General features: G+C 39.8%; 3 protein-coding genes across 6 annotated transcripts; 1 reads left to right on the forward strand and 2 right to left on the reverse strand.

Moving 5' to 3' along the window:
- The first annotated feature begins 1,921 nt into the window (after nt 1-1,921).
- Nucleotides 1,922-88,672, forward strand: LOC138820849 (centriolin-like). 4 transcript variants are annotated; one of them, XM_070012763.1, is made up of 45 exons: nt 1,922-2,033; nt 4,924-5,174; nt 6,909-7,039; nt 8,975-9,105; nt 11,334-11,475; nt 13,969-14,155; nt 18,027-18,220; nt 19,861-19,917; nt 22,171-22,290; nt 23,125-23,353; nt 25,533-25,642; nt 29,916-30,110; nt 33,947-34,100; nt 35,620-35,840; nt 40,503-40,679; nt 43,990-44,124; nt 47,055-47,200; nt 48,868-49,075; nt 50,195-50,374; nt 52,653-52,832; nt 53,574-53,690; nt 53,968-54,112; nt 54,494-54,645; nt 57,139-57,328; nt 58,801-59,114; nt 60,649-60,857; nt 61,889-62,081; nt 66,163-66,293; nt 66,439-66,579; nt 66,914-67,040; nt 67,205-67,369; nt 68,334-68,493; nt 70,538-70,653; nt 70,735-70,952; nt 73,087-73,244; nt 73,966-74,039; nt 75,240-75,428; nt 76,250-76,475; nt 78,414-78,619; nt 79,552-79,692; nt 82,487-82,756; nt 83,214-83,276; nt 85,730-85,936; nt 87,301-87,379; nt 88,272-88,672. In XM_070012763.1, the coding sequence occupies exons 2-44, from the start codon at nt 4,955-4,957 to the stop codon at nt 87,346-87,348; spliced, it is 7,077 nt and encodes a 2,358-aa protein (XP_069868864.1). In that variant the 5' UTR covers nt 1,922-2,033; nt 4,924-4,954; the 3' UTR covers nt 87,349-87,379; nt 88,272-88,672. The 4 variants fall into 4 exon arrangements, with proteins under 4 accessions (XP_069868864.1, XP_069868897.1, XP_069868886.1 ...); XM_070012774.1 differs by lacking the exon at nt 1,922-2,033 and adding an exon at nt 2,340-2,689; XM_070012796.1 differs by lacking the exon at nt 67,205-67,369.
- LOC138816411 (large ribosomal subunit protein eL39-like) lies at nt 28,422-28,647 on the reverse strand. Its single transcript, XM_070006133.1, has one exon. The coding sequence runs from the start codon at nt 28,631-28,633 to the stop codon at nt 28,478-28,480; it is 156 nt and encodes a 51-aa protein (XP_069862234.1). The 5' UTR covers nt 28,634-28,647; the 3' UTR covers nt 28,422-28,477.
- A 1,352-nt stretch (nt 88,673-90,024) lies between the features above and the next one.
- Nucleotides 90,025-118,864, reverse strand: LOC138820856 (ras-related protein Rab-14). Its single transcript, XM_070012804.1, has 8 exons — nt 118,592-118,864; nt 107,316-107,374; nt 106,164-106,217; nt 104,779-104,956; nt 98,263-98,329; nt 94,626-94,713; nt 94,296-94,326; nt 90,025-92,602 (listed from the first exon to the last, which is right to left on the reverse strand). The coding sequence occupies exons 2-8, from the start codon at nt 107,365-107,367 to the stop codon at nt 92,425-92,427; spliced, it is 648 nt and encodes a 215-aa protein (XP_069868905.1). The 5' UTR covers nt 107,368-107,374; nt 118,592-118,864; the 3' UTR covers nt 90,025-92,424.
- Nucleotides 118,865-144,179: the final 25,315 nt, after the last annotated feature.

Genomic DNA, 144,179 nt, shown 5'->3' on the forward strand with positions numbered 1-144,179 from the left:
TTTATCTCTCATATGGACTTCTGCAATAGACTCTTAGTCTCTTCTTGTGGAAAGTTTTCAATTCTGACTGATTGACCAGTATCTGGATCTCCTTTCAATTTGATTCTCAGTTTATGAGCCCTGGTGGAGGGGCTGTAAAACAACTAAGCTAGCATCTAATTTCCAATCTCAATGCTAAAATCCTAGATTTTCCCCAGCTCATATTTTCTGTAATGATGGTATGAGATATCTGATCTAGGATTGGCCTGACTTTTAATCTGGGTTCACTGCTAGTTCTGTCAATAAATGTTGTGTGTTCAATATACTTGTCTGTGTTGTGTTTGTTGGTTCTGGCTGACACTATTGTTTCTGGTCGTTTTCTAAGTCTGGTTTCCTAGCACTCTCAGTGACTCTGTGAAAAACCTAGTATCTACTCAGCAGGTGTCTGCGGCTATACCTAAGATCATAACTGATATGTGTTGCTTCTGTTCCACAGAATAGCTACGGTAACATATAAATTATACCAGGGGACTTTCTTCCTTAGAACATATAGTTTTAGAATGCAATTGTGATGATTAGGCCTACTTATCAACTTGAACAGATTGAGAAATGCCTAGGAAATTAGTAAAGCAATACTCTAGGAGATGTGTGAAAGCCTTTCTGAAGCTGATTCTGACTTAATGAATTGATTAGGAATCCCTGGATTCATAATCTGAGAAGCAGGAGATGGGGCTTGTTTGGAGGAATTTGGTCTGTGGAGGCATGTCCTTGGAGGTAATAACTTGTTTGGTTCCTTCCTGTATTCACTGCTTCCTGTTTACCAGAAGGTAAATAGCCTTCTTCTCTAAACACTGGCTTTCATGATATTATGCCTTACCATTGGCCTGGAATCAACAAAGCCAAGGACTGTGGACTGAAAACTCTAAAACTGTGATCCAAAATAGATAATTCTTCCCTTATGTTGGTTTTAATCAGGCATTTGTTGACATCTATATCCCAAAAAAACGTTAATAGAGAAACGATTTAACAATCCCTACAGGGTATTTATTTTAGAGTCCGTCTCGTGGACTTTCCTGGGCTGCCTTCGAACCTCAATCGTCAAGTCTCAGCTTCCGGAATAGCTGGGATTACAGGGGTGCCCGCTGGCGGCTAGTGTACTTGGGATACTGTACACCACTGTCCTTGCATTCTTTACATTTGCTTCTTTTTTTTTGCTATTTTTTCTTTTGTCAATCGTGGGACTCGAACTCAGGGCCCAGGTATTCTGAACTTTTTTGCTCAAGGCTAGCACTCTACCCCTTTGAGCCACAGCGCCACTTCCGGTTTTCTGGTGGTTCATTGGAGCTAAGAGTCTCACGGCCTTTCCTGGCGGGGCTGGCTTTGAACCTTGATCCTCAGATCTCGGCCTCCTGAGTAGCTAGGATGACAGGCGTGAGCCATGGGCGCCCGGCTTGCTGGCTATTTCCGAGACAAATGCTCTACCTTTGGGTGACGGAATCGCCCAGAAGTCGCGCTAGCCTGGAGGGAAAAAGCGAAAGGGAAGCGCCCAGGCCCTGAGTTCAAGTCCCAGAAACAACAACAACAAACCTGAGCAGGGAAGGCGGGGACGGCGGGAGGCGGGTCCCGCAGCCCGTGCTCAGCGCCAGCCAGCTCCGCCTCAGGGAGCAGACTGGCATGGCAGCTGGCGAAGATGCGCCTCCCGCCCACCACGCACCGCGACGCCCACAGCCGCTGAACCCCGGGCGAAGGCGCCAAGCCGGAAGCCAGGGACCGGGGGATCCCGCGCGCACTGCGCGCGCCGCGCCTCGGGGCGGCAAACTCGGCGGGAAACCCCCCCACGCCCCGCCCACTGCCCGGATGGAGGTGCGGCCGGCCGGAGGCGTGGTCATGTCAGGCCACGCCCACCACGCGCGCGCGGCTTCTCGGCAACCGGCACCACACAACAAAATGGCCGCTGCGCCGCCGCGGTGCCTGAGGAGATGAGGCGAAGCGCTTGCGCACCTCCGCGTCCCGTCGCTGTGTTCCGCGGGGTTTCCCTGTTCGGTCCTCGGGCGGTGAGTGCCGGGCCCGGGCGAGCCTGTCGTCGGGTGTCGGGACCGGGTTGCGGGGCGGGGGCGTGCGCGGCGAAGGCGGGCAGGCCTGATGGGGCGGGGTGGGGACTGGGCGGCGGGGCGGGTCGGGCCGGGCCGGCGGGGGCGCCGGGGACAGGTCTGCACCCGACGGACGGAGAGGCCGGGGGACCGCTCCCGGCTTCCCGAGGCGTGGCGTGGAGATTGACAGGGGTCGGGGGTGGGGGAGCGCGCCGGGCGGAGGCGTGTGGGCCGGGGGCGGGGGCGGGTGTCAGGTGAATGAGTGACAGGGATAACGATGCGCGGGGCATCCCGGGAGTGGTACCCAGGGGGAGAGCGGCACCGAGAAAGAGGACGGGAGGGAGGTGCGCAGAGCGTTTAAAAAGCGATTGCACGGAACACGGAAAAAGTGAAGTAGGGCGTCTCACGTCTCACCGCGGATGACAAAATAGAACTTGAACTCAGAATCCGAGGCCTTGCTTGCTGACGATACACCGCCACTCGTATGGGATTCTGCTCTTGTATGGTGTGTCTGTGAGGATTGAACTTTGGGCAGCGTGGGAACTGGAGGTGTGGCTCAAAAGCTAAGAGAGAGCGCTGAGTGTTCAAGCTCCGTTCTCTAACAGACAGCTTGATCTCTGGTAAGTTATAATCTAGAAGAAAAAGACTTGGTACTTTTGCAAACATTTAATTCCAAGAGTAAAATTGTTTAATAGAAGAGACCCCTCCCACTTAGCTCAGGGAACATGTTGAATAGGGAGATATACTCCTGTAACTCTTGACTGTAGAAACCCTGTATTCTTAAGAGTCTAACACAAGTCTTCACACATAAAAGTTGCTCAATAAAATTAGATACATTAATGAAAAGCTTGGATGTGGGGAATCTTAGTACAGTGAGTGAGATGGGAGAGTGAATTCGGAATTGATAGAGGACATATGGACTCGTGTGTTGCTGTGGAAAGGTAATTAGGTAGACAGTGTAGTTGGGATGAAAAGGAATGGGTGACTGAGTAGTGCGTGGGTCAGTGTGTTGAAATAGATCAGGATATCAGAATATTTGCTGAGAGGAAGCAATTTGGGAAACAGTGCCGATACAGAGGTTATGGGAAGGGGGTACTAGGAAGAATCAGAGAAATGGGAGTGACTACTATGGTATAAGGGAACTGGGACCAAAACTGGAAACTTGGCAATCAGAATGAGAGAAGGTGGGGAAAGAGGCCCAAGTAGTCAGCACAGAAAGATGAGATGGCTTTAGTTGGAATGTGTTGGTTAGATAAATTTAAGAGATATGGGAATGGGTTTGAAGACAAGACTACAGAAAATTAAAGGTAAGGGTTTTTAAATAAGCAAAGGTTATGGAATGAAAAATCAAGGAAAGTACTGAGATGTGATTAAAGACTATAAAGGAAGTGTGGTAGGGGATATGAAGGTATACAGAGGTGGTCAGGAAGGAGAGATGGAAGATTTGGGGGTATCAAGATCTGCCACATTGAAGATCAGAGAGGAAGATAGAAAACTAGGAATTAGGAAAGGTTAGATAGAGGTAGAATTTGTCCCCTTACTGTCTGTGATGAGTGGGGCTTTTAGATCAGGTTATTTGGGTCTGTGGGTATCTAGAATTTTATTGACAGGTTATGTGAAGGATTTGGATTATCACAGTATTCCTGTGCTTTCTAGTTGCTCTGTAGACCATCTTTGGGGTCTTTAAAATGTATCTCCAGCTCTTATGCTTGTTTTCTGTCTCTCTTGTTTCTTCATTCATTCTCAACTATCTTCTCATTGTCATTGCTTGGTCTTTGTATATCCTAAACTACATTTCCACTTTTTAAATTGCTATTTAAGATTTACAACCTCAAGACTGTAGTCTTTGACATATTATCAGCCATTCTCGAACATTGTAAATCCCAAAGTTCTGTTGACTGAAGTATCTCTCCAATAGTATATCCTACTTATTAAACAGATCATTCTGGCTCTCTGTCTATCATGTAGTGATGAAAGGGGAAGATATGAGAGTTTATAGACAGATAAATTAGAAGCTTTTAGTAATTAGACCAAAATGGAGTAGACAAGACTAGAGATCAACAGAAATAGAGATATTTAGGATTTATGATTGAGTGTGTAAATAAGGAAGAGAGAGGTGTTAAGAGTGACTTCCAGGTTTCTGGCTTGTTTCCATGAACATTGGTTAGAATGTTGCAGGGGGAACAGGTAAGGAGAGACTGAGGGAAGAATCCAAATGGTAAATTGTTTGTATTGAGATTAAAATGTTGTGCATATGATGCCAATGAAATATCAACCAGTTGGAAAGATCTCAGAGACAGGTCAGATCAAACATAAGTACCAGCATTGGGAGTCATGGTTGTGTTTATATTGAACAAAATGAGATTAAAGAGGAATTAGAAGAAAATTTTGAGGAGTACTGACATTTGAATTAAGACTAAATAGAGGAAAACTAGCCGGCAAAGGTATCCATGGCATGGCTAGTGAGGCAAGTGGGCACTGAGAGAATGTGGTGTCAGGAGCCACAGGCATGGAAGGAAAAAGATCCCATCAATGTTAAAGACTTCTGGTTACCATTATTTCCAGTTGAGCCTGGACCCTTTATGTATGTAGACAAGACTTGGTGACTAGTTCAGTCCCATAAACTCAAAAGACATGTCAAGAGACACTTCTTGGAACATGAGTTCATACTACAGTTCATGGAGGTCTTTGCTCCATAATAAATGATCAGCAATATTTGAAATAGTATCTGCTCCATCAGTTTGGAATATTTATAGATTCTGAGGTTATAGCTTTAGTCTTAACAGCTCTAGAGATAATAATTTTGACAGCTGTAGAAAAATTAAGTTATTGAATATATTGAAAACTCTTCCAGATTTTGATGGTTACCTGACTCTACTTTTACAATGAAGAAAGGTCCTCAGAAAAGACACACCAAAGCAAAGAAGCCACCATCCTCTCAGTCTCCTCCTGCTCCATCATCTCTTCTGTCCAGTATGAGATCCAGGTCACTTTCACCTTTAATCGGGTCTGAGACTTTGCCTGTTCATTCTGGAGAGAAGTGGTATGAGGAAGTCGAATTTTTAGGTGAAAACAGTGTGCTATCGGACTGCCAAGATCATAAAGGTATCACTTTCAATATAAAGAATTTGACCACTTGTGTAAGTACAGATAGAGAATACTAGATTGTATTTTTGATCCAAATGTAAAACCTGTCCTGAACTTGGACTTGTTTTTATTGATAGAAGTGTGTAAGGACAATGAGAAAAACTAAGGTTTTTGAGGGAAGGTTATAGTGTCTGAAAGGATTAGGGGAGAGGAGTTTTTAGAAAGAGGAAGTTGTATTTCCTGTGCAAAGAGAGGGCTTTAAAGCTCCTAAGTTAAATTTGTCATCTTGATTAGGGAGTTGTACACTTAACGTCAGAGTAAAGTGCCCTCTGTAAAAGTTCCATTATGAAATAGTAGTCACACTTGGGCTATGCCAGTCTGCTTATTCTTAAACCAAGTGTTGGTTTAGTAGTGAACTGATTTCTACTTAAGAAAACATGTCTATGTACCACCAGCATTTTTACTGTTTTTCTTTAAAGTATTCTGTTTGGAAGTCTGTGTTCAAAAATGCCTCTGCTTGAAAACCATCATAGGAAACCTTTATTCTACAACCTGGAACTATGCTCAAGATTAATTTTTTTCTGATTCATAAAGTTAGTGTGAAGAGAAAATTTTCGTTTTTATAGTTACTTGTATAAAATGTAATATGCCTTAAACAATGTTTGATAGCAGTATCTACGAGTGCTATCTAGGAGTGCTATATAAGATGTTCTATTATCAATATTATTGTCTTCATAAAGAATGTTTTGTTAAAAAAAGAATAAATTTAGATGCTTTTTCTGTAAAAATTTAATAGGATTTTAAAGAATTTCAGTGTTTCTAAACTTTAGACAGGCATTAAAAATACACAACTAGCTATCATCAGTGGCTCATGCTTGAGATTCTAGCTACTTGGGAGGCTGAGATATGAGGCTTACAGTTTGAAAACAGCCCACGCAGGAAAGCTAACCAACAAAAAGCCAGAAATGGAGCTGTGGTTCAAATGGCAGAGTGTTAGCCTTGAGCAAAAAAGCTCAGGGACAGCACCTAGGCCCTGTCAAGTTCTAGGACTAGCACAAAAAAAACCAAGCAAAAACAAAAACAAAAAACCTAAATAATACTGGAAATAATAACTTGAAAATATTACCTAGAAACAAACTTGAATTTGGTCTCTTCTGTTTTGGTTTAAATCCTGGATTTCACCTCACTGGTTGCAAGATCTTGAACAAATAATTTCGTAATAAATGAGAAGTTAATAATTTCTATCAAAAAGGTTACTATATAGATTAAACAGTTTAAAAGTGAAACATTTATTGTGATGGTTAAAATGTGTGACTTTAGCTAAGTATCACTATCCCACAATATTGTGCAATTTATGTAAACACTTAATCTCAATAAAGAAATTTTTAAAAAAACTGCAGGTGAGCCAGAAAAAAAAAAAAGAAACATGTAACAGATTTTGGTGAATAGCCAACATATATATTGTACAGCAATTACTATTATTTTTAAGAAATGATATAAAATGGGCTAGAGGTGTGACTCAGTGGCAAAGTGCCTGTCTAGCAAGTGCAAGACCATGAGTTTAAACTCCAAAACTACCAACAAAAAAAGAGAAGAAATAATGTAGATTACAATATTATTACTCGTTATGCTTAGAACTAGTTTATTATTTAGATTTGCATGGATTAAAATTTCTCTTCTTACATAGCTGATTTAATTTGTGGAATATTTTTGTGTCCCTTTACTGATAATGACTTGTTTCTGTAATTTCAGGATCTGAGTCTTATGTAGGAGTCCGATATATTACAGAGGCACTCATTAAAAAACTCACTAAACAGGACAATTTGGCGTTGGTAAAATCTTTGAATCTTTCACTTTCTAAGGATGGTGGCAAGAAATTTAGGGTAAGTTACCAACCATTTCTAAATATAGACACCACTTCATTTTCTTGCACCTTAAAACCTGCCAAAAAATTATCAATGCGTATTACTCAATATTCTATACATTGTCTTCCCTTTCTCTATAAAAGGTATTGGCAAACAGCAACTTGCAGCCAGCAAACTGTCCTCTTTTATTAAGTTTCATTGCCTCTCTAATTTGCTCACATATTGTCTATAGTTATTTTTGCAATATAATAAAAGACCTAACTGGAAAGCTAAAAGTACTTATCATTTGGCCTTCTACAGAAGTTTGCTACTATAGATATCCTTACTATAGAGTTGTTTACTACTTTGTTCTTAAAAATAGAAAACATGAATATATTATAATAGACAAGTTAATGTTTTATTTTTCGGTTGGTCGTGAGGCTTGAACTCTGGGCCTGGGCACTGTCCCCCAGCTCTTCAGCTCAAGGTGAGTACTCTACCTCTTGAGCCTCAGTGCCACTTCCCCTTTTGGAGTGGTTTATTGGAGAAAAGAGTCTCACAGACTTTCCTGCTGGCCTGGCTTTGAACCCGTGATCCTCAGATCTCAGCCTCCTAAGTAGCTAGGATTACAGGCATGAGCCACTGGCACCCCATGACAACTTAATTTTTTAATTAGAAAAAATGGAATTTAGATTCTACCATGTTACTTCAAAAATTATTTCAAAAAGGCAAAGAACCAAGTGAAACCAAACCAAACAACAATAAAAATAGTGCTTTAAAAGTGTTAGGTAGGAAGCCGGGGTGGTGGTGGCACATGCCTGTAATCCTAGCTACTCAGGAGACTTAGATCTGGGGATCATGGTTCAAAGCCAGCCTGGATAGCAAAGTCCGTGAGACTCTTATCTCCAATAAACCACTAGAAAACTGGAAGTGGTGCCGTGGCTCAAGTGGTAGAGTGCTAGCCTTGAGCTGAAGAGCTGAGGGACAATGCCCAGTCCCAGAGTTTAAGCACCAGGACCGACAAAAAAAAAAAGAAAAGAAAAGAAAAGAAGAAAAAAAAGTGTTAGGAATGAAAAAAAAAAAGCATTAGGAAAGAATATTAGAAACTTTTTTTTAATCTTAGCAGTGAATGGAGAAAAGAAAAAAAATCTTGTATCAGTAAATGGAAGGCAGAAGGACTGAATGGTGGCAAGTAAAGGAGATAATGAGATAATCTTACAAAATAAGAAAGTGATAGGTCTTGATGGGAAAACAGGTTCAATGAAATGCAGTCTACTCTCTATAAAAGAAATGTGAGCATAGTAATTAGGAGCTCTATGCAGTAGATAAAAATCAGTTCACAACCTGGGCACTGATGGCTGTTTCCTGTAATATTAGCTACTCAGGAAGCTGAGATCTAGACCTATGGCTCAAATTGGAAGAATGTCAGTCTTGAGTGGAAAAAGCTAAATGACAGCCCCTAGGCCTGAAGTCAAGCTCCAGGACTTAAAAAAAAAATTAGTTCAGTACTATGCTCTGTTGCCTGGTATCATACTTTGTGTGCAGTGTGTAATGTGTATCTACTGTAAAATGACTTCTTTTAAGCCTGAGGCAAAAACCAGAAGAAAGAAGGAGGTTGACTATGCAGTATATGCAAGGTTTTGGGGAATGGGAAAGGATAACACTTAATTTAGTAGTATAGTACCAAGTTTTTTTTTAAGGAGATAGGAGAAAGGAAGAGAAGAAGGAAAGACGTGAAGAGAGAGAAGGAGTTGGGAGTTGGACAGTTTAAGCCCCTTATTACATAGGAAACATTAAAAGGGAAGTTTGACAACTAGAGGACAGTTGCTACTTACAGTCAAGGGAAGTTGTACCAAGGACTATGTAGAACAGTAAGAATTTAGTGTTTTATGATGACTAATCAAATAAGTTTTATATACTGAATGTTTTTGTTAGAGCATGTATCCTGTAAAGTATTCATTTGTTTCCAATTAGTACATTGAAAATTTGGAAAAATGCGTTAAACTTGAAGTACTTAATCTCAGCTATAATCTAGTGGAGAAGATTGAGAAGATGGACAAGCTATTAAAATTACGTGAACTAAATTTATCATATAACAAAATCAGGTGAGTATCTCCCTCTTTAGTTAGGTAGCATTGCAATCTTAGATTAATGCTATCCATTACTGAATGAATCTTTTGATATAGCAAGTATTTTGATTCTTATTTATTGATATTCTAACCCTTTGTATAAAATGGTCTTTATATTTATGTATTTATTAAGTTCAGAATAATATCTTACCTAGCATAAACAAGGAAGCACATACATTTGTTTTTGAGTGGCAAATTTTATCTTAATTCAGTTTTTATCATGGGCTTTTCACAAATGTTATCCTTACACTGCTTTTATTACATAAAGAATGTTGGCATGGGCTGGAAAGGTGGCTCAGTGGTAGAGTGCTTGCCTTGCATACATGAGGCCCTGGGTTCAATTCCTCAGCACCACATAAGCAGAAAAAAGTTGGAAGTGGTGCTGTGGCTCAAGTGGTAAGGTGCTAGCCTTGAGCTGAAGAGCCAAGGGACAGCGCTCAAGCCCTGAGTTCTGGCCCACGACTGACCAAAAAAAAAAAAAAAAAAAAAAAAGAACGTTGGCATGAAAAGAATACTTTAACCCTGCCATTTTGATCTTTAAAATATTCCAAATCATTTGACCCTGTGTATTTATCCTGATATTCTTTGTTCATTGCTATAAGAAAAACTTTCAAATCTTTTTTCTTATTAAAGTACATATTACTGTGAGAAATAAATGTGAAAAAACCTGGAATTGGCTAAAATTACATATAGAAAGCTTGTTCTGCACAAAATAATGTGCGAGCCAAATTTTGAAAATCTTTAACAATTTTACCCCGTTAGACTTCTTTAAATATAATAGACAACAAATCAAAACAAGTAATAGTGGCAGTTCTAAGAAATGGAACCAGGTGCTAGTGGCTCATGCCTGTATCCTAGCTACTCATGAGGCTGAGATCTGAGGATCATGGTTCCAAATCATCTCAGGCAGGAAAGTTCATGAGAGTGTTATCTCCAATTAATCACAGAAAAAGCTAGAAGTGGTCTATGGCTCAAGTGGTAGGGCAAAAGGCTTTCCTTGAGCAAAATGATGCTCAGGGACAGCACCTAAGTCCAGAGGTCAAGCCCCAGAACTGGTAGTAAAGAAAAGAAAGAAGTGCTGGGAAGGTAGCTCCGTGGTAGAGTGCTTGCCTTGCATGCATGAGGCCCTGGGTTTGATTCCTCAGCACCACATAAGCAAAAAGAAAAAAGCTGGAAGTGGCACTGTGGCTTAAGTGGTAGAGCGCTAGCCTTGAGCTGAAGAGCTGAGGGACAGCGCCCAGGCCCAGAGTTCAGGCCCCATGACTGGACCCCCAAAAAAAGAAAAGAAATGGAAAAAAACTGATAAAATCAATATAAATAGAATTGAACCTCATGAAAATAATTTCAGCAAAATAAGAATGGTGATAGAGAATTTTAAAAAATATTTGTCCAGTATAGAAAATTGACCAAAAGATTAAAACCAACAATTTATTTGCAAACAATTTGGGAAAATTTTTATCAATAAAAATTTATCAACATGCGGGGCTGGGAAGGTGGCTCAGTGGTAGAGCACTTGCCTTGCATGCCTGAGGCCCTGGGTTTGATTGCTCAGTACCACAGAAGCAAAAAGAAAAAAGCCAGAAGTGGCGCTGTGTCTCAAGCGGTAGAGCGCTAGCCTTGAGCTGAAGAGCTGACGGACAGTGCCCAGGCCCAGAGTTCAGGCCCCACGACTGGACCCCCCCCCAAAAAAAATTATCAACATCGGTAATAAATGTTTTATTCAAATACTATGATTAAAACAACTGTGTTTATAACATACTGTTATTTTAGGGGCTTCTATTTCCTGGTGCAGCCTATCATTTTGTGGTGACAATGTAGTAATTAGGGACTTCTCTTGGGCAAGATGGTACGCACAGAAGTGAGTGCTGTTGGGTTTCTAGATCTCTCCTGATTCCCTCTCTACTCATAGTCATCACAGTAGTCAATGAGAGGGCCCTAGTCTTCCTCTTTTTTTCCTGTTTGATAGGGTCTTAACATGTGAGAGGGAGAGGGGTAGGTAGTATTGCTGGGTACAGTAATAAAAGGTGAGTGGTTCAGCTGCTTTAATGAATTTAATTTTAGCCACTTTATTCTCATTTGTGGAAAGAGTTAATAAATTAAAACTGGAAAATAACTTCACATGTACTCAAAGCTGCTTATTCTAAAATTTCAATAGGATTATCATTGCACTTAGTATAAGTTTAGTTTTGCCCTTTGATTTCCAGCAAAATTGAAGGAATACAACATATGTGTAATCTGCAAAAGCTAAACCTTGCAGGAAATGAAATTGAATATATACCAGTATGGTTTGGGAAGAAGTTGAAATCTTTGCAAGTGCTTAATCTGAAAGGCAACAAGATATCATCGGTAAGTTGTTAAAATAGGAAGAATTTTTTTTCAAATTTTTGGACTTGTAAAAAAAGTTTCTTTTACAAAATTGAATTTCTTTTTAACACTCTTAAGCCATGTCTGAACACCAAATTCACATAGGACGTAGTATTCTCTAAAGTAATTGAAAACAGGCAGTTCTAATTTTGCATAGGTTTAGTGGTAAGAATTGATCTCATAGTGTTTTCACATTGATCACTTGTACTCCATAGCAATCTTGTTATGGAGACACAGTGATAATTATTTTGTAATACTACCAGTTGAGTTAGTACAGCCTTATTCTTATTTTACAAGTAGTCTCAAAGAGGGCAAGTTCTTTATCCAAAGTTACAGCTTGTACCAGAATCTAAACTACTGTATTCTACAATACTATCTTATAATAAAGTTTCTTAATTTAGGGATTAATCTTAATTGTAGTGGTAGGCTTCATTAGATATTGATCACTAGTTTGTTATAGAATAACTTGATTAGCGTAGTTTATTAATTGGATAAAGATGTACTTATTTCCTCTGGAGTATAATTTATTATTTTCTTTCAGTGTTCACAGCTTGGTTTTCAGTAAACACTTTCTTTTTTCTTTTTCTTTTTCTTTTTTTTTTTTTTGGGTCCGGTCGTGGGGCCTGAACTGGGCGCTGTCCCTCAGCTCTTTAGCTCAAGGCTAGCGCTCTACCACTTGAGCCACAGCGCCACTTCTGGCTTTATTCTTTTTGCTTATGTGGTGCTGAGGAATTGAACCCAGGGCCTCAGGCATACAAGGCAAGCACTCTACCACTGAGCCACCTACCCAGCCCTCAGTAAACACTTTCTAAGTGAAAAAAACATTACTTAAATGTATATTAAAATTGGGAAAACTATGATAAAATTTAAAGAACATTGGTCATAGAAAATAGAAGATGTAACTTCAACTATGGGCCCAGATTTTCCTTCTGTAGACTTAAATGTCCTTTTAAGTCCTTGTTTAAGTTGGAGAAAATAATTCTTGTACTGCCTACTATGCAGGAGCATCATGGGGATCAGATAAAGATAGATGTGAAAAAACTTGCGATCATTAAATAATTCTTTTTTTTTTTTTTTTTTTGGTTGGTTGTGGGGCTTGAACTCTGGGCTTGGGCGCTGTCTCTGCACTGTTCAGTTCAAGTCAAGCACTCTACCGCTTGAGCCACAGCACCACTTCCAGTTTTCTAGAGTCTCATGGACTTTTCTGCCCCAGCTGGCTTTGAACCATGATCCTCAGATCTCAGCCTCCAGAGTAGCTAGGATTACAGGCATGAGCCACTGGTGCTGGGCTTTGCGATCATTAAATAATTCTAAAGCTGTTAAGGCTGTGTTCTTAAGCTTTCAGCTGTGGAGACCAATACTACTACTACTACTACTACTAATAATAATAATAATAAGCAACACTAATGCTGTGTTATCAACAATCTATGGTTTTTTAACTTCATCTTTATAAAGATGTGATAAGGAGACTCAACCATATAACCACCAAATCCTAAGAGCCTCCGAGCTGAGGTCCCACACCATGTTGGACAGAATCACTTTGGATCTCATGAAGTTTACAGGATGATGGGAAGCAGTAGCCATAAATCTAAAATATGCCACAAATATTTTACAGCATAGTTGCTTCTTAGGTAGAACCCAGTATCAGTACAGTAATAGGAAAATCATTCAGTTAATACTTATTACTAATTTTACATGATATATTCTCACCCCAGTTTATTATTTTGACATTGGTATTAGTAAGAATGAAGTATATTCGTGGGAGAAAATATGTATTTGGCTCAGCTCTTTGGCATGGTCTTTGTCAACCTTAAATCCCTCTGGGTAAACATAAGAATCTTCAAAGAATGTATATATAGGGTTGGGTAGTGTGGGTTAGGAGAACGTAAGGCCCTGGGTTTGATCCATAGCACAGCAAAAGAAAAAATTATGGGCATTTCTATATAGCCTTGTGTCTTTCAACTATCAATTGTAATTCAATTATCTGAAAATTTACCAAAATATTTTTATAGTTATTTATTTCCAGTTTGTTTGATTAATATAATAAACAGACAATAGGGTTAGAGTTACATAGACTTGAATTCAGATCCTGTTTGATTCACTTTTTTAAAGCTCTGAGCTTTATATAGTCAAGTCACTTAATTCTTAATACCTGTTTCTTCACCTATAAAATTTAAATGATATTTAAATTATATGTATATATAGTTATATATGTATATATAGCTATATACATATATGTGTATATATATGTGTATATATAAGTGGTTAATATAAAAAACCCAGTACTGTCCTGGTACACTATATACTCTGTGCTCTCTTCCTGTGCCTTTCCTAACACCATTACTTTTGGATAAGGGGCTTCATGAATAGATTTCTTGCCATTTTTAGAGTGACTTCCTTGATTTATTGCCTTCTTCAGTTACATTTGGGATGCTTGCAGTAAATGATTCCAATACTACTGTTATATCATTTCAGCTCCAGGATATAAGTAAGTTGAAAACACTTCAAGATTTGACTTCTCTGATCTTAGACGAAAATCCAGTTGTGACCCTTCCTCATTACATCCAGTTTACAACCTTTCACCTTCGTTCACTGGAGAGTTTGGAAGGTCAGCCAGTAACCTCTCAGGATAGACAAGAGGCTTTTGAAAGATTCAGTTTAGGTAAGAATACACTTGGAAAAAATAAACTTATATGGAAAAGGAATTTATTTTCAAAAGTTATTTCAGAAAAATATTATATTATGAACTTCACAATGCTTTAAAATTTCCATGGAAGCTGAGATTGGTGGCTTATACCTATAATACTAGCTACTTGGGTGCTAAGATTGTCAGGCTCATAGTTCTAGCCCAGCCTGGGCAAAAAGTTCATGGGATCCAATTTCAACCAATAAACTCTTGATGAACTGAAGTGTGTCTTTCATACAGCTTTGAGGGAAATAATCTGGTTAATACATTAAGGAGATCTTTTTTGAAGCAGGGTGGCAAATGAGATGGAGCAATATGGAGATGAAGGAGTCTGTTAGGTGGCTATTAAAGTAATAGAGGGTAGAAGAGTTAGTGATCTGTGCTTAGGTGGCAGATGTGAAAATGAAAAGATCACTTGTGAAGATAGAATCTGCCACATTTTTGTTGGATTAGATAATTCTCAAGCTTCTGATATAAGTGGGTAGATGATGTTATCACTTCTAAAAATGGAAGAATTCTGTTTTGTATGGGACTTAATGAGTTAGAAATACCTGTGAGAAAACCATATAGAGTCAGAAATGCATCTGTATTTTAGATAAACCTGGACTAAAGATACAACTGAGCATCCCTAGTGTAAAAATCTAAAGTCTAAAATGCTCCAAAGTTAAGCCATTATCAGAAGACAAATGGCACATGTTCTTTCTGATATGTGTAAGTTAGATTTAAAACACGAGATACAATAAATTATACAGGATTCTAGACACATACAGTAAGACCAAAAGAGGATAGTCTTAGGAGAAAATCACCAAGTTGTAATACCCAAGCTCCTTTCTCATATTCTCATAGATATGTATATGTATGTATATATATATATATATATATATATACATACATACATATATATATATATATATACATACATACATACTGAAGCAAACTCCAAAGATAAACAAAGGACCTGTTCTTTCATTTTCTGATGACTCTGTATTCTTGACCTATATACACATGTAAACACATACACATCTGAGGGAAGTTGGGGGAAGGGCATAGAATCAGTGGAAAATGGGTGAAAAGTACAGCAGCAGAGCCCACTGGCTACACGGGATATTGAACATGAACCATGTAACTGGTAGATGGAGATGGGAGAGAGGGAATGGGAGAGAATGAGGGAACAGATGATACTATGCAAAAGGAAGGAAATGTACTTATTACCTGATATATGTAAACGTAACCCCGCTGTATATCACTTCTAAAAGAACAATAAATAATTAAATATTCAACAAATAAAATGCTCCAAAATCTTAAACTTCTGAGTGATGTTACAAGTGGAAAAATTCCTCACCTAATCTTAAAGTGGTAGGTCACAGTGAAAACACAGGTTCATTAAGAATGCTGTATAAAATTAGTTCAGTCGCACCCAACCGGAAATCCCCTACAGGATTTAAAAGTGGGCAATAAAAGTCTTATTCTTTTTTGCTTATTTAAAAAAAAAATTAGTTCAGTCTATGTGTTTAAGGTGTGAGAAGAGGAAGACAGCCAGCCTGCTAAGGAAATTGACAAACGTAGGCAAGCAAGGTTGAAGAAACCAGAAAATAGTGGTTTTCAAAAGAAGATTTCATGAGAGGAAGTGGTGACCCAGGCTGATCACTGCTGAGACATGCAGTAAAATGTGCATAGAGAAAGGCTTTATGCTGACAGTGTCAGATGATGCTCTTAAGGGAGGAGGTATGAAGACAAATGCTAGATTCAGATGGATTGAAGAATGGGAGGGAGAGTGTCTGATTTGAAATCTCCAATAATTTTTCTCCTGTAATGAGCTTTTTTTAAGTTTTAAAGATAAAGCTAAACTAAACATTCACCAATAGCTTCCAGACCAGGAAATGAGCTGAAACAAAATTCAGCTAACTGCAGAGCTACTTTTAAAGACATGAGCAGAATAGAAAGATAAATTGTGCCTCAGGTGTTTTTGATTCTTAAAAATATAGAAGACAGGGCTGGGAAGGTGGCTCAGTGGTAGAGTGTTTGCCTTGCATACATGAGGCCCTGGGTTCGATTCTTCAGCACCACCTAAGCAAAAAGGAAAAAAGCTGGAAGTGGCACTGTGGCTCAAGTGGTAGAGCGCTAGCCTTGAGCTGAAGAGCTGAGAGGCAGCACCCAGACCGAGTTCAGGCCCCACGACCGGACCCCCCCCCCCCCAAAAAAAAAGAAATATCAAAAAAAATATATATATATAGAAGACAAGGAATGATAATAGTCAAGATACATTGTGCTCATAAATTGATTCATTAAGTTATAACCCCTTTGTACAACTAGAGATAACAAAAATATAATTAAAAAATAAAATATAAGACAATGAGATTAGAGAAAAAAGGGAGATAATCTCCTGGCAGGAAGGCCATGTTTTCCATCCAAGTGAAGATATGGGTAGTTTTGTTGCCTTGGTGGTAGGAAAATAAGGGAGTTTCCACTGGTGTTGTCTTATTTTCTTAATGAAGTGTGAAGTCAACTGAGAAAGACACTAGAGGTCATATGGGAGGTTTCAGGAGAAAGAAAGATATGAAATAACCATTTTAGAGGGTAATGTTGCCTGTATGTTGAAGCCATTTTAAACTGGCATCAGTCCATTGTTGATCTGTAAAAACGGCACTTTTTTTGTTGTTTTTGGCAATAATAGGGTTTGAATTCAAGGCTTTGTGCTTGTTAGACAAGTGCTTGTACTAATTGAGCCAAACCTCAAGTCTTTAATGCTTTGGGGTTATTTTTTAGATAGTCTTGCTTTTGCCTGTGCCAGCCTCAGACTATAATCCTCCTACCTATAGCTTCCCACTTACTTGGATGATTAGGCATATGCTAATATGCCTACTTCTTGGTTGAGAAGAGGGCTCTTGTTAGCTCTTTTACCCTGGCTGGCTTGGAGCCATGCTCCTGCTAATTTTTGCCACTTCTGGAATAGTTGAGATTATAGCATGAGCCACCATGTTCAGCTAAAAATGGTAACTTCATTTGGTTTATCCATAGAGGTATAAAATAGGAGATAGAGGAAGACAGTTCTAGCAAAGAGTGTAAATAAAGCCTGCAGGTAAAAGAGACATCAGATCTAAAGAGCCAGAGGCAGTTCAGGAAAGCTGCATTGAGGTATGTTTGAAGATAGGCTGAAGAAGGGCACTGAGACTGAGCTTTTTGGTTTTTTGTGTAAGGCTTTTAGAACTTGTCCTAATAGTAATAGGGAGACTGTGAAGATTTTAAGATGAGGTAATGTTTTTCAAACATGTTTGTAGTATTGTAAGTATAATTAATATAAAATACTGCCAGCTACTGGTGGTTCATGCCTGTAATCCTAGCTACTCAGGAAGCTGAGATCTGAGGATCATGGTTTGAAGCCAGCCCAGGCAGGAAAGTCCGTAAGACTCTTACCTCCATTTAACCACCAGAAAACCAGAAGTGGAGCTGTGGTTCAAGTAGTAGAGTGCTAGCTTTGAGCAAAAAAGTTCATGGAGAGCACCCAGACCCTTGGTTCAAGCCCTAGGACCAGATTAGTATTATATATATACTAAATATTACCCTGAATTCAAAACTGACAACTGACTAAATAAGTAAATAAATACTATGTTTTATAAGGGAGATTGAGACAAAAAAATCTTGAACATTTAGTGCAAATAAAGTCTTTTTAAATTGTTGTCCAAATAATAGTGCCTTCTTATCTCTTAATATAGACCTGAATTAAGCTCAAGATGGTCTTTTATTTTCCCCAGACTAGGGATAATTTTATAAGCAGAATTGTATTTACACTATCCTTAGACTCCGTTACTATTGTTGTGAGAAGTATACCTTGCCTTTTTATTTACAGAAGAGGTAGAAAGACTGGAAAGAGACCTGGAAAAAAAGACAATGGAAACTGAAGAGCTTAAGAGCAAACAAACAAAGATCCTTGAGGAAATAAAAGCTCAAGATAAACTAAACAAATCACTGAAAGAAAAGGCTATGTTACAAAAGCAGAACTGTGAAGAGCTAGAAAGTGACCTTAACATGAAAAATGAATTGGTGAGTTCAATTTACAGGTTTGGCTTGTATACATTAGAGCTTTAGAATTCTTTGCCCTTGAGTTCAAAGAATACAACTTCTGACAAAAGAATAGGAAAGATAGGATTAACAGAAATATGTACAAAAAGCTTTACAATTGTGTTGACTGTGTGGTAAAACTGCCCAGGAGACTAAGGTGTATGGTATAGCACAAAGCGGCAAGAGGTGCTGGCAATGTGAGGAGATGTCAGATTGCACCTAATGTATTGCATCTAATGTATTCTTAAACTGGAAATGTGGGCTAGACTGTATGTACATTGACAAACATTTTTAGAAGGCCATATGGCAAAGTTACCCAAATTTTAAACAGTCATACCGTATGGTACAGAGATTATATCCAATAATATATTCTGTAGCATGAATGTGTAAAGATAAAAATACACACATACCAAAATACTCATTACAGCGTTGTTCATATTAGCAATGTTGCAAATAACTAAAATGTCCCTTAGTGGACATCCATCTGGAAGAATAATAAATTGTTGTTAGTGAAATGGGGTAATCTATCCTGACATGGAAGGTCTGGCACCTTCCACTATGTGGGAAAAAAAAGCAAGTTGTAGAACAGTATGATTATATAGTATAAATGCTATATGTAAAAATATGTGAGATTACATTTGAGAAAAACAACAGCATTTGTACCAAATTCCCAATAGTGGTCATTTCTGAAAAGTGGAATTATAGAACACTTTCAGACTGACCTGTACATATGTGTGTGTGTATATGTTGTCTAAATTTTATATAGTTTGACTTTATGATGGAAACAAGGAAAAATATCAAAACAGATATACAAACTGGATGGCATAATTTGAGGTGACTGATCAAGAGCAGTCAGTAGAAGGCTTCTTTTCTAATCAGATTTTGTTATTTTGAACATACAAATATGATAGAACAAATGAAGTCCTGTTGTTTTAATTTTCCACTTTTATACTTGTTGGAAGGTTGAATGTTATTCATGTATTTTTTATTTTGTTTATTATTTGTATTTTTCAAATTAACAGTGTGTTTGTCTATATTCTATTCAGCCAAAAGACTATTAAATTTAAAAACAGAATTTTAGATTGTATTCTGAGGGCTTAACATTTGAAAAACATTTTCATTATCTTTTACAAAATATCTAATGACATTATCATCTATAATTATGCAATGATTTCCAGTGTTATAAAGTAATTGCTCAAGCATTAAACCATTTCCGTTATGAAAAAAAAGTAGCACTGAAGTAAGTCTTTTGGTGGCTAGTTAAACTGTAGTTGTCCCTTAACCACAAGCTACAAATAGGAACTTGCTCTTTGTCCTAAAACAAGTTGTTTAATTTCGATCCTTCATTTTTTTATTTTTAAGACGAAATGATTTGCTTGTCCTGCCATCCTTATAGATTTGTAAGAATTTAATGAGGTGATAAATGTGAAAATAATTTAAAATGAATCAAGCTAAGTAAATGGAAGGTGATAGAGTGATGTGTCCATGAGAGACAGAAACAATTACTAATAACCATATCTTCCTATACAGTTAGTTGTCAACAAAATCAACCTGTAGTATTATAGCCTAATTCTCTAGAGCTCTCCAGGTGACAATACCTGTTTGCTTCTTTCTTCTTTTAGCCCTTGTGCTGGTTTCTTGCAGGTCCTTTTCTGCTGATTCTTTATTCTTCTTTAAAGGTAGTTCTGCAGAGTTGAACTGCACACTATGTTTTTTGTGGCTTGCATGATAACTTTGTATTAATATGCTTGTTTACCCTTTATGTTTTAAAATGGCTTGTCTCCTTGGGAAATGTGTTTGTGTGTGTACTTATTTTTAATGGATGTGTACATAAGAACAAATTTGAATGTATGGGAAATAATTTGTATCATTTTTCCTATTGATAAATATGCAGTCATCTCTTGATGTCCACAGCCAATACTATTACTAGCTTCCTAGAAATCTAGTTCCAAATGATAAATTTGACTTTCAGTTTGTTCTCATTTATGCATTCATCAACAGATACTTATTTAATACTTACTGTATGCTAGGCTTAAGGCTATGAAAAAGCACAAAAATACTTTGAAATATATAAACTATTTATTCTAGAAACTAGTTAATTGATCTGTTGGTTTCAGTCTTGTTTGCCTTTTGTTTGGCTCTATTATCAATGAACTTTGAGGAAAGAAGCCCAATATAAGTTGACATAATCAGTACTGTTGATTGTGAGTTACTTTTCCTTGAGACTCAGATCCCTATGATCATTCAGTGAAAATATCAATGTGGGTAATGTACTAACCCTACTGCAGAACATTGAAGGCAACATGAAAAAACAGGCTGTCCCATGGGATAGTATTAGATTTCCAAATAGGCAACTTGGAATTGAACGCTACCTTCTTCCACCAGCATCACAATTGGGCAAGTCATTAAGCTTCTCTGTCAACTTTTATCATCTCATAGTGCAGTTGTGAAGATACAGTGAGGTAGCATATGTAAATCATGTAGCACAACATCTGGCACATTAGAACTCAGATCAGTGCTACTTCCATTTTAAAGGATGCTCAGGAGATGACTGTAAGCAAAGTCATGCACGGCTTTGATTTTCTAGTCTTGTAAAATGTTTGTGTTTTGTTTTCTTCTCTTCAGCTTGCATTTTTATATTAATGAAATACTCCTGCATGTTCTTTTATCTCTATTATTAGGTACTGGAAAATCACTTAGTGGACCTTTGAAATACACTCATAGTAATGGTACATAGTTAATGAAATTACTAAGTTCTGCTACAAATCTAATATGTAACTTTTGGACAAGTTATTTCACTAATCTGTGACTCCATTTCCTTATTTATAAATTTAGAAAACACAGTTGTATCATTCTCCTCCTCCTCCTTCAAAAATTTCTAAGTTTAAGTTATATAGTAGAATTGCTTTTTAAAAAATTAATATTACATATTTTGATCTGATGAGCTTATTTATATTTGTTTATTTATTTATTATTTTTGTTTTGTTGGTTGTGAGGCTTGAATTCTTGGCACTGTCTCTGAGCTCTTCAGCTCAAGGTGAGCACTCTTACCATTTGAGCCACAGTACCACTTCCAGTTTTCTAGTGGGTAATTGGAGATAAGAGTCTCACAGACTTTCCTGCCCAGGCTGGCTTTGAACCATGATCTTCAGATCTCAGCCTCCTGAGTAGCTAGGATTACAGGCGTGAGCCACCGGTGCCTGGCCATTTATTTATTTTTAATAAAAAAAACTTATTTACATTTCACTCGCTATTACAAGTAATGATATTCTAGCCCAGCATGTTAGGGGCATCTCTAATCCCAGCACTCAGGAGGCTAACTCAGAAGCATCATTATTTAAAGAAAGTCTGGTGTATATAGGGAGAGCCTGTCTCAAAAAAAAAAACAAAACAAAACAAAAAAAAGATGATGTTCTGTACACTCAAAACCTGCCATTAGCCACCAATAATATAACAACATAGTATAATTTAAACCAAATTCTATTTTTCTCCTTTTCACTCCTCTGTAGTTATTATAAAATATCACTTCTCCACATGATTTGAATCTGTCATTAATTAAATAAAATGTAAATGAAAGTAAAATAAATTAGTGTTACTTATGAGGAAATCAGGAAGCAGGAACTTGGTAGTCCAATTACTTGAAAATGGTTGATATGAAGTTATTTCATGTTTACATAAAACAAATTTAAATGACTTTTAAAAAATCTTTATTATATCCTGAAATAGCATATAAACTACAAAGATCTTTTGTGTGATCTCTTCTGAAATGATATGTTCAGTTTTGATAAGATTAAGATACAGCCGTCTCTGTGTTGTGCTATTTGCTATAGAATTTTGAAAAATTATTGGTTATGATAAGAACTTCCCATATCATTGTAACTTTATCCTAATGTGCTGATACTATATGTTATGTCATTATGTTGGACCGATAGCTAAAACAGAAGACCATGGAACTAACACGAGCATGTCAGAAGCAATATGAGCTGGAACAAGAGCTGGCTTTTTATAAAATTGATGCCAAATTTGAGCCACTAAATTATTATCCACCAGAGGTAAGTTATTTTAATTTTTTAGTAATCCAAAATTAATGCCTAGGTGACTAATGGCAGGATAGGGAAAAGTGGGAGGATATGGTAGGGACATGCAAGAAACTTTACCACTAACCATTATCGTTTTTTTTCTTCTGAGGGAATCATCAAAGTAAACTGGGTTTTGGTTAAATCTGCTAATTACTTGGCTCAGGAATAAGAATAGTGTCATGAAGAGGTGAATGCCTCCAGATTTTTTCCTATAGTCATGTCCATATCCAAAGCAAATGTCTTAACCTTCAGTCACCTTGCTTGAGAATATGGGTTGATTAAATCTGAACTTTTGAAGCAAGTGCTTCAGGACCATTGTGTAAATAACTCCCAATATGATTTGTTCAGCTACTCACTAGATTCAGTGTTTGTTACCTATTATTAGAACGATTGTCACAAATGCCACCAAAACAAGGCAATAGCCTAGCTTCTAAGACCCAGTGATTCCAACAATACTGTTAAATTTTTTTAAGTTCAGTTGTTAAATTTTATTATGTTGAAATTTTACTGATATCAGTCACGAAACCAGAATACACTCAGGCTTCTGAAAGACTAAGAGATTCAAAATCACAGAATTGTAGGTCCTTCATTAATCAGTGAATCCAAGTGTTCACTCCTTGGTAAGAGAAAGACCATTTTTCATTGGAATTCCCTTTTGATATATTAAGCATAAGATGTGAAAGTACATTTTTCAGCTCCTTAAGCATATAAGATTAATATAAATTTAGGTGATTCTGTAACATGTTTGCCACTAATAAAATGAATAATGTCAGTTGACTGGAAGTTGTTTATTTACATTGCTTTTAGTGTGATGAAATTGATAAAGCCCCAGATGAGAGCCCTTACATTGGTAAATCCAGATACAAGAGAAATATGTTTGCCACTGAGAGTTACATTGCCAATGATGCCCAGACCATACAGATCAAAAAGATGGGGCCAGATGGAGAACAGCATAGAAATGCTGAACATGTGAACTTGAGAGAACATGAGCTACTGGACATACAACTGGAAGATAAAGAAAAGAAAATAAGTGCAGGTTAAACAAAGTTGCTTTTTAAACTTATTAAAAATATAAGGCTCTGGATTTGATCCCTAGCACTGCAAAAATAGGAGGAAGGAAGGGAGGCTTTGCACCCCAGTTTTGTTTCATAATTATTTTTGGTCAGTTGTGGGCTTGAACTCAGGGTCTAGGTGCTGTCTCTGAGCCTTTTTGTATTCAAGGTTCATGCTTTACCACTTGAGTCACAGCACTACTTCTGGTTTTTGAGTGGTTAATTGAGCTAAGACTTTTCTGCCCAGGCAAGCTTCTGCCCAGCCCAGTTTCAAACTGTGATTCTTAGCTCTCAGCTTCCTGAGTAGCTAGGATTACAGTCATGAACTACTGACATCTGGCTGTTTTATAATTTTTAATGAAAAAAGTTGATGGTATTATTGTTTACATGAAAAATCTAAAACAGAAGTAGTGTTTGCTTGGGCATATTGTTACTTTTTGGTTCTAGTCCTGGGGTGTGAACTCAGGGCCTGGGCAATATCCCTGAGCTTCTTTGCTCAAGACTTGTGCTCTACCACTTGAGCCACAGCTCCAGTGCCCCCTTTTTGGTGGTTGGAAATAAGAGTTTCATGGACTTATCTGCTTGGGGTGGCTTTGAACCTCGATTCTCAGATCTCAGCCTCCTGAGTAGGTAAGATTACAGGTGTGAGCCACTGGTGATAGAGCATATGGATGGTATGTTTTTAAATTTTTTATTACAAAGGTGATATACAGAGCATATTGTTGTTTATGATTCATACTAAGAATTGAGATTTGAGATTTGGGTTTCTGACAGTAATTGAATGGCATCATATCAGATGATTGATCTAAGAGTTTATGAATCTCATTCTGCCTCCAGGCATTTAAAGACCTAATCAATAATAGCTGAAGAAAGTAAAGAAACATTTTTATTGCTTATTATATATGTGATCCAAACCTGAAATGGTGCTTAGGATAGGTTGGAATAGATCACTTTTCCCTTATCTTCATGCCAAATGCTGGCCTCTTACTCTTTTTGATGTCCCATACCCACTCGATCTCTCCAACCATTATTCCATTCCCAAACAAATTCAAGGGATCTAACCACTTCTGGCAAGTCACACAGAGGAAGAAGTTAAATTGAGAGATTCTTTAGAGACCCTGCCAGTGTCAAACTCTATATCCACTTACCAACTCAGCTGTATGCGTATGGGTATACAAAAAGAACTCCAACCTGAGTTTATGCATCCCACTACTTATAATTACCTTTTAAATTTTTTGTGGAGCTCTCACAAATCAGATCAACAGCTTATCATCCCTTGACTGATAGTTAAATAGAAGACATGGAAAGCCCAGTAGAAGTTGACCTGGCAAGAGTAGAGAATAAACAGTTCTTTTTTATATCCACCATAACCGAGGCCTTCGAAGGGGAAGGCAAAAATAGATGAGTGCAGCCTCAGCTCAGAGGCTTATAGCTTTGTTGGAATCTGAGAGTGAGAAAGGATAAGAAAAATCTGAAATTTGAGGTAGGAAGTAATTGATTTGACATCACCTCCACCCAGGACCAGATAAAGTAAATTTCTTGATATTAAGACCCATCATATATAATATTTGCCTCAACACAGGAGTAAAAAAAATTTCTTAGCTAGTTCTAGGATTTGAACTTGAGGCCTCATGCTTGCTCAGCTTTCTTGCCAAAAGCGAATGTGCTGCCACATTTCCAGACCAGTTTGTTGCTGCTTAATTAAATGTAGACTCTTGAAAACTTATCTGCTCACGCTGGCTTCAAACAATGGTGCTCCAGATCTCAACCTCCTAAGCAGCTAGGGTTATATACTAGGCCAGCACTCAGTCAAACACAGGATTTTTTTTTTTTAACTACCATGAACATAATAGGACATTGTGACATATGAAATGCTTAATTTGTATGCTTTTAAATCTGTATGCTTTTAAAAGAATTCAGTTATGTTGGGGAAAAAACCAAGTTGTACCCAACTTTTACATTTAAAATTTTATGAGTAAAAGGGTCACTTATAGTTTTATAGCATATCATTAACAATTTATCCTTTGGGATTATAGAAATGAAAGCCAGTGTAATTGCCTTTTAACTTTTCTGTGGCTATTAACAGAATTTAAGGGAGAAGGAAGTTTGCAGAATTCAGATTTTTTTCTTGTGTGTATATGAGCATTTTTTAAAAATTTGCAGCAAAAATTCAACTGTCAGAACTACATGATGAAATAGAAAAGGCAGAACAAAAAGTTTTAAGAGCTACCGAAGAATTTAAACAACTGGAAGAAGCTATACAACGGAAAAAAGTATGTAAAAGCAAAGCAACTTTGCCAAGAGCAAATGAAAAAGATATAATGTGCTTTTCTTTTATAATTATACAAAATTATTTTTAGATCATTATTATCTAATTAACTGTGGTATAATTCCAGAGTCAAGTATACTTTATGTGAAAAGATGTATTCAGACTTCTAAGTTATGAAAGTAGTTCCTTTAGACAAGGATGTTGCTTTTTGTTCTATCTCTTCTAACTTAATTAAGCACCCTCCACCTTTAACATTCTGGGACCTAGATTACTAACCAGAAGACATCTTTTCTGTAGTATGAACATCATTAAACACAAGAAGAAAAAGAAGGGGAAAAAAAGATAATGAAAGTAATATACTCTCAGAAACCAGTGTGTCATGAAGAAGTAAACATTTCAAATGTATGATAAATTTCATAGAGGAAAAAGTTTAAAACAGAGCTTTTGAGTTTTGCTTTTTCTTTGCCTTCCTTCCTGCCTTCCTGCCTTCCTTCCTCCCTTCCACACTAGGGTTTGGACTCAGAACTTTGCTTGCAAGTCAAACACTCTACCACTTGAGCTCCACAGTATTTTTATTATTTTTATTTTTTGTCACAATTTTTAAATGAGTAAATTTATAACCTATAAAAAATCAGTATTTCACAATTGTAATGATAACTGCACCCATGCCATAATGGATAGAACAAGAATGTAAAGTGTAAAGAGTTCAGATTCTTTAAAAAAGACCTATTTGTAGGTTAATCTAAAGCTTATTAGACACAGTATATGCCAGTTGTCAGGACTGTGTCCTTAATGAAGTACAGACAAACATGTATCCCTTTGTAAGAAACAGACTTGTATGAAAAACTTGTTTATATTTAGCAAAACAACATACTAATAGAGGAAAAACATAGAATTAGGAAAGACAATAAAAGGATATAATTTAGATTGTGTGGGTGAAGAACTTTTAAGAAGATGACATTTATGCTGAAACAAAAGCTGAGGAACCAGTGAGGCTGAGTTGGGAGAGTATTCCAAGCAAGGTGACAGTGTGTTCCAAATTCTTGATTTTTCTGCAGAATAAGGGAAAGTAGTGGAAGATGAAGCTAAAGAATCCTGAAATTAAGGATTATGCCATGATTTTTAGGCCATTTTTAAAGTGTTTAAAATTTTTTATCCTATTTATCTTTATATAAGGTTACTTTGTTGCATTAAGAGTGAAATGAGTGAGGGAGAAAAGAGTGTATTTGTTAGGAGGCTGGCATTCAGTCCAGATGATTGATAAAAATAGCTTGGGTAGACCAGGAAAGGCAAGAGTGGCCATGGAGAGAACCAATCCCGGGTCAGATTAGCAGGAGAATTAACAAAGATTTCAGATGAATTGAGAATGGCTCTTGAGATGAAGGAGGCTAAATATGAAGGAAGCTGTCAAGAACTTTCCTTCCCTTCTTCCCCTGCTCAATGCTAATGCTCTACCACTTTGAGCTGCAGTGCCAGCCACTGGTTAAGTGAAGATAAAAGTCTCAGACTTTCTGCCCTGGGTTGACTTTGAACTGCAATTCTCAGATCACAGCCTGCTGAGTACCTAGGATATAGGTGTGAGCCACCAACACCAGGCTCAAGGCATCATGTTTTGTAATAGCACTGGCCAAAGCTAAAGATTGGGGGCTGGGAAGGCGGCTCAGTGGTAGAGTGCTTGCCTTGCATGCATGAGGCCCTGGGTTCCATTCCTCAGCACCACATAAGCAGAAAAAAGCCAGAAGTGGAGCTATGGCTCAAGTGGTAGAACACTAGCCTTGGTAGAACACTAGCCTTGAGCTAAATAACTGAGGGACAGCGCCCAGGCCCAGAGTTCAGGCCCCACGACCGAAAAAAAAAAAAAAAAAAATATATATATATATATATATATATATATATATATATATATATATATATACGTACTTTTAAAATAAATATTTTAAATAAAATTTTTCTAAGAAAAATTTTGATAAGGAAAATAGCCTAGATATTGTATTTTCTTATACTACTAACAAATTTAAATTTCAGCCTACTTCTTATCAGTAAACTAAAAAAATCTCAATAAAAATTTTTTGTACGGGCTGGGAAGGTGGCTCAGTGGTAGAGTGCTTGCCTTGCATGCATGAAGCCTTGGGTTCGATTCCTCAGCACCACATAAGCAAAAAGGAAAAAAAAAATGCCGGAAGTGGCGCTGTGGCTCAAGTGGTAGAGCGCTAGCCTTGAGCTGAAGAGCTGAGGGACAACGCCCAGGCCCAGACTTCAGGCCCCACCACCAGACCCCCCCCCCCCAATTTTTTTTTTTTTTTTTTTTTTTGTAATTTACAATATAGTATGACATGACTTTACCAGGTAACAGGGAATTCTTTTTTTTTTTTTTTTTTTTTTTTTTTTGTGGGTCGTGGACCTGAACTCTGGGCCTAGGCGCTGCCTCTCAGCTCTTCAGCTCTAGGCGAGCACTCAACAGCTTGAGCCCACAGCGCCACTTCTGGCTTTTTCTGTTTACGTGGTGCTGAGGAATCGAACCCAGGGCCTTATGCATGCGAGGCAAGCGCTCTACCACTACCACTGAGCTACCTTCCCAGCCATAACAGGGAATTCTTAAATTTTTTTCCTGATTAAAAAAATATTACGATCATGGGGAATTAATTGCATACTCATCATTTCCTTCCATACTTTTTTCTCAAATGTAATGTTTATTACATGTTTATTACTGTGCCCATTATTAAAATAACCAAAGAAAAATCCATTTAAAAATGCCCAACTGTCAGTCCAGGCAGTACTGACGTTTCAGCTTGACTGGTTCATGGTAGAGCATAAATATGTGGGCATCTGAAGCAATTCCTTAAAGACCCAGCTTGGTTCTCCTCCAGTGTCTTCTCTTGGAGTTGTACCTGATTTTGTTACCAGTTTTCATCCGAATCCACTGGGGAATGGGGCGATTTTGCTTTTGTTTCTTGGCCAGAAACCACTTGATTCTGAAAGTTTTGTGAGAAGACATGATGAGAAGCTCTGGAAGGCACAGTAATCATGATGGCGAACAAAAGCTGAAGAGCTTCTTCCATACTTTTATTTTCATCTTATTTTATACTTTAATAACAGATTTTTGAGAAACATTTCTATACTTACGTAAATTTCTGTGCTAAAAATTGTTCAAAGTAGCAGAGTATATAAGCTTCTTGACCTGTATAACTTGGATAAATGTACCTTTTTTTTTGGTGGTACTAGGTTTAAACTAAGGGCCTCATTTTTACATGAGGCAAACATTCTACATGCCATTAGCCTTTTGCTTTTTGTGTCTCCTTTCTTTTCTTTTTTCCTTTCTTTGTTTTTTATATAGGGTCCTTTACTTTTGCTGAGGCAAAAGTACTTTCATAGCAGGATTACAGGCAATAACCACCATGCCCAGTTTATTTGTTAAGCTAGTGAGTCTGGCTAACTTTTTGCCTGGACTGGCCTGAAATTGTGATCCTCTTATCTCTACCTCCCAAAAAGCTGGTATTAGAGGTGTATGTCACTATCTCCAGACAGGATAAGTATATATTCTACATTGTGTGTTTTGGAGATGGAAGTAAATTGAGTACCAGTGGTTTATTCCTTGTTGTAATCCTAGCTACTTGGTAAGCTGAGATCAGAAGGATCAAGGTCGCAGGCAAAGGTAGGCAGAAAAGTCCTTGAGATTACATCTTAGTGAAAGAAGCTAGACATGGTATATACACCTTTCATCCCAGCTAGAGTGGGAAGTGAAACATAGGTAGATTGCAGTTCAGGTATACAATCCAAGCTGGCAGGAAGTGCTAACCAATACTAGAAGCATAGTTTAGTGGTAAAGCCCCTGTCTAATAGGTGCACAGCCCTGAGTTCAAACCCCAGGGTCACCTAAATAAGTCAGATTTAAAATTAGGCTGGTTCAAATTTAGAGTGAATTAGTTAAAATTTAAAGCAAATTATAGTTTAGAACAATGCCTGGCACATTATAAACTCATTTATCTTTACTATTATAGTTTAGTATTTTACAGTTTTCTTGTACTAAGTAAAATGACAACTTTTACTTGTGCCTGTTACTAAATTATTAATTTTCGTAAACCTGTAAAATAAGATTTTCTGCATATAACTAGCATTAAAAGCATAAGGTATACATGGAGTGCCTAGGTTACGCCCCACATTTTATTTTAAAAACGAATTGATAGAACATAGGATACTTTTTTAAATTGTAGTTGTCTGTACACATTTTTGTTGCTGTTCTTTGTTAATTTTGTGTGGTTGCCGTGTGGGTGGCTTAGATTTCAGAAACAGAAAAAGACCTTCTTTTCAAGCAATTGAGTGGTAGAATACAACTGTTGAATAAATTACGCCAGGAAGCTCTGGATCTAGAAATGCAGATGAAAAAGCAAAGGCAAGAAATGGCTGAAAAGCAGAAGGAGATCAAAGATATACAAATAACTATAGAGAGCCTGGATCCCAAAGACCCTAAGCATGTAAGTAAACTAAGGACTTTTGACTTCTATAGAGACGAGAATATTATCCTATTTTGATAAAATGTCTTATCGCTTTCACTCAAGAGTTCTTTCTGGAAATCTCTTAGTTTGATGAACAGATTTGTTTTTTCATATAATGTATATATAGTCAAAGAACATGTTTGTATATTATATACATATATATACATATATATATGAAAAAAATATATATATATGAAATAACCTAGGGCTTCAAGGAACTAGCTTTCACTAAACAATGGCTTCATGGTATACTTTTTTTTAAAGTGCTTAAGTTTCATTGTATTTCAGAGTAAGAGAAACTTGCTTAAAGATGCTCTGTAGACTTACTTTTTCTCCTTCCTTGCCTCCTTCTCTTAAAAGCAGAAAGAGGCTGGGCATCAGTGGCTCATACTTTTAATCCTAAATACTCAGGAGGCTGAGATCTGAGGATTGTGTTTTGAAGCCAGGTTGGGCAAGAAGGTTCATGAGACTATTATCTCCAACTAACTACCAAATAAACCAGAGGGGAGCTGTGGCTCAAATGGTAAAGTGCTAGCTAAAGGAAGTTAATACCTTTTTCTACCTCTTTTTAAATCATTTATGCAAATATTCCACTAAAGCTATTTTCTGTTTCATATTGTTTTATCCTTAAAAATGAAACATTTCTCTGAAGTGTGTCTTTTTTTGTTGGTGGTAGGGCTTGAACTCTGGGCCTGGGAGCTGTCTCTCAGCTCTTTAGCTCAAGAATAGTGCTCTACCACTTGAGCCACAGTGCCACTTCTGGTTTTCTGACTAGTTTATTGGAGGTAAGAGTCTCACAGGCTTAGCTGCCCGGGCTAGCTTTGAACCATGATCCTCAGATCTTAGCCTCCTGAGTAGCTAGTTACAGGCATGAGCCAGTGGGCACCTGGCTGAAGTGAGTCTTTTTAGATATGACCAGCTGTGGTCAGGTGGGTCAGGATCTTGTCTCTTTAGGTGAGTCAGCATTATCTTTTAAAAAACTTTACTCTGTATTAACAGAAAACATAAGATTAAACATGATCAAGACAGTGCTATAAATTGCTGTAAATACTGATTAATTAAACATTTTAATAAAATATATAACAACTAATTCTGATAAGGGATAATTTTATCATCATAGACAAAAGCTTTCTAACAAAAGCTTAAGATATAATATTAACATTGAAACCAAGAGTAGTTTTGATTATTTTAAGAAAAAATTTTAGGTGAAAAATGGGAGGTTTTAGGTTCTATAATTGTGTTATGGAGTCAATATTACCTTATTTTATTGTATTTATTTGTTTAGAGCCTGATCTATGTAAGATCCCTGAGGATAATAATTGTATATGGCACTAATGTCTGTGTCTCTTGGGGCTAGCCCTTTGTTGATGCATGCTTAAGTCCTAGAGGTAGGAAGGAAAGAGCCTGTAGGCTCTACCCAAAGCTCAAGTGCTACTTCTTCCATTTCTCTGACATGACTGTAATTAGAACCTTCAACGAACTACTGTGACATTCTGGGTAGATAGGGAGTTTAAATTTCACTGTTTTTTTTTTTGGGGGGGGGGTCCGGTCGAGGGGCCTGAACTCTGGGCCTGGGTGCTGTCCCTCAGCTCTTCAGTTCAAGGCTAGCGCTCTACCACTTGAGCTACAGCGTCACTTCTGGCTTTTTTTCTTTTTGCTTATGTGGTGCTGAGGAATCGAACCCAGGGCCTCATGCATGCAAGGCATGTGCTCTACCACTGAGCCACCTTCCCAGCCCCTCGCTGTATTTTTATAAAGAAATGATACATTGGAATGGTGTCTATTTTGAAGGTAGCTAGAATTACTCTGTACTAATGGGAGCAGACCATTACAAACCTTGTTTCTTTTTTGTTAGAACTACTAAAAAAAATTGGGGGGTGGCCAGGAACTGGTGGCTCATGCCTATAATCCTAGCTACTCAGGAAGCTGAGATCTGAGGATCATGGTTCGAAGCCAGCCTGGGCAGCAAAGTCTGTGAGCCTCTTAGCTACAATTAACCATCAGAAAACCGAAGTGGTGCTGTGGCTCAAGTGGTAGAGTGCTAGCCTTGAGCTGAAGAGCTGAGGGACAGTTCCCAGGCCCAGAGTTCACAACTGACAGAAAAAAAAAATTATATAACTGTAACCCCTCTGTATATCACCTTTATAATAACAATAAAAATATTTCTTAGGGAAAAAAGAAATAAAAAGAAAAATAACTTAAGTGATTTGCACTAATCACCCTTTTAGGAAGGGTCAGAGCCCTTGCTTAAGCTACTTTAATGATCTTCTCATCATAAAAAGATCAAAGGTCAAAAGAAATCATTTTAAAATTAGCTCAGAATCAAGCCTAGTTGGGTTTTCAAAATGTAAAATCATTTTGCTAGGTTTCAAAAGGAAAAGGTACTATTTGACTATGAAGCTTATTAAGTTGTTAATAGCTAGAAGTACAAATACCCTGGAAGCAAACATAATAAAGGAGCTCTGTGTCGCTCTCTTCTATCGGGAACCGCCCAATGAGAGCAAAGAGTGAGCAGTTCTCTAGGGGATTAGCCAGTAGAGCTGCTTGCAGCTTTTGGTGTGATTGGCCTTCGGGAGCTTCCTCTGTTTAGATTTAAAGAGGGGAGGGTGGGGCCTGCCAGCAGAGGCTATCGGTGACTGGAGGCTGGGCTGCCGCTCACTCATGGTTGGGAACGTGGTTTGAACTCTGGGAAGTTACAGATTTGGAGGTGTTTGCAAAAATGTGGCTGTCAGAGAGGAAAGTCCACGTGAATTTGAAGACAGCGGTAGAGCATTCAGCCCACAATTTCTCTTTTCTTCATGGTTGTTTTAACAGGACAGATTCTAAGTTAAGGTATGGTCGTTTTCTCTTTGTACAAAGGACTTTGGGGGAGGAGGAGTCAGATTTAAGTTCCTGTTTTTACAATAACTCTTTTGTGTGTACCACAATAGTGAAAATAGCTGAATCTTGTTGTTCTAGTGTATTTATTGTATGCCACTAGCCCTTCAATCAAATTTTGACCTGCAAATAAAGAGGTTTTAATGGATTTTTTAGCAGTGAATTTTAAGGATTTATTGATTTAGATTAAAATAGTTTTTTTTTAAAAAAAATCTTTCTTTAGCCATAAATGCTCGAAGTTTATTTACTGTACAAGCTGTTAACTGCAGTTCTTAGGTTTCAGAACATAAAAGATTTCTTTAAACAGATTGATTTCAGAACGATGTCTGCTGGGTATTTTAGGAGTATAGAGAAAAGACAAGATTTGAAAATCTCATCAAGTTTACTGGTAAAATAAAAGTCTTTTTTATCATTAGTTCATAAATAATGAAGAGACTTTTTCCTAGTATTTGGGGAAAGCAGACATCTAATATTAAAAAATGTACTCCTTTGTGGTTCAGATACAGTTCTCTTTCCTGATGGTTTTATCTTTAGTTCTAGTCCTCTGATCCTGTGGGGGCAATTTTAGTCATGGGTTTGGGGGAGTGGGAAGGCAGAAGTTCTCTGGGGAATTATTTTGTATCCATATCAACAGTTACCTAAGGAGACTTGGGCAAGTCATTTGATGAACCTTACACTGGGTTTGCTCATTTGTAAAATGAAAGGGTAGATAGGTAATTGGTTCTATTTTGTATTCTTCATTTAAAAATGTTTAGCAAAAACAGACAATGCTGTCTTCACCGCCACTGCCACTACCACCAACAACAAAATGTTGTTTAGGAGTTCTGGACATAACTGAAGTGGTAGAGTACTTGCCTAGAATGTACAAGGCCCTATTGTTAAGGATTATTATAAAATATAAGTAACTTGGGCTTGTTTTTTTTTTTTTTTCGTTTCAGTCTCATGTGAAGGCACAAAAAAGGGGTAAAGAACAACAGCTTGACACTATGAACAAGCAGTACAAACAACTGGAAAGCCGTTTGGATGATATACTTTCTAGAATTGCTAAGGAGACTGAGGAGATTAAGGATCTTGAACAACAACTTACAGATGGTGAGAATTTAATTTGATTTTAGGTAACAAAAAAAAATGATACCCAAACAGATATGTATGGTTCACCAGTTAGTGCTTTGATATAAAAGTGTTTGCAAAATACCCAAAATTATTTTTGTTGTTGGTGGTGGTGGTTGCAGGGCTTTAACTTTGGGCCTAGGCGCTGTCCCTCATCTCTTCAGCTCAGGCTAGCACTCTACCACTTGCACTGCCGTGCCACTTCCTGTTTTCTGATGGTTTATTGGAGATAAGAGTCTCATGGACTTTCCTGCCCGGGCTGGCTTCAAGGTGGGCTCCTCAGATCTCAGCTTCCTGAGTAGCAGGATTACAGGCATAGCCACTGGCACCTGGTCCCCAAACTATGTTGAAAACTAAAAAATGTTTTCTTTTTAATGATGTTTTGTTGTATTGATGCCTACTGAGTCAGGTTATTCTACTGAGTAGGCAAGAATGAAGTCAGTGCATGATGATAAGCTCTGCCACAATTGTCTCCAATGTATAAAACACAAAGCAAATTCTGTTAGCACTAGGAAATCCAGTATCTTAGCAGTATATTAAGAAATTTATTTCCCACTTCAGAAAGGCAAGTTTAAACTTGACATTTTATATATGATGAACACTCAAGAAAGACTCAAATGTCTTTTAAAAATAGTATCAAAAAGCATAAAAAATATGATTTTGAAAAGTAAAAATAGAACTGTGTGCCCAATGGCTCACACCTATAATCCTAGCTACTCAAGAGGCTGAAATCTGAGGATTGTGGTTCAAAGCCAGCCTGGACAAGAAAGTCTGAGATTCTTATCTTCAATTAACTACAAAAAAGCCAGAAATGGAGCTGTAACTCAAGTGGTAGAGCACTAGCCTAAGCAAAACAAAAACAAAACAAAACCTCAAGGATAGTGCCTATGTCCTAGTTCAAGCCCTAGTACCAGAAAAAAAAATTTTTTTTTCAAGATTTCTAAAACAGTGGCAGAGGGAAATAGAAGACTGAAAAGTATAAGCTAAGATCAGTGAAAAAGAGCAAGTCCCTGCTTGGCCATTCTGTGTCACCTTGAACAGGTTATTTCTATCTTGATCAGTTTGGAGGATTGAAAAGAAGTGTTTACAAAGTATTTGGCAACAAAAATGTTTGGTTTTGGTTTAAGTTTTCAGGTTACATGTTTATGATGCCTGTCTTGGATTCATCTTGATTTTTGAGTACTTTTGCTTTGTGTACTCAGCAACAAGAATTCACAGTTCTGCTACACATTTTTTGTTTTTTCATTTAGAAATAATTTAAACATTTTACAGCATGAACTTTTTCAGCATTCTGTGAATATATTCCAAATACTATTTGTATATTTAACCTGATTAATATTCCTATACTACATATAATAGAAGAAAATTACCATTATATCTTGAAACAGAAAACTATGATAGGATATAATTATAAGCTTAGAATTTTACTTAGTAACTAATTGCTGAGGAGACAAAATAATACTTCTAAAATATACATTATTATTCTTTCCATCTGATTTAGGCCAGATAGCAGCAAATGAAGCTCTGAAGAAGGATTTAGAAGGTGTCATCAGTGGGCTGCAGGAATACCTCGGGACCATCAAAGACCAGGCAGCTCAGGCCCAGAATGAGTGTAGGCAGCTACAGAATGAGAGAGAGACGCTGCTGCAGAGACTGTCTGATGTCCAGCAGGAGAGGGATGAACTGGAGATAGTTGCCATAGATGCAGAAAACATGCGGAAGGTAGGATTTGTTCCTTCCATTTTCCTTAGCTTCAGTAGTAGATATCCAAATTAAGACATTTGAAAGAGTTAGAAATAAGTGACAAAAAGTAATAGTGGCTATTGGGTACTTTTTTTTTAATTGGTGGGATTTTTCTTCTTTAACTGTGAAACATTTGGAATCATTATTTTTCCTTTGCTAAGAAAGGGAAGATTATTTTGACTCTATTTCTGTCCCTGAAAGGTATTGTTGATAATAACTGTAAAGACAATCCTACTTTATCTAACCAGAATACCATATGAAAGCTTGTATTTTTATTATTTGCAGAAGAATTATAAAGCACATTGTAGCTTATTTTATTGTTATTACTTTATAATAGAGGCAATATTAATTTTGGTATTCTACATGAAGACAGGCATTGCTGTAAATTACGCTTTTCTAATTTGTTGTCTACTCATTAGGAAATTTCACTTATTCTGTTTTAGGTTTTTGGTAGATATTGTTATTACTAAAGGTTTCCCCAAATTTCATGTTCATAAGAGCTGCTTTCCGGAAATTGCATTTATTTTTATATATATATATATATATATATATATATATATATATATATATGTATATATATATATATATAATTTTCTTTTATTTTTGTCGGTGTCAGTTGTGGGCTTGAGCTATGGGCTTGAGTGCTGTCCCTCAGCTCTTCAGCTCAAGGCTAGCACTCTGCCACTTGCACCACAGCACCACTTCTGGTTTTCTGGGGGTTAATTGGAGGTGAGAGTCTCATGGACTTTCCTGCCCCGGCTGGCTTTGAACCACCACCATCCTCAGATCACAGCCTCTTGAGTAGCTAAGATTATAGGTGTGAGTCTGGCTGTAATTCATATTTTTAAATATAAAAACCCTCCAGCATATAAAAAGTATCAGAAATACATTTAACTTTATATTCTTACAATGCAGCTTAAGAAATAAGGCATTGCAAATATATTGCATATATATATACATATATATATATGTATATATATATATGTGAAAATCTCTGTAAACTCCTTTCCCAAAAGTAATACAACCCTGAATATAGTTATTTTCCTGTTTCTCTGTTCTTTTATTTTATATAAATACATGCATGGACACATATGCATGTGGTTTTATATGTTCCGTAAGCAATCGGTGCTCCAAGGTGTTACAGTGTACATATTCATTGTTGCTTCTTTTCTTCCTTCATATTTGCTTATTGAGAATTTATATACATTGAGACATGGGGCTCCATCTTATTCTTATTGATGTATGTAACATCCCATTGTATGTACATTCCACAAAGTTATTATTTATTCATTCTCCTTTTGGAGGACACTTGGGTTGTTTATAATCTTCTGCTATTACTCACTATTCTGAATGTAACATTCTGTGTGCATCTTGAGCTTGCAGACTGTGTACTTAGCATAAATGGCTTAAAAGGTGCATATTAAAGGCTTGGTCCTCAGCCTGTGGCATTACGGGAAAACGGCAGAACCTTTAAGAGGTAATGCCTAGTGGAAGGAAGTTTAGGACATTGAAGGAGATATTGGGACCTCAGACTCTCCTTTTTCTTTTTCTTTGCTGCCTCACTGCCGTGAGGTGAGTAGGCCTCTTCCATGATCTAATGTGCCATCACTAGCCTAAAGCAGTGGGGCCAAAAGCAACCATGGACTGAAACCATGGCAAAATAAATCTTCCTCTTTTTAACTTGGTTGTCTCAGAAAGCTAACTAACACAGGGGACTATGATCAGAAGTAGAATTGTGAGCCAGAGAGTGTGTGTATCCTTAATTCTCTTCATAGAATCTTGTCAAATTATTGTCCGTAGTGATTCTATCAGCTTCTATTCCCACCAGCAATCTGAGTACTTAAATTTTACCACGTTGTTGCTAACACCTTGCTTTTATTTTTTAAGTACTTAATTTATTTAATTCACATTTTGCTTTGCTCAGTCTCCAATTCACTTTTTCTCTCATACTTAATTTTTACATGATTTATATGCTTTTTTTAGTGGAGGGGCTATATAGAGTTTAAATTCAGGGCCTTACACGTTTGCTAAACTGTTATGATACCCTGAACCATGCCTCTAACCCTGCTTTTAACTGATTGTTTTTAGGATAGGGTCTCACCTGCTGCCTTGCACTGGAGCACCTACTTTTAGGCTTCCCATCCAGTGTTGCTGGTATCATAAGTGTGTGGACCACCATATCTAGCTTCCTTCCTTAGAGATGACTTCTTATGTATTTTTCTGCCCAGGCTGACCTGGTACTATACTCCTAGTCTCAGCCTCCCACATACTTTAGGATAACAGGCATGAAACCCTGCACCTATTTGATTTTATTTGATTTATTTTTTGTCGGTCATAGTGCTTGAACTCTGGGTCTGGGCTCTGTCCCTCAGCTCTTGAGCACAAAGCAAGTGCTTTACCACTTGAGCCACAGTGCCACTTCCAGCTTTCTGGTGCTTTATTGGAGATAAGAGTTTCACAAAAGACTTTTCTGCCTCCGCCCTGGCTGGTTTTGAACTGCAATGCTCAGATTTCAGCCTCATGAATAGCTAGGATTACAGGTGTGAGCCATCAGCACCTGGCTTAAGTAGACTTTTTTCCTGAGCCATTTGAGAATTAGTTACAGATGTCATGCATCTTTGCCCCTATAGATTTCAGTATGTGATTTCTCAGAATAAAGACATTTTCTGGAGTAAATATAGAAGAATTATCAGACTCAGGAAATGTAATATTTAAACTTAAATTTATTTATTTTTGTTTACTATTGGCTCAGGCTATCCTTTATAGTCAGAATCCTTCTGCATCTGCCTCTTGTGTAGTGGGATTACAGAAGTGTGCTACCACATCTGACAAGAAATGCAGCACGTCAGGCTTCATGTTTACCAATCTGCTGCATTTTTTATTTATTTATTTATTTTTTGCTCAGTCATGGGGCTTGAACTCAGGGCCTGGCACTGTCTCTTGAGCCATGTTGCCCAAGGATAGCTCTCTACCACTTTGAGCCACAGTGCTACTTCCAGTTTTCTGGTGATTAATTGGAGATAAGAGTCTCATGGAGGGGCTAGGAAGGTGGCTCAGTGGTAGAGTGCTTGCCTTGCATGCCAGAGGCCCTGGGTTCGATTCCTCAGCACCACATAAGCAAAAAACAAAAAAAGAAAAAAGCCAGAAGTGGTGCTGTGGCTCAAGTGGTAGAGTGCTAGCCTTGAGCTGAAGAGCTGAGGGACAGCGCCCAGGACCAGAGTTCAGGCCCCACGACCGGACCCCAAAAAAAAAAAGTCTCATGGACTTTGCTGCCTAGACTGGCTTCGAACTATGATCCTCAGGTCTCAGCCTCCTGAGTAGCTGGGATTTCAGGTGTGAGCCACCAATGCATAGCTATGTTACATTCTAAATGGCATCTTTTCCCCCATTTTGTATTATAAAAATTTTTGCTTTTAACAGAAAAATTGAAAGAATAGTTCAATGACTATGAGCCCTCTTAGACTTAATATTTTGCTGTATTTGTCCATAGATCCATAGTTTTCTGTCATGCTCATTAGTTACAGGCATCATAGCATCATCCCTTCATCTGAACCATGTTTTCCCAAGAAGCCTCTCATATAGTGAAAAAGAGTGAATGTAGAACCCAGGCTGCTAATGCTGTGGTTTGTCCTACATTCTTTTTTTGGGGGGGAGGGTGGGGGGGTCTAGTTGTGGGGCCTGAACTCTGGGCCTGGGTGCTGTCCCTCAGCTCTTCAGCTCAAGGCTAATACTCTACCACTTGAGCCACAGCGCCACTTCCGGCTTTTTTTTTTTTTTTGCTTATGTGGTGCTGAGGAATCGAACCCAGGGCCTCAGGCATGCAAGGCAAGCGCTCTACCACTGAGCCACCTTCCCAGCCCAGTTTGTCCCACATTCTAAATGTTCCTAATTATTTCCTTATGGTTATTTTAATTTGTTCCTTGATATTCCATATACAGGAGTATTTTATTTAGCTGAAGAGACTTCTTTTTTTGGGGGGAGGGGGGTGGTCAGTCGTGGGGCCTGAACTCTGGGCCTGGGCGCTGTCCCTCAGCTCCTCAGCTCAAGGCTAGTGCTCCACCACTTGAGTCACACTGCCACTTCTGGCTTTTTTCTTTTTGCTTATGTGGTGCTGAGGAATCGAACCCAGGGCCTCAGGCATGTAAGGCAAGCACTCTACCACTGAGCCACCTTCCCAGCCCTGAACAGACTTCTTTTTCTTTATTTTCCATTCATATTTCCTCTTCAGTGAATTCTATATTCTTATTTTCTGTTTTATTGCCTTGGCTTTTCTTTGACTTGTAGGAATTCATTATTCTGGAAACTAATAAAAACATTTAGTCCAGTATCTAATGGAAAGTAGGCCTTAAATTTCTTTGTGCCTCCTGTCTTCCTTGTTTTTAAAAAAAAAAAAAATCATATAACTGATTACTTTAGAAAGCAACATGTTGATAGCTTACTGACCTTTCTGATTATATTGGGTTAGGATTTTATTTTCCAGCTAGTATGAGCATAGCCTGAGATTTCATCAGGTGGCAAATTAAAATTTTCTGTGCCAGGCATCAGCACTGGGTTTACTGTGCTCAGGTTACTTACAACGACTTACAGATGTTTAAGCAGCACTGTGAGGAATGTGCAGTAAACTTTCTGGTCTTCTTCCAGGAGCTGGCAGAGCTAGAAAGTGCCCTCCAAGAGCAACATGAAGTAAATGCATCCCTGCAGCAGACTCAAGGAGATCTCAATGCCTATGAGGCTGAGCTAGAGGCTCAGCTAAGGTTAAGGGATGCTGAAAGCAACAAGCTCAAGGAAGAGTTGGAAAAACTCACAAGTCTTACTCAGGTAAGTAGGACCATACACCAACTAGAAACGATGAAGCCTGTGCTCAAGATACCTTACTTCTGGACGAGAGGGAGTGAATATCATCAAAGTACATTATATGCATGTACAGAAATATATGATAAAATCTCTTTATATAACTAATACATGCTAAAAATCATATTTCAATTTAATATTAAGTACTTTTCAATATAACATATTTGGAGTGTAGGGAAAGACACGTTTTTGGAATCAGACATCCTGAGTTCAGATACTATCTCTGTGAGTACATGGGCAAATCACTTTATGGCTCTTGAGTCTCCCAGCCTATCCTTCTGTGAAAGACAAGGATAAGTAAGATCAATGTCTATAAAAACACCTCGTCAGCTTTCCTTTCCCAGAATAGCTTTAAGAGACTTCTTTTAAGTTGATGTTAAACTTTATTTTTGTTTCCTTTTATGGTTAGTTAAAAGATCTACTAGTTCGTTATACCTGTAAATTCAAGGAAAATATCCCTCGATAAATATCATTGATTCGTTATTGGTTGTTGGCTTGTTGACTGTGAATGTTGTAGAGACCAAACAGGCATAATCACAAACAGGCATGTCCTGTGGGCTAACAAACCACAGGACATAGGTGAAGAAGAAAGAGACAGAATACTATAGCAAAGGAAGGGAGATAGTTAGAAAAGACCATCCTACAGACCCAGCCAAAACATGTTTCTGTAAATAAAGCAAAAAGACTAAAGACATCATTCAAGTGATAAGAGTACTTGCCTAACAAGGACAAGGCCCTTAGCTAAAACTTTAGAACCAGCCTAAAAAAAAGAAATTATGTTTTCAGCTAAAGCTTGAAGGATGAACAGGGTAGTGTCAGGAAGGATTGAGTGATCTAGACAGAAGAATAGGAGAGAAAAAGCAAAATATTAAAGTGCTAACAGTATGTCTCCAGAATTAAAGGCATAAACAGAGAAGAGTAAGAAAACAGGGTGAGATGTAAAGGCAAAAAGTAGAGGCTAGCTATAATATACTCTTTATCAAATTTAAAATACATTTTTTACTAAGCTCCAGTGGCTTATACCTTAATCGTAGATACTGAGGAGGCTAAGATCTGAGGATTGTCATTTGAAGCCAAGCCCAAGCAGAAAAGACCATGAGACTCTTAACTCCCATTAACTACTGAAAGCCCGAAGTGGTGCTGTGGCTCAGTTGGTAGTGCACTAACCTTGAGCACAAAAGCTTAGGGACAGTGCCCAGGCCCTGAGTTTAAGTCCCAGACTGAGTACTCTGAAGAAAGAAAAAAAAATGTGTATTATGTATATGCACATGCACATAAATATATGTTAACATATACATGTATACAGAATTATTTTAGATGTACCAGTTTTTATTGATTATCTCTAACTTTACAGTTCACTTGTTGAGAAAATCATTTATTTTTTATTTTAAAATTTTATTGTAAAGGTGATGTACAGAGGAGTTACATAGGTCAGGTAATGCATTTCCTTTTGTACAGTGTCAACCCCTCCCTCATTCTCCAGTTTTTCCCCTCCTGACTTCCCTCTGCTCAATTGTATAGTTCATTTCCATCATTGACAAACAATTTTTTTAGATTGTTATTCAAATGGCTTTATCTTTCTGCAGGAAGCCCTACTACTAGCTTTTTTATGTCTGGTGAAAAGCTGACTCCAGGACTCTACTTAGGTTTTCCTGTAACCTTTGCTTAGTTAGGCATTTTGCACTTGCACGATAATATCTTTATGTGGCTCCCTACCATTCTAACCAGACTCAGAGCTCAGTGAATAACCACACTGTCTGCTTGTTTCTCTTTTTCAGTTCCTGGTGCATGGGAACTATCAATATGTGTTCATATGAAGTGAAATAAGATTTTTTTTGTTTGGTTTGCTTTTCGAGATAGGGTTTTACTGTGTTGCCCTAGGTAGTGTCAAACTTGTGATCTTCCTTTCTTTACTCCTGAGTGTGAGAATGATAGATATATTCACCACATTTAGCTAATCAGATAGTTTGAATCTCAGAAATGCATGTGAAAGAACACTCATTTGATTTTGAAAGGAACTAAAAATGTCTGTATTTTATAGTAATTTTGCTACTGTGATCCACTACTTATCAAATACCAGTAACTTGACAAGAATCAGTTATATCTCTCAGGTACCATGTTTTACAAAACTATAGTTGGCAAGATCAGCATAGAAAACAGGAAGTTGGGGAAAACAAAGTACAAGAAAAGACCTATTTTCAAATAATAGTAAATATGGTTTCTTTTTTTTTGGGGGGGGGTGTCCGGTCGTGGGGCCTGAACTCTGGGCCTGAGTGCTGTCCCTCAGCTCTTCAGCTCAAGGCTAGTGCTCTACCACTTGAGCTACAGTGCCACTTCCAGCTTTTTTTCGTTTTGCTTATGTGGTGCTGAGAAATCGAACCCAGGGCCTCATGCATGCAAGGCAAGCGCTCTACCACTGAGCCACCTTCCCAGCCCCCAATACATATGGTTTCTAAATGGCATTTCCTTATAAATTCTCCTCTCTTTTTCAAGTGGGCCCTTATTAGTTTGGATGATGTATTTGTCATTTGTACTTCCACTAAATTTTTGTGCATATGTCTTTTACATATTTGTGTGTGTGTGTGTGTGTGTGTGTCTGTTTGTGTGTATATGGGTGTATGTGTGTATGCCTTTTTACTGTCTGACTTGTTACTGAAAGAGATTTTCCACCCCTTAATACTGAGACCGCAAGGATTGGTCTTCAAACTATACATTGAGAATATTGAGCATAAAAGATCTTTTCTGCCTGATCTACAGATCTGTAAATCTGATTAGTACACTGCAACAATATTAATTCACTGGTCCCTAAACAAGAGATTCTGACCCATAAGTTTGAGATTGAGCCTTTCCAGTTGCTTGGGTCTCTCACTGTATAGTTCAGCCTGTCATTGAAATCTCCACCCTCTGCCTCTGTCTCCCAGATGCTGAGATTATGGACATGTGCCTCGACACCCAGATGCCTCTACCTTTTTAACAGACATGCCACGTGATTTTGATATGATTATTTTAGGACCACTATTTGCTTTTAAATATAGATGTTTAGGGCTCCCTTGGAAGATTCTGATTTGGCTGAGCAGATTCTGTTGCTCACTCCTCAAGTTTTAAGTTAGTAGTTTAAGGGCTGAATATGTGGGGAAATGATCCTGAACTTTTTATTTTTCAAAAGTATAAAGATAAAACTACAGGTTTATGCATATATATAAACATACTAATGCCTGTTAGGATCCCAAATTTCTGATGTTTTATACTTTTCTATTATTTCTTCTTCTGACAATAGTTGGAACATTCAGCACTTCAAGCAGAACTTGAGAAGGAAAGAAAATCCCTCAAGAATGCCCTTGGAAAAGCCCAGTTCTCAGAAGAAAAGGAACAAGAAAACAGTGAGCTCCGTGCACAACTTAAACAGCTACAGGTATGACTGACTTGTTCTGAATATAATTCAGATACGGACAACCAAAAATGGTGATGACTTCAATCAAGCATTTAGTCTCCTGTTCTAACATGTATTAACAACTTGTATTATTAGAAACAGAGAAGTCTGGGTGGGGTACTACCATTACCTGTATTCTCCTATAACATGATGGTACAGGAAATGGAGGCAGTGTCATAGTGAACATCATGCTGTGTAAATTCACAGATGAAAGTAACCCTTTGTATTTCTCCTAGAAACAGATTTGTCACCAGACTCAGCTAAAATTATTCTATTGGTATATCCTTCTTCCACTGAATTACCTTTGTAATTACCTATGAATTTAACTATGGTGGTCACCAATCATAAATGGTTTCACAGTTTTCCTCTCAGAGATGATGTTATTTAAAAGGCAGTCATTTTGTAATTGTTGAGAAAGTATAACAGAATGTTTTGCTTTGTTTTGTTTTTGTCGGTCGTGGGGCCTGAACTCTGGGCCTGAACCCTGTCCCTCAACTCTTCAGCTTAAGGCTAGCACTCCACCACTTGAGCCAAAGTGCCACTTCTGGGCTTTTTCTGCTTATATGGTGCTGAGGAATCGAACCCAGGGCCTTATGCATGCAAGGCAAATCCTCTACCACTAAGCCACCTTCCTAGCTCCTAACAGAATGTTTTTATAGCTGTTCTCAAAAGTCATAGAAGTAGTTGGGCAGGCTATTCCAGATAACTCCCTCAAAACAAATATATAACACATACATGAACCAGTACTCAGATCTCCCTGTTTTATGTGGTCAGGGACTGCTTGTCTGGGTGAAGTAGAGCTGGTATTACCAGAAATAAAGGGGAAAAATTGATAAGGATTGGGGGAAGGCCTCCAAAAGGTCATTCAGATAGACCCTTTTCCAAATATTCTTCACATATTTTTTCAGAAAGTTTTTTTAAAAAAATCTGATAACCAGCCAGGCGCTCGCTGGTGGCTCACGCCTGTAATCCTAGCTACTCAGGAGGCTGAGATCTGAGGATTGCGGTTCAAAGCCAGCCCAGGCAGGAGAGACCGTGAGACTCCTATCTCCAATAAACCACCAGAAAACCGGAAGTGGCGCTGTAGCTCAAGTGGTAGAGCACTCTCCTTGAGCTGAAGAGCTGAGGGACAGCGCCCAGGCCCAGAGTTCAAGCCCCATGACCGACCAAAAAAAAAAAAATCTGATAACCTAAAATTTAAATTTGACTGCTATTAGTTCCACTTGTGAAGCAAATATCATAAAGGATGTACATGTGTTCTTGTGTAAGAGAAGGTAGGGTGCATTTGTGTGTATATATTTGAGTCTTCTAGATTTTAATTTCACTGTGGAAATTCTCCAATCACAAAAAGATGAGTCTATGCCCTTTTATTTTTCCATTATCAAGTTTTAACAGTTGTCAACATTTCATTAAATCTACCTTTTTTCTGATTGTAATATTTTAAAGAAAACCTCATATATCTTTATGTCATTTGTAAATCTTCAGTGAACTTTCTTTTACAGCAAAAAAAACCTAAAATATAATCTTCAGGAGATATCCTCTCAAAGGTAGAAACCACAGTCAGCTTTCTATGAAGCTGGTTCCCTCAGCAAGAATACAGGTTACACCCACTCTACATTTATATTTTGTAGAAATCATTTTGATAAAAGGAAACAAAACCTCAGGGTACTAGCTCACAAAAAGAAATAACTTGCTAGAAACCAGAATCACTCTACCAGTCTTTTAGAGGCTACATGGCTCTTTCATTTCTCCTTTCCTAGTTCTCTGAATATTGTGTTCAGTTCATCATGGACCAGTCCTAAGATGGAAAATCTTTTAAGTTCCAGAATTTATTCAGTACTTGCTGTACTGAATCTTGCTTCAAATTTTAGACACAATTTTTGTTTTCCTTTTGGCTGGCCTGAGGCAGATCACTTGTGACCAGGATTAGATAGTACAGAAGTTCCTCAATTTATGATGGGATTGCATCCTGATAAGCCTACCTTAAATTGAAAATATAGGAAATTAAATGCATTTAATATTCCTAACCTACTGAACATTATAGTGTAACCTAGCTTACAAATTTGCTTAGAACACCTATGTGCTTAGAACACAATCATATTTTATAATAAAATGTAAATAGCTTGTGTAATTTATTGGAAATATAATGGGAGACAAAAATGCATTTTTGTGGATGCTGGTAGCTGGTGCTGGTAGCTCACACCTGTAATCCTATCTATTCAGGAGGCTGAGAACTGAGTAACACAGTATAAAAACAGCCCAGGCAGGAAAGTCCATGAAACTCTTGTCTCTAACCATCAAAAAGTTAAAAATAGAGGTGTGGCTCAAAAGTGGTAGAGTGCCAACCTTGAGTGAAAAAGCAAAGATGGTGATCAGACCCTGAGTTCAAGGCTCAGTACCAGCACACACACACAGAGAATCATGTTTCACCATCCTGATGACCTGGCTTACTGGGAGCTGAGGCTTTTCACTGCCCACCTTCATGGGAAATGTAACACATACCACCAGCCCTGGAGAAAAAATTCAAAATAACTGTAATGAGGGGACCGTCTGTAATATAGAAAAAGCTAGCTCAGTAATGGGTAGGGACATAGATGAAAGGATTCCAGATGGTGAAGATACTTAATAACATGTTAATTGCAGTTCTATTCTCCATAGTGCTCAACAGTATCACACTGAGTTTGAAGTAGATTAGCCATTCAAATAATATAAATATTCAGGAGAATATAATCAGTAGCTTATGATGTTGAATCATTTCTATCAAACTTAGGGGAAATTTTAGTGACTTTTATTTGAATTTTATTTGACATTGTCTGAATTATCCTCTGTGCTTCAGACAATGTTCATTCATTTGTTAACACTGAAAATTTGCACACAAATAACAGATTCTCTCCATGTTACCTCCTCCATAGGATGATAATAACCTGTTAAAACAGCAACTCAAAGATTTCCAGAATCATCTTAACCATGTAGTTGATGGTTTGATTCGCCCTGAAGAAGTGGCAGCTCGTGTGGATGAGCTCCGGAGAAAACTGAAATTAGGAGCTGGGGAAATGAGGTAAGGGAAATTCAAGAACTCTGTGCATACAGTGTTTCACAACCCCAGACTTGTTAAGTATGAAGGTCCATGGTGAACTGCCTTCCTAAGTTCTAGCAATGGCTGATTTCTTTTTTTCCCTTTATTTACTCAAATATAATTTTATTGTTATTATTAAGGTGGTATACAGAGGGATTACCATTTCATAAGTTAGGTAATGAGTACATTTCTATTTTTGGACAATGTTACCCCTTCCTTCACTTTCTCCCAGTTTCTCCTTTCCATCCCTGCCCACAAGTTACATAGGGCTGATTTCTTTTGGAAAGTTTTCCTTAATGATTTTTCCAAAAGGTTCTGATACAAGATCATGTAATTCAAATTGTCATTAGTACTTTATTTTTACCTTAAAGTTAGCACTCTACTATTTGAGTATTGCTCAACTCTTTTGGTTTTTTGGTGGTTAATTGAAAATTTTACAGACTTCCTTTCTAGGCTGGCTTCCAACCACAATCCTCAGATCTCAGCCTCCTTAGTAGCTAGGATTATAGGTGTGAGCACCTAGCTTTATTTTTATTTTTATTTTACTTTGCATCTTTTTTTGTTTGTTTTTTTGTCAGTCATGGAGCTTGAACTTTGGGCCTGGCCACTGCCCCTCAGCTCTTCAGCTCAAGGCTAGTTTGCTCTACTACTTTAGCCACAGTGCTGCTTCTGGTTTTCTCGAGGTTAACTGGAGATAAGAATCTTATGGACTTTCCTGCCCCGGCTGGGTTTGAACTGTGATCCTCAGATCTCAGCCTCCTGAGTAGCTAGGATTATAGGCATGAGCTACAGGTGCCTGGCCACTTTACATCTTTTATACTTTTTGATACTATTTGAAAAAGGTATTTCAAAATCTTTCTTGAATGTTCATTATATATGGTCAAGAAGGTAGGGTCATGGGGCTGGGAAGGTGGCTCAGTGGTAGAGCAGTTGCCTTGCATGCATGAGGCCCTGGGTTCGATTCCCTAGCACCACATAAGCAAAAAGAAAAAAATCCGGAAGTGGCGCTGTGGCTCAAGTGGTGTAGAGCGCTAGCCTTGAGCTGAAGAGCTGAGGAACAGTGCCCAGGCCCAGAGTTCAGGCCCACGACTGGACCCCCCCCCCCCAAAAAAAAGAAGTAGGGTCACATTATCCATTTTAACCAGAGAACACATATCAAAAGAAAACAAGCTGGGCGCTGGTGGCTCACGCCTGTAATCCTAGCTACTCAGGAGGCTGAGATCTGAGGATCATGGTTCAAAGCCAGCCCGGGCAGGAGAGACCGTGAGACTCCTATCTCCAATAAACCACCAGAAAACCGGAAGTGGCGCTGTAGCTCAAGTGGTAGAGCGCTCGCCTTGAGCTGAAGAGCTGAGGGACAGCGCCCAGGCCCAGAGTTCAAGCCCCACGGCCGACAAAAAAAAAAAAGAAAGAAAAAAAAAAAGAAAACAGGTTATTCAAGCCTTATAGGAGCCTGTGCTGTCAGATGGTGTATTTCATTTGCTGAAACACAGATTTGTACTTAGGATTGTACTTAATGATTTGCTAAGGTTGACACCAGTCCTTCTGCACATCTCTTTTTACTAGTTGTATTAATGTTAACAGCTCCTTTGCATTGAACATCAAAAGTAAAATGTCACATTTTTAACACCTTTTTTTTTTCTTACCAGGATCCAGAATCCTTCTGATGTCTTAGGGAAAAGTCTTGCTGACTTACAGAAACAATTCAATGAAATACTTGCACGCTCCCAGTGGGAAAGAGAAGAAGCACAAGTGAGAGAAAGGAAACTCCAGGAAGAAATGGTTCTGCAGCAAGAGAAACTGGCAAATGGACAAGAAGAGTTCAGGCAGGCCTGCGAAAGAGCCCTGGAAGCTAGAGTAAGAAAAGAGCAAAAGGCTACTGGAAGCAGCACTTAGCAAATACTAATGGTTTTGAGCAAATTATTATGCTTTCTTTCTCATGTAAATTCAGCAATAATTGTTATTTTCACTCATAACAAGTCTAACAGGGTATGGTTACAATCCAACCCTGATTGTGGTTGTTGATGACACAAAGTCAAGCCTATTTGTAATACAGTTTCCTTTGCAGAAGCATGATATATAGGCTGATAAAAAAAAATTCATTTAATTCAGTATAATGTGGTGCCAGAATCCTTTATTTTATTTTATTTTTTTTGTTGGTCTTGGTGTTTAAACTCTGGGCCTGCCCTGGGCGCCATTGGCTCATAGCTGTAATCCTACCTACTCATGAAGCTGAGATCCAAGGATTGTGGTTCAAAGCCAGCCCTGGCAGGAAAGTCTGTGAGACTCTTATCTCCAATTAACCACCAGAAAACCCGAAGTGGTGCTGTGGCTCAAGTGGTAGAGTGCTAGCCTTTAGCTGAAGAGCTCAGGGACAGTACCTTGGCCCAGAGTTCAAGCCGCATGACTGACAAGAAACAACAACAACAAAAACTCTGGGCCTGGGCTCTGTCCCTCAGCTCTTCAGCTCAAGGGTAGCACTCTACCACTTGAGCTACAGCACCACTTTCAGTTTTCTGGTGGTTTATGGAGATCTGAGGCTCATGGTTCAAAGCCAGCCCAGGCAGGAAAGTCCGTGAGACTCTTATCTCCAATAAAAACCACTAGAAAACCAGAAGTGGCACTGTGGCTCAAGCAGTAGAGCGCTCACCTTGAGCTGAAGAGCGCAGGGACAGCGCCCAAGCCCAGAGTTCAAGCCCCACAACCGACTGACAAAAATAAATAAATAAATAATCAGAGCGAAAAGGATTGGAAATTTGGCACAAATGGTAGAGAACCTGCCTAGCAAGCACAAGGCCCATTCTACCACTACCCCTTAAAAAAAAATGGTTCCCTATAACTTCCTAGTACAAAATTGTATTACAACCTATAGTTAAATAAAAGAGAATTCTGTAACAAGTTCTTTTGTAGCCAGCCTGAGCTATAAATTGAGAATCTGTCTCATAAATAAATCCTTGAAATTTTATATTTTTACAGATTAATTTTGATAAAAGACAACATGATGCAAAAATCAGGCAGTTGGAAAATGAAATTCACTATTTGCAAGAAAATCTAAAGAACATGGAAGAAATTCAAGGCCTCACAGATCTCCAACTTCAGGAAGCTGATGAAGAGAAGGAGAGAATTCTGGCTCATCTCCACGAGTTAGAGAAAAAGGTAGGAATGTCATTCCCAGTGGTTGCAGTTGTGTTAGTTGAGAGGAGTGGTCCACATTCACTTCTTTGCATGCTGGCACCGAGCTAACTCTGACCTCAAAGAGACATGGATGCTTGTCATTTAGTCAAGGTCCTGAGACCAGAGTGTCAATGATAGATGTCACCAAGAATTGGCAAATTAAGGGTTGACATCAGAGTCAATTAGATGATACTTAAATTGATAATAGGATGAGTTTGCTCTTTTGAAATTCCTTGCCCCATTTGGACCTATGAAAAACTTCCTTTAAACTCTCCATCTTTTATTCTGCCTAGCCTTTCTGATGGCCTATCACTATCTCCTCAACCTCCATGGACACATCCTGGATCTTGTTAAATTCAAGAATTCCTTTACTTCTTCTATAATTACAAAGTGACATTCTGACAATAACCTCTGCCTACCTACCACTGCACTAACCATTTCTCAACCTTATTAGTGTCCAGTTCATTAGTTCACTCTTCACTCATTCTGTTAAACCCTTCCTTTCTTTATTTCCTTCTTGTCCAACTTAAATTCCCTTGTATGCCACTGAACTCTTTTTGACAAATATTCTCAATCCTTTATACTATCTTCCCTGACAAACTGAAGTTACTTACTTTCCCTGAGTCTGAACCCATGCTAGGTATTCCTGGAGGAGGAAAAAAATGCACGCGCGCGCACATGCGTGTGCCCGTGTGTGTGTGCCCGTGTGTGTGTGTGCCCGTGTGTGTGTGTGTGTGTGTGTGTGTGTGTGTGTGTGTGTGTGTGTGTGTGTGTGTGTGTGTGTGTGTGTGTGTGTGTGTGTGTGTGTGTGTGTGTGTGTGTGTGTGTGTGTGTGTGTGTGTGTGTGTGTGAGACCCAACCAGGATAGCACTATAATCTCCTGATCACCAAGCACATATGGTTTCCAAGACTTGTTGAGTTCACTCCCAGGGTATAATTGGAATATACGTACATTTTCCTTCTCTGATACTATCACCCTTGTCTAGCCATCTCTCTTCTAGAAAAACTGGTGGTCACCTGAAAGATCTCCCCATTCTATTCATGACCTCCTACTATCAATTGTCTATTATCAATCCCTCCTCTCCTTTAGAGTCTTCATTTTCTTACAGAATGAAATCTTTAAGCCTATGAGACCCTGCATGATCTGCCTATTTCACTCACTCCTCACAATGTTCTTTTCAGTCCCTCAAAATGCCATGCTCTTTCTTTACCACATACACCCTAGGCTTGATTTTCAATGATCTTGAAGATTCATATATCCATTGATTATTGATGATACTAAGAAATATTTTTAATGACTGGATGAATTTATGACCATCTAAATTTTTGAATAAGAAAATGTATCCTAGTTTTTGAGATTATTTTTTCAGTGGATATTTATGAAGCACCTACTATGTGTCAGATTTTGTTCTAGACATGGGGTCTACAGTCATAAACAGAATCCCTGCCCTTCTGGAGCTTACTTTTTTAAATTTAAATTTTTATTGTATAGGTGATATACAGAGGGGTAATAGTTACATAAGTAAGGTAATAAGTATATTTCTTTTTGATCAGTGTTACCCCCTTCCTTCATTTTCACCCACTTCCCCCTCATTCCCTCCCCCCTAAGTTGTAAAGTTCATTTCCAACATAGTGTCTGATGAGTTTCACTGTTAGATTGGTTCACTCTTTGTCCCACCATTTCTGTGATTCCCCTTCTCTTCCCCAAGTCAGATAAATGTATATACAAGACAAAGGGTACAGAAATAAACAACAGTAACAACAGGGAATAAACCAAAGGGCGGGGAGAATAAATATCTGTAAACAGTACAATAAAAAAAAACCTCGTTTCCATTTCTTGGATTTCCATTTCCATTTTTTTGATAAGCATCATTATATATAGTCATATTCATGTAGCTATTGAGCCATTGTGATCCTCTACTAAGAATACCCTAGACATATTTTAGTTACTACAAATGAGGAAAACCATGCAGCCTATGTTCTTTGGGTCTGGCTTAATTTTGCTTAATTTTACTTCCTAAGTAAAGATCCAGAAACAAATCAAAGGAAGGCTAGATAAATGGGCTTGCATTAAACTGCAGAGTGTCTACATGGCAAAGGACATAGCTAACAGGATAAATAGAAAGCCCACAGATTGGGAGATGATCTTCACTAGCTGTACATCAGACAAGGATCTCATATCTAAAATATACTTGGAACTTCTTAATTCAAATTGCTACCAAATAGTTTATCAACTTAAGGATTGGTTCTTTTATTTTAGAAGAAATATGAAGATGCCAAATCTCAGGAGCAGTTTCTTGGTTTAGATAATGAATTGAAGAATCTGAAGAAAGTTGTGGCTGCTTCTGATAAACTAGCTACAGCTGAGCTCACCATTGCCAAAGACCAGCTCAAGTCCCTGCATGGAACTGTTATGAAAATAAACCAGGAGCGTGTAGAGGTTAGTCCATGTGATCAAAACATGTTTCCACCAGTGCGGAGGTGAAAAAAATACAGCAAATTGTACCTGTTGGTCTGTTGTTATTTTATGTCACTGTAAGTTGTGTTCTTGTTTAGACATGATGATTTTTTTTTCCTTATTGAAACTCCAAAGAATTTACTTTGTGCTGCTATGGCCCTCTGACTCTATGGAGTCCTGAAAGGAACCATCAAATGAAACCCTTATCCCTATTTTACAGTGTAAGAGGTCTTCTTAGGGAGATTACTGTCAATATTTACTTGAACAGAAGTGTTGAGGCTTGATATATAATCCCTCTTAACCTCGAAGTTTTCATTGTGCAGTTAAATAAAAATGTTACCACATAAAGTGCTAACTAAGGTCATGTTTGTTATGGTGCTTTATAGGGCTTGGGTACTGAGATTAAGATAGTAGATCATAGGAGGAAAAAAATGAAAAAAAAAATATATGTAATGATGAGAGGCCAAAGAAACATCAATCATAGATGACTATAAAGCAGTAAAGAAAAAGCTCTTGTTCCTTTTGATGCAGTCCCTGCCCTTTTGTCCCTGTTGGAGCAGGACAGGCTGCCCAGCATTGAGGACCATATAAGTTAGATGGAGCTTGGCACCATATGTGCCTGGGACAGACAGGCTTGCAGTCTGACAAAAGCAGGAGAATCAGGAAGAATAAAGATAACCACCTGAGATGTCATTGTGCCCTTCTCATACTCTGTCCCAGTAGGAGTTCCAGGAAGCAGAGAAATTCAGCAGGAAGGCAGCACAAGCGGCTGAGGACCTGACCCGAGCAGAAGCAGAAATTGAGCTCCTGCAGAATCTTCTCAGGGAGAGAGAGGAACAGGTCAGTATTGGTATCTGAAACCTCTTGTCTCTACTGGGTCCTCCTCTGTGACTGAAATACTAAAATACTGAAAGTGATATTTCATTGTGCAGTGAAGAGCAATTATCAGTACTTCATCCTCCACTGTGTGTCAGATACAGTACAGTATAAATATAAGAAGTAAGGTAGCTTCCTCATTGGTAAAAGTAAATAAAAATTAAAGAATTATAATTAGCTTGCAAGGATAAATATATCTGGGAAGTAATTCACTCATTGAAAACTTTGTATTTTTTAATAGTTTCAGGTTGAGATGGAAAAAGCAGATGTAGGTACTAGAAGATCAAACTTACAAGTGCTAGAAATCAAGAAGTTGAATGAGACAATGGAGAGGCAAAGGGTAGAGATCACAAGGCTTCGGAACTTACTAGACCTTACTGGAGCTGGTAAAGTATTAAGCTTTGATTTTGTGTTTTTGTAGTTATAAAATTAACATCATTCCTGGGTGGATAGCTGAGTAATTACTTAACAAATTAAAAGAAATTTGGAAGACATTTTGGTTAAGTATAATATTGAGAGATTTGATTACAGAGAGACAGATTGTGAATTAATTTTAGAGGGGATGCTTACAGATGTTTGCTTTCTCTAAACCACTTTGTAGTTTGTGGACTGAAGAATGTGTTTGTCCTCTTAGAGTTAGCAAAATCCAGTTAGCCACAGGCAGGCTGAAAGTCACCATTGATAAACTGACAAAACTCACTAGTTCTTGTTTGTTGAGAGAAAGTACATGCTTTCATGCCAATTTTATGGGATGGCTTTCCTTACAGATAACAAAGGAGGCTTTGAAAATATTTTAGAAGAAATCGCTCAACTCCGACAGGAAGTTTCTTTTCAGAATGATTACATCAGCAGCATAGCAGATCCTTTCAAAAGACGAGGCTATTGGTATTATATGCTGCCACCACCATCATCATCAAAAGTAGGAATTCTGTCTGTGGTTCTGTAATTGTATACAATTGAAAACAATGTGACATTACCCCCTTCCTTAAATTTGGGAACAGGTGCTGAGAACATTTCTACACTAAGCCATGCATTGAGGTTTTTCATTTTTTTTACCATTGACATGAAAAGAGGGTCTTCTCATGGATGATGGTAATTGGTTTTTTCATTGTCAGCTAGTCTGTTGTGGGGTTCCCTGACAGAGGCTGCTATATAAGAGCCCAGAGAGCAGGTAGAAATGTGTTATTTGAAGGCTCAGACAGAAAAATAGGTACCAAGATTTCATTTCTTTTTAGCAGTATTTACTAAAGTTCAGGCCAGGTTCTGGGCAGTACCATCATAAATATACAGCCCCTCCTCTCAAAGAACTCATGGGCCATGCCAGTGTAATTGCTCAACAGTCACATACATGTGACTTGTAGATCTAAGTTCTGAGAGGTGTTAGGGTTTCATCTCGTGAGGAAGCTTAAGAAGGAAAGCTTGCCAGGCACCAGTGACTCATACTTGTAATCTTAACTACTCAGGAGGCTGAGATCTGAGGATGGCAGTTTGAAGCCAGAAAAGCCCATGAGCCTCTTAGCTCCGTTAATCACAGAAAAAGCCAGTAGTGGCACTGTGGCTCAAGTGGTAGAGTGCTGTCTTGAGCACAAAGAGGCTCAGGGGTAGCATTCAGGCCTTGAGTTCAGGGCCCAGGACCAGCAAAAAAAAAAAAAAAAGGCGGAGGAAAGCTTCATGTGTAGGAGTAGGAGGGCGAGGTCAGCACTTAGCAAGCAGACAGGAAGGAAACAACTTGTGTAGAAGAGGGGGATAGGTTTAGCTATGGCAAGGAACCTTATAGGGCTAGAGGGTTTGTTGGGAACTATGAAAAATAAAAAGCTTGAAAATAGATTGGGATCATGCTTCTTTCAAAAGGACCATAAAATCCTTTTAAATTACTTATGTCTGAGGAAAGGGGAAGAGGGTATTTATGATCAGAGTTTAGAAGAATATTCTAGCTGAGTATGGAAGCTAGGCTTGTAACAAGATGGACTTTTTGTGTTACTGTTTAAACTCATTCAAATGAAGGATAGAAGAAGCCAGACCCAGATCAGCAGAGCTAGAAGGAAAGAGGTAGGACTGATGGATCAAAAGGAGACAAAAGCTGGGTGCTGGTAGCTCACACCTGTAATCCTATCTACTCAGGAAGCTGAGATCTAAAGATCATAGTTCAGAGCTGGCCCAGATAGGAAAGTCTGTAAGACTCTTTATGTCCAGTTAACCACCAGAAAACTGGAAGGAGTACGGTGGCTCACAGTGGTAGAGCATTAGCATTAAGCAAAAGAACTCAGGGACAGCACCCAGACCCCAAGTTGAGGCAAAAAAAAAAAAAGTTGGTGAAGGGAGACAAAATGGTCAGATTTTGGTGCCTGATGTGAGAAGTGAGGATTGGAGTTTGAGCAATATGCATCTAAAGCGGAGGTGCTGGGTAACATTTCACTACTCAGCTGGAGAACAGGGAGTCAGGGAGAAGCAGTTCAGACACACTAGATCCCAGGGACCTAGACTTAACTAGAACCTGAAGAGCAGAGACAGATTCTCCTAGAAATCTGAAAGAAGCCAATATCCTATGTACAGCCAGTCTGGAGGTGAAAGTGATGTAAATTAGAGCAAAGCATTACAATCTTGAGCTGGGTGCAGGCTTCAAGGATAGACCTCCAGGCTGGGAAGTTGAGAAAATAGCAGAGTGAACTTTCAAACCTTGCCAGGCTCCCAGGACAGCAGGAAGTTAATGTCTCCGGTTCCCTGGAATATTTGTTGGGGTTTTGTTGGTCTCAGTTTCTGGGTTAAGGAAAGGCAGAAAACTACTAGTGAAGGTGAATACAAAAAGAAGAAAGACTGATACCCAGGAATATGACCTCTTAAGAAAAATTTGTTTCATCTCTCTCATGGAGTATTGTGGCATAAAATAATCCCAGTCAACATTTTGGTGTGGTCAAGGACTTGCTTTTCCTAGAAAACTGTACCAAAAGACAGAATAGGAGATGGACATTCTTAAATAATTTCTAGAAATAAATAGATCAGTTTGGTTGCTTTTACCACACTTTTAGCCCTTCACTTTCACAGATCAAAGAGATGTGAATTAACTGAGCCGTGTGTATGGAACTCTGTAATCCTTTCTCACTTTAGTAAAAAATAAGCTTGGTAATACATGCCTTTAATCACAGCTACTAAAGAGGTGGAGGAGATTGAAAGGATCAAGATTTTAGGCTGAAATATTAGTAAGACTCCATCTTAGTCAGGAAGCTGAATGTGGTGTTGGATGGTCCCAACGACTTGGGAGGCCATAAGTTGCAGATTGCAGTCCAAGGCTAGCCCCTGGCAAAAAAAACATGTGTCCCTACCTGAAAATAACTAAAATGAAAAAGGGCTGGGGGAGTGGCTCAGGTAGGAGAGCATCCACAATAGTGTATGGTCTCTCTATCATTTCTTTTAGGTTTCCAGCCACGGTTCCCAGGCCACCAAGGACTCTGGTGTGGGCCTAAAGTACACAGCCTCGACTCCTCTTAAGAAATCATGGGCTGGCCCACCAGAGGGGAACGACAGCAGTGGGCCTCCTCCTGCTGCAGGATTCTGGGTCTATTCACCCATCAGAAGTAAATTGTATAAATCATTTTCAAACAGAGGTAAGTCATATCACTTAAGAGAAGTTGCATTTCTCTTGTCTGTTTAATAAACTTTTATTGGTACCCTAAGATCCATAGACATAGTCCAAACTCCTTAGCTTGCTCTATAATAATATTCTCTCTGATCCCATCTTGGCCAGTGACCTCTGTCTTATATCCCATATCATACCTGACAACATAAGATTATTACAGTGTGCCAGATTCCTCAGCTCTTGGCTATTTTCCTCCCTCATTGTTGGGGATTGAACCCAAAGCCTCATGCATGCTCATCAAGTTAGCTGTTTATCACTGAGATGATATACTCAGCTCCAGACCACTGTCTGGAATGTCTTTTTCCTTCCTCCTTCTTTCAAACCAATTGCTATCCATCCTTTAATAAAACCCAGGTTGTCAAATAGCACTCCTTTTCTGGAACTTTTTTTCATCCTGCTTCCTTCAAGTCAGCTGAGCAGCAGCTTTGTTTGTAATCTTGGAGCCTGGGATTTTGCATCCTTGTATTAAGTCATTGATTTGTGCCTCGAAGACAGTTATCAAAGTCTGTCTTTCAAAGCGTTAGTGAGAAGAGTCAGACCCAGATGTAACTGTATGATTATAGGCAAATTATTTTTGCTGCTCTGAGACTGTTGATATATAAATGAGCATACTATCATTTGTTCAACAACTATTTATTGGTATGGGGATATGGTGACAATAGAGTTCGGTTTTCTAGTATGTTTAAGACCCTAGATTTAATCCTCAAAACTACAAAAGATAGAAACTGTTTACTGATCATGTGCTGTGTGCTTGCTTTTTTGTTGTTAGTGATAAACATAGTTCCTGCTTTTAAGGGAGATAAGTAACAAAACGTCACATGGAAGAATGTTGTTACACATCCATGCAGTTAAGTGCTGAGCCTGTTTGGTCTCATTGCATGTCTCCGGTGATCGTCTATGTAATATGAAGCAAGCACCCTCATCATGTAATCATTCTGTATACAAGATAGCCAGGAAGATTGTATGAATTAATGGGCATAAGAAAAACTCAAATGCTGGTTGCTGAAAATATTTGAATCAATATCTTTTTTTTCTTTTTGGTGGTATTTGAGTTTGAAGTCAGGACCTCAGACTTTCTAGACAGGCACTCTACCACTTGAGCAACTCTTCCAGCTCTTTTTGCATTGGTTATTTTTGAGATTAAGGTCTCAATTTATGTCCAGGCCAGTCTGGAGTGTGTTCCTTCTATTTGTGTTTCCCTGTATTGCAGGGATGCAACCAGTGACCATTTTGGTCATTGGTTGAAATGGAGTTTCACAAATTTCTTTATTCCTGGACTAGCCTATCTCTGCCTCTCTGAGATACAGGTTTCAGCCAGTGCACCAGGCACAAATCTGTGTTGTGATCTGCATGTTAAAGCTGCTTTTGACCTTTATTGATTTTATTCTCAACAGCTGTTGTTTCCTTCCAAGTCTATTTACCTGTTCTATGTCTTTGAAGATGCTGACTGTGAAGGAGATAGCCAGGAAGAGAGTGGGCTGGATGACCAAAAGGTGCCCCCATTTGTGCCTCCTCCTGGATACATGATGTATACTGTGCTTCCTGATGGGTCTCCTGTTCCTCAGGGGATAGCTTTGTATGCACCACCTCCTTCCTTGCCAAACAACAGCCAGCCTCTCACTCCTGGAACTGTTGTTTATGGCCCGCCTCCAGCAGGGGCCCCCATTGTGTATGGACCTCCTCCCCCAAACTTCTCTATCCCCCTCATCCCCATGAGCGTGCTGCATTGCAATGTCCCGGAGCACCATAACTTAGTAAGTAAAACAATATCTCTGTCCACACTGCTTCCAAGGGTGCCAGAGAAGGGGGTATGGTAATGACTTGACTATTTATGAATGGGTTATATCGCAAAAGTGATTCTTAACAATAATGCTTGCAATCTAGATATTAACCATTTTTCGTGTTTTTCTATTTACAAGTATTAATGTATACATATATTCATGTACCTATAATGTATACACATATATAGCTATTCACACATATATACATGCATATCTGTACATACATATAAACAATGTTCAGCAAGTTTTGCTGGAAATTATCTTTGGATAGTGGGATCTGTTGATTACTATCAGTTTATTTTCATAGTTATTGTTGTACACACCATTTTGAGTTGTTTTCCTAATTAATGTTGCAAGCATACCTTCATGGTTATACAAACATAACTATAAAACTTTTATTTGTAGGTCCTATATTTATGTATAAATTTGTACCATTTGATACCTTTTTGTGGGCTAGATCCAAGAAATTATTGCATCCCAGTCATCAGATAGATTTCTAACTTTTTGCCTCAAGCAATAAAAGTACATTCCAAATGCTTCTTTCAGACTCTGAACTCCGAGAGTCTTTGTTTTTCCTCCCCTCCCTAAGCATATTGAGGGAAAGATAAAGGCTTAGATACTGTAGTTGATCACATCATTGTGCCGTTTTAATAGGTCAGACTAAAAATTTCAAAAGGCATGAATACATTTACATTATTATCAGAGGTCATTCGTATTCTTTTGTGGGTCTTTTAATGTTTTCTTTGGGGGTGGGCATTGCTAATGTTTTAACTCAGGGCCCTGTGCTTGTGAAGCTACCACTTGAGCTATACCTCTAACCCTAATTTTTTTAGATCTTATGAATTTTTCTGCCCAGGATGGTCTCCAACCATAATCCTTTGCTCAGCCTCCCAATTACAGGTGTGAGCTGACACCCTGCCGCCCTGTAGGTTTTCGATGCACATTGTAATTCCTAGCAGTATATCTGTTCAGCATCTATTGATAATATCTTAAGTGGTTCTTTTACTCTCCTAAATTGCACGCTGCTTTTATATAGTTTTCCAGCTATGCTTTTATATCTCCCTGCATTTTGCACATACTATTTTTTTGAGCCGGGGGCCCATTCATTCTTCATTGCCCAGGCAAATTGCCTGGGCAGCCATCTCAGACAACTAACTCTCAAGTATCCAAAGGAGGAAGAGTCCTCAACTTGTCTCTTCACTAAGACACTGAATTCTTGGAGATGGATTATCTAATACAAAGGGCTTGGTAAATGAAGCCAGTTGCACTAATAGAACTGTAAAGTTTTGTTAGTTCACATCTATGGTGTGTGAAAAACTAGACTTGATTTTTCTTTAATTGACTTAATTTTTCTTCATATAGAAGTCTTAAAATCTACCACCAGTTTTTAGATCATTTACACCACTTTAACCAGTTACTTGAAATTCCTTTGTCAGGAAAGGGGAGATAGTCTCTGATGTTTCAGTACTACATTACTGTTTTGTTTTGTTTTGTTTTTTTCCTTCAGGAAAATGAGGTTTCTAGATTAGAAGATATAATGGAGCGTTTAAACTCAGAGCAAGGAGAAGAAGAGTGGCTACGAGCATCTAAGCATCAGTCTGAGAAAGAAGAGGAGGAGCTGCATCATAATATTAATGATCTTTTGCAAGAGAAGAAAGAGTTAGAACTTGAAGTAGAAGAATTGCATGGAACCATCCCAAAACATCAACAGCGAAAGTAATTATGCTTTTATAAATCATATAATTCTGTAGCTTACATTTTTATTCATTAAGATAGTCTTTGAGGTAATAGAAATGCTTTAGATCTGAACTGCTCAAAACAGTAGCTGCTAGTCATGTGTGCCTATGGAGCACTTGAAATGTGGCTGCTATTGCAACTCAGGAACAAAATTTAAATTAATTTAGTAGCCACATGGTGACTATCATTTTGGGCGGTTCAAGTTTTAAATCCTCTCAGGAAGTAATCCATATCAGCCCCTGTAGTCCTACGCAGAGATTAACGTAGTCTCCCTCACTAGCTACCCTAGCAGAAAATAGGGCAGGGCTTTCAACCTCTCACTCTCCCAGGCATCCATTTGACCTCCTTTGACTGTGCATACAAAGAGCTCTCCATGGGTCCCTTACTGTCATTTCCAGAGCTGCTGCCTTTCATCAGTTGCATTCTAGATCACTGTCATGGTTTCCATACTGTCCTCCCATGACTTAATGCTTTCTCTCCACTCTCTTGTGACACATTGGGACTCAGCAAAATATAAATATACAGCCCCTCCATATTCTTAACCCTGCCTACCTTTATTAGCTCCTTTCCCCACTGTGCATAGTCTGAGCCACTTGCTTTCCTGTAGTCTCCCTGAGCACATTGCCCCTTGTATATGTTGGCCTAAAATTGAGCTTCTGGCTGAAATGCCTGCCCCACTACCTGCATAACTCCTCCTTAACTGTCAAAACATAGGTGAGGGATATCTTTTACACCAAACCTTTTTCTTCTCAGGTACCCATATCATTTGTTGTTACATTTAAAAGGAGAAACAACTCCATCATATATTTTACTGCTAAGAGTTTATTGCCAGTAGTATTCTGTATTTAGTAAAAAAGGTCAACTTAGACTTCACATTTAACCTGAGGTAGCTGCCTCTCTTGTCTAATCTCAAATAAAATTAGGAAATTGTCGTGCATCTTCTAAGTTGTTAGGCTACAAGTGTGCATACTATACATTTAAAATCTTTCAATGTTTCTGTAACTTTTTAGGGACTTCATTGATGGAAATATTGAGAGTCTTATAACTGATCTAGAAATAGAAAAATCACTCAAACACCATGAAGATATTGTAGATGAAATTGAGTGTTTAGAGAAGACCCTTCTGAAGCGTCGTGCAGAACTCAGGGAGGCTGACCATCTCCTGGAAGAGGCTGAGAGTGAACTTTTATGCATGAAAGAGAAGGTGTGTCCTGTTGTGGGTTTGGGCATGAGTTCGTTGTGACACAGCGTTGTTGAAGGTCTCCAAAGAGAACAGGTGATAAAATCACACCTGTTCATCAGACCAGCTGGGTTTTAGGCTGGACTCTGGTAGTTAAACCCTGTGAGAATTTGGGAAAGTGACTTAAGGCATCAGGTGTTGCTCTCCTTATAAGTTCAGGCAAGGGATAATATAGGTGGTTCAACATAAAGTAAGTAGAATAGTATGTCTAAAGCTTCTGAGTTAATTTATTTCTAGCATATCCCAATTCCTTATCCTTGAGTCCATACTTTTTAAAATTATTTTGGAGGGAGGGACTCTGCAATCTTTTTTTTGAAATTTTATGCATACATGAGTGTGTTAGTGTAGTGCACATGCATGCTGGTCCTGGAGCTTCAATTCAGGGATTGGGTACTGGCCGTGAGATCTACCATTTGAGCCACAGCTCCACTTCTGGCTTTTTGGTGGTTATTTGGGGATAAGGGTCTCATGGATTTTCTTGCCCAGGCTGACTTTGAACTGTGATCCTCAGATCTCAGCCTCCTGAGTAGCTAAGAGTGTAAGCATTAGCCACCAGTACTTTTCTGCAGACTGTGTCTTATAAACAGACTCTTATAAAGGTATAAAAATAAAATTAGGAAATCACTCTGCATCTTTTAGTTGTTATGGTACAAATGTGTATACTGTCTACATTTAAAATCTTTTATTAATGTTTATGTAACTATTTAGGGACTTCATTGATGGAAATGTTGAGTAGACCTCATAAATAATGCTTTTCTTCAAATTAGAGATGGAGATAATGACAAAATATTTTTAGTTCCTGGGCAGTGGATTTCTGTTAGTTTAAATATATCCAAGTTAAAATGATAAAAAAGAAATAGGAATTTTTAAGGTATTTCAGGTGAGACTTCTTTTTGTTAGACCTGGGGCTTGAACTCTGGGCTTGGGTACTGTCTCTAAGCCTCTTTGTCCTCAAGGCTATCACTCTACCACTTGAGCTGCAGTGCTACTTCTGGCTTTTTCTGAATAATTTATTAGAGATAAGAGTCTCAAAGACTTTTCTGCCCAGGCTGGCTTTGAACTGCAATCCTCAGATCGCAGCCTCCTGAGTAGCTAGTATTACAGTTGTGAGCCACCAGTACCTGGCTTTCATATAGGTCTGTTACTTGCATGGAATACTGAGATAGCATTTTTTTTTAATACTAAGTAATTGTACATTCTTTAGACCATAACACAAAAGGAAATTAGGGAGGAAAAGGAGCCTCCCTTTACAGAGCTCTTACTATTGTTCCTTTATAAATACCATTTTATTTAACCTTTGTGGTAATCCTATACCTCAGTTTATAAATGTAGCTCAGAGAAGCTCATTAGCTGTGTGTCTAGATTTACGCAACTGAAGTTCTACCTCTCTAAAAGCTTTTTCAGTTAGGCAAGAACTCCAGGATGAAGCTAGAATTCCCAGGAACTTCTATTTTTACATTTTTATTTCAACTTGGATCTACTTAATAGAAATTGATTGCTCGTTTATTTATTTATTTATTTATTTATTGGTCAGTCATGGCCTGAACTCTGGGCCTGGGCGCTGTCCCTTGGCTCTTCAGCTCAAGGCTAGCACTCTACCACTTGAGCCTCAACGCCACTTCCGGGTTTTTTTTTTTTTCTGTTATGTGGTGCTGAGGAATCAAACCCAGGGCCTTATTCATGCAAGGCAAGCGCTCTACCACTGAGCCACCTTCCCAGCCCTGCTCAGTTATTTTTAAAGAATTGAAATTGAGTGCTTTCAGTTTTTTTTTTTTAATCTGTGAATGATGGCTTTACTAATAGAAAAAGTCTTCATCTCTTTTCCAGATGAACAGTCCCATTAGGTCACATGTTAGATTCTGTGACAGAAAATAGGTGTTGTTAGAACTAGAGAAAAAATTTACTACTGGTAGCTAAAAGGCAGTAAGATGACTGGTACCAGGCTAAGGTAGTAAGTAAACCAAGGTTTCATCCTTCCCGTCAGCCCCCCAAAATGACTCAGAAGACAGCTTAGTAAGGAGAGGAAGTAGCTGCACTTGGTAAGGAATGTGCCAGACATGTTAAAGCCTGATAAAGACTAAAAGTTACTTAGTGCTATGACCCTCTGGTGTATGTAGTGAGTTTGTCTATTGCTTACTGATGAACTGATGGAAGCCAGCTATTTGAAGAGGGAAGACATGAAGTGGCTAGCTCTAGACTTACCAGCTTCTTGTGTCCAAGAGCTATTCAGTGGGCAGATTTAACATGCAGACACCTCTTTGGTAGAACTGCAGAGCTTGCTTCAGTTTTGTGGCTGAAGATGAGTCAGTGCCCAACCAAGTGCAAATCAAGTTCTGTTTTCAGACTTTATGATATTGTTATAAGTCTTTTATTATAGCCAGAAGAAGAAACCAGGATGATTTTTTTTTTTTTTTTTTTTTTTTGGTGTCCGGTTGTGGGGCCTGAACTCTGGGCCTGGGTGCTGTCCCTCAGCTCTTCAGCTCAAGGCTAGCGCTCTACCACTTGAGCCACAGCGCCACTTCTGGCTTTTTTCTTTTTGCTTATGTGGTGCTGAGGAATCGAACCCAGGGCCTCATGCATGCAAGGCAAGCACTCTACCACTGAGCCACCTTCCCAGCCCCACCAGGATGATTTTTAAGTAGTTTTTTTTGCCAAATATTGTATAAGAAGACTTTGAAATATGTGAAAGGAATTTCATATTTGCATTTCTTTTTTTTTTTTTTTTTTTGCTGGTCGTGGGGCCTGAACTCTGGGTCTGGGCACTGTCCCTCAGCTCTTCAGCTCAAAGCTAGTGTCTACCACTTGAGCCACAGCGCCACTTCTGTTTTTTTCTGCTTAGGTGGTGCTGAGAAATCGAACCCAGGACCTTATGCATACATGGCAAGCACTTTACCACTGAGCTACCTTCCCAGCCCCATCATATTTGCATTTCTTTACCTTAATTAAATCACATGAGTTTTCACTTAACCTGACAGTATAATAGAATATAGCAAGATCTCTGTATTGACAGAAGTTTGGTAAAATCATGTCATGCTCACTAAATTGGTAGTGCTGGTGCAGTCAAATAACAATACTATAAATTTCCTCAAAACAAAAAGATCATCTACAGTTTCATCATCTAAATGATTAGGGTTTTGGGTTAGGATGTTTCATTTTGTTTTGTTTGTGCTGAGACTGAGGCTTGAACTGAGAGATTCACACTCTTACTTGGCTTTTTTTTCTGTTGTTCAAGGCTAGCATTCTACCACTTCAACCACAGCTCCACTTCCAGCTTTTTGCTGGTAATTGGAGATAAGAGTCTCATGGATTTTTCTGCTCAGACTGGCTTCAAACTCTAATCCTCATAGCTCAGCCTCCTGAATAGATAGGATTATAACCATGAACTGCCAGCACCCAGCTTGGCAGTTTGCTTAGGTGTTCTGTCTTAGTTGACATGTTTTATAGTTGTTTCCACAGTGCTTATACCATTTTAAATTTATTTTGCTTAACTAAACGTAATATATGAAACTTTTTGCACGTTTCTGTGTTGTCATCTTTTTTTTTTTTTTCTTTTTTTGTTGGTCGTGGGGCTCTGGGCCTGGGTGCTGTCCCTCAGCTCTTCAGCTCAAGGCTAGCATTCTACCACTTGAGCCACAGCACCACTTCTGGATTTTTGGAGGTTAATTGGAGATAAAAGTCTCATGGACTTTCCTGCCCAGGCTGGCTTTGAACCACGATCCTCAGATCTCAGCCTCCTGAGTAGCTAGGATTACAGGCGGAAGCCACTGGGGCCTGGCCTGTCATCTTACTTTAAAAGTTAGACTGTATTCTGTTGTGTTAATGTACTACCGTCGATTTAATCTTTTTGTTTTTCAGGGTTCAAGCTGTTTCAGTACATATTTATATATTAGTTCTTAGATTTTGAATTACATTCTAAGCTTTGGGGAGTCAAAATGAATATCCATACATTGATTTCTATGTCTTTGAATATTGTCTTATTGTTTCAAGGAGTTGTTTATAGATTCCAGTAGCTATGAGAATTTATTTTCCTTTGATTCTTTTCCAGACAAAAAATGCTGTTGAAAAGTTCACTGATGCCAAAAGAAAGTTACTACAAACTGAGTCTGATGCTGAGGAGTTAGAAAGGCGAGCTCAGGAAACTGCCGTGAACCTTGTGAAAGCGGATCAGCAGCTAAGGTGGGTGGAATCCATAAGGCACAGAGGGAGGTGTGTGTGGTGAGATGAATGAGAGCTTTGTCCCTCTGAGGAAAATGGATGCTTTATGATAAATACTGTGTGTTAAGTGTAAGGGGACAGGGGGAAATAATGTGATATGTTTTAGGTTGCTCCAGGCTGATACCATGAATTTGGAACAGCACAAAATCAAACAGGAAGAAATTTTGAAAGAAATAAACAAAGTAGTAGCAGAAAAAGATGAAGACTTCCAGTGTTTAAATGAGAAGAGGGAAAAACTGACAGAAGAGTAAGTATGGCCTTTGTCAGGCTCCACAGGGCTCTTGTTGGAGGGTAGCTATGGGTTCCATCTACATTAGGGATGGCTCAAATACTACTGGTGCTTTTTTTTGTTTTGTTTTGTTTTTGTTTTTTTCGTCAGTCGTGGGGCCTGAACTCTGGGCCTGGGCACTGTACCTCAGCTCTTTAGCTGAAGGCTAGCACTCTACCCCTGGAGCGTAAGCCCCACTTCAGGCTTTTTCTGCTTATGTGGCGCTGAGGAATTGAACCCAGGGCCTCATGCATGCAAGGCAAGCACTCTACCACCAAGCCACCTTCCCAGCCCCACCACTGGTGCTTTGTAGGCTTCAGAACCTGCAAAGAGACATTGAGGAAGCAGAACGCAATGAAGATGAACACCTGCAGGTCCTTAAGGAATCTGAGATACTCCTTCAGAGCAAGAGAGCTGAGCTGGAGAATCTGAAAAGCCAGGTATGGCAGTAGACTCCGGGAAAAGACAGTTCATACAACTTCAAAACCTTCTTTTAAGTTTTGTGACTATAAAAGTAATATATATTTGATTGTAGAAAAGATTGGAAAATAAAAATGATAAAGACTAAATGAGGCCCTGGTCACTTTCATCTTTCCATTTTCAGGTGGCAAGTCAGCAGCAAGAAATGACTGTCTTGGACAGGCAGTTAGGGCATAAGAAGGAGGAGCTGATACTACTCCAAGAAAGCCTAGTCCAAGCAAAAACTGACCTCCAGGAAGCCCTGAGTCTAGGAGAAACTGAAGTAGCTGAAAAGTGTGATCATATTAGGGTATGTTTTTCAGTAGATTTTCTTCAGAGTCCTACAATAGTGCTCTGGATTTATTTTGAGACATTTTCATTTGTTCTCCCCAAGTAAAATAAAAATTCCTGAAATCTTACATCATCTTTTTTTTTTTTTTTTTTAATTCAGTCGTGGGGCTTGAACTCTGGGCCTGGGCACTGTCCCTCAGCTCTTCAGCTCAAGATGAGTGCTCTACCACTTGAACCACAGTGCTACTTCTGGTTTTCTGGTGGTTTATTGGAGATAAGAGTTTCACGGACTTTCCTGCCCGGGCTGGCTTTGAACTGTGATCCTCAGATCTCAGCCTCCTGAGTAGCTAGGATTACAGACATTAGCCACTGGTGCCTGGCTTACCCCATCTTTAACACCCTTGTGGTCTGTGTTGTGTAATGCTGAGACTGTCATGAGGAGCTCCTTCCATACTTTTTCTTGATAGGCCCATGGTTCCCCTGTGTTTTGTCTTTTTAATTCTATTTGTTGTTCAAGAATTCCCTTTCTGCCCTGTCACCAAACAGATCCACCTGTTTTTAATGACCTAGCTATAGGCCACCTCCTCTAATAAGACTTCCCTAAAGCCTTCATTGCTCTGAAGGGAGTCTTCCTGAGTTTTGTAGCTCTTGACATGTTCCTTAGCATCTTAATCTTTCATGATTGTGTTTATGTTCCCTGCCTTACAGAAAGTACTAAACACCTTGAGGTTAGCAACCATGTCTGAAGCATCCTCATTGGTTCTGCCACACATTGCTTTTGCATGTGATAAATGTTATCTGTACATTTAAATTAAGATATTATTTTCTTTTTTGTATACTAATACAAAGTACAGTAGTATTCTTGACATAAAAGGCAAAAAAATGATCTTGTTTCTAAATTATAATTTTTATGAAACAGCAATAATATCTGATTTTAAAGGAATTTCTATTCATAATTTCATGAGAATGACTTTTAAACACAGGAAGTAAAATCGCTTTTGGAAGAACTGAGTTTTCAGAAAGGAGAACTGAATGTCCACATCAGTGAAAAAAAAGCTCAGCTTGCACTTATAAAGCAGGAAATTGAAAAAGAGGAACAAAATCTTCAGGGAATTTTACGGCAGATGTCTAAACATAAAACTGGTAAGTTTAAATGAAAAAAACTGTAGAAAGGTTAAAGGTTGGAAATAATTAAATACAATTTACAGCAAAAAACAAATGACCAAATGACCTTCTTTTAAAGTTTAACCTAAACAGTAGTTAAGCAAGGAAAAGAAGATTATAAAATCAATCTAATATTTCCTGCCATTCAGTTTGACAAAGTTTATTTTAAAGCAAAACAGTCGTAGTCTTGGCTAGCCCAAAGTATGCCGATGCAGGGGCATTTATGGGTTGAATGTAAAATTAGAACAATTTCAGGATTCTTAAAATTTACACCTGCTGGGCTGGGAAAGTGGCTCAGTGGTAGAGTGCTTGCCTTGCATGCATGAGGCCCTGGGTTCGATTCCTCAGCACCACATAAGCAGAAAAAGCCAGAAGTGGCGCTGTGGCTCAAGTGGTTGAGCGCTAGCCTTGAGCTGAAGAGCTGAGGGACAGCGCCCAGGCCCAGTATTCAGGCCCCACGACCGACAAAAAAATAATAAAATAGGGGCTGGGAAGGTGGCTTAGTGGTAGAGCGCTTGCCTTGCATGCCTGAGGCCCTGGGTTCAATTCCTCAGCACCACATAAGAAAAGAGGAAAAAGCCCGGAAGTGGTGCCTTGGCTCAACTGGTAGAGCGCTAGCCTTGAGCTGAAGAGCTGAGGGACAGTGCCCAGGCCCAGAGTTCAGGCCCCATGACCGGACCCAAAATAAATAAATAAATAAAATAAAAATAATAAAATAAAATTCACACCTGCTGACCCAGAGAGCCCATCTCTACTTATCCAGATAGGGCAAAACTTTATGTAAGATTTGAATTTACAAGATTGCAAAACAGGTCCAGGGTAAAAGCCTTATGTTTAACCTTTAATGACATGCAAAAATACTCATGTGAAAGCTGAAAAAAAATAGATACAAATTGAATATGGAGTGCAGTCTAGTTATTTTATAGTGTGTACATGTGCACTGTTGAAAGGAAGCACTTCACTGCTATTGCAGTAATCGTCACCTTTGGCTGTTGGGGTGATGATGTATTTTCATTTCTTCCATCTTGCACATTTTTTGTATTTCCAAGATTTTCTACAAGGGAGCAAATACTTTTATAATCAGAAGAAACTTCATACTTATATATCTGAATTTCAAAGCGAAAAATACTGTTATATATATCTCAGTCTATATTTTAAAACTTGTTTCTAACTTAATGAATTTTTATTTATATAAAAAGTGTTTGGTTCTTTCTTTTCTTTTCTTTTCTTTTTTTTTCTTTTCTTCTTTTCTTTTCTTTTCTTTTGTATTGATTGTGGGGTTTGAACCCTGGGCCTGGGAGCTGTCCCTCAGTTCTTCAGCTCAAGGCAAGCACTCTACCACTTGAGCCACAGCACCACTTCCAGTTTTCTGGTGGTTAATTGGAGATAAGAGTTTCGTGGGCTTTCCTTCCCAGGCTGGCTTTGAACCACAATTCTCAGCTCTCAGCCTCCTGAGTAGCTAGGATTACAGGTGTGAGCCACTGGTGCCCAGCTGGTTCATTCTTTTATGTGGAAGTCAATGCTTTTGTTAAATCCTGCTGAATATTTTTGTTGAAATAGGTTTTAACAATACTGTGTTGTGTGTGTGTCTGTGTGTCTGTGTATGTGTAAGTATATGCCAGTCCTGGAGCTTGACTCAGGGCCTGGGTACTATCCTGAGCATTTTTATTTAATGCCCATGCTCTATCACCTGAGCCACAGCTCCACTTTGGCTTTTTGGTGATGAGAGATAAGACTTTTTCATAGATCTTCCTACCTGGGCTGGCTTTGAACTGCAATCCTGAGATCTCAGCCTCCTGAGTAGCTACCACTATAAATGTGAGCCATCGGCACCCAACATTTAACAAAACTTTTACAGAGTTTTTCCCCATTAAAATAGAATCAACACCACTTATTCAGCTCACAAAATTTTTGATTATCTTTTGTTTCTGTGTCTATTAACAATGTTATTTTCTGGTCCCTTTTGTAAATGTTTCTAAGTTCATTTCATAGTGCTGACTATGCTTTGTTTCTGTTTTAATAGAACTAAATAATATTCTAGATATACTGCAACTTGAAAACAATGAGGTGCAAAGTTTGAAGTTACAACATGACCAAAAGGTGTTGGAGTTGGAGAAGATCCAGGTTGACGTGCTGGAGGTAATGACTAGAGGCATTGTCCTCTTAGTGAATGACAGATTTTCTCTTTGGGATATTTAAGCACTCTTTTATCTGATTTAGGAGAAGCTGGAGTTGGAGAATTTGCAGCAGACTGCCCAACAACAGAAAGAGGAAATAGAGTGGCAGAAACAGTTGCTTGAGCGGGACAGGTGGGAAACAGAAAGAATGACTGCTGAGATCCAGGCATTACAGTCATGTGTTGACTGTTTGAGCAAAGAAAAGGAAGATCTCCAAGAGAAATATGACAGCTGGGAAAAGAAGTTGTCTCAAACCAAAAGGTTAGAGCAAGAACAAAAATAACTTATAGTATCACTTTAGAATTTACAACATAGGAAAGAACTTGGCATCATAATTCTCTAATGAATATTTTTGGTGTTTCCTGCTTTGTTCCCCCTCAAAATTTTTTAACCTGTTTCTGTTTTTGTGTTCTTTGTGTGTGTGTGTGTGTGTGTGTGTGTTCCAGTCCTGGGCACTGTCCCTGAGCTTTTTTGTTCAAGGCTAGTGCTTTACCACTTGAGCCAAAGCTCTGACTTTTTTTGGTGGCTAATTAGCAATCAGAGTCTTATAAACTTTCCTGCCTTGGGCTGGCTTCAAACCACAGTCCTCAGATCTTAGCCTCCTGAAGAGCTAAGATTACAGGCATGAGCCATTGGTGCCTAGCTCTGTTGTGATTTTTAAATGAAATAATACATGGTAGAAATAATCAATTATAGTCAAAATCAAAATAGGCTTTTTTGGTAGACAGTGACATGTTCATTCTAAAATTCATGTGGAAATAAAAAGGACCTAAAATAGAGTTTAGAATTTGGTATAAATAGAATTTATACAAAAATAAGTTTTAAAAAATAATAAAAGTTTAAGGCTAACTCTATGCTATATAGGTTATTTAGATTTCATACTAGTCAAAATTATGGTTTAGCATAGACTTTTATCAGTACAACAGATTAGATAGATCTAAACAGAATATACATTAATGTTCACAGCAGCTTTGTAAATTAATGTTTGTAGCCTGGTAAATGGATAAACAAAATATAGTATGTCTATACTGTGCAATAAGACTTAGCAGTAAAAAGGGAATGAAGGATTGATATATACATTAACATGGGTAGATGTCAAGGTAACTGTGCTGAGTGAAAAGAAGCCAAACTAGGTATTGGTGGCTTACACCTGTAATCCTAGCTACTCTCGGGGCTGAGATCTGAGGATTGTGGTTCAAAGCCAGCCCATGCAAGATAGTCCATGAGTCTCATCTCCAATTAACCACCATAAAACCAGAGGTGGATTTGTGGCTCAAAGTGGTAGAGCACTAGCCTTGAACAAAAAAGCTCAAGGAATGGGGGGGAGGGAGACGGGAAGGGATGGGAAGGGGAAACAAAGGAGGAGGCAACAATGTTTGATAAGAAATGTACTCATTACCTTGCCCATGTAATTGTAACCCCTCTGTATGGTATTTTCACAATAAAAAAAAAAAAAGTAAGAGGGCTGGGAAGGTGGCTCAGTGGTAGAGTGCTTGCCTTGCATGCTTGAGGCCCTGGGTTCACTTCCTCAGCACCACATAAGCAGAAAAAAAAAAGGCCGGAAGTGGCGCTGTGGCTCAAGTAGTAGAGTGCTAGCCTTGAGCTGAAGAGCTGAAGGACCGTGCCCAGGCTCAGAGTTCAGGCCCCACAACTGGACCCAAAAAAAAAAAAAAAAAAGAAAGAAAGAAAGAAAACCATCCATTCCTTTTAATAAAACATTTATTGGAAAATTGAAAAAAAAAAAAAAAAAACTCAAGGATAATGCCCAGGCCCTGAGTTCAAGCCTCACAACTGGCAAAAAAAAAAAAAAAAAGAAAGAAAGAAAGAAAAGAAAAGCCAGACACAAACAAGTTCACATAGTATGCCATACTGCTTAATATCTTCAAGGTGATATCTATGATATAGACAGATTGTACATACAGCTGCTTTTTTCTTTTTTGGGGGGGTTCGGTCGTGGGGCCTGAACTCTGGGCCTGGGCATTGTCCCTCAGCTCTTCAGCTCAAGGCTAGCCCTCTACCACTTGAGCCACAGCGCCACTTCCGGCTTTTTTCTTTTTGCTTATGTGGTGCTGAGGAATCGAACCCAGGGCCTCATACATGCAAGGCAAGCGCTCTACCACCTTCCCAGCCCCAGCTGCTTTTTTCTTTTATCATGATTTAATGGTACCTTTTTCTCATTCAAATTTTAGGAATTCTGAATATTATCCATGATTTTTAATAAAATTTCAACTTAGTTACCTTTAAAAAAATCTATCTAGAAAACTTTGGAAACTGAGTTAAATCTTCAATTGTAAGATTTATAATCAGACTTTCTATAACTGTGTCACGAAAGGGTAACTGTTTTCCAGCTGTGTGTGTAAATATATTTTACAGTCTCATTTATTCTTTGTGGCAGGGTTTTAGCAACTACAGAAGAAAATAGCAAACTAGAACAGTCAAACTTAGAGAGATTGGAATCAAATGCAAGGAAGCTCCAACAGGAAGTAGACCAGCTGAACCAAGACAAGCTCTTGCTGCACGCTGGCATCGCTGCACTGCAGCAGCAGCTCCAAGGTACAGCAAAGATGTGGCTTTCCTCTGCCTTTGTTACGTGGGTTAATTGCTTGCTTGATCTTAGTACAGAAGTCATGCAAAAGAGCTTGGGAATTTCTCAAATTAGATTGTGTTAATAGCTGTATCACTCTGAATATACTAAGCTTTTGAATCATACACTTCAAATAAAAGACAAAAACTATTGTTTTTACCTATTTACAGCTAAGGAAAACGTCACTTGCTCTGAGTCACACAGGTAGTAATCCACCAGGCCAATACAGATATAAAATATATCTCCAAATTGTCTTCATGCAACTAACCAACTTTATTATTGCCCCTTTTTTTTTGAGATTTTAGAATATAAAAGTCTTAAGGGGCTGGGAAGGTAGCTCAGCGGTAGAGTGCATGCCTTGCAAGCATGAGGCCCTGGGTTCGATTCCTCAGCATCACATAAACAGAAAAAGCCGGAAGTGTTGCTGTGTCTCCAGTGGTAGAGTGCTAGCCTTGAGCTGAAGAGCTGAGGGACAGCTCCCAGACCCAGAGTTCAGGCCCCATGACCGGCAAAAAAAAAAGTCTTAAAAAAAAGCTAGGTGTCAAACAGTTTCTTTTAATAGGATAGTATGGCAACCTTATTCATTTAACAGAAATACATTTAAATGTAGTTTTTTATGGGGCTGTCTGGTAGAAATCTGATATGTATAGGTATATAGATAATCCTTATTTTTTGAAACTCTTTCTGTAGAAAAACGAGAAGCAGTAAACTCAATACAGGAGGAACTCGCTGATGTCCAAGACCATTTGAGTGAGGCAAAGCAAGTAAGGCTAACAAGGGTAACTTCCTACTAATATGTTAAAAGCACATAGGTAATTACTTAACATAGCAAAGTAAAAAAAAAACAATTAGGTTTGTTCCATTTCATACCAGCTTCTAGCATAGGGCCATTCAAATAACATAACCCCCCAATAAAATTTTGGTGCTTAGCAGTAGTTTCCAACTTCTTTAAGCCCTCGTACTCTAATTCCAACCAAGGTCTTTTTCTGTTTGTGTTATTTTTGTACTGGTACTGGGGCTTGAACTTGGGGCCTTGGTGTTGTCTCTTAGCTTTTCACTCAGGGCTGGCACTTTACCACTAGAGCCACAGCTCCGCTTCCAGAAAGTCTCATGGACTTAGCTGTCCAGCTTTGAACTCTGTCATTCAGATCTCAGCCTTCTGAATAGCTAGGATTACAGGTGAGAGCTGCCAGCACCCAGCTCATGAAGTTTTGCTGAAAAGTTAAGTAGTATGATGGCCAGACCAGAGTCCAGTAGCAGTTTCTTCGGGGGTGTTAGGCCAGAGAGATACACACTTATGCATGGCACAGGCAAGGCCTCTAGACTACTGTTAGATTTATTTGCTCATTGGATTGCTCTGAACTATCATCTTGTCCAACATTTAATAGAGCCTGTTTGTGGCCATTATACTTCTGATGATCATCCTAAAGGTAATTCCGTATAGTCCTGTGAGAATAGTGTAATTTAGATTTCAGAGAAAAACAAGCAGCAAATTGTGGGCTTCAGTTTCTGTTATGTGAATTAAAAATTAAACATCTAATTTCGTTTCCTTGTACTTTTTAGATTCTTTTATTTCTGAGGTTTTGAACCTATGCAGGTATTTCAGATAACTTTAGGTTTGTTTTCAATAAGGATTGAGCCATGTTCATAATTTTTCTTAATTTTCTAAACAGTCATTTGTTGCCAGAACATTGTTTATCCCCATCTCAAGTCACAAGGCAGCTAATGCTAAGAGGATCTGAGGGTTTTGCTGAGACTTTGCCATCTTTTGCCATCTTATTTTTTAGGCAGTAAAAAGAGGAAAACCCAATAATTCAATCATGGGTTCCTTTTTGTAAATGTGTTGAAACAATAAAGGATAGGGAAGTTTATGCTTCCCATAACCTGTAGAATCTGGGTTGGCACCAGGCACCCTCTGTGTAGATGACTTCGTGAGTAGTTTTGATGTGTTCTTCCACCTAAAGGAGCTGCTTCTCACCACCAAGCATCAGGATGCACTGCAGAGTGAGCAGACGCAGCTCCAGCAGAATATCAGTGAATGGAAGGTGAGGCTTGAAATTAGCCAGAAAGAAGCAGAAGCAAAACAACAGCAACTTCAAGCACTTCAGAGTGAGATCAAAGAAAACCAGCTCAAGCTAGACCAGCAGGAAAAGGTACTACACAGATACAATTTTATAGAAAAGGAACTGCTTTGTTTCTCTGAGCCTTTCCACTATGGCAGAAAGCTGAGCAGTAGACTCTTCAAGACTTTTATCTTTTCTCCCTCTTCTTCTTCTCCCTCCTTCTCTCCCTCCCTTCTGTCTCGACTTTATCTTTTCTCCCTCTTCTTCTTCTTCTCCCTCCTTCTCTTCCTCCCTTCTGTCTCGTCTCCTCTCTTTTCTCTCCTCTTTCTCCTTGATAGGCAAGCTTTCGACCAACTGAACTACATCCCCAGCCCAACTATATGTCTTTAAATGCCTCATGTAATCTTACATTTTAGGATTAATACAAGTTGTAGACCTTTAAATTTCAGGGCATTGGTTATGTAAAGAATCGTAGTGGCGCCGGGCGCCAGTGGCTCACGCCTGTAATCCTAGCTACTCCGGAGGCTGAGATCTGAGGATTGTGGTTCAAAGCCAGCCTGGGCAGGAAAGTCCGTGAGACTCTTATCTCTAATAAACCACTAGAAAACCAGAAGTGGTGCTGTGGCTCAAGCAGTAGAGTGCTCACCTTGAGCTGAAGAGCACAGGGACAGCACCCAAGCCCAGAGTTCAAGCCCCACGACCGACCAAAAAAAAAACAAAAACAAAAAAGAATCTTAGTGGCCACGTACTATATGCTGCCTGTGTCCACTCCCCTCATACTGGCAAAGTGGCTTTTCTGACACTATGCTGCAGGCTGTTTACTTCTTTCAGTTGAGATGGAATCTATCTTCATGTTCATCTGGAACACCTAGCATTCTTCATTTTGTAACTAACTATTGTTCTCTATTAAGATGTTTCAAACTCTCCAACAAGAGAGAGAAAGTGAAGAAAAAAAAATAGAAGCCAGTAAAGTAACACTGAAGGAGCAGCAGGAGCAGCTGGAAAAGGAGTTAACAGACCAGAAAAATAAACTGGACCAAGTCATCACAGAGATGATGATGGCAGAAGAGCACGGTAGGACACTGCAGGAACAGGAGCGGAGGAATGAGACACTGGAAAAGACGCTCTCCCAGGCCAGTATGTACTCAGAAACAGCACTTCAAAGCAGGGCAGAGTGGGGAGTGCTGTCTGTGCTGACTGATTATAAAGTATAAAGGACACCTAGGCTGGAGCCAGAACTTGGAAAGGAGGCAGAAGCAGCAAATGAGGGGGCAGAGCCCTAGAAGAGATAAGAAGACAGGCTTAGAAGGAAGAGAATTGTAGCTTTATTGAGAAGAGATTGATTCTTGCTAGGCTGACCAGCAAGTTTGTTTTTGTTGTTTGGTTGTTACTATATTGCCTTCTTCAAGAATGTTCTATCTCTGGGTGCAGGTGGCTCATACCTGTAATCCTAACTACTCTGGAGGCTGAGATCTAAGGATTGTGATTGGAAGCCACCCTGGGCAGAAAAGGCCTTGAGATTCTTAGCTCCAGTGAACTAACTCCCCCCCTTCCCCTTGCAAAAAAGCAGGAAGTGGTATTGTGGCCCAAGTGGTAGAGCTGTAGCCTTGAGCAAAAGGAACTTAGGGACAGCATCCAGGCCTTGAGTTCAAGCCCCAGAACCAACACACACACAAAAAAAATTCTCACAGAAGTGGAACATTATGGCAGAGAAGTGCCAGAGGATACTCTAAAGGACAATAGAATAATGACCTGTTTTGCCTCAACTAATCAAGAAAACAATATAAACAATTCTACTTCTATCTACCATTGACATAGCAAATGGTACCAGAATATAGATAGTTGGCTTTGAGTCCATTTGCTCTCTCTTAAATCAAATAAATAAAGTCTAAGACAGGCATGGTAGCGTGTGACTATAGTCCAAGCCTTGGGAAGCTGAGGCAGAAGGGTGACTTAAGCTCAGGTGATTGTACCCAGCCTGGGCAACATAGTAAGACCTCCATTCCAATCAGTCAGTCAATCAATAAAATAAATATAATGTTGATATGAAAAGCTAGGGGCAAATGATCCACCAGTAAACATTATTTCTCTTTCTTAGGCTTCAGGGTTTAATAGCACTGAGAAAGTGTTGTGAACTTGGGTCTGAAAGGCTTAATACTCCTTTTCCTCTAGAAGCCTCTGGGATACCCAGACTGGATCACTTCATAGCAAGAACAGAGCCAAACAAACATTCCAAGTTCTAAAAATGAGAATCTGGGCAGGGTGCTACCTAATAAGTGTGATAAGAAAAACCTTGTAAATGTCACTTTTAGATAGAAGCATTTTTATTAAGTACTCACTATCCCAGGGTCCACATACACAATTCCAAATGAATACCAGGAAATGTGTTCCTCACCTTAAAACGGGGCTCTTTGCCAACATGGAACCAATTCCAAAACCTGTGCTCTTTCCAGTAGGTGTACCATCTCCTATGAGGGAGAAAGTACTGAGGTTATCTCTCAGGAGTTAAGAAACAACATCATTTCCACAGTCTGTTCCATTGTTTCAACACTTCAGGGATTGAATTTATTCCTCTCATTGGTCTTGAAGACTCAAAGGGAAAGTAGTTGCTGTCTATCACTTTGGGAATGGTCCTCCAGGAACCAGTTTCTTCAAGAAGCACCCTTACCAGCCTTTGTAGGAAACATCTGTAATCCTAGCTATTCAGGAAGCAGAAGTTAAAGGATCACAGTTCAAGGCTGGCCCAGGCCAAAAGTTAGCATGACCCTCTTTCTAAAACAAGCCAAGCATAGTATGGTATATGCCTGTAATCTCAGCTGCAGGACTTGGAGATGCAATCATTGTGGTCCAAGGCCAGCCCTAACAAATGCTTGGTATCACATCTGAAAAACAGACACATAGTAAAAAAGACTTGGGGATATGACTCACCACTTTTGGGCCTTTGGAGTGAGTCAGGCAGACATGACACTTGAGACAGTATTAGTGCTAAGTGCCAGAGTACATAGCATGTCACTGTTGGGTAGTCTACACCTGAGGGATGAAGCTGTGACAGACCTAACGTGGTACTGATTTCAGAACGGCAGCTTGCAGAACTGGAGCAGCAGTTAATGGAAAAGTCAAGTGAGCTGCTGGCCCTCCAGAAAGAGACAGACACTATGAGGGCAGACTTCAGCCTCCTGCGGAACCAGTTCTTGACAGAAAGGAAGAAGGCTGAGAAGCAGGTAGCCAGCCTGAAGGAAGCACTTAAGGTCCAGCGGAGCCAGCTAGAGAAAAACCTCCTTGTGAGTATCTGCTGCCCTTGCATTTAAACGTTTAAGGGTTTGGAGGTGTGGCTCGAATGGTAGAATGCCTGTCTAGCAAGTGTAAGGCTCTTAAGTTCAAACCCCAGTACTACCACAAAAAAGTAATTAAAATAGAACTTTTTTTTTTACGTGGGGAAGATAAATTACCCATTAACTGAGCCCCTAACCTGTTGTTGTTACTGGTATACTTAGATTTACTTTGTTCTTGAAGATTTGCTAAGTTGTGCCTGGGCTGGACCTCAGCCTCAGAGCAGCTCTGGCAGATGGCTGGGAGACCATCCAGTGTACAGTATGCTTTCTGCTACAAGCTCTGCTATAGCCATCACTAGGGTGCATGAAAAGGCTTGATAGACAGTTTTATACAGCAGCATCCAGTGCTTGAGTTCTTTTCAGAGAACATCAACTTTAATTAATTTCCACAAGCCAAGAAGCTCAGTCCTCCATGCTTCTATGTCTGAAATAAACTGGGAAAGTGACAATTGTATTATTGAAGAGAATTTATGATGGGAGGCAAGTGAGCACAATGGGCTTCCCAATGCCTGCTATGGGACTAGTGCAGTCCTGTGTGAAAGGAACTTTCATAACATATGCATTTCCTAGAGGTAAACTAGTGACTAGCCACAAGGCTTGTAAAGATGGAGGAAAATGGGTGGCTAAAGTGTCATCCTCCCAGTAATCCCATGGTGATGGGTATTTGATTGTACTGGAAGCTCAGAAAAGGAAGGTGATTCTCCTCAAAGATAATGCCACAGATCTAGGATTCAGACTTTGAGGTAACACCCAAAAGTATCTCAAACATCTCAGGAAAGCTGAGGTGCAGATGGGAAGTAAAGTTACAGAATTGAGTGTGTGAGCCAGCAAGCACACTTCCATATGCTGGACCTCAGAGTCATCTTTTTCTCCTCTTCTAGGAGCAAAAGCAGGAGAAGAGCTGTATGCAGAAGGAAATGGCAACAATTGAACTAGTAGCCCAAGACAACCATGAGCGGGCCAGGCGCCTGATGAAGGAGCTCAACCAGATGCAGCATGAATACCTAGAGCTCAAAAAACAGGTGTGCGCTCAGGAACCCCTGCTGGCCAGCTAGGGACACGGGACTTCAGAAAACATACATTCCTCCAGGGCGTAGGCAGGCTGTAGAGTTAATCTCTCTCTTAAGAGTAACATTTCCACTGGGCACCGGTGGCTCCCACCTGTAATCCTAGCTACTCAGGAGGCTAAGATCTGAGGATCGCAGTTCAAAGCCAGCCCGGGCAGGAAAGTCTGTGAGACTCTTATCAATAAACCACTGGAAAACCGGAAGTGGCGCTGTGGCTCAAGTTGTAGAGCGCTCGCCTTGGTGCAGGGACAGCACCCAAGCCCAGAGTTCAAGCCCCACAACCTACCAAAACAAAAAGAGTAACATTTCTTCATGTAAATTGTGGAAAGCTGATTGTAAGAAAATATTTCAAGCTGAGTCCTTCAGCCTTTAAAATTTAAAAATACCCAAGGAAAAGAAGTATTTGTTTAAAAAAAAAATGCGTTTTAGCCTAGTGCTTGATAGCTCATGCCTATAACCAGCCCAGGCAGAAAAGTCTGTTTGAAACTCTTATCTTCAATTAACCACCAGAAAACCAGAAGTGGCACTGTGGCTCAAAGTGGTAGAGTACTAGCCTTGAGTAGAGTACAGGGACAGCACCTAGGCCCTGAGTTCAAGCCCCATAGCTGACAAAAAAAAAAAAAACAAAAAAAACTTAAAAATTCTCTTTAAGGGCTGGGAAGGTGGCTTAGTGGTAGAGTGCTTGCCTTTCATGCATGAGGCTCTGGGTTCGATTCCTTAGCACCACATAAGCAAAAAGAAAAAAGCCGGAAGTGGCGCTGTGGCTCAAGTGGTAGAGGGCTAGCCTTGAGCTGAAGAGCTGAGGGACAGCGCCCAGACCCAGAGTTCAGGCCCCTTGACCAGACCCAAAAAAAAAAATTTTTTTTAAGAGCTGGATACCAGTGGCTCATGCTTATAATCCTAGCTACTCAGAATACTTAGATCTGAGGATTGCAGTTCAAAGCCAGCCTAGGCAGAAAAGTCTGTGAGATTCTTATCTCCAATAAACTACCCAGAAAAAGCCATAGTGGCACTATGGCTCAAGTAGTAGAGTGCTAGCCTAGATCACAAAGAGGCTCAGGGTCAGCACCCAGGCCCTGAGTTCATAGCCCCCAGACTTGCCAAAAAAAATAAGTTCAATAAGCTCTTATGTCCTTGAAGGGAAAGTAGTGATTCTGTAATATAAAATTTTATTGTATACTAAAGAACTATATTAGATTTTATGCTAGAAGAAAGCCAAACCCCCAGGCAAGTCAAAGTGGTCCAGGAGAAACCTTTGATGTCAGGTAATATATTTGCCAAGTAAAAAGTGTAAGACTGTACAAGTTTACACTGGTGATCTCTAACTCCTTAGCCAGTGTCACCACCTGGGCCATTGCTGGGGAAACTGTTACACCACTTGATCGGCCTTGTTGTACTTTGTTCCTTAGATAACTCTAAGGGGCAAGGCCATTTTCATCTGTGCTGTCAGTGCTCTCATTTTCTCTATCTCTTCCTCTCTCCCTCTCTCTCTCTTTCTCTCTCTGTCTCTCTCTCACACACACACACATATTTTTTAAATGCCTTTTTGAAATTATTGGAAGGCCACAAGTCCTGTTGATTGTACATGCCTCTGAAAACTTGATGAGCATTAGTACTACAGCAGGTACGAGGAGAGCCATACCAAGTAGTCTTGAGTAGTGAACACAGTGTGTAACACTTAGGCAAAGCCTTAGGCTCCCAACCCACCAGATTCTAAGACCCTGTATGCATTCACATTTATAATCCAGATCACTTAGGATTTGTTTCACTAAGGGATGTTTTTCTCATTTAGACTTTTATTATTACTGTTTCCAGTTAGGTACCACTAAAATGCTTCATGTAAATTCCCACTTAGTCCTCATGTCTCAGCAGAAGGTATTACTGAGATCAGAAGGCAGCTAACTTGCCCTTAAGTCATATTAGTAATGTATGCTGGTCCAAGAATGGAATCCACCTCTAACTCCAGAGAGACTGACTTCTGTAGACTAATTGTTTTCAAGAAACATTAAAGGAAAGTTGCTTCAGTCAAAATGCTGATGAAATTATTACTTGGTGGTTTGTAGATAGTTGAGTGTCTTAAAAAGTATAACTTTTTAACAGTTTGAATAATCTTGGTACAGAGGCCAGTATATCCATTCCAAGTTGAAAATATCATATGTTGAAAACATATTTAATGTCTGAGAAGGTAGCTCAGTGGTAAAGTGCTTGCCTTGCATGCATGAGGCCCTGGGTTCGATTCCTCAGCACCACATAAGCAGAAAAGGCTGGAAGTGGGACTGAGGCTCAAGTGGTAGAGTGCTAGCCTTGAGTTGAAGAGCTGAGGGACAGTGCCCAGGCCCAGAATTCAGGCCCCATGACTGGACCCAAAAAACAAAACAAAACAAAAACAAAAAAAAAGAAAACAGATTTAATATATCTTACCTACCATACATCATAACACAGTACAATGTGGAGGATTGATTGTTTACCCTCATGACAGAGTAGCTGAAGTTGTGGCTTGCTGACAGAACCCAACATCAAGAGAGAATAGGCATATTACTAACCCGGGAAAAGATTAAAATACAAAAGTATCTTTTCTACTGGATGTATATTGCTTTTACCTACCATAATAAAGTCAAAAATCACAAGCTGAACCATAAGTGAGGGGGACTGTCTGTAGATGCTAAGTATAGATCTTTAAATACAAGAAGTAATTCTAAGTAAGTTCCAAACCTTACCCAATGATATTTGACTCTAACTCACTGTTTAGATAGCAAACCAAAAAGATTTGGAGAGGAGACAAATGGAAATCAGTGATGCAATGAGAACACTAAAGTCTGAAGTTAAAGATGAAATAAGAGCCAGCCTGAAGAATCTCAACCAGTTTCTTCCAGCAGAACTACCAGCAGATCTAGCCGATATTTTGGAGAGAAATGAACACTTACAGGGAGAGTGGGAAAGTTTGAAAGAAAACGTACCATTCTCCATGAATGAGAGACCTTTTGAAGACAGGCTGAACTTTTCTCAAGTTCACGTAATGGTAAGGTTTAGTTTACTTTGCTATCCCTGGACCAGGAGAGTTTGGTCCCCAACTCTCCAGTTAAGCTAAAAACAGATTTGGGAGCAGAGCACTGGTGACTCTCACCTGTAATCTTATCCAGTTGGGAGGCTAAGATTGTTGGGATGGTAGTTCAAAGCCATCTGGGCAGAGAAGTTGACAAGACCCCTTTTCTCAATGACGAGCCAGATGCCAGGGCTTGCACTTGTTATCCCAGACTCCAAAAAATGCCTGGCCATGGGAGGGTCCATGCAGCCAAGTGGAAACTGAAAACACCCTGCAGAATCCAGGGCTGGGGCTTGGGATTAGAACACCTGCCTGGCTGTCGTGAGAGCTGAAGCTCAAACTCAGCACTGCAACAATGAAAGGAGGGAGGAGATTTGGGGTACAGGAGCAAGAGGTGACTTTTTGATGTTTTTCTCTTTTCCTCCTGAAAAAGGATGAGCACTGGCGTGGTGAAGCACTCCGAGAGAGACTCCGTCACCATGAAGACCGACTCAAGGTTGCCCTTTAAAAAACATATATAAGATCTTTGGCACTTTGGGAGCTGGGGGAAATTCTCATATCCACTCTCTTGCAGCACTGTGCAACTGTACAGACCACACAGAAGCAGCATTGAAAGTTGACATCACAGTTAGTAAAAAAAAAAAAAAAAAAACATTTGGTATTAAATCTGTGTTCTTCAGTATGCTGCTTTGCCTTAGCTAGAGCCAAGTATCTAGGATAAGAAATACAGTACATAGGGCTGGGAAGGTGGCTCACTGTTGGAGCACTTGCCTTGCATGCCTGAGGCCCTGGGTTCGATTCCTCAGCACCACATAAGCAAACAGAAAAAAGCCAGAAGTGGCGCTGTGGCTCAAGTGGTAGAGCGCTAGCCTTGAGCTGAAGAGCTGAGGGACAGTGCCCAGGCCCAGAGTACAGGCCCCAGGACCGGACCCAAAAAAAAAAAAAAAAAAAAGAAATACAGATACAATCTTAAACTGTGCAGACATCATGAACCAGTGCTGGGGAAAAGACTGGGAATAGTAGAAACATACATAAGTCTGAGTGGCAGATAGGATAGTTTGACTCAGAACACACCAAGTTTTGAAGGTCCTGTGAGATACCCAGATATGGCTGTTAGTTGCAAAATATGAGTGTGATTTGGTGGTCAGTGTTAATCTCGGGATTTCAGAGTTAAAGCCATAGATGATGAGGCACACCTACAATCCCAGCACTCAAAAGACCAAGGCAGAGGATTGTGAGTTCAAAGCCAGCCAGTACCATGGGCCAGAAACCCTGTATCAGAAAGCAAAACAGGGGCTGGGACCAGGTGGCTCAGTGGTAGAGCACTTGCCTTGCATGCCTGAGGCCCTGGGTTCCATTCCTCAGCACCACACAAGCAAAAAGAAAAAAAAGCCGGAAGTGGCCCTATGGCTCAAGAATTAGAGGTTGAGAGTATATATGGAGTCAAAAGAAGAGAGTGAAGCAGAATGAGAAAAGAAAGGACCATCTTTGGGGACTGGTGACCTCCACAGATAGCAGAGGGAGCAGTGCTGACTAGAGCCCTCTGACATCCAGTGAAACTGCAGCTACATATGGCTACTCTATAATCAGCTGTGTGGTAAAGCCAAGTTAAAGATTCAGCGCCTGCAGGGTGTCAGTGGCCCACCCCTGTAATCCTAGCTACTCAGGAGGCTGAAATCTGAGGATTGCAGTTCAAAGCTAGCAAACTACCAAAAAACTGGGTACTGTGGCTCAAAGTGGTAGACCACTAGTCTTGAACAAAAACAAGCTTAGGGACAGCATCCAGATCCTGAGTTCAAACTCCAGGACCAGCACGCACACACACAAATTCAGCTTCTAAGTTGTCTCATTAAAAAAAAATTTATTGTTATTGTAAAGGTGATGTACAGAGTAGTTACATTTACAAAAGAGCACATTTCTTTTTAGACAATATCACCCCTTCCCTTAACCTCTCTGCTTTTCCCTCCCGTTCCCACCCACAAGTTGTATAGTTCATTTTCAACAGTGTCCAGTGAGTGCCGTTACTGCGTTTGTTCACCCTTTTGTCTCTTCATTTCTGTGCCAACCTTAATACTTCCGAAGACATATAAATATAACAAAAAGGAAAGACAAAAACAGCAAAAATAGAAAAAAACTCATTTTCATATCCTGGAATTCATTTTGTTAAATATTATTTTGTATGATCAGATGCACATAGGCATTGTGCCTTTCTGTTCCTAAGAGTATCTTTTGATCTCAACATGTATAAATGCCTAGAGACTTGTATGACTTATGTCCCAATGTATTTTAGATCTCGCTTACACATGTGAGAGAAAACATGCCCTGTCTGTCTGAGTTTGGCTTACCTCACTTAACCTGCTTTGTTCTAGGTCCATCCATTTTCCTGCACATGACATAATGTTATGCTTTCTAATGGCTGTGTAAAATTCTATTGTGTATAGGTACCACATTTTCCAGATCCACTCATTCGTTGTCTGAGTTGCCCCATTTCATCTGTTGTATATATGTTTAGACGCCGCTGTATCAAGTAGAGAACATTCCCTTCCTCGCAGAAAGTTCTTGTGGACTGCACTGCCACAGGCTTTGAGAGAACAGATTTAAATTCTTGGTAGATGAAGAAAGAGATGAGGTGACAATTTACAATGGAGGCAGAGGGCTCAGAGATACTAAGCATTATTGCAGGACAGAGTCTCAGTACTGCAAAAGGAAAAAAATCCCGGCTGAGTAAAAGGCCAGGTTAATGGCAATGCAGATATTAATTAATGGGCATTATGCACACACATGGATGATATTTAGTACCTCCTTCAACTTCTAAAGGATTTGTGCAGCTGCAAGCAGCCACTGGTACTATACAACAGACTATCAGATGTTAAGTATGTGGAAGCTGAGTCATAGCTTTGGTACATTTCCTCTGTATAAAACTCTAAATGTTACTGTAACACTTTTCAGGCCCAGCTACGACACTGTATGTCTAAGCAAGCAGAAGTACTGATCAAAGGGAAGCGGCAGACAGAAGGCACTTTACACAGTTTGAGGAGACAAGTCGATGCTTTAGGGGAACTGGTGACCAGCACCTCCGTGGATTCAACATCATCACCTGGTGTGTCCCCGGTGGAGTCTTCCCTTGTGGTGGACACACAGCCTGGACAGAATCAGGTAAGAGGAAGTCCTAAAGGGTTGAGAATGTCACACGGAAGTGCATGAAAGCTTCGGAGAACATGATCCAGGGAAGAGCCGGCATCTAAATGCCATCTCATCTTTGGAAAACTTGTTTGGGGGATTGCTGAGAAAATTCAAATCTCCTAACATATAGAAAAAGGGGATAAGCTGATAGCTTTAGGAAATAGACTAGAGCTAGAGTTAGGGTGATGTCGTCAGTCATACTCTTCAGGCCCTCCACTTGTATCCCCTTTTCCCCTACCTGGTCAGAATAAAGAACTTAGACCTATGAAGCGAGTACTGTGCTCTAGTTCACTTGTGTGGGATCCCTGTGTCTTGGGGAAAAATGACTGCAGATGCCTATTTGCAATGAAATTTGAATGTAGACCTCTTAACCCGGAGTCTGTATAAAAGTTCAGTAATCAGGCTGGGAAGGTGGCTCAGTGGTAGAGCGCTTGTCTTGCATGCATGAGGCCCTGGATTCGATTCCTCAGCACCACATAAGCAAAAAAAAAAAAAAAAAAGCCAGAAGTGGTGCTGTGGCTCAAATGGTAGAGCACTAGCCTTGAGCTGAAGAGCTGAGGGACAGTGCCTAGGCCCAGAGTTTAGGCCCACGACTGGACCCCCCCAAAAAAAAAACGTTCAGTAATCATTTGGGAGGGAACATTACATAGATTCATAAAACTAACCATATTACTACTGACAGAAGAGCTTTCTATTTTTTTAAGTGTCTATGTACCTACTAAACACTTTATATATAATAGCCCATTTAATCTTTACATCTGAGAGATAGAAATTATCCATTTATGTAGGTAAAGAAACTATTAAAAGATAAAAATGACTTGGGTGTTAGATGTAGCAAAGGACAAAATCAGGATTTAGGGACTAACCCACCTTTACCATAGAGCAGTGTGATTGTTGAAAACCACAAGGAATGTTCAAAGGTAGGTGCCCATTAATATGCCCAAATGGGGGAAAGCTATGTAGGACATGTAATTGGGAGCATAGTTTAATTTGAATATGATTACCATAACTGCTGTGGTGGGGACCAAAGTCAAATTTAAGGCTCAAAACATCATGACCCCACAGAGAAGAAGTTAAAGAGGCACTGGGCACTAGGGATGTGGGTGGGCTTCCGTGATTGAGAGCACAGGAGATTTAGGAATCAGATTATTCAGCCCAAGATAGCAGCTGGCAAGGTTCAGGCACACACCAAAGACAGGAAGTTAAGACACTGGAGGCCCAAGAGAAAGGGTGTTAGAATTGTTTAAAGGTTAGGCTATGCAGGCTAAAGCTCCAAACTAGGTTCAAACTGGAGTGGTGGAGTGGTTTCTGGGCCTAATGTTTATTTCCCTTTTCAGATCTCCTTCCAGGTTGTACAAGGTTCATCAGAACGAGCCAGTTACTGACACGGAGGCCATTATCTGCTTCCTCACAAGGGTATGTTACAGAGACCTTGCAGCTAGCACTTTCAATCAGTAAATCATGTTATTCTAGCAGTCTTGAATTCAGGGCTTCATAATCTCACTAGGCTTTTTTGTTGTTGGTCGTAGGGCTTGAACTCAGGGCCTGGGCGCTGTCCTTGAGCTTTTGTGCTCAAGACTGACACTACCACTTTGAGACACAGCTCTACTTCCGATTTTCTGGTGGTAAATTGGATATGAGAGTGGACTTTCTTGCCCTGGCTGGCTTTACACCAGTATCCTTCTCAGACTCCTGAGTAGCTAAGATAATAGGCATGAGCCACTTGGAGATTTTTAACTGGTTAACTGGAGATAAATCTCATGGATTTATTTATCTAGCTAGCTTTGAACCAAGAGCTCCAGATCTTAGCTGAGTAGCTACGATTATAGTCATGAACCACTGACACCAGGCCTAACTTTTTCTCATAGATTTTGTAGGGGTTAATTAATCTTAAGCGTTAAGGCTGGGGGCTGTAGCTCAATAGTAAGGTGCTTGCCTAACATGAACGAGGCCCTGAGTTCAGTGCCTCTCCTGAAAGACAAAATCCCAGAGGTACTCATATGTACTATTTTGCCCTATCAGCCAATAAATACCCTTACTTCCATTTAAGGTTAATTTCCATGTTTTCAAGATGTTTTATTTTTGCAAATCGTGGGGCCTGAGCTCTGGGCCTGGGCTCTGTCCCTCAGCTCTTCAGCTCAAGGCTAGCACTCCATCACTTGAGCCACAACACCACTTCCAGCTTTTTCTGCTTATGTGGTGCTGAGGAATTGAACCCATTTTCATGCATGCGAGGCAAGCACTTTACCACTGAGCCACCTTCCTAGCCCCGGTTTCAAGAATGTAATTCTATTTTGTCTTCCTGTAGGAGTGCTCAAACAAGATGACAGACTGCTTTGCATCAATATCTGAGGAAATATCTTTTCCACTACCTCAACTTCCTAATCGGAATGCCATTTGGTTTCTATCTAGATTGAATGCTGAAACTCCACTGTAATTTACCATGCTTGTACCAGTAATGCCAAGGCATAAGTCACTTGTACACATGGGAATAACTGTACATTTTAAACTGGGGTTCCAGTTTGCTGACTTTTTAAAATCTTGAACTGTATTTTTATAAAGCCAATGGATTTTACTGCATTATTTGAATTCATCCACTGGTAAATGTAGTTTAAAAGAATGTACTTAATGCCTCTTCATTTATATAGTATTTTTTGATTCTGCTTAAATTCTATTTTTATATGAAAATAAAAGTCAACTTGGCTCTGTCATCTGACTTTACATTTCATAGATTCTGGGCAAAGCTATCAAGTTGGTACCTTAATTCCAAGAAAACAATAATATTCCAGATGGTTTCCATGCTTTACTTAGAGGCTAAAGTCATACTCAACATTTCTGAATCAAATATTTTAAAACCATTAACTTCATTTCAAATACTTTTATCTCAAGTCTTTTATGGAAAATTAGAAAAACTGTACTTCGGAGACTCAGTGCTAAGTTCACATTATATATTCAGACTTAAAATACTTGAACTCCTAAAACAGCTCAACTCCTTGATCAACACACCTAAGACCAATAGAATCAGTCACCTTGCAACAGACATTCCTAAGAACCATCTAAGCCACAAGACAGCTCTGGAGCCATAACCAGCAATGTATCATGTCAGCACTGTACCTCACCACTGAGTAGTTACTTAAGATTCCTGAAATACTGCTTGGCTACCACTGTACAATTAAGATACAAGATACATATAAGACAACAAATGGAAATGACATACAATTTACTGACACACTAGTCTAGAAAACTTTCCAGACAAAATTGGCTTTTATATTCATATTCTTTCACTTTCTTGGTTCAGGAAAATGCTTAAAAGCTTGTTCTATTAAGTTATTGATAAGACTCCTCCATAAAACTCACACATGGACAGGAATAGAAGGTATTTGGTCTTCTGTTTAAGGTATGTAAACTGAACCATTCAGTTTCTGATTGCTTTTTGTTGTTGTTTGCCAGTTGTGGGGCTTAAACTCACGGCCTGAGCACTGTCTCTTCAGCTCAAGGTGAACACTTTGACTTGAGCACAGCACCACTTCCAGTTTTCAGTGATTAACTAGAGATAAAAATCCCATGGACTGTCCTGCCTGGGCTGGCTTTGAACTGTGATCCTCAGATCTCAGGCTCCTGAGTAGGTAGCTAGGATTACAGGCATAAGCTGGCTCTGCCTTCATACTTTAAGTCACATTTTTTAATTATATGGACAAAAAGGCTTGCAGAAACCAAAGTGAGGTAATGAATATATGAAGACAAACAGCTTGGTTTCTAAAGATATCTTTCATGTTTCAAAGAAATATTTCCAAAGAAATTTACCTCTAGGATGTGTACACCACCGTCATTCCCTACCCCCACATCACAATCACTAGACCACTTTATTGCTGATGAAAACACTCATGGAATGTCACACAAATAGTTCTAAGCACCAGTCACAACCAGAGGGCAATGAGTAACCCAGAACATCAGGTGACCTGAACAAACAGTAAAAACTGATGGTTTAAAAATTAAATGACTTTCTCTCCAGTACTGCCCAGTGTCTGGCACACATATTACAATATGACAATTTGCTCCTCTATTTTTAAGCACCCAAGTTTATTATAGAGGATTACACATGCAAGTAATAGAATTTGGCCCCAAGTACAGTCAGGGTGAACACTATTAGCCAACAAATGTGCTGGCCTTGGACTAAAAGATGACTGAAAACATTGCAAAGGGGATGCAAATACAAGAATAAAACTAGTTCAGTTAGTGATGTGGTTGCATATGCTACAGTAGACTTCTCTTTATACAACAAATAAGCACAGCTCTGCAATAAAAACTGACAGTGTACACCAAGAGTTCACCTGAAGAAAACAGGCTCTACTATAGTTCAGAAAAAAATGCGACCAATTTTAATCTAGATACAGGTACTTTATTTACAAATATTTAGATTAATAGCATTTTGTTACATCAAATGAAGAATACAGCAGTCTGAATAAATCCTTCTGTCACAAAAAACAATTAAGACCCATTGTAACTAACTTTGGGAATCGGTATTGCACCTAAACAAGCCTCAGTCTTTAGTTTGTATATCCCAATCCGTGGTTTGTTTGCTTTGTTTTTGTAAATATATACACACCAGCAGGTCATGGTCCCAGGGTGAATCCCTTGTGATGCAACAGCGTAAGCAAAATGGATCACTGCAGGTCCTGAACAGAATAAACCAATCAATCTACTCCAGGAATCTTGTTTTTTTGAAAAGTTCAATGGAGACAAAAAAAAAAAAAAAGATGAATCCACAAATAAACCCAATCCTATTTTCTGCACATTCCAGTTTGGGCTTTTATTTAACATGGACTATACAATACTCTGGAACTGCCACTGTTTATAACCCAGAAAGATGTAACTTCACGTTTTACTGTCTGTAAAGAGGGATTTAAAATGTGTATTTTAAACAGCAGTTCAGTCAAGTGCATTTTATATAATCAGTTCACGCTTACCTATCCTACACTTCAAATAACTTGTCAATTCCCAGCCACCAAACCATAAAAACTAGAAATTACTTAACAGAAGTGAAGAACTTAGTAGAACTTAAGTTTGCTGTCTAAAATAGTAAGATTGTTTCACTTACAAGGTGTTCCTTCAGCAGCCAAATCACTTGGCAAAGGTGGTTACTTGTACTTACTTTGTAACAGCACAAACACTGAACCACCTTTAGAAACACTTTTCCCTTTTACAAAACAACTCCAACATGACGTTAAATAGCCCCATACTATAAACACAAGGGATAATCTCCAATTATTTCATTGTAGTGTTAAAAATGCACAATTAAAAATCCCATAACAGCAGACCTGTGGTTCTGACCATCTGGTTCAGAATCTGACCATTCCAAGAAGATAAAGGTATAAAAGCTTAAAATGTGCAATAATAAACCCAGCCTTTTTTCTTTTCTATACAGTAAGGCAAGAATGCAGCCTGTAATGTAAAACGTTTACAAAAAGAGAAAAGCAGGTTAGCACATTGTTGATTGCACAAGAACAATTAAAATCAGCAGGTGAGCCACAGTGCAAAGATGGAATAGAATCTGCTAGTGTTAATCCGCTGATGCTAGGAGCTTTCTCCAGCATGTCCCCAAACACTGCCAGCACCAAGGAGCGGAGCCAGTACTACTTGTGAACGTCTTGTGTGAAATGGAAGGGAGTACATGGTCACATATAGGTCATACTGTACAAACTGGTATTTTATACTGTTCCAATGCCAGTAATCAATTTATTTTCTTCATTAAAATAATATACACAGAATGTAGTTAGTTCGGTTCCTTCAAATTTTATACATATTTACTTTCTGTTAAAGAGAGAAGGACAAAATGGTGTGGAAAAAAAAGATAAAGCTATTAAGCACAAGAGAAAAGATAAGTATTTTTCCTGTGCAAGGCCAAGACAGAAGCAAACCTCATCGAGAAAAATGCTGCCCCGACAGTAGGGATTTGATCCAACAAAAACAAAACCAAAGCAGTTATAGAACCCCTTCTCTACCACCGGAAGTCGTTTCTTAGCAATGAACTATTGGTTACAACAGCCATACTTGAACAGTTAAGTTAAAGACAGGAGAAAGGCTGAAGATATCAAATTAAACCATACAGTGAGACAAAGCCTTGCCAAAAAGGGAGGGTAAAAATCATCAAGTCCAGCATCAGTGCTCAGTTTAAATCATAGATTGGTGACATATACCTATCACGAGGACGATTGAGGGGGGAAAAAAAAGTCTAGATTTACCATGCAGGAGAGATTTATTACTCTACTTGCCTTTGATAACCTGATTACATCTAGTTGTTTAGCAGTTTAGTATTGTGTTAAACTGTTTTTTACAATAGAGTTGTTTTTTCTTTTTTAATTAAACCCAGTAAGATGTACAGAAGACAACAGGCAGTAAAAAGTACTGCTTCCAACAGACAGAGGTGAAAGGTCAAATGAGGGGCCATGGCAAAGAGGTCACTAGCAGCCACAGCCTTCTCTCTGGGGTTGGGGTTCACTGGTTAGCCGTCCTCCCTGCGGGGCTGAGGGTTTATGTTGTACACCAGACTCGGCAGCATTCAGATCCAGGCTCCCATCCTGAATGTTCTGATAGATTTTCTTGGCAGCCTCAAGGAAAGCATCTTCTACATTCTCTCCCCTAAGAAGCAATGGACAATTTTATTCCAGGACCACAGATTTCTACAAACATAAGACAATATACACTGACCTTTTGTTAACCTCTAGTCAAATGTCATGATGTCTTCAACTTAGCCACTGTCATCTAGTAAGAGGTTATCAAAACACTGGCTAAGCGAATAACATGGAAATGTTTCCTGCGAAAGCATAGCAGTACTAAACACCCTACTTGTTCTAATCACTAAAATGCTACATGTTAACACATACATAATTTGGCAGTTTCTGTGACAGGTAGGTTCTCCAAACATGTGGAACAGGACTCTGGGATTTGTATCACTTGGAAACCACATGTAAACTGTGCTGCTTCTATAATGTGGCATGACACAGTCATCACCCTTCAGTTCAGTTCTACTGAGACTAACAGCAAAGCTAAGACTTCACAGAAACAGGTTAGCACTCCTTGCCACTGCAAGGGTAACAATAAATGATAGGCTGGCTTGGGACCAGGAGTGAGAGAGTGCAATAATGGACTTGGAAACACCACTAAAAAATACTAATTATGTTTCTAATTAGACACTATTTCTAAGTTATGCTTTTTGGTTTTTTCTTTTTTTTTTTGGGGGGGGGGTCCGGTCATGGGGCCTGAACTCTGGGCCTGAGCGCTGTCCCTCAGCTCTTCAGCTCAAGGCTAGTACTCTACCAATTGAGCCACAGCACCACTTCCGGCTTTTTTCTTTTTGCTTATGTGGTGCTGAGGAATCAAACCCAGGGCCTCATGCATGCAAGGCAAGCGCTCTACCACTGAGCCACCTTCCCAGCCCCTTTTGGTTTTTTCTTAATATCAGTCCTGGGGCTTGAACTCAAGGCCTATGCACTGCCCTGAGCTTTTTCACTAAAGGCTAGTTAGTGCTCTACCATTTGAGCCACAGATCCACTTCTGGCTGTTTGGTGGTTAACTGGAGATAAACAGTCTCAGGTTTGCGATCCTCAAATCTTAGCCTCCTGAGTAACAATGATTACAGATATGATCTGTTGATGCCTAGTGTAAGTTATGCTTTTTAAGGTGATACCAAATATTATTATTATATGAACGGGCTGGCCAAACGACAGTTGGTCTTAGATGCCAAATTCAACTACAGTTACAAAAGTGAAACATTTTTAAAACAATTTTATTAACCTGAGTTACCAACAGATGTAATCAATGTATAATTTTTTTTTTTGGGGGGGGGGTTGGTTGTGGGGCTTGAACTTTGAGCTTGGGCGCTGTCCCTCAGCTCTTCAGCTCAAGGCAAACGCTCTACTGCTTAAGCCACAGTGCCACTTCTCGTTTTCTAGTGGTTTACTGGAGATAAGAGTCTCAGGGACTTTCCTGCCTGGGCTGACTTTGAATCATGATCCTCAGATCCCAGCCTCCTGACTAGCCAGGATTACAGGCATGAGCCACCGGCGCCTGGCTTCAATGTATAATTTTTAAGTAACAAAAACAAGTCACATTATTTTGAAACAAGAATAGGAAGAGATGTCTGATTATTCTTCCTGTCCTAAGTATTATATATGTACATAAGATAAAGTATATATTACACATATACATGTAACACAGACATGTTTTATATATATATATATAACATGCTATATATATGTATACCCATATGTATATATGTATAGCTCTACTTTTAGAAACAATATAACTGAAACATACAGTCCAGCAAACTTACGTTTTTGCACTTGCCTCGAGGAACAATAAGCCTAAAAATAAAATCCAAACTATAATTAGAACATTTCAGAATAATTCACAAGAACATTCCCTTAGAACTATCTACAAGCTGTCAGTGCCCCTACCACGGTATTTATAAGAGCATGTAATTCTGAAGTATAGGACCTCTCATGAGATAATTATATTCTTCCTGAGTCTCATAAACATATTTTATCCCTCCAATACTGGAATTTTTGAATTTATATATTTTTAATTGTCAAATAATCTATAGTATTGAAATCCTACCTTTTCTCAGAAACCCTCCCAAGTATGACCATTAAAAGAAACCCACCGTTTTCTTCAGCAAACTGTTTGGCTTCTTCATATGTAACATCTCTCTGTGCCTCCAAATCTGCTTTATTTCCTATGAGAATTATTACCTAGTTTGTGATCAAAAGAAAGATACTTTAAAACAAGGAACCATTTTAAATCAAACATGTAAATTCTCAGATTCAAAACTACTGACCAAACAAAAGCACAACTGAGTTCAAAAAGGAATCAAAGAATTAGCATTATCTGCAACTACAGAAGCATAAAGGCACCTTAGCAATGACAATCTTTCAGTAAAGAATGGTCATTTTTTTCTAGTGAGTGATCCCCATATGGTCTCTATTGGCAATTTTTGCTGTTGCTTTTATATTCCCTTAAAAATTAACTGGAGGCTCACATCTGTAATCCTAGCTACGCAGGAGACTGAGATCTGAGGATCATGATTCAAAGCCAGCCCAGGCAGGAAAGTCCATGAGACTCTTATCTCCAATAAACCACTAGAAAATTGGAAGTGGCACTGTGGCTCAAGTGGTAGAGCGCTCACTTTGCGCTGAAGAGTGCAGGGACAGCACCCAAGCCCAGGGTTCAAGCCCTATGACCGACAAAAAAAAAAAAAAAAAGAGAAAAAATGTAAAAACATTCTTGGTTTTGCGAATCATTAAAAAGCAGACTATGGGTTAAATACTGCCCACAGATTATAGTTATTATACAAATGGTCTAGGGCAAAGAATATCTGAGTGAGATTAGCTAAGGGAATCCATAAAAAGCCTACAATTAAGCCTGAATTGTATAAACATGAACACTACTGGGGAAGACATTTCAGGGCTTTCATCTAAAAGGTCAACTTGGGACCCTTAGGACATTAAAGCAAACACTAGTTCAACTCCTTCAGGCTACAGGCAAAGAAATTAAAGCTCAAAAGACAAACAGACTTGCTACCAAGGTAACTTAGGAAGAGTCAGTGGTACAAATACATTAGAACCCAGGGAGGAAATCCAAACTGACCTACAAAGAAGTGTCTACCCTACAATATCCCAAGCAGGAATAAGCTTATAGCAACATACTATGTACTTTCATTGGGGAAGGGGAGAACTGGGAATGTGGATGAGAGCAAATCTTCAAAGGATTCAAATTCAGGGCGCGCGCGCGCGTGCGTGCGTGCGTGCGTGCGTGCGTGCGTGCGTGCGTGTGTGTGTGTGTGTGTGTGCGTGCTTTGGAATCATCAATGTAAATTATACCAAATTATACCAAAATTAAATGTGTGTGTGTGTATGTGTGTCTGTCTCTCTCTGCTTTGGAATCATCAATGTAAATTATACCAAATTATACCAAAATTAAAGAGTGTTATAGTTTTTTTAAGAAAAAAGGAAGTAGCCTTGGAAAATCACAAAGTATTTGGCCTTTACTTAGGAGAAGGGAAGATGTATGGATAAACTGTTTATGTGTTTGTGTGTTATCTCTGCACAACCTACCCTTCTCTTCCAACCAGATATAGCTGGTTTCTATCTTGTTCTTCCAGACAGAAATGGATTGCTTTAATTCAAAGGTGCTTCTACCATCAAATTTTTGTGTCTATAAATTTATAGCACTAGTGAACTAAATAATCATTTGACCTGAATATAAATCTTTTGAAAGAATATGTTAAGTAGTATAACACAAGTGAGCATTCTTCAATCAGTATGATCCAGTACCCACTGAAAAGGGAGAGTTACTCCTATACAGTTTATTAAAGAAGAAAATAATGACACTTAAATGACAAAGGCCTAGTAAAGGACCATTATAAAACAGGTACTCAAAAGAAGAAATACTGCCTCCTGGGGCAAGGGTGTAGCTCAGTGGTAGAGCATGCTGCCTAGGAGGCACAAAGTCCTGGGTTCAAGTCCCAGAACATCCCACCCCAAGAGTAAAATCCCAATTCCTTACAAATTTCCAAACCAAATTTCCCACTTCCTTCAAAGGTGAGAGATAATGTGGCATAGCATAGTATAAAAGATAGGTTCAATGTATAGGAAGAAAATGAGAAACCAAAGGTAACTATAGAGATATTTGCGCTGGACCTCAAAGTTTTTTTTCTTCTGAAGAGCTGGTATATTTCAGAGTATAAAATGAGGCAGGAGTGACAGAACTAATATTTTTACAACAGTTTTCCATGGGCCTTCTACAATGAATATTATTTAATGTCTTACTTATATATAAATTCTGCAGAAACTATGACAGGTCTGATGTACCTTTAAGCATGTCCAAAGATAACAACTGACCTAACTGCAATATAATTGCAAAACCAGGAAACAAGTATAATCTATAGCAGCTCTCATGTGTGAGACTTGCAAAAGGGTAATTCTAAAAGTTTTGTCACCAGCATAGTTATCTGTCACTGGTCTGGCCCACCTAGTTTATAATCATACAATCTGCAATTTTCTTTAACTCAGCATAATGCCTTAGATGTGTCTAAGTTGTTGCGTGTGTCTACAGTTCATCGGTATGTGTGTGACTACCTGTTTTCCAGGGTATAGAGGCATACATTATTTCACTTGCACCTGCCCATGGCCAGCTGGACTGCTTTCAGCATTTGGCTATTCATCCACAGGTTATTGTACAAAAGTGGGTTTAGTATAAAAATGGAAGCAGAGTTCCAGGCACTGCTGCTGGTGTATACTGTTAACTGAATTTTAATTATGATTAGACTGCTGTTCCCTAGTAAAGCAAATCTTACCACTGACTGTATGTCAACTTGGCTTCTGCTAGGCTCTGGGACATACTAGGCTTGGTCTTTAAAAAGCCCAGTCAGCCACAGCTCAATGGTGGTTCCCCATTGTTCCTGGAATACCCTCCAATTACCTGATAGAAGCTTGCTCCAACTTCAGGCTAATACTCCACCAGCCTGTAAAACTGACTTCTCCAGCCGACCCTGCTCACCCTGTGCTTAGTGCACTCCACGTTAACTCATTTTCAGTCTGCTTTGCAGCACAGTTATCTGTACACCTGCTGGTTCTTTCTCTCCCTCGTCAACTATAACCTCTCAGGGACTAAGGACATGGGTTCATCTTTGTGTACTGCAAAGTCTAGTATGGTAGCGAGATCATTAAAATCTCAATATGTCTTCTTAGTTAAGAAGTTTATTTTTTAAAGCATGCAAAATACCTTTTATTTTTAATTAAAATTTTATTAAATATAAATTCACATGCAGTTGAAATTGAGTTAATTACAAATTCACATGAAGTTAAAGAACTAACAGATCTCTTGTGTTTTCCCCAGTTCTCTCTGACACTAACAATTCATAAAATGATTGCAGAATTCTTATAAGATTACAATCTCCACTTAATATGAGATTATCACCCCATTCATAAATGATTTCATTTTAAACCATAAATATAATAAAAATCAAACACAGTAAAATGATAAACTTGAAACAAGAATTGAAAAATGTGTTTTCGTCAGTTAATATAAAAATAAAATCAAGGTAACTGGGAATGGGGACATAGCTCATTAGTAGACTCTACAATGCATAAAGCCATAGGTTCCATCCCCAGCACTACAGAAAATATAAAAATAAAAACTAAAGATATAGTATCTCATCCATAACACTCAAATACTCAAATCTCACAAGGAGGAGGCTGTGCTGTCTGAGTTTTTGTATAGTAATATGTCATTTCACTTACAGTATTTGGATTGGTGAGATTCCTTGCATCTGTCAACCAGCTGCTTAAGTGGTTATATGTACTTCTTCTGTAAAAATCAAATTTTAAATCTGTTGACTTCTACATACAATTACCATTAAAACAGAAAAAATAAAAGTTACAATATGGCCAAGCAAGGTGGCATGCACTTGTAATCCCAGCAATTGGAAAGTTAAGGCAGGAAGATGGCTAAGTTTGAAGCTATATCTAACAAGTGGCTACATAAGACCCTGTCTAAAACAAAATGCACATATATACACACATAGTCTTATACATTAATCAACAGATCTTAAGTATATTATTTTTATTTTGACTGGTTTCTCTGAAGGAAACGTGAAACTTCAAAATTTTGAGAAAACATTTTAGACACAGTCTAGCTTTGCAGTGCCATGAGGCCTGGGCTGGCTTCAAATCTCAATTATCCCAAGTGCTGAAATTACAATTACACACCACATCTGGCCTCAAACTCATTTTTTAAGTAACACAGTATTCAACAACTATGTGAATGACATGTTTGAAGTAAGCTGTTTACATATAAACAGATCAGTAAGTAAGCTAGGAACATAGAACTGACTTTAAAAAGTCTAAATCAGAGCCAGGTGCCAACAGGTCACACTTACAATACTGGCTACTCAGGAATCTGAGATATGAGGATTGCAGTTTGAAGCCAGCCAGGTCAGGAAAGTCCATTAGATGATTATCTCCAATTAACCCTCCAAAAGCTGGAAGTAAAGCTGTGGCTCAAATAGTAAAACTCTAGCCTTGAGCAAAAAATAAAGCTCAGAGATAGTGCCCAGGCCCCATGTTCAAAGCCCCAGGACCAGCATGGAAAAAAAAAATCTAAATGAAGATTTTCAATCTCAGAGTTGAAATTAGCAGTATTTTGAAATCATCCAGATTTTCAACCACAGAATGGAGACAAAGTATACTAAGTTGCTAAGCCAATGATACACTCAATGGGAAACATGTTTGCTTCTGCCTTCAAATTTTAATTTTAACCAGAAATCAAGATTTTAAACTTCATTAAAAATCAAGATTAAAGTTATTTTTTCTTTTTCTTACTATGAAACCCAGGCTGGCCTTAAACTCATGATTCTCTTGTCTGGAATTACAGGTATATGTTACTACACTCAGCTTAATAATAAAAAGTACACTCAGCATGAAAAGTAAATAATCTCACTGGAAATTCAGAAAGGAAGTTTATACTAACCTGGCACTCTCATTTACCTCACAGTTAAATTATTTGGAGACTGAGACTATGCAATCTCTAATTTCTCTACTCAAGATGTTACACACTTGTCATCTGCACTAGTCAAGTCAGCCCAAAGACATCAAATCCAAATGTAAATAATTTATAACAGTTAATCTTTCAAGTGTTTTACTTAACACAGGATTTACTGGGGTATTAATAACTGCATTTCTGATTAATAATATCTTTGACTTTTGATAGGCTTAATTAGAATGTAAAACTCATCCTACAACTGAGGAATACCTGTAATACACAGTATTATACAAAATAAAATCAACCAAAGGGATAAAGTTTTTAAAGATAAAAATATTTCTACTTTACATATTCACAGAGCATTATGTATATCTTCCTCACTTAATAAGTGTCTAAAATAAGCAGATGCCCATAAACACATGAATATCACTGAAGTATGGCTCAGGTGATAAAGTGCTTTTTAAGCTAGAACAAGGCCCTGAATTCAAAACCCAGTGTGAGGGGTAAGGATGGGGATTGGGGTGAGAGGAGAGCCCACAGGCTGGGCCCAGGGCTCATTCCTTGAATCCCAGCTATACAGGTGAAAATTTAAAAAGTCATGGTCATAGGCCAAATGAGGCAAAATGTTAGCAATCTTCCTCCTCAAGCAACAAGCACAGTGGCATGTGCATATAAACCCCAACTATAGAGTCTTGAGAAGGAAGATTGAGGTCCATGGCTGACTCTACTCAAACCTATCAGATCCTTTCCACAAAAAATAGCTAAAGAAAAAAAAGGGCTAGCTCAAGTGGTAGAGTGCCTGCCTAGCTCAAAGGTACTGAATTCAAATCTCAATACTCCTCCAACCCCCAACCCAGCAAAAGCACAAGCTATAACTCCCATGATTCACTGTCCAAATCTGTAGTACTGGCATGCCTTGATAATACAAGTACAAACATGTTTTACTTCTTGCACAATAATTAGCTAAGTCCAAACATATTGATTTTGATAAAATTTAAAAGGGCAAAGCTGGCCAGGTACTGATGGCTCACTAGCTACTCAGGAGGCTGAGATCTGAGGATCATGGTTCAAAGCCAGCCCAGGCAGTAAAGTCCATGAGACTCTTATCTCCAATTATCCACCAGAAAACCACAAGTGGCCTGTGGCGCAAAGTGGTAGGGCGCTAGCCTTGAGCAAAAGAGTTCAAGGCCCTGAGTTCAAGCCCCACAACCCCCCCCAAAAAATCATTATAATATATAGTATCATTCCATTATTCACTAATTTGCAATATTAATGCTTTAAAAAAAAGGCTACCAACTTTGGGTTGGTAGATCAGATTAAACTGACTCAACAAAACAATTGTTAAAACCTTTGCTGTCATTTTAGAAAAGTGCCCTTGGAATGGATAAACCTGGAAAAGTTTTTAAGTCAGGCTCAGAGAGACAAAGGGTGCATGTCTTCTTTCCTATGTGGAGGTTAGATCTAAAATACAATCATATATGAAAACACATCCAGAGCCATAGTCTTATATGCATGAACAAAACGGACTAAAGAATAATATATGCAGGGGTGGATTCTCATAGTGTAAACCCTTTTGAACAAGAAACAGCTTAACCAAATGAATACTAGGACGCTGAAATGCGCACCTGATCTGGTGGAGTGAGGCTTTAAGAGAGGAGGCAGACAAATAGAGGAAAAGGGGGCAATTCAAGACATACTATTCGATGTACACATGTGAAAATGGCATTAGAAAGCAAGGGGAAAAGAAAAGTAAAGGAGGAAAGGAAAGGGAGGAGAGAAGAGGAGCACTGTAATGACTGCAGTTGAATGGCAAGTTTTACTTTATTTTATTTTTTTGGGGGGGTCCGGTCGTGGGGCCTGAACTCTGGGCCTGGGCACTGTCCCTCAGTTCTTCAACTCAAGGCTAGCACTCTACCACTTGAGCCACAGCGCCACTTCCAGCTTTTTTCTTTTTGCTTATGTGGTGCTGAGGAACTGAACCCAGAGCCTCAGGCATGCAAGGCAAGCGCTCTACCACTGAGCCACCTTCCCAGCCCACTGGGAAGTTTTATTAAAGCAAGAATTTGAAAGTTTGCAAAATGTCAAGGATTAATAATGGAAAAAATGGGGGAGAGGGTCTTAACTCCAATATCAATTGTCACTATAAAGTGCCAGAATTAAGAAAGCATGTTTATAAAGCATGAAATACCTTTCTTTTCAACAAGTTATATTGAGACATGATGAATACACAATATTACCATTTTAAAGTATATAATTTAGCTGTTGTTTTATACTCACAAAGCTGGGAGCTGATCATCACTATCGAATTCTAGAACATTTACAGGACCACAAAGACACAAATCCTGAACCCATTAACTCCTCGTGTGTTGCAATTCTGTCCACCACAGATTTGCTTATTCTGTATATGTCATGTCATAACCAGAATCATATGTTATGTGGCCTTTGATGCCTGGTTTAATTCAGCATAATTTCTCAATCTATCTATATCATATATCATTCTACTTCATTCCTTTTTATAGCAAAAAAATATTTCATCATATGGATATACTCCACTGTTCATCAGATTATGGACATTCCTATTCAACTATTTCCATCCAAAGTACTTTTTTTAAAATTGTGATTAAGTGATTACATAATTTCCCAAATTTCATAGTATTGTGGAATAATGATGCTCATTTAAAGTCACAAGCTCATTCTAACTTTCCTGGAGCAAATTGTCTATCACGGTCTCTAATATATAACCGTGTACACATATACACCATATATGTTATCAGCAGCATGGGGATATTTAGTAGTGGTCCAACCAGATGAGTGGAAGTTCTTTGTTTCTTAAGTCCTGTTAATTTTGTCTTACCACCTAACATTGTGCATCCAAAGTACTTTTGAAGACTTAAATAGACACAAATTTTACCACAGTACTACTATGCTTACAGGGTATGTTTAAAACCAAAAGCCAATTACATTGTAAGCACAGATTATCACATTTAAATTTAATGCACAGAGCTTTTAACGACATTAAATCTTCAGGAACATAGAACCTATAAAATGAGACAGCTCAGTATAGATGGCCAGATTCTTCAACAGTCACAATGCCACTGGCTGACCCTGTCACCAATGACCCACTGCCATGAAGAAGATTAACACTTGTTTCACCCAAGGCCATCCAGTTATACAAATATGCTGAAGCTTTATATACTGTAATTATAGTCAACCACTGATCTTTATTCTTTTGTTGTTGGTGGTGGTGGTTGTGGGGGTTGAACTCTGGGCCTGGGCGCTGTCCCTCAGCTCTTCTGCTCAAGGTTAGCACTCTACCACTAGAGCCACAGTGCCACTTCTGGCTTTTTCTGTTTATGTGGTGCTGAGTAATCGAACCCAGGACCTCATGCAAGCAAGGCAAGCACTCTACCACTCAACTTCACAGCCCCTGATCTTTATTCTTTACTGAAAGTGGCTTCCTTAATAAAAACTTAGGAAACTGCCAAATTAAAGTTAAACAGTAAATTTCTTTTTTATTTTTTGTCGGTTGTGGGGCTTGAACTCTGGGCTTGGGCACTGTCCCTTAGTAGTAGCGCTCTACTACTTGAGCCACAGCCCCACTTCCAGCTTTTTCTATTTATATGGTGCTGAGGAATAGAACCTAGGGCCTTATGCATGCTAGGCAAGCACTCTACCATTGAGCCACCTTCCCAGCCCAGTAAATTTCTTTACTATAGAAATAGTCATAATATACCAATATGCCCTATAACTCTTTTTTTTTTGGGGGGGGGTGTCCGGTTGTGGGGCCTGAACTCTGGGCCTGGGCACTGTCCCTCAGCTCTTCAGCTCAAGGCTAGCGCTCTACCACTTGAGCCACAGTGCCACTTCCGGCTTTTTTCTTTTTGCTTATATGGTGCTGAGGAATCGAACCCAGGGCCTCAGGCATGCAAGGCAAGCGCTCTACCACTGAGTCAACTTCCCAGCCCGCCCTGTGACTCTTAAGGAGAAAATAATGTAAAGAATTTACCAAACAAAAATATACTTCAAAGTAATAATAAACATGGCTCCCCTCGCTAGAGAGAGTCACGCTACTTTTGACTGGTGCTTCCCATCAACGTGAAAGGTGATCCAGTTCATTTTCTAGCTCATTGAACAATCACAGGGTACAAGAGGCACATATATCCATGTTCTCCAGTCAAACCTTTTTCTTTCATCTTTTGGGGGAGTAATACTGGTTTTAGGCTCAGGACCTGAGCTCTGTAAGCAGGTGGTTGCTCTACCATTTCTGCAGCCCTTTTATTGCTTTAGTTGTTTTTCAAGTTGGGTCTCAAATTTCTGTCAGGGGCTAGCCATCTCCCTACTTATGACCTCCAGAATAACTGACACACAGACTTCATCACCACTCGCAATTTGTTTACATAGGCTCTTTTTGGCCAGGCTGCCTTCTACCCAGTCTTCCCCATTCTGCCTACCAAGTGGCCAGGCTGCCAGGCATGACCACCACGTATGTTATATCAAATGCTTTGAGTTTCCAGAAATAACCATGTTGATATTTTTTTGTGCATGGGGGGGGGCACTGCTGGTACTTAGGGCACTGTCCCTTAGCTTTTTCACTCAATACTGACACTATCATTTGAGCCACACCTCCACTTGCCGGGTTTTGGTGGTTAATTGGAGGTAAGAGTCTCACGAGTTTTCCTGCCTGGGCTGGCTTTGAACCCCAATCTTCCAATCTCAACCTCCTATGTAGCTAGAATTACAGGAATCCACTAGTGCCAGGTACTTGTTGACTAAATTTAATCCTGCTGCATAGTATTTTAAGTATTTTAGGGCAAAAAAGAACTTACATAAATTAATAATTACTCAAGTGTTATATATAAATCACCACCTAACAAAAATCTCAGATATATCAAAAAATAACACCTTTAGTCTGAAAACAAAGCATAATAACTTTTATAGTCCATCATACTAAACTAGCAAAACTTCATAGTGAACTCTGGTTGACTATTTCCAGAAATTTTAACACTAAAAACTGAAGACAGAATGCCTCAGACACATTTGGTATTCGGAATTCTACCCACCATCTCCTAAAGCTTTTCTTCCATCACATCAACTTCAGAAATGAAAGTCAAGTTTTATACAGAATTTAGAGAAACCATACATCCCCAAATAAATTTATTTACAATTATCTAACTACAAACTAAAGAATACCTAAATCAATTTATTTAAAAACCCTCATTGTCCAAAGTAGATTTCTACTCCTAAGTATGAAGGTTGAAAAGTTATTTGCCTCTTACCTAGTAATATCATACACCATAAGTGCACCCGCAGCTCCTCTGTAGTAGCTTCGTGTAACAGCTCTAAATCGCTCCTGTCCTGCTGTATCCCAAATCTGCAGTTTGATTTTTTGGCCACTAACTTCAATTATTCTTGTACCAAATTCAACACCAATTGTGTGAGGACAATCAGCCATAACTGTTAAGGGTAAAAATAATATCCCAATGTTCAGAAAATTCCAAAGACTAGTGGGAGAAAATTCACTGAATAATCCATGACTTTAATATTTGTAGGGGAGGGAAGAGGAGAGACAGCAAAGATCAACAAGAAATGTGACTAGACTAGAAACAGTAAACATTAAATTTTGTAGGCCAAATAGTATCAGTCACAACTACTCAAACCAGCCTGAGGCATAAAAGCAGTTTTAAACAACAAATAAAATAAGCATGGCTGTGTTCCAATAAATGTTACTTACAAAACAAGAAGTGACTAGATTTTGACAACTGGCCAGTTTACTTGCCACTGAATTAAAAATTTTCTAAGTAAAACTCTTAAGAATTGAATAAATTCATCACAATTCCATTACACTATTTAAACCTTCTGGCAATCCTTAACTATTACAATGAACAATGGTCCTGAGATGCTAGGAATCGTTAGTCAAAACTATTATCAATGTCTCAAAGAAAATCACCACATTTAATGTTATTCATATACTGATAAGCCATAAAATAAGTAGTCCTTAAAAAAAAAGAGTAAGTAGTCCTTTCCTCTTAATTAGGTGATATAAAATCTCACTGTTCTTTAAGTACACACACTGATGGATACTTCATAAAGTGTTACATCAAATTTCTGTGCTAAACAGCACAAAAATACCACAGAAATAATTTCAAATATTCTAAAAAATTTCAACTATATCAGTTACAACAAATTGGCCCCTTTCCACTATCACCCAAGAGTTATCTCTGAATCTTTACCAACTAGCTATAAATATAAAAAGAATTTCATTTTAAGTATTTCACATCTACTGATTAGTTGATATGGACTATGCAGAAAATGTCTAATCTATATATCTATAATGAAGAACAAAAGAGATTATTTAAATCTGACTTTATCTTATGCATTTAAAAAATCACTTTATTAAAAAATAAGAAATCCAAACAAGTAAATCAGATTATGTCTCACATATACAAATATATATATATATATATATATATATATATATATATACACACACATACACTGGCAATAATAATCCATTCTACCTGTACATATTTTAAAAATCTGCATCTGAAGATATCAACTCAAATACTGGCAACAGTCATAATCAAATACATAAATATGCTGAAGAAAGCACTTGTTAAAAATAAGTGTAACAATAATGTTTCACCTCACATATTGAACTTACATTTTTTTTCTGTAAACTGATGAAGCAAGCAAGATTTTCCTACTCCCATATCCCCTGTTTAAAGAAAAAAAAAAAAAGGTTCAGGTGGCAATTACATTTCTTTCTCAATTGTATATTCTTATAATCCAATGTAATGATTGCCAAATACTTACCATACCACATCACAAGTTTCTGGGGCAGTTAGAAAACTTGTATTTCCCTCATAATGAATTCAAAAGATAGATCGATTTTCACTAAATACATACCAACTGACCGTTCCTAACTTTTCCCAGTGATAGAAATTGGTTATGAATTATGTTACCAACTGAAAAGTGCTCAGTAACAGAAAAATTATTACAATAATATTTTTTTACTTTAAGTTATTTCAAGCTTGCCTTAACCCCACTCCCTTGGAACTATTTCAGAAGCAAAAGTGTAACAAATGAGGTAGAATATATTTAGCAAGCAAAAATAACAAGTTCAATTTTAGAAGCTTGACTCACTAGGTTCCCTGTTGTAGCTATTTCTTGTAGAATTCCAAAAGAGGAAAAACTATATTATATGGAAACTGTAACAGAATAGATGTCTTCTCTGACTCTGCTGAAACAATTGTAACCCATGGTAAAGAAGTATAACTAAGTTACATGAAGTCAACATTAGAACAATGTTCTAACTTCAAGAACTCACTGAAGAGCAAGTGGGCTTTCAACTGCATTCTCACAATTATGTATAGACAAGTAGCATTAAGATTTAATGGGAACAAAATCTTGAAATTTAAAGGGAAAGCACTAATATTACATTTTATGTACATTCTACAACTTACTCTCTGAATCACACAAAACTCTGCCAATTCTTGGAATCTACTGGGACCTGAAAGAATTTTCATGTTGTTTTTTCATGTTATTTTTGGAATATTTCAGCACTAGTAGGACATTAATCTTATTCCCAGAATTAAAAAGTTTTCCAGACGTCTTCAAGAACAACCAATATCACTTCACTAGTACTTAGCACTATTGCACAAAAGTACCCAAAGCTACAATGCAAAAGGTAGTTTATTAAAGGAGCTTTAAGTTCTGAAATGAGAAAATTACTCACTTCTACAGGACTGGTATATTTAAGTATTAAGAGTAAATGTTTTATATGTCAACAAAAGTGTAAGTTTAATGAACTTACCAATAATAATATATTTAAAGATGTAAGAGTAGTTGTATGGTGCAGTTGCCATGGTGGCACTAGAAACAAAGAAAATGATGTTACTTCAGCAATTTTTAAAACCCACGCAAATTATCTAAACTGACCATCACTATACATTCAAAGAAAATGTAAAGATAAAGCCAGATGTTGGTGGCATATGCTAGTAATTCTAGCTACTCAGGAGGCTGAGATCTGAGGATCTCAAAGCCAGCCTGGGCAGGAAAGTCTGACAGACTCTTATCTCCAATTAACTACCAGAAGTTGTGCTGTGACTTCAATTGATAGAGCACCAGCCTTGAGCAAAAGAGTTTAGGGATAGCACCCAGGCCCTGAGTTCAAGCCCCAATACAGACAGACAGACAGACAGACAGACAGACAGACAGACAGACAGACAGACAGACAGACAGACAGAAAAAGAAAGAAAAGGAAGGGAGGGAGGGAGGGAGGGAGGGAGGGAGGGAGAAAGGAAGGAAGGAAGGAAGGAAGGAAGGAAGGAAGGAAGGAAGGAAGGAAGGAAGGAAGGAAGGAAGGAAGGAAGAAAGAAAGAAAGAAAGAAAGGAAGGAAGGAAGGAAGGAAGGAAGGGAGGGAGGGAGGGAGGGAGGGAGGGAGGGAGGGAGGGAGGGAGGGAGGGAGGGAGGGAGGGAATGTAAAGATGAAACATGAAGCACATAGAGTTCAAATACAATGCTGGTAACAAAGTAAAGTCACATTTCTAAATTGAGCAAAACACATATTCTCTTGAATCAATGTTTCAATATTCTCATACACTATCCACAGAATTTAAAATGTACAAATAACTCTAATGCTTCACTTTATAAAAAATCTAAAAAAAAAATCCAAAAAGAAATGTCATTCTGAAAAGTTTCATGGAAAACCTTCCCCCCCCACTTCAAAGTGATTCTCAGATCTCAGCTTCTTGAGTAGCTATGAGCCACCAGTGCCTTTCTTTCAAAGAAAATCTTTATAAATGCAAATCTTTGTAAATGTAAATTAAACATTATACTTTCTTGGGGCTGGGAAGGTGGCTCAGTGGTAGAGTGCTTGCCTTGCATGCCTGAGGTCCTGGGTTCGATTCCTCAGCACCACATAAGCAAAAAGAAAAAAGCAGGAAGTGGCACTGTGGCTCAAGTGGTAGAGTGCTAGCCTTGAGCTGAAGAGCTGAGGGACAGTGCCCAGGCCCAGAGTTCAGGCCCCACGACCAGACCCAAAAAAATATATATATATATATATATATACTTTCTTTTCCTTTAAGGTCCTTTTCCATTAAATGATCAAGTTACAGGTGGTCTAACTTGTTCAGAATTGTGATTTTTAAACAGGACAGTATAAAAAGTAAGCATCAACTTATAAATATGAAATAACTCCTTTATACTCTAAATCAATAGTAGAGAATCCAAAAAAACAGCAATCATATTTTTTAATTCCAAATCAAATTACTGAAATTAAAATTTTTTCTACAGATTTCTTTTTAAGGTAGGGCAATTATTACTGGCAATTTCATATGTCTCAACAATATAGGACTTTCAGATTAACACATGAATTACCTGCCATATAACACTCTGGTTGAGAAATAATACTATAAAATATACTTTTTGTTGTTTTTGTCAGTTGTGGGGCTTGAACACAGGCTGGACGCTGTCCCTCAGCCTCGTGTGCTCAATCTCTCATTGTCATTGTGCTCTAACACTTGAACCACAGTGCTACTTCCAGTTTTTGAGTAGTTAATTGGAGATAAGGGTCTCACGTATACTTTTTCTGCCTGGGCTGGCTTTGGACCATAATCATCAGATCTCAGCCTCCTAAGTAGGTAGAATTACAGGCGTGAGCCACTGATGCTAGCTAAAATGTACTTTTTTTAACTGCAAAACTTGTAAGTTTATAAAAGATATGCCAAAAGATCACAACTCATTTCTTATAATTGAGCACACCTGACCAAAAGAATTCTCATTTCTGGGTAGGGAGGAATGAAAATATGGTAGAAGAGGTGAATCTGTTCAAAATGTACTATGTGTATGTATGGAAATATCACAGAGCAGCCAAACCATACTACAAATGTATGCTAATCAAAAATTAATCTCAATTCTCTCCTATTTTAACATATTTTAAAAAATTGTAAGGTATATGTTTCTAATTCTAAATATGTGCATATAGTCCCAACTACTCTGGAGATAGAGGCAGAAAGACTGCTTACATTCAGGAAACAGTCTCAAAAAGTCAAAAATCTCTCCAAGTAATCCATGAGGGTTTTGAATACATCAGACACAGTGTTGGGTAGCAGAAAAACAATACTGCTAATAGTTTGTTTTGCTCAGTCTTTATGAAAACAATATTCATTTCTCTTATTATATCAAGACTTTAAACTTTAGTTTACAATATTTTTTAAAAACTGGATTATAGGGGCTGGGAAGGTGGCTCAGTGGTAGAGCACTTGCCTTGCATGCCTGAGGCCCTGGGTTCGATTCCTCAGCACCACATAAGCAAAAAGGAAAAAAGCCAGAAGTGGCGCTGTGGCTCAAGTGGTAGAGCGCTAGCCTTGAGCTGAAGAGCTGAGAGACAGTGCCCAGGCCCAGAGTTAAGGCCCCATGACTGGACCCAAAAAAAAAAAAAACAAAAAAAAACTGGATTATACACAAGCTAGATATTTGATATAATAGAAAAAATTCTTTAATAAGCCTGGCACCAATGGCTTACATCTGTAATCCTCACTACTCAGGAGGCTGAGATATGAGGATCTGTGTTCAAAGCCAGACTGGACAGAACAGTCCATGAGACTCTTTCTCTAGTTAACCACCAGAAAACCAGAAGTAGTGCTGTGGCTTAAAGTTATGGAATGCTAGCTTTGAATAAAAGAGCACAGGGATAATGCCCAGGCCTGGATTTGAAGCCCCACCCCAGCACAAAAAATTCCTTTAGTGAAATTAACACCTAATTATGCACCATATCTCAAATATATAATTTCTATATAATAAAATTTATTAGAAGTGGGCTATAGAAAGAGGGAACAGCTGGTGCTATGCAAAACAAAAGAGATGTACATATCACCCAATGTGAAACAAATAACTGTACTGCAAAGCTCACAGAACTCATAAATGTTATAGATCATGATAGACAATTTATCCCATGAAAGTTAGAATGTGTTTGTGACTTTAACTAAGCATCACTATCCCATAATACTGTGAAATTGGGAAATTATGTAATCACTTAATCACAATAAAGAATTTGAAAGAAAAGAAGTGATCTATAATTTCATGATTACTCTTTAGGGCAGGCTAGCAGGAAGGATATTTATAAAATTATCAAGGAAGAGGAATTATTTTTTTGAGACCAAGTCTTAGGCCCATGCTGGCACCAAATTTGTGATTCTTCTGCCTCAGCCTCCTGACAGTTAGAATAACAAGTGTGTGCAAGGAAATCTTTAATTGTCACTTCACATTTCACTCTACATTGCATTCAGTACAAGTCTTGCTCCACAATGCAGCTTGACATGTTGTAACACACAATCAGTCTCCTACATCATGAAGAACTCCCTTAACCAGTTTTGTTTTTTTTTTTGAGGAGCTTTTCAGGTTAGACCAATTCTAAACACCTAACTTTTGCCTCTTTTCCAAACATTAGTAGGGAATCAAAACTTTTAAGAGATAGATGCCAGGTGTAGTCCTAGCTATTCAGGAGGTTAAGACCTGGAGGATCACAATTCTAAGCCCAGGAAGAGAAGTCTAAGAGACACCATCTCCAAAAACACTAGCAAAAAGCTAGGCTGGATGTGTGGTTCAAGTGGCAGAGCACTGGCCAAGCAAACAAACTGAACAAGTTCAAGCCCCTAATTTTTCCAAAAGAATAAGAACAAAAAAACTTTTAAGATGAATCCGGTCTTAACATCTCAGATGCCAAACCAAAAGCTAAATATAAGGAAAAAAAATTTTTTAATCTTTGATCAAAAATGTTTCTTAAAGTGTCAAACATGGTGGCTCACACCTGTAATCGTAGCTACTTGGAAGGCAGAGATAAGGATGACCCAAGTTTAAGGCTCTCTAGGGCAAAAGACTCCCATCTCAAAAAAATAACTGAGGCTGGTGGCACACACCTGTAAGACCAGCTATGTAGAAAGTGTAAGTAGGAAAAACACAGTCCAGGCTGGCCCAGGTATAATACCCTGAGACACTAATTGAAAAATAACTAAAGCATAAAGGCTGGGGCATGGTTCACTGGTCTAGCAAGCAAAAGACTATGTTTAAAACCCCAGTACGTACACACACACACACACACACACACACACACACACACACACACACACACACACACACACACACACACACACACACACACACACACACACACACACACACCAGTTCTCAAGGGTTATTAACTTCTTCACCTGCACACACACACACACACACACACACACACACACACACACACCACACACACACACCCCAGTTCTCAAGGGTTATTAACTTCTTCACCTGCATTAACTTCTTTTCTGCATGAAAATGGTGAAGACTATTTAACTTTTAACTTTTAATTCCTAAAACTCTTCTCTCCCTATTCAAGGTCAAAGTAATCAGATATCTTCTAATTAGTTTCTCTGCTGTTTTTCCCCTTGATTTTCCTATTTTCTTTCCTTTTGTAACTGACACTGAACTGTATATACACATTGCTTCCTTCTATTTTGGTATGTTAAAATTACAGGGGCTAGGGCTTGGCACAGTGGTAGAGTATGTCATGCACAGTGTTCTGGGTTCAAGCTCCAGCTCAAGCATGTGTACATATATATATGTGTGTGTGTGTATACATATGCATGCACATATGTGTACATATCTACATACATACATACATAAACGCACATACCAATTATGGACTCTAAAAGTCCCAAAATTCAACTTTAAATGCTCTAAAGAATAATCATGCCAGTTGTTGGTGGCTCACACCTATAATCTTAGCTATTCAGGAGGCTGAGATCTGAGGATCACAGTTCAAAGCCAGCTAGGGCAGGAAAGCCCATGGTCTTATCTCTAATTAACCACAAAAAGTGGAGCTGTGGCTCAAAGTGGCAGAGTGCTAACCTTGAGCAAAGAGCTCAGGGACAGTGGCCAGCTCGTCCCCTTCCAAAAAACAGTAATCATGAAATTATAACCCAATTCTAGTTGTACTAACATACTTACTAATTACCACATAAAACATTCATTAATTGAATATCTTCTGAGATAAACCCTAACGCAGAACTAGAGAAAACCATTTTTCTAATTAAATATATTCTCATTGTTCATATACTCAGCCAAAATTGTGTATACAAAGTAGAACTATAATTATGCTTAATATTGCTTTAACAAAGGATTTTTCAACCTTATTTCTTGAGCATGAAACATCAATTTCAAAGAGAGAAATATAATGTTGCCTAACTTTAGGAGAAAAAAACTATTATTTACAGGATTCTGGGAAATCAAATGTCCAAAAATTAGATAAGAAATGGTCTATGGACACATGCTGGTAGTTCATGTCTATGATCCTAGCTACTCAGGAGGCTGAGACCTGAGGATCACGGTGCTAAGCCAACTCAAGACAGGAAAGTCCATGAGACTATTATCTCCAATGAAGTACCAGGAAACTAAAGTGGTGCTGTAGAGTGGTACAGTGCTAGTAGTCTCAAGTGCAAAAAGCTCAGGGACAGAGTTCATGCCCCAAGACTGACCCAAAAAAATTAAAAATAAATAAATAAACTATGTACAGAACAATAATATAACAATAACAGTGATTTATAATTTATCATTAATTAATGGAAGTTTCTTAGGAAAAGGAACATTTAAGAATAAACCAGGTAACTATCTGTACTACTTTTTCCTATGTTATCTTACATAATGTGTGTGTGTGCGCGTGCGCGTGCGCGCACACACACACACACACACACACACACACACACACACACACACACACACACACACACACACACACACACACACACACACACACACACACACACACACACACACACACACACACACACACACACACACACACACACACACAGCAATTCTAGGGCTTAAACTCGGGGCCTAGACACTGTCCCTAAACTTTTTTGCTCAAGGATAGCTTTTTGGAGGTAAGTCTCAAGAGCTTTCCTGCCCAGGCTGGCTTTGAACCACAATCTTCAGACCTCGGCCTCCTAAATAGCTAGAATTACAGGCATGAACTACTGGTGTTCACCCCATCTTATATAGTTCTTAATTCTCACAACTCTGTAAAGTCATCACTGAGATTTGAAAAAATTCACTAATTTGTTCAGTGTTACAAAATTAGTAAGTGGTAGAGCAACAACTTGACCCAAAGACCTGATTCCATGATTTTCCCTACCTAAGGCAGCTTACCAAAGGCATATTCAGAAGACTAACAAATTTCCCAGTACCAAAAGAAAAAAAAATGCCTAAGAACCAACAACTGTATTCTATATTCAAATGGTAGTTCTTCTAAATACTGTGTTTAATACTGGTTGAACCAAGGATTTCTCAACTGTATCTCCTAACATGAAACTACTGAAAAGGTGAAAAATATATTTAATGATGGAGTACGCCAATGCAAAAAACATGAAACATGTTGCTTTCACCTAACAAATTTATGGACATGTTTCTACCTCAGTACATTGAAATCTAAATGGTTATTACTAAACATGCATTAAATCCTATTATGCTAAGAAATGAATACCTGGTCTCCACTTAGTCAATCAGACATCACCCCAAATAAGATTATACAAACATATAAATGATTAGTTTTGAAGGATACCAAAAGACACTTCCATACACATTGCTATAATGCCACATTTTGGGAACCTTATGGGTATTATTTAAACATCTTAAAAATAATCTAGTGTGAGGACCTAGGTTTCATCCCCAGTCCCACAACAATCATAATTTTCCAAATCATCTACTGGATCAGAAATAGTTACCAACAGAAACCAAAGCTTCAGACCAAAGAACAGGTTAAGGCGCATTCAAAACACTATTTTTGATCTCATAAAACTAGAAATAGCCTCTACTTCCATCAACAAAGAAATGACTGAATAAAGTGAACCTTTTTGGATAATGAACTATGAACTAATACGTATGCAGTTCTTTTTGAAAAGTAAATCTATAGACATTGATGTGGAAATATATCCACAATCTTGTTAAGTGAAAAATAAATCATGTTGTAGTTTTGTGAGATGGCATATCTCTTTTTTTTATTCTTTTATTTTTTGTGTTTATGTGGTACCAAGGAATTGAACCCAGAGCCTTATACATTCTAGGCAAACACTCTACCACTAAGCCACATTCCTTGCCCTAGTATATCTCATTTTTAAACACACACTTAAACCCTGTATATACAAACTATGGGAAAAAATACACAACACAACAACCTGTGAAAAATGTATAAGTAGAAAAGGAAAACAAACTAAGTAGAAAAGGAAAACAGTTAATTTTCTTTACTTAGCTCTGCAGTAACATAATGTGCATGTAGTATTTGGCAATAAATTCTAAAATACACAAACTACTGAATCTATACTATGTAAAATATACTATTATTATCTATGTAAGGTTTTACATATAATTTTAATAAATCAGTTTTAAAATAACCAAAAAGAAAAACTACTCATTAGCCAAGTGCAGGAGACTCACACTTGTAATCCTGGCCATTCAGGTTGAGACTACTGGATTTGGGGTCCAATCCAGGCAGACAAATCTAAGAGACTTTCATCTCTAATTAACCAGTAAAAAGTAGGAACTGTATGTGTGGCTCAAGTGGTGGAGCTTCTGCTCTAAGCCAGAGCTCAAGGCCCTGCTTTCAAGTACCAATACCATCATAGAAACTAAAGTTCATAGCATTTCTGACATTGTTTCTGCATTCACTGATAATATGGCTATGAAGCCAACCATACAAATGGCTTCAAAATAACCAACACCCAATAATAGAGGGCATTTTTTCAGTGTTTTTCGGAGTTCAATTCCCTACTGTGTCTGTTAGAAAACTATTTTATTCTATTCCTTAGGACACTGGGTAATTTTTACATAACTGATTCAGGACAACAGGAAAAAAGCAACCCACTAATATTCCTGGTCATCTAAAGTATTATAAGCTTTGACAGTACTTAAGTGATAAGACAACACTGTCTCTTGCCTCCACATAACTCAAGAATAGAAACATTCTGTGCTTACAGGAAAGGAAAAAATGCTACTCGATTTATCAGTCAGATGAATACAAAATTTCTACAGTTAATCTAGTAACTTAATCAAATTGAGTAGTCAATTTCCTTTCCATAACAGTACTATAACCTCTGAAATGCACTCATCCACATTGAAGACAAACAAAAGAAAAAAACAAAACAAGAAACACCTCACTTTTTGAAAGACATTTAATGTCACATTTTTATGTCATCTAATGCAGACAAGAAAAACAGAGCTGGATTTGATTCGTGGGTCAAAATGAAAGGAAAATTCTTCCAGCTAGTTATGGTGGGATGCTAGGAGCAGGAAATAAAAGTACTCCAAAACCTACCTTTGTTCACAGTACATAACAACCAAAACACAAAAACTTCCCACCTACTACTACTGAACCGAATTAGTGAAAATTTTACTGTCAAGATTGCTTTAATAGAATTTAGTGTAGAGAAGAAAAATGTATAAAGACTGACCCAACAAGCTCATCATTGTTGATGCTGGCTGAAAGTTGTATGAATACTCAGTATATACTTTATTTTGTGTTTTATGTTTTGTTTTTCGGGGTTCTGCCACTCCTTGGGGCTTGAACTCAGGGCCCAGGAGCTGTCCGGGAACTTTTGCTCATGGCTGGCACTCTACTACTTGAGCCACAGCTCCATTTCCAGCTGTTTTGGTGGTTAATTGGAGGTAAGAGTCTTAGACTTTCCTGCACAGGCTGGCCTCAAACCACAATCCTCTGATCTCAAACTCAAGACACTAGGATTACAGGCATGAGTCACTGACACCCAGCTTCTGTGTGTGTTTTAAATTATCTGGAATAAAAAAGATTTTTAAAAATAAAACACAGTGTTTCTAGTATCAATGTTTTTAAGTTGTCTCCTGCTGCCTCTAATTTTTAACCATACAAAAATGGTTCCAACTTTTTGAAAAAAGAAAACTCTTACTAGCTGTAATTTTAACACTTTCTTACATACATTATTAAACTCTAAGAACTTGATAGCTATTAACATCATTTTAAAAAACATTCTAAATTCTGTTGCAAAGTTGAACCATGAACAGTTGTAAAATTTAACATGATAAATAAAAAAGTAGCTTTTTAAATGTAAATTTAATTGCAAGAACTTTTTAAAACAGCTACTAGAATCTAAGCCTTCACATCTTTACAAAGTGCCCATTATATAGACCCACTATTTCACACAATCTCTAATCCTATGAAAGTATTTTAGAAATGAAGAAACCAGGTCAGACAAGTGACTTATTCATGTTATATGTTGTATACTACTCAGTGGAGAGATAAGAATAAGGTCCAGGAATAACTAACTACAGGGCTCAAAAGCCATGTTCCTCTCATGCATTCAACAGATATCAACTACCCTTTAAGTGTACCTTAGCAACGTTATAGGCATTGGGACAATAACTATATGCCAAAGCAATGTGCCAAGTGCTTTCTTTAAAACTCACTGAATCCCTGAAACAACTCTTTAAAATGTAGGCACAATTATTCCTTTTATAGTCCTTTAAAGGACTTTGGGTCTGAGAAGTTGGGGAATTGTTTAGGGTCACTTAACTGACAAGTAGTAGTACTGGACAGGGAATCCTAGGCCACAAGACTCCACAACCTAACCAACTCCATACCTCAAGGCAAGAACCAAGTAAACCCATCTAAGCTGAACTTAGAAGGAAAACTTTAGTGGAAAGGCTTGCAGGGAAATAAAAATGAGTTAAGATTATTGCAAGGTCAAATCTATCCTCAATAACTACATCTAAAAGTAGCTAGAACTACTACAATAATGCAACTATTAGCCAACTTTAGTAAAGCAGAAAATAGTAAACTGCAAGAGTTTACCTCTGGGTTCTGACACTTTCTTGCTGGTGGACCAATAGGAAAACACCTGCCCTCTGCATACCTGTTTCTTCACATATAAAATGGAAATACTACCTCTGAAGTTGTGAGGATAAAGATTTAGCTGTATGAAGGCTGACATGAGAAGACCTTAGGTCATAAAAGCGCAATTAGTGGTCAACCCATGAAAACAGGAAAAAAGGAATTAAGTTGCCACTATATACAGAGCCTGTCTGTAACCCCAGTTTAAATGTGAGTGTAGTATGGAATGCACCAGCCACCATGTGAGAGAGGCTTGTTTACAGCATCCTTAGCCTGCTACATTACAACTTCAGGCCTCAGTTTCTCATCCCCGTCCCCTTATAAAATGAGGATAACATAAACTTCTCTCCTACGGCTACATGAGGCAAAGCATTCATGTGTGAGGACACCCGAATCCATTCCTGGCACCACGGTACAGTGCAAACCCTCGAAACATTCGTGTGGCATCTCTTCTTATATTCTAGAAACGCCCAAACTTTTTTTTTTTTCCTCTTTATTATCTCTACACGTTATGTAGTTTCTGGGCCTTCGAGGGTGATCACAGGGGGAACTCACTAACACCAGAAGCTCACAAGCATGGAGCCACCAACCCTGTCCCCAAGAAGGTGTGTGGGGGGGAGGGGGGGTCCACGGACTGACTACCGACAGCGACAAGGGCAAGGGCACCGGGGCTAGTCCGAGATGCCGGCGAAGCTGCGAGGTGCTAACTGCTGCCTTTTTGTATTCGGGGACCGATGCGGCTTTGCGGGGTGGCAACGCCACGTCGGGGGCTCCCGGGTGACCAGACGGTGCGGCACGCGTGGGTAAACACTGCGGGGGTGGTCTGCCGGCGCGGGCCCGGGCGGCGGCGGCGGCAAGGGGCCTGTGGAGGCCGCGCCGGAGAGAGGCGGGGAAGGCGAGGCCGGAACACACCCTTCCCGCAGCCTCGGGGCCCTCCGCCGGCCCGGGTGCACGAGGGGGCCGCCGGGAAGGTGCAGGGGAGGGACCCAGGAGCCCCCCGGCACGACGTCCTGTCAGGCCCGCCGACCCCCGGGCTCGGCGCCGCGGCCTGCGTGGCCTGGCCCGGGGCGCCGCCCGCTTGCCTCCAGGCGCGCCACCGCGGCCCGTCGGCGAGGCCGGACGCCGGGGCCGGGGCCGCGGCCGGGACCCGGGCCGGTCGGACACTGCGGAAGGCCCGGGTTACCTGGGGGGTTGCTGGTGGCTGGGCAGCTTTCCGGGAGGGAGGGGGGCTTCAGGACGAGGAAGACGAGTGCGGACGCGGCGGGAGAGGGAAGGGGGGCGGTCGGCCGAGGCCCCGGCAGGGAGGCGGACTAGCCCGGAGGTGCAGACGGCGCCAGCGGCGGCAGGAGCGGTGTCGGCGGCGAAAGCTCCTGCGGTTCCCTCAGGATCTTCCTCGGGCTGGTCCAAGATGGCGGCGCTCCCTGCACAGGGTTTCCTGTCACCCTCGCAATGGGCCGGACCACAAAAGAAGGGGGGGAGGATGCGTGCGCAGCTGACGGAGCCCGGAAGAGGGTGGCGGAGGCCGGCCTGGTGGCCACGCCCCTTCCTCGGTCCTCCCCCCCCCCTCTGGTCCCTCCGCGCCGCCGCCGAGACCCGCCCACTTTGGCGCTGGCGCCCAAAGGGGCGGGGAAAGCGCCGGACGCGTGCGCAATCGCGTGTCCTCGAGGGCTAGTGGGTGTTACTGCGCAGGCTCGTGCAGATCCTCGGGAGGGTGCGTCTGTTTTAGGGTTGTTGCTGTTGGAGACTTAAACTAGGTTGAATGTCAGCAACTGCTTCTTAGTGGGCTTGGCTTTCATCATGTACTGGCATGCACTCAACATGTATGAGCTGATCGCTCGCATCCGTGGGGAGGAGCAAGCCTCATTCTCCTAGTGACAAAACTGGCCCACGTTGACCCAGTCACTTGTCCAACATGTTGCAGCTAGGAAGTGACCATTTTTGCCCTGTGTGTCACCACTGCCCCTTCTCACCTCGCTTTAGGGGTGCCTTTTAAGAGAAGAGGGAACTAATGTTTTCGCAACTTGTCCACCACCTGTTATCTTCCAACGTGGCCTCTATTATTAGCACTGCCCCACGAAGTTAAGCCACCTTGGGGCAAGCCACAGGGTGGGTTGACTTTGGTTTGACTTTCTTGGGCGTAGGACATTTTCACCTTGTTGGCTGTGGATGTGAATTTATTTTTGCCTTTTTGCATGTTAAATTTTATAACTGCATTGATAGATTTTAAAATGACCTACAGCAAGGCATTTTCTTTGACACAAAAGTTCTTTTTCCTCCTCTTGACTTTAAAAGAGCTTAAAATATGCTTTGTGAATCCCTACAAGTGTTGTAGACCCTAAGCATTTATCTTCAGTGAATGACTAGTGTGTAAGGAGGTCCTGCAAGTTTAAACTTAGTGCTGGCATTTAAGAACTTTCATAAGTGGAAAAGTGAGAGTTCGTTGGGGAAAATGTATGGTCATTTACAAATCTCTTAATTTCAGAAGAACTTGAGTACAGATCATTTTTCTGCAGCCTACTAATAGGATGGCATAGCATGTGTCACTTGATTTCCCAGATCCTTAATCTTTTCTGCAGAAATAATGGGAATATTATTATATAACTCACTTGGGTCCTTATGAAAATTAAATGAGACAATGTATGCACAATGCCTGGAATATAATAAAAAGTCAAATAGGAATGGATATTATATGGTAATAGATCCAAATCTCTTCCAACTCTGAAGCCTATGCCTCAAAGTACATATTTGTTAACTATTTTGTTGTTACATTTTTTAACATTCTAGAAATCAGTAAGTTTTCCAGACTGGGAATATAGCACAGTAGTAGGACACATGCCTAGCATGCACCAGGTAAAGGAAGAAAGGAGGGAGAGAAAAAGAGAGGAAGAAGGAGGAAGAAGGAGGGAGGGAGGGTAAGAGCTGTGAGCCAATTGCCATTACTTGTTCAGTATGAATTTAAGATGGGCTAGAAAGTTACTATGTATCCAGTTGTTACTTGAATTGAAACCTTTCCTTGTTACTAGTGTTGATTGGATAATTTTTATTAGGTGCCAAGAGCAATCCATGTATATTTTCTTATATAGTCCTTTCAACATCATTATGAAGGCATCACTGTTACCTATTTCATTAATGAAAAAACAGAGTGTCATCCAAGTCTAAAGCCATGGTGTGAAAGTTGGTGGTTCTGGGACTTGAATCTGACCAATTGTGACTTGAGTCACATTCCTAAACACTACTCTGATCCTTCCTCTCTTATTTGTGCTTACAGCACCACAGCCAACTTCAATGTACATCCCAAATTACTACCGAAGACATCATTTTGGGGCAAGTTTGAAAGGAAATATGAATGCAGAGTGCTGGACACATCCTAAGTAATGCAATTACTGAGAGCAGAAATAATTATTAAGGGCTGGGAAGGTGGCTCAGTGGTAGAGCACTTGCCTTGCATGCTCGAGGCCCTGGGTTTGATTCCTCAGCACCACATAAGCAAAAAGAAAAAAGCCAGAAGTGGCGCTGTGGCTCAAGTGGTAGAGCACTAGCCTTGAGCTGAAGAGCTGAGGGACAGTGCCCAGGCCCAGAGTTCAGGCCCCACGACCGGACCCAAAAAAAAAAAAAAAAGAAAAAGAAATAATTATTAAAACAAGCCTCAGAATTTTTTCAGTTGAGAAACTGTGTGTCACCAATTGTAGCATAATTAAGGAGCATACATTAGGTGCTAAACACCTGTCAACATTTCTAGCTAATTTAAAAAAAACTTTCTATGTGGAGAGGTAAACACACAATATTAATTGGAACACTGTAATAGCAAATGATTAGAGACAAACTATTACTAGAGAAGTGTTCTAGTACACTTACATGTGGATACAACTATTATATTCAACTACTATATTCAGTCATAAAAGAAATGGCATGAGTACATTCTGGGAAGAAGAAGTCTGGCTAATCTAAGGTGGAATGAGAGATATTGTTGAAATAGATTGTCAGTAAGCATGAAAATAGAACAATGAAACATCTTTAATTTTATTAGGAAGGGGGATAAAGAAGAGTGACAGAGGGGGAGACTGATTGAATATATTAATACATATGTGGAAATATCACAATGAATCCTCTATATAGCTAACATATGCTAATAAATGTTAAAAAGAAAAAATGTGTCCATTAAAAACAGTGCCTTACATCCCCATACACTTAGATACTAATGCCTCCAAACACAAGCTGATGGGATTTATGAGGGAGTGACAATCTAAAGTTGTCCCCTAACAAACAGCAAAGTCCCATCAAGTACAAAGTACACTTGATACTTTTTTGAGGAAAAACCCTGGAGACTATTATCTTTGTTTTCCTTCCATGTTAGATCTAATGGCCATATGCTTAGCTAACCACTCAAAGACATGAATGATTTCCATTTAGAGCCCATGTTTCATGGAGGGGAAAAATACACACACACACACACACACACACACACACACACACACACACACACACACACACAAAACCAATGTGTCTCTTTTATGTCTAGAGTCTCACGCAGTGTGGAAAAATGACCACCTCAAGAGATTCACATGGAAACAGATCTGCTGAAAAAAACAGACCCTACCCTTTCACTATGTTCTTACTCTATGGCAGGTACTTACTTAGTAAGTAAGGATTGCAGTTTTTAGTATTTATTTCTTCATTGCTTTGTTTGACCTCATATGCTTAGTTGAAAAGGTAGTTTAAAGCCTAATGGTAGAGGATTTACCTAGCCTGTGTGAGGCCCTGGAGTTCATCTCATCACCACAAAGAAGGAGAAAATTATGTGTGTGTGTGTGTGTGTGTGTGTGTGTGTGTGTGTGTGTGCGCGCGCGCGTGCGTTACATAAATCATGTATATGATAAAACATGTGTGATGTGACACAACAGTATTAAATTGACAGTAGTGACTCTCACAATAAAAGTTGGCAGGTATTGGGTGGGGGGAGGGGGGAGGCGGGGAAGGGAAGTTAAGGGTAAACAAAGGAGGAGGCTGCAATGCTTGGTAAGAAATGTATGCATTATCCTGCCCATGTAATTGTAGCCCCTCTGTACAGTATGTTCTCAAATAAAATAAAATACAATTAAAAAAAAAAAAGTTTAGACACAGGGAAAAAAAAAAAAAAAGTTGGCAGGTGCTGTCAAAGTGAGACTTTCCACTCTTTACAAGCCAAGTGAGCCTGCTGGAGTTTTCCTGTACAGGCAGAAGATGAAAGACTTCTGGTTCCGAGACATAGGACTTTATTCTTTACATCATAGCAAGCAGAGTGGGCATCATCGTAATTGCCTCTGTTTCCCATGTCCCCAAGTCCCATGGGCAGTGATGTGAATGAACGCATGTACACATGGTGTTTTAGGAGAAGAGCCCATGGGGCTTGTACTCAGGGCCTGAGCACTGGCCCTGACCTTTTTCACTCAAGAATAGAGTGCCTACCACTTGAGCCCCAGCTTCACTTCTACCTTTTTGGTGGTTAATTGGAGATAAGAGACTCACAGGATTTCCTGCCCGGCTGGCTTTGAGCTGCAGTTCTCATATCTCAACCTTCTGAGTAGCTAGGATTGCAGGGGTGAGCCACTGGTGCTCCACATAGCCAAACCCTTTATCTTTCCTTCCTTAACAGATTTTTTTTCATATATGTAAATCAGGTACACATTTGGGACCCTGACAGAGCCCTAGACTCCCTTCCTTAAATTGGGGAGCAGCTGGGCGCTGGTGGCTCACTCCTGTAATCCTAGCTACTCAGGAGGCTGAGATCTGAGGATCGTGGTTCAAAGCCAGCCCAGGCAGGAAAGTCTGTGAGACTATTATCTCCAATAAGCACTAGAAAACCGGAAGTAGTGTTGTGGCTCAAGTGGTAGAGCACTCACCTTTAGCTGAAGAGCGCAGGGACAGCACCCAAGCCCAGAGTTCAAGCCCCACGACCAGCCAAAAAAAAATTGGGGAGCAATTTCCTGGGTTCCTAATTGCATTACCAAAGTCATATGGGTCCAGATGTTATAACTAGGAGACTTGAAAATGATCATGGCTTTCATGAGACAGAATTTATTCCATGTTCACATAGAAGTATGAGTAGGTGGCCCAGGGCTGACAGACAAGCTTGAAGTTGCCTTGGTTGTTACATTGCCACCCAACCACATGTTCACATCTCGTGGCTCAAAATATTTAATCTAGCTGCTACGAAGAGAGAGGAGAAAAGGAAGTGTACAGCATGGACCTTTAAGTATAAACCCCAGAAGTTATACATATCATTTCTGCTCATATCCCATTTATGAATCACTTGGTCATGCCCAACTTCAAGGAACGCTGGGAAATTTGGTCTTTATCCTGGACGGGGATTATTACTAATGAAAGAGCAAACAATTGGGTAGCTATTTCTGCTATACTGTACTTCTTTTTTTTTTTTTTTTTGTCAGTTGTGGGGCTTGAACTCTGGGCCTGGGCGCTGTCCCTCAGCTCTTCAGCTCAAGGCTAGCGCTCTACCACTTGAGCCACAGCGCCACTTCCAGTTTTCTGGTGGTTTATTGGAGATAGGAGTCTCACGGTCTCTCCTGCCCGGGCTGGCTTTGAACCACGATCCTCAGATCTCAGCCTCCTGAGTAGCTAGGATTACAGGCATGAGCCACCAGCGCCCGGCTATACTGTACTTCTTTTGCTAGAGGGATGTCAGGCATTAGAACCAGGGAGCTGGAGTCAAACCTTTAGGTCACTAAAGGACTGGGATGAGCAGCAGGACTTGAAATGTTTCCCACCAGTTAATTCCTTCAGGATCCCTGCTCTGTGCCCTCTGTGTGACTGAGCCAGGGCAGGGGGGTGGGGGGATGTTAGGGGAGAACATTTGCCTTGTTTGAGTTCTTAAGGAGGAAGAAGCAGAGGGAAGTCAGAGTGTCCCCTTTATTACTAATATAGCCTGATGGGAGAAGAATTTTAGAGCTGGTAGCCAAAAGACACAAGTTAGTTATAAACCTTAGACTTAGAGCAGGGACCCTTACTGAGGGTGACCAGAGCCCTAGGAGCAGCTCCCTTCCTGTTTAAAAAAAAAAAAGAACCATGCGGAAGTGAGCAAGACTATGTATTCTCCAATTTACTGAGTAGATCAGTCATGCATGTTGTTAGGAAATGAGTGAAGCAGAGACAGGAACAAAACTGAGGTAAGCATGAAAAGCTTAGAAAAAAATTCCTTCCTCACTGAAAGCAAGATTAGGGAAGAAAAGTTCCCCTCTACCATCGTGAGCAAAGTATAGATCTTAGAAATAGCAGACCAAGCGGGTATAACAGATTCCAAACATTAAGAAGAACCCAAACAGCAAAATCAGAAATTACTCAACACTGTAGTTGGATTGGAGCCCAGCCTTGCCTCTTAGTAGTTAGGAGGTTGGGGGTAAGTTCCTTGAGGAAGATCCCTAAGTCTTCATTTCCTTGTCTATAAAATGAGGATGTAGCTGCATTCAATTCCCACAGTGGTCACAAAGCTCACATAAGGTAACACGTGAAAGGCTCTAGCTTGGTGCCAGGAGAAAATAAACACCCAGGAAACAGAAGGGGCTATTATTATTATTAATTTCTGAGAGCCAATCAACAGCTCATGAAGCAGTTTCTCCATATAAACTAGGAAAGAAGAAAGCTTTCATCTACTCTCATGGAATTCAACTGAGATCAGAAAGGTTTCTGAAGAGCAATAAAAATAATTGGGAAGAAATAGGGAAGAGGGAAAGAATGGGAAATAGGCCTCTGTAGGCTGGGCTGTTTTAAGAGGTTGGCTAGCATTCAAAACAATCTAGGCTTGTTTTTGTCCCATTTCCCTCCCCCCACCTCCCCTACACCACCCCATATCTCCTGTGCCACCGCAAACACATGTGCATACATACACACACTTGTATACACTCTCACACAAAGCCATAGACCAGTGCAGATTGATCCTGAGTCCAATATTACACCTGCCTGTCTCAGGATAGGATATTGCATTTATAGATTAATTAGTAGAGGCTGGGTTTTGCTGTAGGATAAATGCACCCCTCCTCTCCCCTCCCCCCACAAACCTCCATAGCTTATATGAACTACAGAGATTTACTTCTTGATCGGCCCTCACTATGTGTCATCTGCTTCGTTGTGCCATGTCATCTTTACTCCAGAACCCTGGCTCATAGAGCATACTCTGTCTCTTGGTCTCTAAATCATGGCAGCCTTCATGGTAGAGAGAAAAGGGACTCTGATTGGATACACTGAGTCTTCAAGCTAATGCTTGAAGAGCAGAGCTTACAGCCTACAGATCAGATGGGAGTGGTTATTTCTCCCATAGGGTGGTGGCTATAGGTGGACTGTACTCTAGTCTCTATTTAAACATACCCCAAAAGTGGGAGAGACCGACGGCTTTTGAGAGCTATCTTCTCTGAAATAAAGACAGCAGTACCTGTCCTGTGAAGGGGAACTGACATGATATCACAGATAGGACTGTGGTTTGTCAACTGACAAGTCCTACACTCCCATGAGTGAATTTTCCCCTCAGTACGAGTGTATGGGGAGAGATAATAGTGTCTTTTTATAAAATACCACACTCTTTCTCTGCACACAGGAATGGTATGTTAACCATACCAGTATATACCAGGTATATACCAGGTGTTGTGATGAGCACCCTACCTGCCTCAGTTTTTAACAGTATATGACCAGGCAGGTTACATCTCAGGTGTGGAAACAACCTATAGGATCATCTATGTCTGGATGATCAGAAAAACAAAACATGGTCTGGGTATACCGTGAGGTATTATTTAGCCTTTTTTTTTTTTCTTGTCCGTCCTGGGGCTTGAACTCTGGGCCTGGGTGCTGTCCCTCAGCTCTTCAGCTCAAGGCTAGCGCCCTACCACTTGAGCCACAATGCCACTTCTGGCTTTTTTCTGCTTATGTGGTGCTGAGGAAGCGAACCCAGGGCTTCATGCCTGTGAAGCAAGCACTCTACCACTGAGCTCACTTCCCAGCCCCTTATTTAGCCTTAAAAAAGGAGAGTCTGATATGTGCTGTGCATGGATGAACTTTGAAGACATTATGTTAATAAAATCGTCACAAAAGGACAAATGCTGTATGAAACCACTTGTATGAGGTCCCTCAATTATTCAAATTGACACAGAAAATAGAAAGATGCTCAGCTCCTAGTAGCTGAGGGGCAGAGAAATTGGAAAGGTATTGGTTAATGGCCAAGTTTAAGAAGATGCAAAAGCTCTGAAGAGAAATACCAATGATAATTTCACAGCACCATGTATCTCAGTGCCACCAAACTGCACATTTTAAAAGGGTTTAAATGTTACATGTGATTTACACCCCCCAAAAAAAAATTTCCATTGAGCAAATCCTAGCTACTCAGGAGGCTGAGATATGAGAATCTCCATTTAAAGCCAATCAGGGCAGAAAGTCCTTGCAACTCTTATCTTCAAGTAATGGGCATAAAGCTGAAAGTAAAGGTGTGGCTCAAGTGGTAGAGCTCCCATCTTGAGCAGAAATGTGAAATCCTGAGTTCAAGCCCCAGTACCAGCACACACACACACACACACACACACACACACACACACACACACACACACACACACACACACACGTAAAAAAGGGGTGGAAAAGACTAAAAATGTCTTCAAACTTTGTGTGACTTTGTTTACCTCACAGATCCTTTAGCTACTGCAAAAGTCTCCAATGGCATTTTAATATAAAAGCAATTGTGCTGATTAATACTTTCAGGCGTAAATGTGGTTTCCAGATATAAGTGTTGCCTGTTGGGGGGCGGGGGAGGGAAGATGAACTGCATAAAGCACCAAACAAAAAGAAAAGGAGAACCTGCATAAGGACTGAAGGTAGAGATGAACTCTGCTGAGACCAGAGCTGAGAGCTGAGACTTGGTTAGGTTGCTTCCCCTACCTGGGCCTCATTTTTCCCTGTGGAATGTGGAGAGATTATCTCAGAGCAAACCAGCTCAAAGTGCCTCAGCCTGAGGAATCCATCCCTTCCTTCCCCTCCTAACATTGCTCCCACAAAACCCCACAGCAAGCTACTTGTTGACAGATTTTATGGTTTGATCTGTTTAGAAAAATGTTTTTAAAGCAGCCAGATCTGGGAATGTCTGAGGTCCCAGATGTTCAGTGCTGTTTTGCTGATAAGGCCGTGAGTTGATAGAGAATTTCCCCCATGGGTTAATGCTTAACTTTGGACTTGGACTATTGTCTTCTTCTGTCCTCCCAAGCAGCGGGGTCCCCCTTCCTGTTTTGTTTTGTTTTGTTTTTCTGCTCAGACCTTTATATAGGGCTGACCCAAGAAGAGACCACAGAAGCCTTTATAACTAGGCTCCCATTATGCAGACAGGAAAACAGAGGTTCCAGATACAGACTGACCTGCCCAGAGCATGCAGTACTTTCATGTGTGTTTTCAAAATTTGGACTACATGTCAGATTTTAGAGTCCTGATTTATTGCCTTCTCAAGACGTAAGATTTCATTCGGCAGCTTGGCAGTACTGCAACTTGGGCCAATATGTACATGCATTTCCTGCTTTGTACTCCTAGCTTCCTATTTCTTCTCTCTGGCTCTCCCTGCCAGAAAGCCAGGGCCTCCCTAAGGAGACACACGAAGCAGCCTGCAAGGTTCAGTCCTAGCATTGACTCAGTCCAGTTCAGGACTTCAATGACATTAGAAGATCCAGAATACGCTGCCTGTGGTATGGTGACAAATGACACTTGAAGGCAGATAGATCTGATTTTAGTGAATTATTATACTTAAAATGTCTTCCTCTCTGAATCCTGGATCTTGTCAAAGATTCCCCCTCCCCTTCCCCTCCCTCCAGTGACGGCAGAGAAAATGAAGAAGAAGAGCATGAAAGAAGCAAACTTCTTCTTGCCTGTGAATTTATTTCAGATTGAAGGGCTGATCTCCCCACCCTAAGCAAAAGAGGAAGCGTGATAGTTCTTGTGGGTTTGCTGCTGCTTTATACCTCCTAGAAGTATGGACTATGATGCAAGCACATCCCTCGTTTCATGGTAACTGAACCCAGGGTAACGGCTTTGTGGAGAAATCATTCATGTGGCTGGTTTCCAAAAAATGATTGAGGAAAACAAGTTCCTGCTCACACTTTTCCTGTGTCTTTTCTGATATCCACACCGAGAGTCCAGTGCGTTTTGGGCACAACGATTTCAGACACACTCCACAAGAGGGGGCAGCCGATTCATGCAGGATTGCTGGCCAGCCAGCTAGGCCTGGGCTTGCTGGACCCAGCTGTGTTGCACATGCACTCCAGGCTGGCAGAAGCCATTCCTCAGCCTCTTGGTTAGCTCAGGAGGACATGGACAGGCAATGGAGTCAGGTGGACTTGGATTCAAATCTTGGCTCTGCCATGTACTAAGATCTTGGCAAAATAGCTAGCTTTCTGAACTGTTGCATTAATAATTGGTGATGTCTGAGGATCACAGAATTATTGACACTTGACACAAAGGAACCTTCTAGATCAGCACGTAAAGCCTTTCTTTATAGACAAGGACCCTGAGACCTAAACTAGACCATAAACTCATTAAGTCCATTTCTCTATTTCTCTCTCAGCACTTGGGTCAGTATTCTCTTAGTTACTATCCTGTATGTGAGCTACCTCCCTCCCTCCCTTTCTCTCTCTCTCTCTCTCTCTCTCTCTCTTGCTCCTTCCCTCCCTTTTCCCTCTCTTTCTCTCGTCTTATCTCTTCCATCTTCCTTCTCCTCCCTCCTCCCTCCCCCCATTTTCCTTCCTTCCTCCTCCTTCCCCATCTCTCCTCCCCACCTCCTCCCTCTCTTTTCAAAACAAAGGTTTGAACTCAGAGCCTCATGCTTGCTTGCTCAGCTGTTGCTCTATTACTTGAGTCATGCCACCAGTCCTTTTTTTTTCTGGTTATTCTGGAGATGGAATCTAGAAAAACTTTTCTCCTCAGGCCAGCCTCAAGCTACAGTGCTCCAAATCTCAGCCTCCTGAGTGGCTAGGATTATAGACCTGAGCCACTAGCACCTGGCTCTACTCTTCAACAGAAACATAAAGTTCAATCGCCAACAAAATAAGTGAACGGAAGTATTTTTTAAGTCCATGTAATCAACAAACTTCTTTTATTTTATTTATTTATTTTTTTTTAGCCAAAGACATGTTTTATTGATCCCTTCCACTTCAGTTCTCTTTCTCCTGCACAGTCTTGGTTCCACGGAGCCACCCAGTCCGACAGGCCGCGATGAGACCCACTTTACGTCCAGCAGGGGCATCTCTATGGATGGTGGAGGGTTTGCCGATGTGCTGGTGGTTACCACCTCCAAACGGATGCTCCACAGGATTCATGGCCACACCCCGTACACGGGGCCAGCAGTTCCTCTTGGCCTTATACTTGTGGTAGGCATGGCCAGCCTTCAAGATAGGTTTGTCAATTCGGCCTCCCCCAGCCACTACACCAACAACAGCTGCCAACAGAGCTGTTGTTGGTGTAACAAACTTCTTTTAGAGTGAGGTCCGCTCCTGGATGGCAAGCAGACTCCACCCTCCTCCCAGCAAAGTCTCCACCCAGTACCTGTGTTACCTAGGCAACTGACACACCTGGAAGAGGTCACATCTGCATCCGATGAGTTCATGTCTGAATTTGATGTGGCCACACCTTTCTCCGTCTATACCCTACATAAGGCCTAGCCCAGGCCCAGATGCGCTCTTTTTCTAGCTCTTTTCTAGCTCTTTCCCAGCTCTCCCAGCTTTCTTTCCCAGGCCTTCCCCCACTACATGGAGGACCAACAAGGTTTGGTGCCAGCTGGAATGATGAATAAACCTACCCCTTACCTGGATACCAAGTGCGTGGTGCTGTTCTTACTCGGCTACCTCTTTTTAAAAATCTAACACTTTGGATCCAGAGAAAGCTACCAAGAGCTGCATTCATCCTCTGACTTTAGCGGTTTCTCACTTGGCAATGGTTACATCGCCTCTTGCCCCCCTGAGTTTCCTCATTGAAATCGTGGGGAGCACAAGGTAGAGATAAATATAGTACCCACAGCAGAGGGTGTTGTGAGAGTGTGGAGTGTATGCTGCTGATGCCAGGCCCAGCGCCTGGCACCTCAATGATGAATAAACATTGCTTCTGCAAGTCTAGGTCACATAGGCTTTCTGAACTTCTGCATTCTCATCCATGAAGGAGGCTTTCTCCTAGGGTTGTGGAGAGGATTAAATAAAACATAAAATCTCAGAACAGGACCTGCTTCTCAGTAATGTTACCAAAGACAAGAAATAATAAATGTTAACTTATTCTCTTTCATGAAGTAGGGAATGATCCTTTCTTCTTCTTTTTCTTTTTCTTTTTTTGTCTATGGTTGTGGGGCTTGAACTCAGGGCCTGGGCACTGTCCCCCAGTTTTTTTGCTCAAGGCTAGTGCTCTACCACTTTGAGTCACAGCGCCACTTCAGGTTTTCTGGTGGTTTAATTGGAGTTAAGAGACTCATAGACTTTCCTGCCTGGGCTGACTTTGAATGGCAATCCTCAGGTTTCAGACTCCTGAGTAGCTAAGATTAGGTATGAGTGACCAGCAACCAGTGAAGGAATGATAATTGCTACTGGACAAAGAAGGCTAAGCCTACATTCCTACCAATTCCAAAGTCCTAGCAGATTAGTATCTGCTAACAACACACAGGATTTCTTTAGTTTCCTAGCCTCTGCTACTCTCCTGGCTAAAGTCTCAGCAGCCAACCCAGGGTTCAGTCCCCAGGAATTTTTAGTCTCTCACCCCTCATAGCAATTACATCAGGTGATACCCGTATGACAGCATTCGCACCTCAGGAGGAAAGAGCTAGAAACTGGTCCCAGGGGTGCCTTTGCTGCATTCCTTATTGTTGCTAGGAGAGACTGTAGATTTCTTCTCCTAGGGCTGTTGTGGCAAAGCATCACAACTGAGTGGCCTGAAAACACAGGACCATATTCTCCCAAGGTTCTGCAGGCTGGAGGTCCAAAATGGGCTATTAGCAGGGCCAAGCTCCATTTGAGTCTGCCTGTCCTCCTTCAGCTGTCATTCCTGCCTCTTGCAGGAATGGCTTGCAGCTACATGGCTGGTGTGTCTGCCTCTGTCATCTCACATGGCCACTCTTCCCCTATGTCTGTGGCTCTCCTGTGTGGCATATTTGGATACTTAAGGACCCATCCTGCTTCTGTGTGATCACATCTTAACTTACATTCTGTGTGTGTGTGTGTGTGTGTGTGTGTGTGTCTGTGTCTGTGTCTGTGTGTGTGTCTCTGTGTGTCTGCCTGTGTGTCTGTGTGTGTATGTATCTGCCTGCCTGCCAGTACACTCAGAACCTTGCTGCTCTCACTTGGCTTTTTTGCTCAAAACTGGTGTTCTACCACTTGGGCCATAGCTCCACATCTGGCTTTCTGATGGTTAATTGGAGATAACAGTCTCACAGACTTTTATGTCCAGACTGGCTTTGAACCAACCATGATTCTCAGATCTCAGCCTCCTGAGTTGGAGGCTTGAGCCACCAGCATCCACAGAATTTATAGCCTAATGGCATATGTGTCCATCTTGGAGTTTAAACTCAGGGCCTGGGCACTGTCCTTGAGCTTTTTTGCTCAAGGCTAGTACTCTACCATTGGAGCCATAGCTCCACTTCCGGCTTTTTTTTTTTTTTTTGGTGGTTAATTAGAGATAAGAGTCTCATGGACTTTTCTGCCCAGTGTGGCTTTGAACTGTGATCCTCCAATCTCAGCCTCCTGAATAGGATTACAGGAGGGAGCCACCAGCGCCTGTCTATTCTTCTGTTTTTGTTTTTGTTTGAGATGATGCTTTACTAGGTATCTCAGGTTGTGCCTCACACCTATGATCCCCCTGCCTCCGAGTTTCCATTGCTGGGATTACAGATGTGTGTTACCAGACCTGGCTAAAATTTTGACATTTTTGAAATTTCATGAACTCTTTCAACGTATTAATTGTTCTAAAAGCCGGAAGCAGTGCTATGGCTCAAGTGGTATGGTGCTAGCTAGCCTTGAGCAAAAGAAGCTCAGGGACAGTGCCCAGGACCTGAGTTCAAGCCCCATGCCTGGCCAAAAAAGAAAAAGAAAAGGAAAAAGAAAAAGAAGAAAAAACATAGCACATGTTAAATACACTGCACCCACCCGAAACCAGGTGGTAGATTTCTATTAATGAGTTCATTTTGCAGGTAGAGATCTGAGGCTCAGAGTTGTTGAGGACCTTTCCCCAGGGCTCAGCCAACAAGTAGAAGAACAGATCCTGTTTAAACTCTTTCAAAGTTTGGCTATTATCACTTAAATGGCAGCTAATTTTAGCTGATTCCCACAAAGGCCTTAAGTAATGGAGCCACCTGATGAGATAATCATTCCATTTTTAGTTGTCTTTCATTCTTCCTGATTAAATCAAAGAAAGACTTTGTTTCTAATCGGCCTTTGAAAATTCTGACACCATCCTAACCCCCTTTTCCAACAAAGGCAAAGCAGGCCAGAGCAGCTTTTTCCAGCTAGAATGTGATCACATCCTTAGGTTTTCTTTATGTTTGTTTTTTATGGAAATTGTGTTGATTTCCATTTTTAAAAAACTGGATTTTTTCCAATTGAAAAACATTGACCTAGTCATATAAATGCACTTTGAAAATACATTTGCTGCTAAAAGTGAACAGATGTGCAGAAAAGTATTAAATACAAAAGAGTGTGATTAGTTCATTGCAATGGAAAATTTGTGAGTTTGGGGAACTCTAGCCTAGAGGATGGGGACACTGCATGTAATAATGAGGAACTGAAGACTGCCAGAATCCTTGTCTGGCCTTTTCAGAGGTCTCCTCATTTCTGGCAGGGGCCCTAAGAAGAGCACCCCCCCCCCCAGCCAAGCTCCAGCTCTAAGAAAAGCCAGTTAACAAACACCACAAGCTCAGCTTTTCCTTTGTGCAGCTTTAATTGTTCAAAACAGCTCCATTGGGGGGAGAGGGGGGGATTTTCATATCCCTTTACATACAAGAATCCTGACCTTGTTTTTCCCCAAACAACAAGAACAAAAAACAGCCAGTTTTCCCCCTAATGCCATTAAATGATAGCCACTTTGCAAGGACAGTTTAGTAAAGGCCCAGTAGAGTATTAGGTCTTAATGATCCTGATGGGAATGTAAACTACTACTACCACTCTAGAGAGTAGTCTGGAGGTTTCTCCAAAACAAAACAAAACAAAAACAAGCATAGACCAGATATACCACTCCTGAGCATATACCCTGAACACCATGAGCCAGGCTATGATAAAGACACCAGCACACCCATATTCATTGCCACACTACTCACAATAGCCAAGAAACGATACTGCTCAGATGCCCCACAAAAGATGAGTGGATCCAAAAAGTGGTACATATACACAATGGAATTTTGCACAGTCATTTACAGGGAAATAGATGGAATTAGAACAAATCATGTTAAGTGAGCTAAGCCAAGGTCAAAGAGACAAAGTGCATGTTCTCTCTGATATATGGAAATTAGATCTAAAATACACTGGGATATGATGAATTGTACAGGATTCTAGATAGTCACACATAGTGAGACCAAAAGAAGGATATTCTTAGGAGAGAAACACAAAGGCTCAATGCCTAAGTGCCTCTTCATATTTGTGTAAATTAACATGCATATTGAAATGAACTCTAAGATATGGAAACAAGAGACTTCTCTTTTTTTTAGTTTTTAGGGTGTTTTTTGTTGTTATTGTTGTTTTTTTGCCAGTCCTGGGCTTGAACTCGATCTGGGCACTGTCCCTCAGCTCTTCAGCTCAAGGCTAGCACTCTACCACTTGAGCCACAGCACCACTTCTGGCTTTTTCTGCTTATGTGGTGCTGAGGAATCAAACCCAGGGCCTCATGCATGCAAGGCAAGCACTCTACCACTGAGCCACCTTCCCAGCCCCTTTAGGGTGTTTTTTTTTATTCTGTCTTCCTCACCTTATATATGGTTTAGTCAATTGAATATCTTGGAAGGTTGGGGGAAGGGTACAGAACTTGAGGGAAAAAGAGTGAAAAAGTACAGCAATGGAGCTCACTGGATACAGATTAAATGAACTATACAACTTGTGGGTGGAGATGGGGGGAGGGACTGGGAGAGAAAGAGGGAGCAGTAGTCACTATACAAAAGGAAATGTTCGGGGGGCTGGGAAGGTGGCTCAGTGGTAGAGTGCTTGCCTTGCATGCATGAGGCCTTGAGTTTGATTCCTCAGCACCACATAAGCAGAAAAATCTGGAAGTGGTGCTGTGGCTCAAGTGGTAGAGCGCTAGCCTTGAGATGAAGAATGCCTAGGCCCAGAGTTCAGACCCCACGTCCAGCAAAAAAAGAAAAAAAAGGATATATTCATTAACTAACTCATGTAATTGTAGTCCCTCTGAATATCAACTCTATAATAATAAAGTAAATGAAGAAGAAGAAGACGAAGACGAAGACGAAGAAGAAGAAGAAGAAGAAGAAGAAGAAGAAGAAGAAGAAGAAGAAGAAGAAGAAGAAGAAGAAGAAGAAGAAGAGAGTACTGAAGATATGTTTTTAGACCCCAAGCCCAAAGGCCAGGAGTCCCAAGTTAGGTTCAGCTACTCATCCCCATAGAGGTGTGGTGAAGGTAGAGAAAGGAGATTGATTACCTGGCAGCCGTGGGAATACAGCATTCCAGTAAGCCCAAATTGCATGAATGAGCTCAAATGAACACCTCCAGCCTTCAGAGGTCCAGCCACTGGCTTCAGGTTAAATAGAGAGAATTGGGGGCAGAAGGTAAGAAAGGCAATGAGAATCTGCTCTATTCCCATAACTCAATGTTGTTCCCCTGGCATAGCCCACTGACCCTCACCAACCCCACCCTGGGGGACCTTCCTGAAATTCCCCAGCCTATTCTCCAGCCCAGAATCTTAACCTAAATGTGAAATCCCACTCCCCCCAACTCAGGTGTTTGGCACTCGAGTCCTCTGTATAGGCTACACTTGGCCAAGCTAGTAACCTATAGGCTCCCAGAAGTAGGCCATTTCAGGCCATTACCACGAAGCACATCCCCAACTCTCAAGGCATGTCCCCAAATTCCTTGCAACTCTCCAGCTACATGTGACCCTTCTCCCCCACCCCAACCCATGACCCTACTTAAGTCCTCCATCCCAGCCTGCATTACACATATCTCCTGTCTCCTGACTCTCCTTGGGTCACTATGGCATTCCCTCCTTAACTGTCCATTAAAGTTGATCTGGTCTACTGAGGTCATTTTCTGTGCTTTCTTTATTCTAATACCTTCATGACTCAGTTTTCTAACAGAAGGTATGCATAGTTAAACAGTGCCAAGTCACAGGTGTGTGGCCTGGCGGACCACTAGCTCACTTTTTTAAAATTGTTGTTATAAAGGTGGTATACAGAGGGGTTATAGTTATATAAGTCAGGTAAATAGTACATTTCTTTTTGGACAATGTTACCCCTTACCTCATTCTGTCCCAGCCACTAGCTCAGTCTTGATCCCAGGGTAAGTTCCAGAGAGGTTAATGCTTTTTATTACAGAACAGGAACAAGGTGGTCTTTTGTTTGTTTGTTGTGTGCCAATATTGGGGCTTGAAATTTGAGATTTGGTACTGTGACCTTGGATTTTTCACTGAAGGCTAGCACTGTACCACTTGAGTGGTAGCTCTATTTCTTCCTTTTTGGTGTTCATTGGAGATAAGAGTCTCACAGAATTTTCTGCTTGGGCTGGCATCAAACCATGATCTTCAGATCTCAGCCTTCTGAGTAGCTAGGATTACCAAGCTTGAGCCACCAGCTTCTGGCATGAGGGAATTTCACTGTGGTAATTCCAAAAATGCATACAGTGTATTTTGACCAAGTTCACTTCTGTATTATATTCCTATAACCTCCTTCCTCCGACTAGCTTTTTCAAACAGCGTTTGGTGGGTTTTACTATGTCCTGTGTGTGTGTGTGTGTGTGTGTGTGTGCGCGCGCGCACGCACGTGCGTGCGTGCACGTGCACGTGTGTGATATTCTTTGAACCACTTCACTCATCAATGTCCATCCTAATTCTACTCTTATCAGGCCAGTTGTTCCTGGATCACAGGAGGAACCCATCAGGACAACAATGACACCTATGAGCATTAGGCCACTTATGTTGTAAAGTAAATTCTTTAATAAAAAGCAATGCTGTATGACTTACCGTGACCAGGTCAAAAGCTTTCTGTAAGCCTATGGGCTTTTGGGTGCCATGGGTGGGCAGGGAAAGCAAATCCAACTGGAGCATCAGGACTGGAGGTTGCTGTAATACCATATACTCCCTCCAGGTGGAGCTAGTGAGCAGCTAAGCAGTGGAGAAGGGTGGGTCGGGAGAAAGTGTTAGTTTCCTTCTCCGGAGAGCAGGTGCATAGAATACCTGTCCACTGAGGTGAGTCAATGTGTAGGGGGGTTTTCAAGTCCTGGGCAACCTCCAGATAATGCCATCCGTTCAGAAAAGAAGCTTGGTTAAGTGATGTAGGTAGCTGATATGGAAATTCAGCAACATTTCGGATCTAACTTTGGGGTCAGCAATCTTAATGTCTGTGATAAAACTTTTTTTTTTTTTTTGTCGGTCGTGGGGCTTGAACTCTGGGCCTGGGTGCTATCCCTCAGCTCTTCAGCTCAAGGCGAGCGCTCTACCACTTGAGCTACAGCGCCACTTCCATCTGTGATAAAACTTTTTACTTGCAAGCAGAAAAGTCTTGAGCTTCAGTCTGTACCTTAATAGCAAATATCTCAAGACTGAGGAGATAGATCAGTGGTAGAATGTTTGCATACAAAGTTCGTACAATGTCCTGGTTTCCATCCCCAACATTGCAAAAGAAAACAAAGTATTCCCATAGGTCCAGACACAGTGACTCATGTCTATAATCCCAGATACTGTTGCAGTGAAGATCAGAAGGATAGAAATTTGAGGTTAGCCCAGAAAATACTTTATCAAAGGCCGGGTGCCAGTGGCTCACACCTAGCTACTCAAGAGGCTGAGATCTGAGGATCGAGGTTCAAAGCCAGCTTGGGCAGGAAAGACCATGAGACTCCTATCTCCAATAAGCCACTAAAAAACCAGAAGTGGTGCTGTAGCTCAAATGGTAGAGCGCTTGCCTTGAGCTGAAGAGCTGAGGGACAGCGCCCAGGCCCTGAGTTCAAGCTCCATGACTGAAAAAAAAACAAACTTTATCAAGACCCTTTCTCAACAAATAAGCCAGGCGTGGTGGCATTTGACTATAATCCTAGCTGTGTGGGAGGCTGATCCAAAGTTAGCCCCAGGCGAGATCACAAGACCTTACTTGAAAAATAGAAAATAAAGGTCTAGAGGAAAAGAAAAAGAGAGATGAGCTTTTCAAATACCAGTGTCTTTTGGAAAGTGCTGACATACTGGTGTCAACATCTCTTGGCTCACTTTTGCAGGCTGCAGAATATTTTGCTTTTAGCTTGTCTCAAGTCTCCAATGACTTAAGAGGTGATTGACCCCCTGTGATTGACACTTCCCATTCTAGAAGATAACAAGGATTCTAGATGCCTTGCTCCAGCCTCAGCTTGAGAACCACACATCAGTTAGAGAAAAAGAAAAGCGGCTACAATGGAAAGGCCTATTTTCCCCTAAGTGAGCATAGAACAAGACAAAGAAGTTTTGCTCCTTAGTCCTTTGTTCTTCCCTGAGGGCAATGTTTTCTTCTGTGCAGAGCTGGCTACCCTCCCTCACATCTGGTTCTAGTTAGTGGAAAGAGAGAAGGAAGTAGAGGAGTCTTATTGGCTATTTTAACCCAGAAGCAGAAGTGGTGTACATCATTCTAACCTCATTCCATCAGTGAAAATTCCATTACATGATCATTCTAAACATCGGAAGGCGAGCAACTATCTAATGGGCCACCATGTGCCTCGCTACAGTTGTGATTGTAGATGAAAACAGGGGGAGAAGAGTTTTCTTTACCCAAATCGGTCCAAATAACTCTCATCTTCTCGAGAGTCTATATGAGTTTCCCAGAGCTAAAAAAAAAAAAAAAAAAAAAAAAAAAAAAAAAAAAAGCAAGAAAGAAAAGAAAAAAAAAGAACGACAAGCTGACAATAGAAATTTGTCTCATCTTGTAGAGACCAGAAATCTGAGGTCAAGGTGTTAGCAGGGCCGTAATCTCTCCAAAGACACTACAGACAGAAGGAAATGTTCTCCTGCTTCTCTCCTAGTTTCTGGTGCCCAAGGTATTTTTGGCTTATAAAGACTCTGTCTTGTCATGACCTACCCTTGTGTGTCTCACATTTCTCTCTCTCCACAGGTGCCCTTGTATGCCCCCCCCCCCAGCCTTTTGATTCATTCATTTGTTTGTGACATGGTCTTTCTACGTAGCTCAGGCTGGTCTCAAACTCAGTCATCCTGCCTTATCCTCCTGAGTGCTGAGATTTTATTTCCCCCTTTTTAATGACACTAGTCATGTTAGATTACCTCTACAAAATTCCAAGTAAGAGCATATATGGAGGTCTAGGGGTTAGAACTTCAACATATTTAGGGATGGTAAGAAAGTGCTGGCTTGGTAAGAAATGTACGCATTATCCTGCCCATGTAATTGTAACTCCTCTGTACAGTATGTTCACAAATAAAATAAAATTAAATTAAATTAAAAAAAAAAAAAAGAAAGTGCTGGTCGTCTGCAGCTAGCTCTTAGGTGCCAATATCTGTGTGATTTGTAGCAGAAGCAAACCTCTGCAAAGAATGTCAATGTATTAGAAGCAGGACAAGCAAGAGCATGTGGCCCAGTTTAAGCCCCAGTACAATAATAATAATAATAATAATAATAATAATAATAATGGCCAGGCTCTGCTCACCCCCCCCCAACATGTAACACTAGTGAGGCTCTTATCTCCAATTAACCAGCAAAAACAAAAAGAGTTAAAAGTGGAGCTATGGCTCAAGTGGCGGAGTACTAGCCTTGAGTAAAAACAGCTAAAGGATAGCCCTTGAATTCAAGCCCCAGGATGAGCACACAAAAAAAGGAGAAGGAGGAGGAAAAGGAGGAGGAGGAGAGGAAGAAGAGGAAAAAGTAGGGAGAAGGAGGTGTTGTATAGGACAAAGCAGAGGTCTTGGCTACATATCTCAGAACTCCAGCCAGAAGCAGCTACGTCTCCAAATATGGCACTCATAAAGGAATTATTTAGCCATCTGGAAAATGCAGCATTGTGGGGGGAAAATGCAATCTTGTGGTTAAAAGGAGTATTCATGGTGGGAATCAGTAGAGCTGGCTTCACATTGCTCTTCTAAATATTTGCAGATGCTATCATTCTATCTTGAAAATGGAAGAGAATCAACAGAAAAGCTCCTAGAAACCAGAGGCAAGGGTACCAAGTATCAAGTTACTAACTAGAAATGATCATAATAATAAGACACATAAACCAAGTAGGAAAAAGAGAACCTTTTGTTTTTGTTCTACTTTGCACAGCTGCAAAGGCAATTAATAAAGGGGATAAACTCAGCATGAAATTCCAAGGCTTGAGCTGGGGTTCTAACCCTGTGGTAGAGCAGCATCTAGAATGTGGAAGGCCCTGGGTTCAGGAAGAGATTGGGGAACCTCTTCCTCCCCTGAGAAAAGGCCATGAAAATGTTCTTCAGTAACAAGCACAGACAAACAAACAAACAAAAAAACTCCATCAAATTCTCTTTGGTGGCATAAAAGATGGAAGATGTAAAGACTTGAGATTTATTACCTTCATTAGAATTTCATTTCTCCCTAAATGAATTGACTCAGTAAAGAAATCGCAGTTGAATAAACAAATAAAAACAAAACCTTGGGTCATCAAAATATTAGATTTTTTTTTTTTTGTCAGTTGTGGGCCTTGAACTCTGGGCCTGAGCTCTGTCCCTCAGCTCTTTAGCTTAAGGTAAGCACTCTACTACTTAAGACACAGCACCACTTCTGGTTTTCTGGTGGTTTATTGGAAATAAGAGTGTCACAGAGTTTCCTGCCCCGGCTGGCTTTGAACTGTGATCCTCAGATCTCAGCTTCTGAGTAGCTAGGATTACAGGAATGAGCCACCGGCACCTGACTATATATATATATATTTTTTTTCAGTTGAAAATAGAAGCCTAAAATTCATAGGAATAGTCACTGTCCTTGGATGTTTGGCTCTCATGACCAACAAACTTCTTCCTCAGGTTTTAATTCTGTCTCTCTTGTTTTATAGCCTTTGGCATCTCAAAATGTAACCCTCTTTGGGTCTTGGTTTCCTCATCTCTGATGTGAGATAATTATATTTTCTGTTTCTCAGAGCTGTTGCAAGAAGCACACAAGAGATATTTGAATGTGCTCTATAAACTATAGAGAATTCTTCATGTTATAATTGCTATTCTTGTTTATTTGTTTTTTCTTCCCCAATGATGGGGGGATAAATGGGAATAGTCACAAGGAGAGAAGTATGCATTGCTGTGATTAAAAAATGGCAAATGCCTTTCTGGTATCAGTTGTAAGGGAATTTGAAATGCTTTGCTTCCTGTGAAGGAAAGAGAAGAGCTAATGTGAGTGATCTGCACCACAGGGAAGGAGTCGCTAATGGATGGAAATTGACTCTTGTCATGGAACTTAAGAAGATGCTTGTACACTTCACCTGCCACTTTACCCCAACTCGTGTTGTCATTCCTGCTATGAATATATCTCCTGTGACTATAACATCATACCAGAGACACAGCAATTTCTGAAGAATAGAGTTTTATTGAATTCACAGTGCTGGAAGTTGCAAGCTCCAAAAGCACACTGCCAGCTTCTACTTGGCTTTTGATGAGGACCTTCATGATGTACTGTAGCCTGGGAGCTATGCATGCCAGTTTCAGCCTTTCTCGTTTTTTTTTTTTTTTAATAAAGCCATGAATGCCATCCTGAGATCCTGATTCTCAAGACCTCATCTAATCCCAATTCCTTCCTAAAGGCCCTACCTGCAAGTACCATTAAAGTGAATTGAGAGATTAAGTTTCCAACATCAAATGTGAACTTTGGGGATTCACATTCAAGCCGTGGTAGAATGAAAGGTGTTGGGCATTAGGCATTTTGGGAGGACACACTTTGGAATCTTTATGCATCCTCAGTTCAAATCCTGGTGTTAGCATCTACCTGGAACAACTCACTCTTTGCCCCATTTTCAGTCCTATTAGACAGGCACCATAATACCTACCTACCTTGTCTAGATGGCTTGAGGATTACTTGTGATTCTATGGACTAAGTGCCTAGAACCTAGTAAATACTCAATAAATGAACATTATAAATAATTCGCCATTGCAATTACCATTCTTATTACTCTAAGGGCTTCTGGAGCTCTGAAATTTTAGGATAATATGTCAGAGAAAGGCTAAAACAAGCAGAGAAATAAAAACCTGTTTCCCTCATAGAGCTTGAGTCAGTACTCATAAGTGGGTTTTTTTTTTTTGGCAGATGGTTGTGTATTCCTAAGGCCTCATTTAACCTTGATGATTCACAGCAAAAGCTCAGCTAGGACCTGCTTCCTTTGCAGAGAGAAAGAGAGGAGAGGCAGAGCTAAAGCATGCAGACAGCGAGCAGTCCTGGCCTGAGAGGAAGCAGCTGTTGGGTCTTCTGAGGGTCTTGGGCACCATATGTGTAACCTGAGCAACTTTCTCCCCTGAAAATAACTTTTGAAGTGTCACTCTTAGATGTCTTTCTCCTTTGTGGAGAAGCAGTTGTGCTACTGTTCAGTATCCAGAGGTTATGAGGCCCAGGACAGAATGGTCCAATTGCCTACAAGGGGTAGGAGGAAGCCTGTTTTTTTTTTTTTTTTTATCAGTAATTCATTTCAGAATGGACATGTGACAGAGTTCTGGCCAATGAAATATAAAGGGACATGTACTCCAGGACTCCTGGGAAAATGTTCCTTATTCTTAAAAAAAAAATTAGAAAAAGGATCTCCCTTCTTCCTCCCCCCCCCCCCACCCCCATGAGAGCAAACTAATGGAGTAAGGTTGCTTGCAGATTTCCTCTAGTGCTAAGAAGATTCTTCAAGTCTAGCACAGACAGATGAGGCAACAGGAAAGGTAAAAATTGCTGGGCACTATAATGCCTATAATGGCTCATGCTGAGATCTGAGGATCTCAGTTCATGAACTCTTATCTCCAATTAAGCACCAAAACAGCTAGAGAAGAGGAGCTGTGGCTCAAACTGGAAGAGCCCCAGCCTTGAGCAAAACAAAGCTCAGCAACAGTGCCAAGACAGACAGACAGACAGGTGTGCGTGAGCACGCGCACACACACACACACAGACACACACACACATATGCAAAAGCTGGAAGTAGAGTATAGCTCAGGTGGTAGAGCACCAGACTTAAGTAAAGAAGCTGAGTGTGTGATATCCTGAGTTCAAACACCAGCACATGGGCACACATGTTCACACACATAATTAAAGGTATTAAAAGGACCAAACTCAGAGAGTAAAACAGAATAGGAAATAAAGTTGGGCCAGGTGCCAGTGGCTTATGCCTGTAATCCTAGCTACTCAGGAGGCTGAGATCTGAGGATCACCGTTCAAAGCCAGCCCAGGCAGGAAAGTCCATGAGACTCTGATCTCCAATAAACCACTAGAAAACTGGAAGTAGCACTGTGGCTCAAGCGGTAGAGTGCTCACCTTGAACTGAAGAGCACAGGGACAGTGCCCAGGCCCAGAGTTCAAGCCCCATGACTGACCAAAAAAAAAAAAAAAAAGAAATAAGGTTGAAAACCCAGAGGAGCAAGTTTTCCTCCCAGTGCCCTCCCTCTTCCTTTTAACGTTAAGAAGCTACAGATTTTTTTGGGGGGGGGGCCTGGTCATGGGGCCTGAACTCTGGGCCTAGGCGCTGTCCCTCAGTTCTTCAGCTCAAGGCTAGCACTCTACCACTTGAGCCACAGTGCCACTTTTGGCTTTTTTTTTTTTTTTTTGCTTATGTGGTGCTGAGGAATCGAACCCAGGGCCTCAGGCATGCAAGGCAAGCGCTCTACCACTGAGCCACCTTCCCAGCCCAAGAAGCTACAGATTCTTAGAATAGGTAGAGAGACAGAAAATGGAAGGACAAGTTTGGCAAATGGAAGTCCCCGTATTTGGAATAATAACAAGTTCACCCTAGAGCACTTGTTTACATGTTTTGAGTGTTGATACTACCCATCCTTGCCATGTTTGGGGTAGGGTGGATATTACCAAACCCACTGTCTCCATGTTTGAAACATCACTAGATGATTTGGTGGTTGATATGACTCCATGTCTAGATGGGGCTTCGAGATAGAGTCCTCAACTTAGCAAGTATAAAGACACCCAGATAAGGCTCACCATTTTGAATCTTTTCTACCCCCATCTTGTACATACCAAGCAAATGTTTCTCCTTCCAATTCCCATTTCTTCCCATTTTATTCTGTTTTACTAAAAGAAATCCTTGCTAAGCTTCTACCTTGTGAGAGCTTCTTTTTGTGAGACTGAAATACTTTTCATCAAGTGCCCATCATATGTGTGGAAATTAGGAGGCTGAGCCAGGTGCTAGTGGCTCACATCTATAATCCTAGCCACTCAGAAGGCTACAACAGGAGGATCACAGTTCAATATCATCCTGGGCAGGAAAATCTGTGAGACTCCCATCTCCAATAAACTACCAAAAAAAGGTTGGAAGTAGAGCTGTAGCTCAAGGGGTAGAGCACTGGCTTTGAGCAAAAAAGAAATTCAAGGACAGCGTCTAAGCCCTGAGTTCAAGCCCTAGGACTGGTGCACACGCACAGACACAGACACAGACACAGACACACACAGACACAGACACAGACACACACATACA

This window comes from Dipodomys merriami, unplaced genomic scaffold (assembly GCF_024711535.1).
Source record: "Dipodomys merriami isolate MVZ:Mamm:240054 unplaced genomic scaffold, mDipMer1.0.p SCAF_11, whole genome shotgun sequence".
NCBI classification, from domain to species: domain Eukaryota; kingdom Metazoa; phylum Chordata; class Mammalia; order Rodentia; family Heteromyidae; genus Dipodomys; species Dipodomys merriami.

Coding starts and splice junctions, on each gene's coding strand:
- LOC138820849 (XM_070012763.1), top strand. CDS start 4,955: ATGAAGAAAGGTCCTCAGAAAAGACACACCAAAGCAAAGAAGCCACCA. Junction 14,156..18,026: donor TTTTGAAAGATTCAGTTTAG/GTAAGAATACAC, acceptor TTTTATTTACAG/AAGAGGTAGAAAGACTGGAA. Junction 49,076..50,194: donor AAAGAGCCCTGGAAGCTAGA/GTAAGAAAAGAG, acceptor ATATTTTTACAG/ATTAATTTTGATAAAAGACA.
- LOC138816411 (XM_070006133.1), bottom strand. CDS start 28,633: ATGTCTTCTCACAAAACTTTCAGAATCAAGTGGTTTCTGGCCAAGAAA.
- LOC138820856 (XM_070012804.1), bottom strand. CDS start 107,367: ATGGCAACTGCACCATACAACTACTCTTACATCTTTAAATATATTATT. Junction 106,218..107,315: donor CTTTAAATATATTATTATTG/GTAAGTTCATTA, acceptor TTCTTTAAACAG/GGGATATGGGAGTAGGAAAA. Junction 94,327..94,625: donor ACAGTTTGCTGAAGAAAACG/GTGGGTTTCTTT, acceptor TTTTATTTTTAG/GCTTATTGTTCCTCGAGGCA.